Consider the following 121896-nt stretch of genomic DNA (forward strand, 5'->3'; position numbering starts at 1 on the left):
CAGACACGATTTAGCGACTAAACAACAACAAATTACATATACGTGACACAATTTAGCCTTTTGAAATGACAGTGTCCGTCTATAGATGTTGACATGGAAAGATATCTACAATATATGGTCCAGGGAGAAAAGCAGGTACTTGAACACTGCGTGGTGCCATCTGCATGAATAGTTAATGGTAGAGCAGACCTATGGTAGGAGTCATGGCAACCCACTCCAGTGTTCTTGCCTGGAGAATCCCAGGGATGGGGGAGCCTGGTGGGCTGCTGTCTATGGGGTCGCACAGAGTCGGACATGACTGAAGCGACTTAGCAGCAGCAGCAGCAGGAGTCATGGACCAGGGATTGTGTCTGGGTTTTAATACTGTCATATTCTAGGACATGACACAGGGATTTACATATTCTAGGCCCTCAATAAATATGTGTTAAATATAATCAAGACTTTGTTAAAAACCTTGAAGGTTAACCCCCTACCTGTTAATAATAGAACAGTGGGTGATTTTTTTTCTTTTTTACTGTCTTTATTGTCTGTTCTTTTTCTGCAAGAAATATGCTGAGAAGAGGACTGACTGCTGCCTTCAGAATTACACCGTAATGAATACATACATTGCTCTGTAAGCATACACTGGGTTTTCAGGTCCCTGTTGTCTGTGTTGCTGCCTGAGAGAGCTGGAGGCCAGTGGAGGCTCTAATGAAGCTTTAGTGACTGCATTTTGTTCTTCTCAAGTTTGCCTCGCAGACAAGCTAGTGACTTTCTGATGTTAATCTACCAGATCCATGACCAGAGAGGGGAAAAGTGCTTAAAAACTCAAAATTCTTAGAATTCTTCCTGAGGATTATAAAGCTCCATGAGGACATGAGTTTCTGAATCCCATTCCACTATCCAAGCAATAAAGATAAGTTCATAACTATTATGTCAAGTGTCAAGTAAACATCAGATGGAAGAAGAGGAGTTTTGAAAGACTGCAAGTGGGTAAAAATTCTTTCTACTGCAGGAATCACAGAAATGGTAACACAATGATTATTCTCAAAGGCTGAAATAGAAACTTTCATCTCAATAAAACCCCTGAGCTTCCCAGATTAGAGAATGGCACAGAGTTCAGGATAAGCCCAAGTGAAAACATTTGAGATATTTTATGTGTATCTTTATTTTGATCCTGCTCTGACTAAAAAATAGAGAAAAAAAATTTAAGCTTGCTTGCAAAATACATTAATAAAATATTTTTTAAGAAGTCACAGATGCTATTGGGAAGAAGAGAGAATTAGCTTAGGAGAAATAATGTGAAGCCAGGGATAAGGTTGATACACAAAATGCTTGTAATGGAAGTTCTACACAGTTGCTAGTTACGAGCCACAGTTTGAGCTTCCTAGTAGCCTATACAAAGAAAGAAACAAGACCAGCTGTTTTACTCAGGATGTCTGTGAGTTTAAAAACAATCATGTGCTTAATTCCAAGACCAGAAAGGCATTTCTTCCATGTGTTTTCATAGGGAACAAGGGGTCCCATCGAACACACAGATCTGTCAATGGAACACATGTTTCCATGCACTCACTGAGCCCATCTTTTTGAATCCTTGATCCATCCCTCTGGGCAAGAGAAGTGCCAGCCAGGATCTGGTCTGAGCAAGAAATGTTACAATAAGATTCATATTTAGTGGTCAGCTCATCTTACGCCAGTCCCCCTATGAATGGTGATCATGAAGTCACTGATGTCCATATGCCCAAACACATACGTCCTAGATCTCATCAACTAGGGGACTAAGGGGAGGCTGAAAATGCACAGAATGAGACGTACAGGTAGAGGAGCAGGGAGTCCGTGATGAGTGCTGGCCCTCAGGTCCACCCCATGGACACAGCTGACCTTCTATTTGATATTCTGTAAAGTGGAGCTTGCTCTGAGTCTTGACTGAGGAATGGAGATGACGCCTGTGAATACTGTCCTTTCATCCCCTCTGATCTCGAGGTGCCTGGCAGGGAAAGTGTGCCTGGTTGGTGAGATCTGTACATTCATGATGTCCTGGAGAGGTATGGTCTCATTCTACTTTTAGAGCTCCCATTAGAGCTACTGTTAGAGCTTCCTGGCCACTCATGACCAGCATCATCCTACCATAAAGCTGGATCTGGAGAGACTCAGGCTCAAGCTCCAAGTTGATACAACCAGGTGGATTTTTTTTCTCATTCTTTTATTTTTTCAATTATAAAAGTATGGTAATACATTTAAATGAGACTTGGAAAATATAGAACAAAGTTACATACAGTTCCACTATATATTACAATTATTTTTGAGTAGATAAATTAAGATTTTTTAATTGGAATTTCAATATCAAACTCTCAAAAATTAATAGAAAGAATATACAGAGAAGTAGAAGGATATAGTAGACCTAAAAAGCATCATGAACCAATTCAACATGATTAAGATTTATACAATTTTCACACAACAGCAGGATACAAACTCTATTCACGTTCCCATAGACTGTAAACTAGGAGACACTGGAACATATCCAGGGTGCAAGAATTTCATGGTCTAAAGGTATCGAAATCCTACAGAGTCTGACTAGGTGGATTTTTAAAGGAAGACCAAGTTGAGTGGCTTTGGAGTTCTTACAGCACAGTTCAGCTGTTGTTCACTCCCTGCCCCACCGAGCCTCAGATGCGGACAGAGCCTCCTGGAGCTGCCTGGAGCCGCCTGGAAGCCATGGCCCCGGCAGCGGGTGCAGATGCCCTCTTTGAGGGTGCAGGTTGAGGCTGCTTTTTGCCAACACTGTGCTGAAGATGCAGACGTGCAAGCCCTGCTCAGGGAGCCTGTTGGCTGCTCCTGGATGCTAATTAAGCAGGGTGGGCTGGTGTGCACCCTTCACCCAGATGTCCTTTCAGCTGTTGCTCTAGGGTCTTCTACCATGAGCCCTTCAGTGGATGTGTGGGGGTGGGATGGGGTAATGGCTGAAATGTGTCTTGAGTGCCGGTTTCTGCTGATGGAAGGGGTGCCTCTGTGCCCCTCCCCCATCCATCCAGCCAGTGCAGGTGTGCCCTGAGGGCCTGCCCACCACTCCCCCTGACACGGCTGTACTATCATGGGCCCTCCGGGGCACTACGGGGGCTTAAGTCAGGGTTTCTGGTTCAGCGTCCTCTCCCAGGCTTCTTAATGAACCTTCATTAGACCCTAGAGTTCAGGTAAGGCTGAGATGTTTAACCCCCAGAAGAACACCAGCTGTCCCAGAGATCTGCACTCCCAGTGCCCTAATGGGAACCAGTGCTGGCCAGGGAGAACACAAAGGGGAGCAGAACATGCCACCCGAAAGTGTGCCACTTTGGTGTGTGGATTATTTTGAACTGAAGGCGATTAAGACCCTGAAAACTTAGGAAAACCTTTTTACCTCTTCTTTAACTGCCTGAAAAGTGAACATGTTAGTCACTCAGTTGTGTCCAACTTTTTGTGACCCCATGGACTGTAGCCCACCAGACTCCTCTGTCCAGGTGATTCTCCAGGCAAGAATACTGGAGTGGGTTGCCATTGTCCTTCTGACCCAGGATCTTCCTGACCCAGGGATCGAATCTGCTTGGCAGGCAGATTCTTTACTATCTGAGTCATCAGGGAAGCCTAAGAGATTTTTAAAAGGAAGCCTGTATCAAAAAGACAGCTCTTACCAGAGATAACTTTTTTCTAACCTGAGAGACTTACCGCCCTGGGTAATATCTTATGCCAACCATCTGCTCTTCCCATCTTCCTGTGAATGGCCCTTGTCCCCCTCTGGCACCCCAGACCCCTAACCCTTTCCTCAGCTCAGGATGGCAGCAAAGCCTCAATTGGCCAACTGCCTTTGCATCTTCTGTCTTTGGGGGGGCTCCAGTATGCACATAATTTGTTTTTCTCCTATTAATTTGTCATCTGTCAATTTAATTATTACACCAGCCAAAGAATCTAGAATGGAGGAAAAGAATCCTTTTCTTCCCCAACAATGAGGAGATGAACTTCTAGCACAAGGGAGGGAGGGGAAGGAGGAAGGAAGAAAAGACTGGGATGAAAAAGAGGGAAAAGAGAAGAGAAAGAGGTGCCAGCAACTCAATCAACATTACTCCTTGATTTCTAAATCAGCACTTTTCTATTACTCCTCCTCCCAAGCTCTACTTGAGCAAATACGTGTGCTAAGTCACTTCAGTCATGTCTGACTCTTTGTGACCCCATGGACTGTAGCCCACCAGGCTCCTCTGTCCATGGGATTCTCCAGGCAAGAATAGTGGAGCGGGTTGTCATGCCCTCCTCCAGGGGATTTTCCTGACCCAGGGATAGAACCCTGGTCTCCTGTGTCTCCTGCATTGCAGGGGAATTCATTACCACTGAGCCACTGGGAAGCTGAGCAAATATAAAGAAGCAAATTGTTTCAGAAATCCTAGTTTCACTTTACGTCTCCATTGCTAAACCAGAGACATAAGAGCAAGCCTGTTTGTTTCCTGATTTTTAGGGCATGAACAGAGGGAAGGAAGAAATATTCTTGGCAGCCTACCTCTTTTTCTAAGGCCTTCGTAATTTCCTGTTAATTTAAGACCTGAATCTTTGCCAGGTAAATAACACAGGTAAAGATAAACTTCACTGGCCCTGGACTCTGACCTTTGTTGAATGCCCCGCCCCCTCTCCAATCTGGCCTCCATCCCACCTCTGGAAAGTTTGGAATTGTTACCTGGAAATTTTGAGCAGAGAACAAATAGCTGAAGAGGCAGAGCATATTGATTTTAGACCAGTGAAAGTATAAAAACACCAGCACATTTTAGAGTTCCTCTCCAGTCAGCTGATAAGTTTTCCTCTCTTTCTCAAAAAGGTAACCCAATGGAGTCAATTTCCCTTCCACGTTCCTGATAGGGCTCCCACCCACTCTGCCACCTCCCAGCTTATGCCCACCCAGGCTGTACTTTGCCAGCATTGCACAGAACAATTTACTTAGACAAGAGTAATTTAAATAAGTATTTAATCCCTTTTTCTCCCTATTGTTGAGCACACCTATATTTCTCTTCTTGTTGGAAGGCTTCCTCTAACAGTGATTTCAAAGAGGGGCTGTATATGATAAAGGGGTTATACCCTTTATATAGCTGATAATCTAGCTAGAGATCAAAATCTAGGTTCCAACTTCTTTCTCTTTGATACTTTAAAAATATCATTCAACTATTTTCTTAAATCCAGTGTTACTGTTTAGAAATCTGAAGGCAATTGATTTTTGTTCCTTCCTCACCCCTCCGCTACCCTGTTGCCTGGAGCATAGAGGTAATGGCTGGAGCTTTCGCTGCCAGTTTGAATCATGAGGACAAGATGGAATAGTGATCCAGAATGAAACCTGTGTCTTCAAAGACCCAGTAAAACAGAGCTACAACATCAGCCATGAACTATCCATCTTTAAATTTCTACAACAGAGAAAAATAAATGTTCATTGTGTTTATGCACAATGTGTTTATACGGTTATGTGTAGTCCGTGTCATTAGCAGCTAAAATGAATCTGATTTCATGTATTGATTAAATCTGCATTAGCTTATACTTTCCAGAAATCTGATTAATTTTCTCAGTGAGTTCCTGTTCACCAGATATCAGCTATCTTGGCTGGCAGCGGGTAAACATGAAAGGGACTGAAATTTAGGTTTTATCTTGAGCTCCCTCCTAGTGAGCTCAAGGAATATGAGTGGCATAGGAATGGCCTCTGGCATGACAGTGTGAATTTGGCAACTCCCCATGTGCCACCACTACCACCCCCATCAGGGGACCTGTGGGCACACTCTTCCGGCATGACCCTTTTCATGAGCCAGGCCTTGTGGTTGGAATGCCCTGTTCTCGCCAGGGGAAAGAAGGGACTGCTAGGCTGCAGATCTGCTTGTCTGTACTTCTGCCCTCAGCCTGATGTTACCATCTGGGGCTGTTTTCAGTGCCATGGGAGGTGGGGTGGGGAGAGTCTGGAGTTGGGAAATGATCTATGGAGGCCTCTGTGGGGAGAAAAGAACACATCACAAGGCGATCGATCACTCAGCCTATCCCTCTCCAGGGCACCCAGCTCTCATCTGGAAAGGGTTTCTGTGTCTCTCCCACACATGTGGCCTCCCCGCTGCGGCCACCAGGAAGGTAGGGTTGGGGAGGGCACATCTCATGGTTTTTAAGTTTGTCTCTCGGTCTTCTTCAACCTCCCTCTTGCTTCCATAGCATCTTCAGGTTTGTATTCACGGGAGTGTGCCGGCATCTCAGGCACATTACCATCTTGTCAGCCCTGCATTTTTTCATTGTACTAATCACCATCTGAAGCTGATATTTATACATGTATTTGTTTATGGTCTTTCTCTTGAAACCTCCACTAGATCTGCAGCTCCACAAAGGTTGTAATTTCGCCTGTTCACAGCTGTCTTCCCAGCACTGGGCACAGTGCATGGTAGAGATGCTTGATAAATCCAAATTGTTGACTGAATCACTGAGCTGGTGCTGGAGCACAACCTGATTCCAGCGCAGGGATTCCTGCTCCATATCTTGTGCTTTTCCCACCTAAGTCCCTGGATCTCCTGGGCAAAAATGGTGTAGAGAGGCGAGAGGTCATATTAACTAAGACCCCAACAATGATATTGGGTCCTTCCCGAAACATTGGCTGAAATCACTGCTGGATGATCAGACGTAGGGCAGGGCTCCTCTGTCCATGGAATCCTCATGGCTTGAGCTCAAGAAAGCTTTGTTTTAATTGAATAGACACACAAACTCTCCAGGAAGAGGTGTTTCAACATAACTACCGGGGGCAGGAAACAGGGTAACTACAAGAGCAGTTTGGGGGTTATATGGTGGAGGAAAGAATGGAATACTAACGTGTTCTTGACTCAAAAGGGCCTTTGGTCTATACCGTCTCATAGAGGGCAGGTAAAGAGCCTTGACCAGCGCTGCCCAATGCCCTAGCCACTCATTTCGTGTGGCTATTTACACTTAATTAAAATGAAATAAAATCTAAAATTCAGTTTCTCAATAGCACTAGCCAGGGCTACTGATTTCAAGCGCTCCATAATAGCCACATATGGCTAGTAGCTATTGCACTGGACAGTTGTGTCGTTACTTAGCACTGTCCGACACTTCTGCAACCCCATGGACTGGAGCCCACCAGGCTCCTCTCTCCACGAGATTCCCCAGGCAAGAATACTGGAGTGGGTTGCCATTTCCTCCTCCAGGGGATCTTCCCAACCCAAGGATCGAACCTGCATCTTCGGCACTGCGGGCAGATTCTTTACCGCTGAACCACTTGGGAAGCCATCACTGGGCAGTACAGATAATATATAAAACACTTTCATCATCACAGAATGTTCTATTGGACAAAGCTGACTTAGACCCTCAGAATGAAAGGAAATTCATTCCTATTGCTGACCTGGCCTACTGACATTCTCTTGTCTTCCAGAGCATCCCATCCCCACAGACTTCCTGCTCCACAGGGAGCAACACTATTTGCCTTTACTTCCAGGGCCCTGCAGGTCATAGGATTTATTGAAACAATGAGCCCTCAATACGTTTTTGTTCAAGGCTGAAGGCCCCCAAAGTGAGTCAAGGACCGGAGTAACGGAAGAGACTCCTGCTTCCCTTCTTTTCTCACCTCTGGTGCCCCCCCACCCCCACACACCCTCCCCAAATTCCAAAGCGGCAGTCAGGGACAGTCCCGCCTCCAAAACTTTCTGTCCCCACACCACGAGAATGCCTCAGAAATATCTGCTCCAGGTCTCAGACCAGTCTTGCTTGTGAAGGTACATTTGTTCACATGATAATTTTCTGTCTTACTCCACCTTCGACTCCTGTGCACTTAGCACAAGTGTGAGCTGCTCAGCCGTGTCTGACTCTTTGTGACCCGGTGGACTGTAGCCCACCGGGCTCCTCTGTCCGTGGAATTCTCCAGGCAAGAATCCTGGAGAGGGTGGCCGTTCCCTTCTCCAGTGCACCTAGTAGGTGTTCCGTAAATGTTGAATGAACCGCTCAGTTTCCCCTTGTCTGCCGCCCGGGGGACCTCGGGAGGCGCCACCCTTAGAGAGCTGGTGGGGAGAAAGCCCCCGCCCAGTTCCCGGCTGAAGCGGGGCGATCCGGCCCGAGGGCCGGGGGTCGGGCGAGGCGCAGCCCTGGAGGCGTGTCCTCCCGGGTCGGGCGCTGCCGCCCCGAGAGGCGGGCAGTTGGCCCGGCAGGGCCGCAGCGGCCGCAGAGGTCGGGCGGCCGCGAGCATGGAGAGGGAGCTGGAGGCGCTGGCCGCCCGGCCCGAGAGCCCGGGCGAGCCGCCCTTCCAGGCGCTGGTGGAGGCGGCGGGCGGCCGCGGGCAGGTGCTGCTGGTGGGCGAGCTGTGGGAGCGCGAGCAGAGTCGCGCGCTGCTGTGGGACTTCGCCCGAGCGGTGTTCCCGCCCCAACAAGCCGCCGGCAAGCCGGGCGGCGGGGCCGCCGAGGGCGCGGGGCCCGGGGCGCCGAGGGCGCCGAAAAGGCACGCGACCGGGGCGCGCGCCATCCGCTCGCCGCTCGTCTTCGTGCTGTGCCGCGCGTCGTCGCTGGCCGCCCGGGGGCCGCGGCGCCACCTGCGGGAGATGCTGCGGGATGTGCGAGGCCGGCGGCGGGCCGGCGCGGCGCTTGTCGGGGTGCTGGTGGCCGAGGCGGAGCCGGAGGACGCGGTGGCCCCGGAGCTGCGGCTGCTGGAGGCGCTGCTGCGCACTGTGTTCGGCCGCCAGGCGGGAGGCCCAGTGCAGGCGGCCGCCTACCGCCCTGGCCAGCCGGGTTCCAGCCTGGCGGTTCAGGCGGCCGCCTGCAGAGCCCTGCAAGCCGCCGGGCCCTGGCAACCAGGTGAGGGGGGCGCGAGGCCCGCGGGGCATGGGCGGGCGGCAGCTGGACATCGCACTGGGTGGGAGCCCTTTAGGCCAGCGCCCCCCGCCTAGTGGTACCCGGAGGTAAACTGAGGCCGGGAGAGAGGCGGTGCCTAGCCCTAGACCTCCCAACTAGGGCGGAGCGGGCCCTGGGCAAGGGGCCGAGTCTGTGCCGGGAGGACCCTGAGTGTATGCGAAATACAGGGGCTTAGGAAAGCCAAGCAGAAGGCAGGGGAGGTTGGTAGAGAGAGGGCTGGACAGCGCTGGGCAAAGATCTAGAAGTTTCTGGGAGGAGAAGGGGGGCGAGGAGACGGGAAAGCCTTGCGAAACGCCAGTTTAAAGGTGGGAGGAGCACAGGACTGGGACTAGGGTGTTTCTGGTGCTGGGAGCTTCTAGGACGCGCGCTGCTAGGGATGCGGAATGCGCTACGGATGCGATGGTGAAGCGCCGTGGGGTCAAAGGAACAAGGCAAGGAATAAATGCGGGGCACTTGGAAGTTGGGGGAAAAGGATGTAAGGGACTGAGGCACAGGCTTTCCCAGTCCTTCTTGACTGCCCACCGCAGTATCTGCCTCTCTTCCTCCTAAGGAGAGGGGAGGGGAGTGGGGGTCTTTTCCCAGCCCCGGTGACTGCTGCCATTAGCGAAAGGGTGAGAATCTCCTCCATTCTGGTACACGAGGTCTTACAGAAGCTTTCCAGGGCCCCGAGATTAAAATACGGACGCTAAGTACAGCTGGACCTGGCAAAGCTAGGAAATGGCAGAGCGATCTTTGCACTTCGAGCATCCTTCTCCTACTCCTCTCTCCAGCATCTGCCGCCCCCCAAGCCTTCCAGCCTCTGCCAACCCTTCTTGCTACAGAGTTTCTTAAGATAGAGGCTGTATTCTGCCTCCCTGGGCATTCGTGTGTTAACCCAGCAACTGGGTGATGCCAGACTTAACAGGGGTGGGGATGGGTCTCCTTTTCCAGCAAGGAGACCTGGTACCCCTGATGTCACAGGCTTCCCTGCCAACTTGGCCAGCCTAGGTGAAGACCATCCCTTTCAGCTGTAGAGCCTGTCCTAACCTCCCCCACCCCTTCCCACATCTATTCTGTTGAGTCTGTGAGAAAGCCAGCTGAATTTGAAACACAGTGTCTAGCATCCAGAAAGACATAAGAATGTCCCGAGGTGGATTGTCATTCAGATTGTTGCTGCCAGCACCTTTGCTGACCTGGCCCCATGGGGAAAATTTTCTGTTCCTTAGTGAGTTTGTGCCTAGAAAATTATCTGAGCCCTTAGTTTCTTAGCTATCTACTATTCCCAGGGAACAACTTTTTAATTCCCCAGAGCCAAGCTTGCTCTGGCCTCTACTTTTTTTTTTAACATTGCAATTGCATGAAAAGCGTTTTCTTCCATCCTCCTTTTCCTCTCACCATTCAGAAGTGGACTTCTCCTCCAGAAAGCCTTCCCTGACCCACTCCCCTTCACAAATCAAACCCCAGGACCCGCTTCTGCTCTCCAAGCTCTTACCATGGTGGTTTTGTCACTTTCCCTTGTGAATCACCACTGTATTCCCATTTCCCGACACCCTGCTCAGCACACAGAATCCTTGCCTCCTTTTAAACAGGAACACTTAAAATCTTTTAAAAGTTTGTGAGGGAATCATTCTCTATTGCATTAAAGTCAATTATACTTTCATCAAAACGTATTGAACATGAAACCTTTCATTAATGACTGAAGGTCATGGGTGTAATTATAACTCATTGTCCAGAAATTCCTTTCAGGTTTTTGCAGTAGGCTATGCCATGGATTCATGCTGCTACGGTTTTGCTAGTGATAGCAAAGTTTTCCAGTCTCTTCCCTCACTGTCTGGTGGCTATTCTTAGACTTTTAGGCTACCTGCCTCTTGCTAGTGGTTGTTTACTCAGTGTATGCTTAATACAGCTGTCTTTTGGTTGCAAAACTAAGGACCCAATCTTATTAAATTGGGTACAAATTAAGAGTAAATGGGCCCCACATAAAGAATCATAAATAAGGATTTTCTGTGTTTGGGCTCTCTGGAGTCCTTTTTTAAAACTTTGTTCCAGTTGACCTGATTGCAGATGGTTAGGGATCCCCAGATAACTGAGGTGATATTATAATAAGGAAACTCGAATCAACATGTAATTATTTTGTGTATGATTATCAAAAACGATTAATTCTATTCCTATTAAGAAATAGTTTGATGGCTTTTTCAAGAATAGTTGAATGGCCATCATTAAAAAATACAAATAATAAATGTTGAAGAGGGTTTGAAGAAATGGGAACCGCTCACACACGGTTGGTAGGAATGTAAAGTGGAGCAGCCACAGTGGAAAACAGCATGGAGGTTCCTCAAAAAACTAAAAATAGAGTCTCCACGCGATCCGGCAGTCCCACTCCTGGTCATATATCCAAGGAAAGCCATAATTCAAAAAGGTACACTACCCCTACATTCACAGCAGCACTGTTTACAATAGCCAAATGTGGGAACAACCTGAGTGTCCATTGACAGATGGAGAGACAAAGAAGATGAGATACATACACAATGAAATGTTACTCAGCGTAACAAAGAATGAAATAATGACATTTATATATATATATATATAAAATAAAACATTACTCAGCCATTACAAAGAATGAAATAATGCCATTATATATATAATGAAATATTACTCAGCCATAACAATGAAATAATGTCATTATATATATACAATGAAATATTACTCAGCCATAACAAAGTATGAAATAATGTCATTTATATATATATATAATGAAATATTACTCAGCCATAACAAAGAATGAAATAATGTCATTCACAGCAACATGGATAGACTTAGAGATTATCTTACTGAGCGAATGAAGTAAGTCAGAAATATCATATGATATCACTTATATGTGGAATTTAAAATATGACACAAAAGAGCATGTCTATGAAACAAACAGACTCACAGACATAGAGAACAGACTTGTGTTTGCCAAGGAGGATGGGTCATGCGGAAGGAAAGGATTGAGAGCTTGGGGTTAAAACTAGTATGTATAGGAGGGACAAACAGCAACGTCCTACCGTATAGCACTGGGAGCTATATTCAATGTCCTTTGATAAACAGAAATGAAAAAGAATATATTTTTTAAATGTATAACTGAGTCACTTTGTGGCACAGCAGAAATTAGCACAACATTGTAAATCAACTATACTTCAATAAAATTTTAAAAACTTGTTTGAACTAAAAAATCGAGGGAGGAGGTTTATGGGTCCTTGAATTTTTTCTTTTGTGCTATATAATTGTAATTAACTTCACATCGTTTTGGTTACTGTTGTTTCTCCAATATGGTACCTACATAGGGTTTCTGTGAAAATGAAATGAAATAATATCAATATATATAAAAACAACTAGGTTTTTAAAGTTAAGTTCAAAAACCCTACCCCCTTTTGCAAATTAGAATCTTTTTTTTTTTTTTTTTTTAGTTAGTTGAAACTAGGGCAGTTGACAGCTGAAACTTTGGTTGCTGAACTGAAAATTCTCTCAGTTGCATCAAGAATCATCTGACCCACGGCCTCTGAGACTTTGTGTTCTTTCTAGCAGAAGGAGCCTGGGAGAGACCAGGCCTTCCAGCACTGCTGGCGTGCTTTTCCTGGGGTCCCTGGGGCCGGGGGAAGAACCCAGATACCAGCTCCCGCAGTGGTCCAGCTCAGTGTGAGTGTGTCGCCTTCTTGGACTCCTGGATCCTGAGGGGGGGTGGGGTTGGGGTTACAGTCAGGTGCACACAGGGACTGGAGGGATGGAGTGGACCAACATCCAGGAAGGCGGGGAGTAGCAGGGTGGGGTGGGGTGGGGGCTCTAGCCCCAGGAGTCTCCGCCTAAGGAAGGCCGTGTGGGCGGGGCCGCAAGGCAGATGTCAGACTTGCCTGGTGGGGCACCTGGAGCCAAAAGCATTGTTCCCTGCCTTGCCCCACCCCTGCACCCCTGCCCCCCCACCCCCAAGGATCCTGGGAGGTTCCCCAGAGCAAGTGACTTTTGAGCTAAGGGTTGGGGGATTTTCTTAGACGGAAATGGGAACGCTTTGGAGAGGGAGCACTATGAACCAAGGCTTGACAGCATGATGTCAAGTTCAGAAAAGGGACCCCTGCCCAGAGGGCCGGGGTGTGAGACGCATAAGAGGACTGGTGAGGGCCGAGGCTGAAGAAGAGAGTCAGAACCAAATCAGGGCCTTGGGCTCAGGTCTCTCAGGAATAGGGAGCCACTGGCGACTTCTGAGCAAAGGCGCGCAGATTAGGGTGTTAAAGAGGTGGCTGGACTGCAGGAGCAGGGAGAGACCAGAGGCAGAGCCCAGCTAAGAGGGAACTGCACCCTGCTGGGGCGCTGGGGTCCCTGCCTCGCAGGCTGTCACCTCCAAGAGGCCCTGAAATTGCCTCATCTCCCAGGCTCTCTCTCATGGCGGCTGCTCCTTCCATCAGCAAGAGAATCTCCAGCCTCATGTAACATAATGTAATCACAGGAGGGACAACCTGTCACCTTTGGCACAAACCAAAATCAATGGCCTGACTATCTCATCATATTCACAGGTCCCACCCGCACACAAAGGAGGGGATTATGCAGCATAAGTGCCCCAAGGAGTGGGAAACTTGCTGTCTTAGAATTCTGCCCACACAATTGAAAGCTTAAAAAATACAAAAGGAGAAACACAAATATTAAAAATCATTCGTTTAATTCCCTCACTCAAAGGTAACTATAATTTGGATAGACTACTCTGTCTCCCTAGCTACCTATTTATAGCACCTTGTACTATTTACATTTTAATAAATTCACTTCTATATAATAGATAAATCATCTGCAAAATGCGTCACATATTTAAAATATTTAATTACAAAAATGTTGACTTCAATCTCTGCATCATCATTTTGGATGTATCTGGAAACTAAAGGGAAAGAAAGTGAAGGAATCATAAACAACTTTATGTAAATCTTGGATCACTTCCCTCTGTAGCATAGAACAGATTGTTTAGTCTCATGTAGAAGTGAATATATTAAGATGCAAATTGCATGTACAGACCATATGTATACATTTATAATGTAAATCATAAATAGTAGATTATACATACATACATATACTGTTTTAGAGTCTGCTCTCCTCATCAATAACAGTGTGACTGTGCAGTATTCCACAGCAACAATTACATGTCAGCATCTTTCATCTTCTTTTTTCTTTGAGATAATCGTAGATTCACACACAGTTGGAAGAGACCATGTAAAGAATTTCTATGTACATCTTGCCCAGTTTCCCCCCATGGTAACTTCTTGCAAAACTATAGGAAAATATCGACAACCTGGATATGGACACTGAGACAATCCACAGGCTTTATTCAGATCTCCCTAATTCTACTTGCGTTTGTGCGTGTGTTTAGTCTTAGGGAATTTGATACATCATTTTTAATGCCTGAATCCCATCATATGACTGAGTAAGCGATAGTTTACTCAGCCAATCCCTTTGTCAGACCTCATATCAATTAGGGTGCTCTCAGCTCCGGGTGAAGAAACCATGATGCAAACCAGTATCAACAGCCAAGGAATTCATTATTTCACCTAAAAGACAGTCTAGAGATGGAATCAGCTTCAGGGCTCATTGAGTCAGGGGCCCAGCGACCCCATCAAGGATCCAGGCTCTTTCCTTCTCCCTGCCGGGCTGTCCATGCTGTTTCATCGGTAGGCTGGGAGCAAGATGGCTGGAGCAGTTCCACTGCTGCTGGTTGCTATGCTGCTGCTAAGTCGCTTTAGTCGTGTCCGACTCTTTGCAACCCCATGGACTGTAACCTGCCAGGCTCCTCTCTCTATGGGATTCTCCAGGTTAGAATACTGGAATGGGTTGCCGTGCCCTCCTCCAGGGGATCTTCCTGACCCAGGGATTGAGCTCAGCCTCCTGTCTCCTGCCCTGCAGGCAGATTCTTGACCGCTGAGCCACCACCACTGGGAATTCTAATTATTCCTAATTATTTCTTTAGGATAAAATCCTAGAAGTGGAATTGCTGGGTCAAAGGGTATGTACCTTTTTAAGGTTTTTGCTATGCATTTTGTTGGGTTTTTAAAGTAGATAGTTACTGGGGCCGACTTCTTCACTTTCATTCCCAGCGTACCCACTCAGAAACTTTGTCCTCTGACTGGGTGATTCCTTCTCTTGTGTTCCAGGTGACCTCCGGGACTCTGAGGAGGAGCTGGTACTGACGGCTGTATATCCCAACGGAGATTGCGAGGATCCTGGAGAGGGGTCACAACCCTGTGACAGAATTGCCTCTGCTCCCACTGAGCCCGCCAGAGACTTGAGATGAAGGCTGGACCCCTGGCTGCCCCAGCCCTAACCTGCAGACTTGGACCTGGCTCTTCTCACTGAGTCCCCCTGCCTCCATGTTGACCTTGGGATGATGGTAACTACAAGGCCCCACCTGCCGGGGGCTGTTGCATTGACATGTTACCAGCCAGGCAGTGAGACTTAGGAAGCTAAGTAGGGCCTAAGAAAATGTATCCTCTGGGAACCTGCCCCCCAACCTTGCGTCTGCTCATTCTCTGGTCACAGTGGGGTTATTATTTCTCTCTGTGCTTCGGTTTCTCTATGCCATTGAAACAGACAGCTATGGGCTTTGAGGTCCTGTGGTGCTGTGGCGTCCTGTCGTTGTTTGCATGAGCATCCATCATTTCAAGAGCAGCTGGACCAGAAATCATCAGATCTGAGAGAGGAGCCCTGGACCTCTCACTCAACCTTTGGGGCTTCTAGTTCTCAAACACGTAGGAGCGCTACCAGCCCAGTGGCTCTCAACCAGGGGCCAAGCTACTCCTCCAGGCAGCATTGGAAATTGTGTTGTGTGTGTGCGCGCACGCGTGCGTATTAGGAGAATCACTGTGACTGTAGAGCACCCCTGGAATTTAGTGGGCACCTCATAATGCACGGGACAATCTCCAATGGTGCAAAATTGTTCCATTAAAAAATGCCAATTGTGGCAACTTTGAGAAACGCTGGGTGGGACTGTCTCCTCCCAGTCAAATTCTAGGAAGAGTCCCCAGAGCGGAGGGAATTGGGTTTCCTGGGGCTTTGGCTCCCAGAGCAAGCCAGAGTAAAGATGCACTGCCATCCTGGGGGCCTCTGGGGCCAGAGCGAAGATGGTCCATGATGCAGCCCCAGAGTATAAGTAGTTTTGCGCATCTTTATTCTCCACATTGACATTGACTTTCTGTACCAAGTTCTTTGAGAATAAAGATGCTGGGAACTGACCATGTCACCAAACAGAAGGAAAGTTAGGGGTAGGAATTACAAGAGCATAGGATTTGTTTTGGATCTCAGATCCTGTCCTAACACAAGATCAAAGCTGATGAAGCCCAGAGGTACCAAGTTCCAGAATCCTTTTTGCTCTGCTTATGAGTCCATCAGAGTCAGTGAAGTTCCTTTAAAAGTCAGGAAGACCATCTGTGTTTACTCAGAGAGAAAACTCTGTATTACCTCCCTTGTCCTTCTCACCTGCCCCTGGAGAAGTCCAGTCTTTAGAATGGCAAGGAGAGCTCTGATTTTCCCAAGTAGAAAGCATTATCTGTGGGAAGCAGCTAAATGCATTCATCCATGCATGATTCACTCAGCAGACATGCAGCTGTGACTGCTATTTGCCCAGCACTCTACAAGATGCTACATAACTTGTGTTAGTTATTTCAGCTCTTGCTATGATGGCAACCAAACATGGAATGGGAAACCTTCTGCTGCCCAGGAGCTCTTTGATGTTAAGGAGGAGGCCTTTCTGCTCCAGGCCTCCTGTTTATTCTAACAGGGAGCCTAATCCATATTGGACTTCCCAGGTGACACTAGCGGTAAAGACTCCGCCTGCCAATGCAGGAGAGGCAGGTTCGATCCCTGGGTCAGGAAGATCCCCTGGAGGAGGGCACGGCAACCCACTCCAGTATTCTTGCCTGGAAAAAGTCCATGAACAGAGGAGGCTGGCAGGGTACAGTCCAGAGGGTCAAAAAGACTTGGACACAACTGAGTGACTGAGCATAGACACACAATCCATATCAATGTGAGGGCAGGTAGGATGACAGGAAGGACCCAGCTGACTTGCCCATACACAAGAATGGATCAATGAACTGCTGCTGGTTTTGTTTTAAAACAAGGGGCCCCATTCCTTCAACCATGGCCACCTCCTGGGAAGAGAGGAAGCGGGAGAGTAGCCCATGTCCCCCTGTCTCCCACGTCCTCCAGCCAGGCAAGCTGTCTGCCTGCACCCCCACTGCGAGCTGGATCCAGAGGTGCGGGCAGACCAATTTCTGCATCAGTATTATCTCGACTGGAGGCTAGGACTGCAGAGGGCTCTACGGTATTTAGTGGGGCCCAGAATGGTGTGTCTCAGTTAATCCAGGGGGAGTTCAGACCAGTGCAGTCAGCAGAGATGCTGAGACTGCGGCCGCATTTATTGGTGCACTTGTGCAACAACAGGAGTGGCTGGTTCCAGTGCTGGTATTGGAACAGTCTTCGGCAGCCTCATCATTGATTATGCCAGAAACCCTTTTCTGAAGCAGCAACTGTTCTCATATGCTATCCTGGAATTTTTTTTTTTTTTTTTTGCCAAACCACATGGCATGTGGGATCTTAGTTTCCAGACCAGGGATCGAACCCACACCCCCTGCACTGCAAGGTGGAGACTTTACCACTGGACTGCCAGGGAAGTCCCTGATGATTGCTTTCTTGAATTTTGTTTGCCATGTAACAGAAATGACTGCTTGAAATGTTGGCATTCATATTAATTATGGATGTAATTCTGTGTATCTTACTGTGACTCTGAAAACTTGTAGTACTGGTGTCAGGGAAATGTACATTATTTCCAAAGTCATTTCGTTAATGATGAAAACTTTAAAAAATAAAAAGGAATTAAATAAAATGGGAAGGCTGGTAATTTTGAAGCTGGTATATATTTCTATTTCTCTGTTAACCTCTTTGTAATAATTTGATTGAAGTTTTTTTATCTGGTGGGGGGGGGGGCGAGAGCTTTTTTTAAGTTGGGAAATTGTCTAAGGCAGAAGTCACACGACAGCAGCCTCTGCTGTGTTTAAAAATCTTTTGTAGGGATTTCCCTGGCAGTCTAGCGGTTAAGAATCCACCTTCTAATGTAGGGGATGTGGGTTCGATCCAAAGTAAGATGGCAGCTGAGCCCACGCACTGCAAAAAAAGTCTGCCACTACTGAGACCCGCAAGTAAGTTTGCAAGCCTCTGGTGTGAAGGGTGGTTTGGTGATGTTCAGTCGCTTCAGTCATGTCTGACCCTCTGCAACCCCATGGACCGTAGCCCACCAGGCTCCTCTGTCCATGAGATTTCCCAGGCAAGAATACTGGAGTGGATACCATTCCCTTCTCCAAAAGATCTTCCAGACCCAGGGATCGAACCCAGATCTCCTCCATCTCCTGCATTGTAGGTGGATTCTTTACCGCCGAGCCACTGAGGAAGCCCAAAGGGTGGTTTACACATGATTTTTTCATTACCTTCAGTATTTGCTGTGAATAGTTGAAGAGAGCAGGTCTTTCTTTACTGAGATTTGGGTTCTGCCTCCCAAATGTTAAATGGGACTGAGACCCACCTTTGCTTTCTTCGGGCAGGGTCTCCTCCCCTCCCCACCCCACAGTTCCTGCTTGGAAGCCCTGGCCTGCCTTCTCTGCCATCTTGAGAAATTGCTAAGACAAGCCCCATCCTTTCAGGAAGTATGGTTGCTGTCTTCTAGCAGACAGTAGAGTTGGGTACCAGAGGGATGCCCTTGATGGTGAGTCTCTTCACAAGGTGCAAAGGTTGGGGTGGGCCTGTCTGAGGGGGCAATTAGAACAACGGTACCAGGAGCCATCAGCAAGGGGCCTCCGGTCAGGTCCCAGTGTGGACTCTTGGGGGCTAATCTTTCTAATATGGCCGTGGTTCTGACTTGAATCAAGAATTCCTAATAGCTAATAAAATCACACCTCATTGCTGTCTAATCAAAAACAAAATGGATCTTCCCCTTTATTCTCATAAAATGTTTCTTGAAGGGACCTTTGGGAGCAGGGCATCAGGGTGAATGGCAGGGCCTCTAGAATCATCTGGTCTGAAAATCCTCCAGTTCTGGCCAGGGTGACATGTCCACGACCACATTTCTTAGGATTGGAAAACCAGCAGCTGGAAAGTATCAGTAAACATTTAAAAGAGACTGCCTTTTCTTTAAAAGATAGCATTTAACTTGGTATTTATTAGGGTGTGTGTCTGCACACGCGAATGTTTAACAAGCCGAGACAGCCTAACGGAGTCTCAGAGAACCCTTTATACTACATGCGTCATGGTTTCCTCTCAAAGCCTTTGTCTACAAGAGGACTCTGCACAGGGGTCCCTTGGTGATCAAACCACAAGCTTAAGGCAAAGTTTCAAAGGGGCCAGGGGCTGAGGCCCCCAAACCTGTGGTCTAAACAAGCCCCTCTCACCTGGGACAGACTACCTAGGACCCCATGTGCCTGGAGAAGGTTGACGGTGGCCACGTTAACCTGAAAGCCATCCATGCTGTAGCAGATCCCCGCAGCAGGGCTGTTTCTGTGGTCAGGAGGCTGCACTTTGTCCTGTTTGGGAGGCAAACACAGCCCACACAGCGGAGGAAGCCAGTTATTTAGGAGGAAGCCGCTTATTTTGTACTCGAGGCCTGTATAACCCCCTCATGACCTGGTTTTGTGTGTAAGTGGCTCAAGGATTGGGACAGAAGTGGAAGCTGCCCTGGGCAGCCTGCCACATGATTACATGTGGAAAGTTCAGGGGGAAACAGGGTACAAGGCAGGAGTGACACCCAGAATCCCACATGTATCCCTGAAGCCTTTGGTCCCTGGGCCAGAACCCTCCGGTTGCCTTCTATCCGGGGCTACCTAATTGGAGCAGGGGCTTCCCTAGTGGCTCCATGGTAAAGAATCTGCCTGCATTGCAGGAGACATGGGTTTGATCCCTGGGTTGGGAGGAGCTCCTAGAGAAGGGTGTGGCTACCCACTCCAGTATTCTTGCCTGGAGAATTCCATGGACAGAGGAGCTGGTGGGCTACAGTCATGGGGTGGCAAAGAGTCAGACACGACTGACTGACTAACACACATATACAATATGGAGCAGAGGCAGAGACCAAGCCATGCTGTGGTTCACAGAGATCTCGGAATTCGACTCCGAGGGACCATGGGATGTGACTGGCTGGGCGCTGAGGCTGCCGTGGGACCAGGGCTTTGACAAGAGCGTGAATCTTGTCTGGCTTCCTCCCTGAGCTGCCCAGTCCCAGCCAGGCCTCCTGCTGCAAGTGCAGACCAGTGCATTTCCAAGACAGAAATTCAGATTTAAGTCTTAAATCATGCTTGTGACTGTCCTGCTCTGCATTTATTTGGAGTAATTAGGTGCTGTGCTTAGTCCTTGTGACCAAGCCCTCATAAAGAGTCCTGGTGGCAGAAACCGGGCCTTTGTCTTGTCACAGGAGTTCTTTCTCTTCCTCACTGGTTGACAAGGTCTTCGCAGAGCAGGGTGTGGCCTCAGATCACTACCCCAACCCCAGAAGGCCTCCAGCCTGACCACCCTGACCCTCCCCCGCCCCAGGGGCACTGCGCTCTCCAGAACTCCTAGCTGCCACAGCGGTCACTCCCAGCCCCTTAACCCCAGAGAGAGGTGGGTCTCGTGTTCAGCTTTTGCCCCTGGTCTGGTCTGGCCCTGCCTGTGCCACCACCAAGGAGCAGCCATGACTATGAAGTAAGGCAAGGGGCCTGGCCCGAATCCAAGGGCAGAGGGACTACGGCCTTTGGGTGAGTCTAGACCAGCTCGTCTCAGGAGAACCTACAGGCACACCTATAGCTTTAGCTTTTCTAGTAGCCATATTGTAAAAAAGATCAAAAGAAACAGGGGAAATCATTTTAATAACATTTTGTTTAGCTCAGTAGGTCCAAAATAGTATCATTCCAACCGCAAACATTTTTAATACATTTTAATGAGACATTTTGGGTCTTTGAAATCCCAGGGAGAATTTTACACTTCAGATAAGTTTTTATTCAAAATACTTACTCTATATTTAGATTTTGTTAAATTTACAGTTGCAAAAATAGATTTACATCTTCAGATTGTTCCACATACACTTACAAATTGTCCAGTGACTGAACTGGGTGTCCGTTTTTAAATTTCAATGGGAAAAAATTGTAATTTAATTTAAAATCAGTTCCTGGGTTGCACTAGCCACATTTCAAGTGGCCACCTGGGGCTAGTAGCCATCGGATAGACCAGCCAGAGTGCAGGAGACCTCTCCTGAAGGCTCATTGTGACTCCTCCCACCCCTGGCCACTAGCCCAGAGCTGGCTCGTCATCTTAGACCTTTCACTCTCTCAGCCACCCTAGCCCCCACTCCGGACCGTATACCCACCATGCCCTCTCCCCACACCCTTCCCCCACCCCACTAGGGGACAGTGGCTTCCAGCATCAGCTCGTCCATAGCAGACTTCCAGTTTCCCAAGATAGGCATTGCCTTCCTGGACACTGTCCTTCGAGGAAAGAGACCCTAACATCTTCAATGGCTTCCAGGGTTCTCTCATGCTTTAGTCCATCCAGGCCAATTCCAGCCCCAGCCTGGCATTTCCCTCCAATGGAGCACGTACCCCTGGAGGCCCAAGTCCCCATCTGCATTTCCCATTTCTGCTCCATGAATAAGTGCTTTCAGTCAAAAAGCATGTGGCCTGCGGGCTGTACGTGAAGCAACCAGGAGCCACGTGACCAGTTTTACTGCCCGCTATTCTCTGCCAAGCCCTTGATGAGAGCACCTCCCGGCACGAGCCCGGCTGCCACGTAGGTGGACCCACCCCCTATACAGCAGAACTACTGTGCAACAGGGATCTGATCCCTGGTGTCCTGGAACCGACAGCGGCCCTTTGCACCTTATCACTCAGCAGCTTAGAAGGCAATCCCTGGCAGTCAGTGATTAAAGACACATGGCTGGAAAAGACGGAGAAAGGAGAAGGGCAGAAAGAGAGAGGAAGGAAAGGAGAAAAATAGAGACAGGGACACAGAAAGAGACAGAGAGGCAGAGCCAGGCAAAGGGCACGTGCAGGGAGGTCTTCTGAATATTTGCCTGTGTTTTCTGAGCTCATCACCTCTGTGGAGATCAAGATCACTCCCATGAAAAGTGGGTCTGACATGTACCCCAGTGTTCATCGCAGCACTGTTTACAATAGCCAGGACATGGAAGCAACCTAGATGTCCACTGGCAGACAAATGGATGAGGAAGCTGTGGTACATATATACAATAGAATATTACTCAGCCATTAAAAAGTATGCATTTGAATCAGTTCTAATGAGGTGGATGAAACTGGAGCCTATTATGCAGAGCGAAGTAAGTCAGAAAGAAAAACACCAATACAGTATATTAATGATATATATGGAATTTAGAAAGATGGTAACAATGACCCTATATGCGAGACAGCAGAAGAGACACAGATGTAAAGAACAGACTTTTGGACTCTGTGGGAGAAGGCGAGGGTGGGATGATTTGAAAGAATAGCATTGAAACATGTATATTACCATATGTGAAATAGATCATCAGTCCAGGTTCGATGCATGAGATAGGGTGCTCAGGGCTGGTGCACTGGGATGACCCTGAGGGATGGGATGGGAGGGAGGTGGGAGGGGGGTTCAGGATGGGGAACACATGTACACCCGTGGCTGATTCATGTCAATGTATGGCAAAAACCACCACAATACTGTAAAGTAATTAGCCTCCAATTAAAATAAATAAATTTTTAAAAAAGAAAAGTGGATCTGCCACCCTCACCTCAGCCACCAGCACTTGTCTTTGGCAGCCCCAGGGGGCCACTTGAAATGTGGCTAGTGCATACAGCCACTATGGAGAACAGTGTGGAGATTCCTTAAAAAACTGGAAATAGAACTGCCTTATGATCCAGCAATCCCACTGCTGGGCATACACACTGAGGAAATCAGAAGGGAAAGAGACATGTGTACCCCAATGTTCATCGCAGCACTGTTTATAATAGCCAGGACATGGAAGCAACCTAGATGTCCATCAGCAGATGAATGGATAAGAAAGCTATGGTACATATACACAATGGAGTATTACTCAGCCATTAAAAAGAATACATTTGAATCAGTTCTAATGAGGTGGATGAAACTGGAGCCTATTATACAGAGTGAAGTAAGCCAGAAAGAAAAACACCAATACAGTATACTAATGCATATATATGGAATTTAGAAAGATGGTAACAATAACCCTGGGTACGAGACAGCAAAAGAGACACTGATGTATAGAACAGTCTTTTGGACTCTGTGGGAGAGGGAGAGGGTGGGATGATTTGGGAGAATGGCATTGAAACATGTATAATATCATGTATGAAAAAAGTTGTCAGTCCAGGTTCGATGCAGGATACTGGATGCTTGGGGCTAGTGCACTGGGACGACCCAGAGGGATGGTATGGGGAGGGAGGAGGGAGGAGGGTTCAGGATGGGGAACACATGTATACCTGTGGCGGATTCATTTTGATATTTGGCTAAACTAATACAATTTTGTAAAGTTTAAAAATAAAAAAAAACAAAAACAAAAATAAATAAATAAAAAATAAAAAAAAAAAAGAAATGTGGCTAGTGCAACCCAGGAACTGATTTTAGATTAAATTAAAATTTTATTTCATTGAAATTTAAAAACCGACACCCAATTCAGTCATCGGACAACGCTTAAGTATATGTGTCTAATACCTCTAAGTAGAGGAGCTATCCCTTGAGTTCTGCCCCTGCCTTTGATTGGAGTAGATGGTGTCCTTTGGTGGTGTTTGTTTTAAATCCCTGGCGGGAGAACTAAGATCCCGCATTCCAGGTGACAAGGCCAAAAACAAATAAGTAGATTCAATTCGCTTAAAATATGTTGTAAAAATCAATTAATCAATAATTTTTTTTTAAAAAAAGAAAAAGTCCCAGGGCTTCCACTAGAGGGGGCAGGGCTTCCATCCGTGGTTGGGGAACTATGATCCCGCATGCCAAACGGAGGCCAAAAAAAATTTTTTTTATTTTTCAAAAAACCCCAAATTTTTAAAAAAGTAGCGGGGGGCGGGGAGGTGGAAAGCAATCAAATCCAGTTCTTCACAGGAGGACCGGGCCCTCCGAAGACCCAGGATTTAAATGCCAGAAGGCTTACGGACTGGGCGGAGGCGGAGGGGAGGTTGGGGCAGCGGATAGACGGTGCTGGCTTTGGAGAGCTCGCCCCTTCCCACTTTCTCCGCCTTCTGGGAGGCGCTGCAACCACTAGAGGGCGCTGCGCGGGCCACGGAGATGCTCCCGCTACACTTCGGACTGAATCCTGCTCCAGGTGGGTATGAAAGTGAAAGTGAAAGTCGCTCGGTCGTGTCGGACTCTTTGCGACCCCATGGACTATACAGTCCATGGAATTCTCCAGGCGAGAATACTGGAATGTGGGTAGCGTTTCCCTTCTCCAGGGGATTTTCCCAAACCAGGGATCGAACCGGTATCTCCTGCATTGCAGGCGGATTCTTTACCCACTGAGCTTCAGGGAAGCACCAAGGTGGGTGTATCTGCAAATAAAAATCAGAATCATGGTTTCCTCCTTTCACTCTGACAGAGACCCCGGCCCAGCCCATACGAGTGTGAGACCACAACTGACCTCGTTGGGGCTTTGAAATCTTTTGTGTTACCCCTAAATCTGGAGGGAGATTGTTGTTTTATGAACAGAGCACTGGGTTAAGAATTCTTTCTGTGGTCTTGCTGTGTCCTTTGAAAAGAAATCACTTTAGAGTCTTGGAGAGGCAGGGGTTTCTAAGATATAGGTCTGAGTTCTAGCCTTGTGCCATTGGTCTAATAAACATTTATTGATCATCTGTTACGTGCGTGACCCTGTACTAGTTACCATAGAGGACACAGATGAATGAGATGTGGCTGTGCCCTTGAGTAGTTCCTTATCTACTTGGAACATAGGCAAGGAGATAAGATTATAGCTGTGTGGGGTAAAGGCTGTAAGGGGACACATCGTAAGGTGGTCACGAAAGGCTTCCTGGAGGAGGTGTGGCTTGACTGGAACTCAGGACAAGTCTGGTTAGCTGGGTATGAGAGGGAGAAGGCCTTGAAGGTAGAAGGGCGGTCAGAGACAAGGTGCACGGCTGCACAGCTGCTCAGGATGGCAGGAGCGTGGCCCACAGGGCAGAGGAGTGGGGCATGCAGGTGGAGGGTAAGCAGGGTTGGGTGAAAGTCCTGGAGGAGCTCGGAGGAGAGAGTTCCTGTCTTCCTTCTTTTGAGTAGTGCTCCAGGCTGGCTGTGAAGAATGGCCCGCAGAATTGTGAGGTGGTGAGCAGGAAGTCAAGGCTGTTGGGAGCTGCTACAGCCAAAAAAGAAGAGGGGAAATTTATTTTTCTTATAAATAGAAGTTTATACCTTTCTACCCTCTTCACCCATTTCACCCAAGTTACCAACTTTAAAAATTCCAAGGATTTCACAAAAAATTGTGGTTTCCGGCTTTTCTTGGAAAAAAATCATAAGCCCTCATGACAGTAGCCCGCATCGTGCCGACCACCGCAGTAGGAGCAAGCAGCCACTGCTGTCTTTAAATGGGGTGGGCAAGCATTCGCAATCGCTCAGTCCAACTCTTTTCGACCCTTTGGACTGCAGCTTGCCAGGCTCCTCTGTCCATGGGAGTTTTGAGGCAAGAATACTGGAGTGGGTTGCCGTTTTCCTCCTCCGGGGATCTTCTTGACCCAGAGATTGAACCTGTGTCTCCTGTGTCTCCTGTATTGCAGGTGGATTCTTTACCCACCGAGCCATCAGGAAAGCCCTGAATCGGGGCATCACTCTTCACTTTGTCCCAGTTGCCACTACCCCCTACTGCCCCTCACACACTAGTATCAGTTTCCATGCACTATCCCGCTGAGCCGGTGTTTTCTTACACTAGACGCGCGTCACTCATTTCCACTACCTGTTAGCATTTGTATCTGATTCTTTTAGGACTTTGGGGCACACAAGAGTCTTTATGTGAGTGATCAGTCAGAGTACTGATCAGTACTCAGCCTGTTTGTTTTTCATGCACACTTCTGAGGGCAGTGCCTTTTAATCTGAGCTAGATTCTTCAAAAGTGTTTAATAATTACATTTAATATATTTTAACACATAGCTTTAAGAATACTAATTTTTTTTAGTTGATGACACTCAAGTGTGTCATCAATCAAATTTTATTTCCAGTGAGAAACAATGGTTTGTGGAACTAGGTTAACCTTTTTTAAAAGGCCTCAGAAATAAGCTTTAGTAATAACTAGCCTGTTGAAGACTAGCTTGATAGTGCCGAGGCTAGAAGCTTTAAAATGCCACCATTTGTCACTCATGTTTGTCAAGACTTTCTCAGTACTGACTATTGAAGTAAGTTGTCTACTAAAGCTGGAATAAAACCGCGGATGGCAATCATAACTGCCATTTCAAATCACATATACTAAAAAACAGGAACCCGCTGCTATGGAGGCTGAGAGGAACTGGGCAGAGGGAAGGCAACAACGACATTTTTTTTCCTTTGGAACACTTTTCACTGTATATCTTTGTATATTTCTGATTTTTAAACCATTTACAATATTCACTATTCCAAATGTAAATTAAAACTTTCCTTGTTCAACTTTATGATAAACCAGTGATTACTTAGGCATTCACTGTGATACGATAATAGAGCACTGATGTGAGAATTTCTTTTAAAGCTGGGCTCCAGTTTTTAAAAAATTTGAAAATCACTTTTCTAAGAAAATGCTCTTTGCGCTACCCAGACCCTCAAAGGCTTGGCTGGGGGACGCTGCAGGGAGACCGCCCAGGCAGCAGGTGGCGCTGAGAACACCGCGAGCAACCTCCCCTCAACCTCCCTTTTCTCAGCAATGGCGGGTGACGGTGGGGTCCTTTTTCTAGGGGTGGCTATTCTGAAGCCTGACCCCGGGTGCGGACGCGAGTTCCTGTCCCCGCGGGAGCTGTGGCCTCGAGGAGGGTTAGAGAAGACCATGGAGCTCTCCGTGCACCCCCATCCCGCGCGAGGCGGGGCGGCAGCGGCGGCCCGGGGAGACACGGGCCCAGGGGGCAGAATTCGCGCCGGGCGGCAGGCGGCATCGCGGGCAGCTCCTGGGCGGGCAGGGTCCTGGGTGAGAAGTGAGCCGGCGGCCTGAGGCGGCGACTGACTCGAGCAGGGCACCGGGGGGAGCCAGGAGGCTCGGCGAAGCGAGCGGGCCCTGAGCTGACAGATACACGGCGCGGCCCGGGCGGCGAGCGAGCGGGCGGGCGAGTGCGGGGCGCAGCCATGATCACTTCGGCCGGTGAGTGGGGCCGCCGCCGGCGCCGCCAGGGAGGAGCCGCCACGCCGGCTTTTAGCTGAGTCAGGGCCGGTGACTGGGCACCTCGGCGGAGGCGCCGCGCGCCTCGCTGTCCGAAGCCCACCTCCGGGAGGGAGCTGGCCCTGCGGCCCGGCCTCTCCGAGGGGGACCCCGCGACCATCTCCGACTCGGGGGGGAAAATCGCGCTGAGTGGACCGGCTCGTCGTCCCTCCCCAGCCACTCCCCCCGACCCGTGCCCGGACCCGAGGGGCTTCCCGGGCCGGTCTCCGACCCCTACGGCTTTCCTTAATTCCCTCCCTCCCGAGGTTGAGCGTGTGGGGCCGTCCGATCCCAGCCCTTTATCGCGGGTGGTTAGGGTGGGATGGTTCCCTCTGTGCAGCCGGACAGTAAGGCAGCCCATGCTACACAGTACTTCCCGACCTGACCCAGCTCTTGTCTTCTTTGGAGTGAAATCTAAATTAAACGAGGGCTGGGGCAGGTCGTTTCTGAGTTTATTCCAAGGATATTTTAATTAGGTACCCCGAGAACTTTTCCTGTGTACTGAGAATCAGCCTAAGGTTTTGAGGCTGGATGCACGGTAACTCTGCTACCTTGAAGAAGGAACTCCTGGGTGTGCGGGCAGGTTTCCTCTACTTAACCCTTGCGCGCGTGGATTCGTGGAATGACATTTGCAGTGGTATCAGCTCCGAAGTCAGTTTTCAAGTGGAGATTTTTAAGCCCCTCACTACAGATCGATCTGCACAAAGTTGTCCACAGTCTTGGTGCCGTTTTTTTTTTTTTTTTTTTTGCCTGCTCACAGACCTTTTTTCTCGTCCTGATTACTCTGCACTTGTCCCGCAAGTGTTTTGTTGTAAACAAACTGATAATCAGAAGACAGTGACTTGTACTTTTAAGGAACTTATGTTTCTAAAGATTGCTTAAATTGGCGGGACCCTGGAAGGCATAATTTTACACTTGAAGAAATGCCACCGGTACATAGACTTAGACTTTTGTTTTAGTTCAGTATAAGTAAAAGCTTTTCCAGTCAGAATTCTGGATAAAATTAGCATTAAATTTCTTACCACTTGTAAATGTAGGAGTCATTATTTTTCAGATTCATCTTCTTAGCCCAAAGTAGCTTCATCTCTTGTCTGGGTTGCTTTGAGAGCCCTAAGATTCTGTTTTTCCAACATTACTTCCATATAGTTTATTCTTCTTGTTGTAGTCAGAGTATTCTTTCTTAAACTTTAATCACATAATATTCTTCTGCTTAAAATCCTTCAGTGCTCTCTGTTGTGTTTATAATAAAATACAAGTTTAAAGACCTACATGATTTGATTCCTGCTTTGTCTTGTACTACTCTTTTCTTCGGTTTTACATAATCATACTGGCCTTTCTGTTCCTTGAATATGTCAGTTTCTTTCCTATGGGCCCTGTCACATTCTCTTCCCCCTTTCTAAACTCTTCTTCCTCAAGTTTTCCCTTAGCTTCTCAGTCCTTAGTTTCTGATCACATTTTAGTCTTTCCTGATCATCCTATTAAAACATGCTGGGTCTCTCCCCCTCATCCATCCCCTTCCTTCATTACAGTCCTGTAATTACTTTGTTTACTTACCTGACTACTGTCTTTCTGTCTGTGGTAGAATTTTGGGCGGGAAACCTTTCATAATTCTTAGAACTGCCAAGCAGATGGCAGAACTTCAAAAGTGTATCTCGAATGAATAAATCAGTTAACTAATCGAATCAATAAATCAGTCACTAGAGTATTTGAAGTAGAGGCTAAAAAGAAAACACTTGTACGGAACTTAATAGAATTTAAACCTGATGATTTCTGAAGTCCTGCTCTGAGACTCAGTGATGGTAGAATAGTACTTATTTGTTACTCATTGGTTACATTTACAGGATTACTTAATCAGTTTCTGCTCCAAACCTTTTTGTCACCTGATTTCCTGTTCTTTGGCTGGCTGTGGTTTAGGATCTGTCCCTGGTGCTAAAGAGAAGCTAACAGGTTCCAGTTTGAATTAGTCGGTTTATTTGTTCATTTATGGTCTAGGCACTTGCAGGATGCTACAGACACAGTGGTGAATAAAAGGTCAGCATGTACTGTTAAGTTTTTCAAGAGTTTTGGCTGTGAAAGGGAGTGGAGAGATAGAGATAGGGGGTTATTAAGAGGGAGATGTTGGAATGAAATTCTTTGGGGCAACTGTTTCAACTTCAAGCTGTGTCTTCTGGAGCATAGCTTCATGTTTATGAATAATATGCTATTTTAAATAATGCTATAAGTTGATACAGTAACTTAGATAGTACTTGCTGACTTCGTATTATGGCACAGGAGATTTTTTAGCATCTGAAACCTTTCCCATTCCCCAGTGCACCAATCCCCCATCTAAAGGTGAGTTCTCCTGTTTTTAAGATGGGAAATATTTGTGTATGAAGTGAGGTATTTGATTTCATTGTGTTCCATGGACAATGGCAGCATTTCTTAGCCAGGACAACCTTGTAATGCGTTAGTCATAAGTGAAACCAAACAGGAGAGTGTACAAGAATCCATCACGTCTTTTGGTAAAAGCAGTTCAGGCATACCGTTGATTGTTGATAAGGGAATGGGTAGCATTTTTAGTATTTTGATAAAGCATTCTGCTGTTTACCATCTGTTCCAGATTTAAGGCACTCTTCTCTATTAGCTCTTCACTGTCACTAGTTCCCAGTCTCCCCCCATCCCCCACATTGGATTCTTTAATCTGTTTTCTCTTCATGCTTTCAATTCAGCCTCTCTGTTCTGGATTTGTTATACCAGCCTATAGCACCAAGAGGTTCCTTTTATCTGCATTTAAAGTTTTAGAATAGTAATATGCCCTAGCTAGAACCATGGCATAGTTTCCTTCGCTGAATTTTGTGTCTTTTCCCATATGACTCTTTAAAGACTCCTGAAGCTGTTTGGCAGACCTACACTTACCACTTAGAAATGGCTACATCTGCTAAGGAAAGTTGCCTTGACACTTTTTGTATCAGCTTACAGTTTCAACTCACTGTTGCAGAATGATTTTAAGGACCTACATGGAAAACATATCTGAGAAACAGTTTAGTTTCCTTTATGGTTCAAGGACAATAATGTCCCACTTTTTTTTTTCCCCCTTAATAATCCCTTTGATATGTGACTGTATTTCAGGATGCATTTTTGGGAGAGAACAGTTATTTCCTCTACTCTCCACTGTTGGTGCCAACACCTCAGGCTTGCATGAGGATTGCTTTGCTTCAGTAACATGTCAGAACAAGTGAGATTGCTCATCATTTAGCGAAACCTTGTAGGTTACTTGTGATACAACAGAGGTGCCTTAATATAAGCATCTTGAAATAGTCAAATTATTTTACTCCGTTGAGTTGACAAGTAAATATTCCTGCTTCTGTAAATAATTTTATGACTCTTGGTTTATTTCATGTGAATAATTTTATTCTAAAATTGTGTAGGGAAGTTTCTCATTTTGGTCAGTCAATTAGGCCAGTGATTCTCAAACTATAATGAATATCAGTATTGTAAGGAAGGCTTGTGGCCCCATTACTGGACCCCACCCCCACAATTTTTGATTCACTAGATCTGTAATGGGGCCAAGAATTTTTATTTTTAACAAGTTCCCAAGTAATGTTTGTACCAATTGATCCAGGAGCCATACTTTGAAAACTGTTGAATTAGGCACATAATGTGATATATGTGGTATCGTGAGAGTTTGATAACATAGTTAACTCTTGAACTTTGAAATAGAAACTTTTTGGTTTTAAAGAAAAATAATCATTCCTATAATGAAGTCAACCCTCAAAAAATACTTATTTTCCAACTGTGATATATTTTTCATTAAGCATTAGTTTATCTTAGCATATATATTGCATAATCACAATATATAGCCTCCCTGGTGGCTTAGTTGGTAAAGAATCTGCCTGCAATGCAGGAGACCCCAGTTCGATCCTTGGGTTTGGAAGATGGCGACCCACTTCAGTATTTTTTCCTGGGAAATCCCATGGATAGAGGAGCCTGGCGGGCTACAGTCTATCAGGTCACAAGAGTTGGACACAACTGAGCAACTAAATTAATCACAGTCTACCTTTTGTCTTGTAGCTGGAATTATTTCTCTTCTGGATGAAGAAGAACCACAGCTTAAGGTATGAGTTGAAGGAAATTAACTGGGGCTTAATATTTGTACTTTGAAACTGTTTGGCTATATTGATATTTGTGTATATTCCATCATTTAAAATAGCATCGTACCCAGTCTATAACCAGTCATTGAAATCTAGACCCAGAAGACAGTGTTTTGGCAACAGCAGTTGGTTTTCCCTAGAGTTTAGCAAAGCTGAGACAAATAAATCTCAGTATGGTACCTAGAAACCAACCCCCCCAACCCCGCTCCAATTTTCTATATCAACAGAAATCACATATTTTAAAACTTTTTTCATATGACAAAAATTTTAAATATACTTTAGTTGGCTCTAGGCACCTGAATTCCTTTATATCCAAACCAGCAACCTAGAGTCAATCTTACACATACTGTCAAAGAAGAAAAATGTTCAGTATGGATAAGGAGTGACATTATATGGCTAGTCTCATGTTCTATGATTGAAAACAGAAAGGAAGTATGTAAGCCAAAGAGAAAATGTAAGTTAGTTGGTAAACTTTTATATTTGTCATAGATTAAAACTTTTAGTAAATATGACTTAGAATTTGGCCATTGATTTGTTTGCTTTTTTTTTTAAGGAAATATAATGATAAGCCTGTCTCAAAATTGAATTTTGGTTTTATCTTCTACAGGAATTTGCACTACACAAATTGAATGCAGTTGTCAATGACTTCTGGGCAGAAATTTCTGAGTCTGTAGACAAAATGTAAGACTTTGTTTCTATTAATTGGAATAAAGTAGATCAACCTTAATTATCCATGGATGTGGGTCTTATGATTTATTAATTCATTTAGAAATTTGCTGCCACTAAATTGTGACTTGAGTATATAGATTTGGAATTTTTAAAGAGAACCACAGTTTGAACTAGGCCTATACTTCCTAATTTCTTTCAGAGAAGTTTTATATGAAGATGAAGGTTTCCGGAGTCGGCAGTTTGCGGCCTTAGTGGCATCTAAAGTATTTTATCACCTGGGGGCTTTTGAGGAGTCTCTGAATTATGCACTTGGAGCAGGTGACCTCTTCAATGTCAATGATAACTCTGAATATGTGGAAACTATTATAGGTAATTATCTTCCATCTAGTAAGGCTTTATCTTGTTGGCCTCTTTCTTGCTCTCCTACATACAGCATTTTCCCCCCCGAATTACTCTTTGATGTTGGCACGTTTCATTTTAATGAAAGTTCATAATCTTTCTACAATAATCTTATGCAGACTTGAGTTTTTAGATCTGCCTTAGAATTCTATGCTGTTATTTATCATAATAAACAGTAACATCAATAACAGTAATTATTAATGAAAGCACTCACCTCACAAAATATTTTAAGAGTGACTCTAAGAAATTATTCAGAAACAGCTGACTTAAGGCAAAGTTAGTTATCTCAGTGGTTATGGTCATCTCTTTTCCAGTAAGCATATGCTTATACAGAAAAATTAAATCAGGTTATTGTGAATAACAGAAATTAAATGATAGCAATTTATAGAACTGTTTCTAGCACAGGAAAACATTATTCAGTATTTCCATTGTGCTAGGCACTGTCTTGGTCATTCTTCATTTCATGGTTTATTCACAGCTTCCCTGTGAAGGGGGAGCTCACCCTGTTGTAAAGATGAGAAAACTTGGGTTTCAAGATGATAAAGACACATGGTTATTAAATAGGAGGGTCAGAATTTAAAACCTAGGCTTAATCTCTACGAAATCCATATTGTTTCTACTAGTAACCGTTGTTGTCTTATTTCTTTCTGTATTTTTGAAGTGAGAGGGTAGCACACAGGCAAGCCTCTGGGTTCTCCATCTTGCAAGTTGAATCAGCTCTGTAAGATTTTGTTCTGAGCTTTTGTAGCTTTAAAAATGTTAGAAAACACTTGCTCTAATAGATGAAAGAAGAGATTGTGTACCCTTCAGACATGTCTTTATGAATATCAAGCTTTAGGTCATAATTACAGATAGCCCAAGAGTGTTTTCTGGAAATGTGTATAGTATAGCTAGTTTTTTGAATTCCTGATTAAGAGGAGATCTGTATTATTCCCCTGAACTCTTAAAGGGAGAAAATTGGTATTCTCTTTCAGAAATTGGGAAATGCCGTACTAGGGAGTCCAAAGGGGTACTTTTCAAATGTCCCTGAAGTTTGTAGTAAGATTTTGTGTTCACATTTAAAAATTTTTTGCCATGATGGTAAGAGGATGTTTCAAGCTTTATTGTTGTTGGGGATTCATTAAATTGGAGTTTTCATCTGTGAATCCTGTGGGAAGAACAGATTATTTTAAAGAATAGACCATATCATTTGAAACCAGAACACTTCCCCTGCATTGTTAGGAATGGGGAGTTAAATACTTTTATCTCTTTTCTTTTATTTGAAGGATTTATTTTGATGAGTGTTGATAATTTTATCCAGCAGTGATCTGCAGGTGCTTGCAATGTTACCATTTTACAAATGATGATTTTAATCAGGACAGTTGGTCCATGAGGTGGCAGCTTCCTTCCTGTGTATCATCTTAAATCTTAGCTTGTAAGAGGTGATTATTGACTGGTAGACCAGTTCTGTTTGCTTTTCTTTAGGTAGAAATGGGGTTCACCCTTCTAGTTTTCTTGGGACTATTAGAATGGATTTTTTTTTTTTTTTCATAATGTCAGTGAGATCTGTGAAAAGATACATAAAATAGAATTTAGGAACACCTTCCTAGGACCTTAAATGAATGTCATAAGCAGTACACTCAGAAAACTCAAGGCTAAAAATTTTCTCCCAATTGTAATAAGACTTTAGCTAGAAATGAGGCTACAGTTAGTATATACCTGGTAAGTGAGAGCACGAGTCTCATTTGAAACTAGGAGGTAACGTTTTTCTTTCTCCATTATTAAAGCTGAGATTCCTCTCTGGTGAGACAGGGATAATGTTTCCTCGCAACTACATTTGTTTCAAAAAGCTGTTGGGGCCTTGTAAAGATTTTCTGCAATGAAAATTGTTTAAGGTCTGTGTTGTGACTGCCACTTTATTCTTACTAACTGTACCTGAACCTGTCTAATTCTTCCTGGATCGATCCTGAACCTGGTATATTCCAATTTAGGAAAGTGTTCTGCTTCCCCCGAATATAGCCCCATTGACATGGGCCTTGTAGTCGATCGGCAGTTCTTCATGCTAGTTCAATCATTTCTGTTTGCTAAGGCTGTAGTTTGCAACTCATTAATCTTTTCCTTGTACCTTTCTCTTTGAAAAGGGGAGTGACAAGCCAGTGAGTTATAGAGAGGACAGCTGTTATATATCTCATTTAGCTTGAGTGGCTATCTTCCTTATGAAGGTGGAAGAAGTCTTAGGGTAATTTCCCTTTTTGGTTGCTCTTAACAAGTTTATGGTATGATGGTAAAGTAGTGTAAGTTGTAAACATGATACTTCCTCCCCTTTCATCCAAATCATTGTGAAATGTGAAAGCCAAATAGTGCATGTGCACCACTGCATGAATTTTCATACTCTCTGTTTAAGGGAGAGGGGAAATATGTGTGAAAAGTTCACCCTCACATTGAGGCAGTGAATATTTTAGCTGATTGCTGGAAAGGGTTTTGGAAATCTTCTTTGGGATTGCCTTTGGGACCAGTGACACATTTCAGGTCATTTCACCATTATTCTACAAAGATGATTAAGGCAGGCTGTACTCTCAAGGAGCTAATAGTTTTCATTAATGTGAAGACTGATAATTTATTGCCACATGATAATTGCTACAATAGGTTTTTGTTAATATTCTCAATGGCAAGTGTTTGTTTTTTGAAAAGTGAAACAGTCAGCTATTTGTAGCCAACTCTGTAAAATAAGCAGCTTGGCCAAGTTGAATAATGTAATTTTGGTCAAAGTACAGTAACAAGATAGTAATGTTTTAAATAATGTCAACTTATGGAATTAGTTTAACTGTTATGAAGGGAAGTATTGTTTGAAGGTGTAACTTCTAGCATTTAAAATATTTGAAATTTACTTATTACTCCACAGTCATCCCGTAAGTTTTCATGGTGATAAATGTAGGTATTGTCCTTTCTAGTAGTATCAGCCCAATTTACAAAGTAATCAGTTATTTTATTTTCCCTGTAGCAAAGTGCATTGATCACTACACCAAACAATGTGTGGAAAATGCAGATTTGCCCGAAGGAGAAAAAAAACCAATTGACCAGAGATTGGAAGGCATTGTGAATAAAATGTTTCAAAGATGTCTAGATGATCACAAGTATAAGCAAGCTATCGGCATTGCTCTGGAGACACGAAGACTGGACGTCTTTGAGAAGACTATACTTGAGTCGGTAGGTAGAGGGTGCAACTTTAGAGATTGTTATTGATGAAGAATCAGCAGAGCAAATTATTAAAACTGAAAATTATAGTGAAAAGAAACTCTAGCTTAGATAGAATAAAATGCAATGCTCTTTTGAAAAAAGTTTATTTTTATGATTTTAAAATATGTTTTTTTATATTTTTAATGTATTTATGAAGGAACTTTGGCTGTGCTTGTTGAATAGCCTCTTTTTTATATTTTTAATGTATTTATGAAGGAACTTTGGCTGTGCTTGTTGAATAGCCTCTTTTGTCTTACCACTTTTATTCCTTTGAGGTCTTGCATGGGGAAGTTGTCTTAATTAGGCTTTCTCTAGTTGCTGTGCTTGGGCTTCTCATTGCCGTGGCTTCTCTTACTATAGTGCATGGGCTCTAGGGTGCAGGCTTCAGTAGTATGGCACATGGCCGTGGCTCTCCTAAGGCACGGGGAATCTTCCCAGGCCAGGGATTGAACCTGTGACCCTTGCATTAGCAGGCAGATTCTTAACCACTGGACCATCAGAGAAGTCCTCTGCTCTTTTAAAGAAGACTATAATGATAGCTACTATTGTAGTGCCTGTATTACGGCTAAAACTATACTTTCCTAGTTTGGGGGTGTTTTACAATAATTATGACAATTGTAAGTCACCAACCAATGTGGTCAGAGAGGTGCAAGCCTGAGTTAAATGAACATTGATCTGTTAAGTGCCCACTTAGCCTGCCTCACCCTCTATCCTTCTCCACGAGCTAGCTCTTTGTACTTCAGCCATCTTGACTTTGTCTCTTCTTCTAGATGGACCGTGCCTCACTCCCCTTACCAAAAATATTGCCCCTCCGGAAAACATCCTTTTCTTTTCCTTACCTGCTTTATTCCTGTTCAAGATTCATAGTTCAGTTCACCTGTCATTTGTTTACAGATCCTTCTGTCACTCCCTGCCAGCCATATCCTCCTTAACTCCTAGATCCAACTAGGTCCACCAGATCAGAACCTACTTGAGGACAGGTGCTTTTACCACTGGGTCCCCAAAGCCTAAGGCAGCATTTAGCAGCAGTGGTAAGATTTGTTTAAATGAGTGTAAATATATGAATGGCCCAGTGTCATAGAATAGCCCTTATTTTGCTGTTTGAGTTTTGTGCAGTTGTAGTTACTCCTTGTCTTCAGGTGACTAGAACTAAAATACTGGTTTTTATTCATTGAACACTGTTCTCGGCAATGGAGATAACAGTGGGAAGCAAGGAACAAAGTTCCTGCTCAAATGGAATAATCCACTAGGGGAACCGGCAGTGACACCTATTCCCTGTAAGGTAAAGGGGTGATAAATGTTTTAAAAAAGAGTAAAGCAGAGTAAGAAGTACATCTGACTTTGTCTCCCAGTGCTCATGTACATATATTAATGCTGCTAAGTCACTACAGTTGTGTCCGACTCTGTGCGACCCCATAGACGGAAGCCCACCAGGCTCCCCCGTCCCTGGGATTCTCCAAACAAGAACACTGGAGTGGGTTGCCATTTCCTTCTCCAATGCGTGAAAATGAAAAGTAAAAGGGAAGTCTCTCAGTCATGTCCGACTCTTAGCGACCCCATGGACTGCAGCCTACCAGGCCCCTCCGTCCATGGGATTTTCCAGGCAAGAGTACTGGAGTGGGGTACCATCGCCTTCTCCGACATACATTAATAGATGTAACTTAAGATGAAATGTACTGTGCTTAGTCACTCAGTTGTGTCCGACTCTCTGCCACCCCATGGACTGTATCCCTCCAGGCTCCTCTGTCCATGGGGATTCTCCAGGCAAGAATACTGGAGTGGGTTGCCATGCCCTCCTCCAGGGGATCTTCCCAACCAAGGGACAGAACCCAGGTCTCCCTCATTGCAGGCAGATTTCTTTTTGTCTGAGCCACCAGGGAAGCCCATAAGATGAAATAATACCTACTTTTTCTGCTTGTGATATAATCATGGTATTTTAAAATTGTACTTCATTTTTTTGAAAAATGTTAGTCCTATTAAGTTGATTTCATTATGTGTGCACTGATTTGTCACAACTTGTTTACAAAATAAATTTTATTTTATCATTGCATATTAACTTTCTTTAAATTCTATAGCAATTTACAGCTTTTCAAAAGTTTTGCATGCTTTTTATATAATCCTGTATTAAACCTTTTTAATCCCCTACTCTTCTATCACCCCTCCCCCTTCCCTGTCCCCTCTGATAACTACTGGTTTGTTTCCTATGTCTGTGAGTCTGCTTTTGGTTTTTATTGTATTCACTAGTTTGTTGTGTTTTTTAGATTCCACGTATAAGTGATACCATATGGTATTTGTCTTTCTCTATCTGACTTTATTTTACTTGGCATAGTGCCCTCCAAATCCATCCATGTTGCTGCAAATGGCAAAATTTCATTCTTTTTTATGACTGAGTAGCATTCCCTTGTATATATACATATGTGTGTGTGTGTGCATATATATGTACACACACATATCCTTATCCATTCATCTGTTGATGGATACTTAAGTTGCTTCCATATCTTGGCTATTATTAATAACACTGCTATGAATATTGGGATGCACAACAGAAGTCTTTCTGAATTAGTGAATTTTTTTGAATTTTGCATTTCTCAACTCCATTTTTGAGAAATACTCCTGTAGCTCTTCAGCATGCTTGTTTATGCTGAAGAACTTTTATAGGTTGGTATCTCAAAATTCAGGCATGCTTTGAAGAACCACAAGGTAAACATAAATAATCAGGAGTCAAAACTTCCTCAGGAGAGTGCCAGTTAGATGTGACAGCAGTCAAAGCTTGAGTCACTCAGAGCTAGAGAACAGTTCTATCGTCTTGTGTTCCTGGTCATTGAATATAGGCGATAAATCCTGAGGATTAGCTAGGTTGTCTGCTTGGTATATGGACAGTTGTGTAGATCTTTTTATAATAATTAACAGTACCACTCTGTTATAGTATACTGTGTTCATATAGTGATGATCCTGGATGAGCACTAAATATTTGTTTTCAACCCATTTTTTCATGAAGACGGGGAAATAGGTAATTTTCTTTTAAGATTTTCATCTAAAATAGTTAAAAATTTTAAATTTTATTTAAGTAGCAAATAAAGCTTTAGCTGCCTAGAATGACTAAAGAATATTGATTTAAATAATTTGATTTCTAAATAAACATGCTTCAGTAACTAGATAATGATGTCTCTTCAAATTATGTCTTTCAGAATGATGTCCCAGGAATGCTGGCTTATAGCTTGAAGCTCTGCATGTCTTTAATGCAGAATAAACAGTTTCGGAATAAAGTACTGAGAGTCCTAGTTAAAATCTACATGAATTTAGAGAAACCTGATTTCATCAATGTTTGTCAGGTAATAACATTGTATTATTTTACACTGTATTGCTGGGTAATGCCTCACTACCTCATGTGTGTACCTCATCACATCACTATAATTTCATGCATATATCTGTCAATTGATCTTTACAACAGCCCTGTGAAGATAAGTTGTGTATTTATGTTCTGTTTTACTGATTTAAAAAAACTAAAGTTCTCAAAACTAAAAAGCTATTTTGTTATAATGTATTCCTTGTGTTCTTTTTTTTCATTTTGAAAATAATCCAGTCATTTAAGGAAATTTTTGGAAATGAGGTTAAAAAAAAAATAGAAGAAAAGATAAAGATAAAAACAGTACCTATGTTATGTCATTCTAAAAGAATTTTACGTATAAAAATTATCGTTGGTTTCATTTCCCAAACACAACCAGGACCTTTGGGTATTTTCTTTATCTTTTAATGTATGGATTTCCTTGCCTAATTAAAAAAAAATTAAGACAGTACAGAAAATATATAAAATGAAATCTGTATCTATCCCTTTCCCTGGGCATTTTCCCAGTTAAAAGATTCATAGATGTTTTCCTCCAAAAACATATGGAGCTACGTCGTTCTTCTCAATGACTGGATTGTATTTTTATTGATTGGAAATGCTCAGTTTGCTTTTTAACAGTTACCACACTGTAAATTTCTATATTCTGCTTACAGTATAGCATTTTATCACACATTTCTTTATTTGTTCACTATAATGTATTCTCAATATGTGTTTCTATCCTCTATACATATTTAAAATTTAGATTAATGCATCCGTTTTTGAATGCTTTTTTTAAAAAAATCATTATAGGCTATTACAAGATAGTGAATATAGTTCTCTGAACTCTGTTGCTCATCGGTTTTATGTGTACTTTTTGATGCTTTTTAAAGCAAGTGTGAAACACAGAAAAAGTTGGAAGAAAAATATCCACCTTTATGTCACTTGAAGTCTACTTACATTTTAGTATATTTCCTTTCACTTTTCTCTATATAGTTTTTTTTTTGAGTTTTGTTTGCTTCTAAATAGTTTTTAATAGTTTCTTAAATGTTTTTTTAAAAGTTACATGAAAAACGATAGTCCTTTGCCTTCTTTTCTCAGTGTATTTCAGTTTTATTTCCCAGAAGTAATTTTATTTATTTTAGCTATTTTATTCCTTGTCCCTGAAAAAATATTTTTTGAATTTTACGTTTTTAAAATTTATTTTTGAACAGATGATATTACGTTCACATGATTCAAAATTCATGAAGGACCAAGGGGTATATAGTTAAAAGTCTTCCTGCCACTTCTCCCTTTGGCTTCCAAGTTCCCTTACCTGGAAGCAAACTATCAATTATATATGTCCTTCAGTTTAATGTTTTTTCCATGTTTTAACTCTTCACAAACTCTTGTACAAACTCTTTCTTGATTATGCATTAGTCATTCAGTGGGTGTTCTTTGCCTTTTTTATCCAGTCTCCTGTTATTGGTCATTTATTTTGTTTCCATAATTTCCTATTCTTAAGTTTATAATAATTTTGATTAATGTGTTCATTTTGAAATTGAGTTATTTGTTATTTAAAACAAATTGTAAATTGAACTCTTAAATATCCTAAGTTTATTGGATGGCTTTTGTTAAAACATGTGGCAGATCATAAGAGTAGTAAGAGAAATGCTTCCAAATGTTCATGTTAGTGCCTCTTGTCCTAGCCCAGCACAATACAGTGTGTTATAAATGAATAAATGAATGGCTCCTACAGTTTATGGTAAAGCAGAAATTAGAAGTAAAAGAGCACTTGATAGTGATTTATGAGTAAGTTTTAAAGAAGTCAGGATTCATTCACCAACCAGTTATTATTAAGTATTGCTAATTGCCAGGCACAGTATTAGGAGCCGTGAGCATAACTTGTATGGACTTTCTTATAGGAGGCAGATTCTACTTTCAGGAAAATTTTGGTGCCAGGATGAGAAGGGGAATGCTATTATTAGACTAGATAGTTTGCTGCAGTTTGCCTTCACTTTTATTTATGGTTTCCCGTGTTGTTGACTGTAACTCTTTAAGTATCTTACAGAGCAAAATTTTCAATTATTATGTAATTGTTCTCTATCTGCGTTTCAGTGCCTAATTTTCTTAGATGATCCTCAGGCCGTGAGTGATATCTTAGAAAAACTGGTAAAGGAAGACAACCTCCTGATGGCCTATCAGATTTGTTTTGATTTGTATGAAAGTGCTAGCCAGCAGTTTTTGTCATCTGTAATCCAGAATCTTCGAACTGTTGGCACCCCTCTTGCTTCTGTGCCTGGGTCCACCAACACAGGCACTGTTCCAGGATCAGAGAGAGAAAGGTACGCCTATCTGTTTCTGCATAGAACTAATCCAGCTATCTTTATCTTATTTGGGGAGTAGATAGAGTATTTCTAGACAACGTAGTCTAAGAATAAATACCATTAGGTTTCATAGATTGTAAACTCTTAAGAAGACTATTGCTGTGTTTTGCACTCTGCTGGGCACATTAAGGAAAATGAAAAAAAAATGGACCCTTCTGGAAACAGTGAAAGTGGTTGTCTGATGGGGCGGGTGTGGGTCCTGCATGCTTTCTTATCAAGTAAATTTAAAAATCTTAGGTAGGGTAGGTTGGGCTAGATTTTAGGTGTTTGGGTTAGATTTTTTACAGGTAGAAACATTCATAGCTTTTTTATGCTTTTATTAGAACTGATAAAAATTATTATAATCCAGTAATCTTCATTTATCTAGGTTTTTAAAAATTTTTTCTCAACATTATTTTGTAGATTTTGGTACAGGACTTTTGTACATTTTCCCCTAAAGTTATTTCTAAGTATATTATGTCTTTTGATACTATCGTAAGTGGTATGTTTAAGTTTCAATTCAATTTAAATTGCTTATTGCTAATATGTAGAAGTATACTTGATTGTTGTATATTAAAATTGAATCCCACAACCTTACTTAAGTCATTTAGTGGGTTGAGTAAATTTTTTTATAGTAATATTCTTTTATAACCTGTAGTTTATCTGTACTGAAATTAGTTTTCCTAAGTATTTACAAAGGAGGCTTGTTTAGGATAGTTTCTAGAACTTCCTGTTTTGTTGTGTTGTGGAGTTTTAAACAGAATGGTGTCTTGTGTTGTGAGATCTCCTGGCTCTGTTTCCTTTCTCACGTTCATTTTGGCCTTCTTTTTCCCTCGTTTCTGCTTTCTTAATTTGAATTCTATGCCCAGCATTTTCTCTTTTGTGTTTTGCTTTGACCTAGAAGAGAGTGTTGGCCGGTTGGTTTTAAGAGTTGTTGGAGCTCTGACTGCTTTACTTCAGACTGGTTTTGTGGCTGGTGGTGGTGGCTCTGTTCTGGGAATCTGGGAGATACTTTGTCCCCTGGTTTCGTTGTATTTATTGTCCTTTTTTTTTGCTAACCTAGTTAGTTGCTTTGCGTGTTTTATGAAATTATCTGGCGGAAATTTGGTAACTGAACTGCCTCCATCTTATTTTACAGTCTTTTCTGTTTCTTAACAGCAGTACTTTAAAAGTTATTTAGTGTTTTTTCCTTGCAAAATACTTATTATGGACATGGTTCAGATCTTCCGTTTGATTAAAAGGAAAGAGAAAAAGTCACCCACACATACCATTCAGAAAAGATTTATCACATTGATAACTGTTGGTTCTCTTCGTTTTAGTGACTCGATGGAAACGGAAGAAAAGACAGGTAGTGTACTCGTAGGAAAGACACCAGAAGTGGTAAGTGTGCTTTTTGAAGTTGAGGTTTCCATTTAAACATAGATTTCCACACTATATTGTAAATTACTTAAAAGTGTTACATACCTGCTTTTATGGAGGTTTATTATTAAGTTTGATATCAAAGTTATTTTATAAAAATAGATTTTGTATAAAAAGTAAAATTTTAAAAATTAATCTCAGGAAATTCCTTGGTGGTCCAGGGTTAGGCCTTGGTGCTTTCACTGCTGAGGGCCCGAGTTCACTCCCTGCTTGGGTGGGGAACTAAAATCCCACAAGCTGCACAGCACAGGCAAAAAGCAAAAGATTGATCCCAGAAAACACTTGCCTTAGAAGAAATCAAGTCCCCAGATCCTTACCAAAGAATGAACTCTGTTCAGAATAACTCTGAATTACATGTCATAGCATGAGAAAAAAACTATGGCCTCTAACAAATAAATGGCAACTTGTAGAGACAGAGGACTGTTTAGTTGTCTTTATTTTTAATATTCATAGTGTACTTACGAGTGAGGCAAGGATTAGAGCAGTAGTCTGTTGGATGTAATGTGTCCTACATCAGAATTTTTGGTTTCTGGTTATCAGGTATATAAATTTCAACTCTTCTTGTGGTTGGAACGAGTTGTGTTGGTGGCTTGGTATAATTCGTGAGATCATATATATGTGTTGATTAAAGGTGCTTTTCCTGAATTTTGAAGAGAGAGTTTCTCACCTAAACTATGAGTTGACTAAGTATAAAATAGTTCTTCCTGCATATCATCATTACTCTTACAGATTTTTAAAAAATTTTTTGTATTGGAAGAGTGCTTAAGTTTTTTTATGTGTATGACTGAATTTCACTGGTTTAAGGCTATTAAAATTAGTTTACTGGATTTCAGTAATATAATAATTTTCATTCTTGTTTGTTTTGGCAGAGTCCAGAGCCCAAGGACCAGACTTTGAAAATGATTAAAATTCTAAGTGGTGAAATGGCTATTGAGTTACATCTACAGTTTTTAATACGAAACAATAATACAGATCTCATGATTCTAAAAAACACAAAGGTAGAAAATTCATCTGTAATGGAGGCTTTTTTCTTATATTTATTTCTTTGTTGATTATAAGTACTTAATACTTCTTATTGAATAATTTGTTGCATTTTGTCAAGGAAATACATTTTTGAAAAAATAACAATGGGAGAGACACTTGCTCTTACTGAAGAAGAAAGGGAATTAATACTGATTGAACTGTTTTTTGTGTTAGTCTGTCACTGGGAAGTTTAGTGGTTTGTTTTTTTTTTAATTTGTTTATTTTTTAATTGAAGGATAATTGCTCTACAGAATTTTGTTGTTTTCTGTCAAACCTCAATGTGAATTAGCCATAGGTATACATATGGTTTGGTTTTAGTTGCTAAGTTGTGTCCGACTCTTGGGACCCCATGGACTGTAGCCTGCCAGACTCCTCTGTCCATGGGATTCTCCAGGCAAGAATACTGGAGTGGGTTGCCATTTCCTTCTTCAAGGTATACATATATCCCCTCTCTTTGAACCTCCCTCCCCATTCCACTCCTCTACGTTGATATAGAGCCCCCGTTTGAGTTTCCTGAGACATATAGCAAATTCCTATTGGCTATCTACTTTACATACGGTAATAGCTAAGTTTTATTTGAATGTGTACATGTGGCATTTGGACAGATACCACAATCAGAGCATTAATACAGGTTGTGTGTTTGTTTTTCCCAGTGAACTGCAGACTCCTTGAGAATAGGGGTTCTTAACCTTGGTATTGTAACCTTTGCTGAGATATTCATAATGAAGACAGTTGTTCATTTTAATTTTTGAACAGATAATCTATTCATCTGGTTCCAAAAAAGTTTTAGTATGAAAAGATACATACTGTGAAAAATCTTCCTGCCTTGCCTGTGTTATTTACCCAAATCCTTTCCCAAAGTCATTTTATATAGTCATATATTATTTCATTAATATGAAGTTGTTTGATTGAGGTGTATGTAATCATGCTTCTCTGGATTTTTAAAATAATTTTTACAAGTGTGCAAGAGAAAAATTTGCATCTATGTCAGTTTTCTGATGCTTATCTTTATAGTGCAGTTGAATTAAACAAAATTGCTCTGGTGCTGCCAGAGGTACAGTGCCAGAAGAGGTATACCATTGTTCCTCAAGTTACATCCATTCTTGGAGACCTTGAGCAGGATATCAAAGAGAAATGGCAAACTATTTAGAAACTAACAATTAGAATATCTACTATTAAATTCTTACCTGAAATCTATTGACCTCAAGTTAAGACCACAAATAAAACTTTTGACTTGCTGTTTTTTAATAAGCTAGCTATTTAATCTTTATAAAGAAATTTCCAAGATTCATATTTTAAATGCTGATTCAGTTTACTCATGTTTTCACCACAAAATAGTGCTTCTTATTGTGTTTACATGCAAGCTTGCATTTGTATGAATACAGATGATAAATATCTGTGTTTGTTTTTTAGGATGCAGTAAGGAATTCTGTCTGTCATACAGCAACTGTCATAGCAAACTCTTTTATGCACTGCGGCACTACCAGTGACCAGTTTCTTAGGTAAATGTACTCGTAGGCTCGTAGGCTCCCACTTCAGTTTAAAAGTGTCTGTGACAGAGACTCTGTTGTCACTATTACATGGATTTGGGGAACTTTACCTGCTTGTCAGTCCTGAATTTTAAATTCTACTTTTGCTATTTTATAAATTTTTTTAATTGCATTTATCTACCTGTTTTGAGGTAAAATTAATTTTCTTCATTAGTTGCCTTGAATACAGATTTTTTAATGAAATATATTAACCTCTGAAGTTTGATACAATTTTGCTTTTGCTCATAGTGTAATTACATATGTATTTTTAGAAAGTCCTCAGAATATTAAGAGGCCTTAAGAGGTAAAACAGAATCATCAGTAACTTGAAATCCATAAAGTAAAATGATTTTTAACAGTTCAAGGTAAAAATGTTAGAGCTTTGACTTTAGTATTATAAAAAGCTTTATGAAATTCATTTTAATAATATTGCTAAATTTTGTTTTCTTACAGAGATAACTTGGAATGGTTAGCCAGAGCCACTAATTGGGCAAAATTTACTGCTACAGCCAGTTTGGGTGTGATTCATAAGGTAATATATACTGGTCACTGTGAGCAGGCATCAGAACAGAAGCAATTTTTCTCGAGTTAAGGACCAAAAAAATCGGGACTTCACTGGCAATCCAGTGCTTGAGACTCGGAGCATCCAATTCAGCAGACAGACCAGGGAATTAAGATCCCACATGCCACGTAGTGCAACAACAACAACAAAAATAGAGAAACATGTTTACTATAATGCATTGACAAGTACATTTCGTTAAATTAGATCAGTCCTTATACAGGATGAAGTAAATAAGAAATGTGTGGGGTTTTTTTTTAATAAGAAGTAGAAATCTTTTTTGTGTGAAGAGTAAGCCCTTTCTTAAAAGATGAATTGAAATAATTATTTGCAGAGTCTAAGATAAATTTGGGGAAATGTTATGAAACAAAGAGGAGGGGAATGGAAGCGTTTGTTTCTAACTAAGATGTGATTTAAGATCACTTAAATCTGTCTTCTGTGAGTGATAAAGTTGCTTAGAAGAGAACTCCACTTCCTCCTTCACTCTGGAGAAAAAGCAATAGTCATAGAAAATGTTTCTCTCACTTTCTTTTACTGACACCTCTGTGGTGGCTCACATTTACAGGGTCATGAGAAGGAAGCATTACAGTTAATGGCAACATACCTTCCCAAGGACACCTCTCCAGGGTCAGCCTATCAGGAAGGTGGAGGTCTCTATGCACTAGGTCTCATTCATGCCAATCATGGTGGTGATATAATTGACTATCTGCTTAACCAGCTTAAGAATGCCAGCAATGACGTAAGTATTATAATGCACAACTAAATTCCCATTACTTAAGAATGAGGGAAACATTATATTTGCCAAATTATTTCAGTGAATAGAAGAAATCTTGTAGGATTCCCAAATCTACATTCCCAGATCTAAAGTACTGTTTTCATAGAATCTTATCTTTTAAAGGTAATTTCCTCTCCTCCTCTGTAAGCTAAAATTGTGTTTCTAGTCCCTTAAACCTTATGTGTGAAAAGTGAAATAAAGTATCAGATATTTATAAAATGTACATTGTATGCATTGTAAGACACTTTAGAGTCTTGTTATGTTACATGAGTGATTTTCTGTTATTTTATAGGAAACTAAAGCCCCTCCAAAATTGCCGGTACTCTTTTGGGAGTCAGAATTCTTGCTTGTGTAATCTTTTTGGTGATTTTTAAATGTAACTCTTTTAGAAAAACTTATTAAGCATCCCTGTTTTTATTTTAAGGAGCCATGACAGGATTTTAGACTTTTTAAAGTTTTATGTTAGGGTAGTCTCTATTAGAAAGCTATCGGGAGAGTAGCTCAGTGAGCCAGAAAACTTTGTCCTACTTTAGCGAAAAGACTGAGATCAGTAGGATGGTCTGTCTCAGCTAATATGCCCCTATCCACAAATCTTACGTAATTTATAGATATCACTGCCTGAAATTTCTGGTGATCTCAGGTAAAAATTTTCTTAGCAGATAAAGCTTTTTGATTACCAGCAACAAAAACCTCTGCTGACCAACTTAAACAAGGAGTTTATTGGAACTAGCTTATATAATTAAAGGAAAAGCTGGTGAACTAGTTCTCACAAAGGTTAAAGCAGGGTGATTCTGGGAATCTTGGTAATAGGAACTAATGGAATGGTCTCATCGGGGCTCTGCTGTCAGGATGAATGAACTTGAAATGTTTTTGGTCCTTGGGTCATTCCACTTAAGAAAGATTAAAATTCCAGAGGAGCATCTGATTGGCCTGTCTAGAGTCACAGGCCCACACTTTCCCCAGGGGAATATGAGAGTTTATTTTCAATGACAGTCTCACCAAGATTTGAACCAGTAGGGAGGAATATTCCCCAAGCAGGACTGGGGTACTGTCACTAATAAAAGGATACTGTACATTCAAAAGTAACAGATCATCACACAAATATTCTCCAAATAAAGACTAACTTTTGCGTTTGACACCATTTTCTCCCACTTTCTTCATAACCATGTTCCGTTAGATTCCTTCTTCTCCTCTGTGCTTCCTCCCTCAGTTCATAAGCATATTCACCTATCCTAAAAAGACTCTTTTCTTGCAGTTGCTTCTCTCTCTTAGTTGTTGTCATCTGTCTCCTCCCTTCTTGTGTAAACTTATTAAAGGAGAGCTGTACTGTCTCCACTTTGTTTTCATTTCCTTAACTCCCCATTATTTTATATCAGCAGGCAGCATTCTTTCAAAACTGAAATTGTGAGGTTACCACTGACCCTCTGTATCCTTTGATAATATCCACTAGGCCAAATGCTCTCCATGCCAACAGCACAATATATTTTGAAAGTAAAATGAAAGGTTGGATTTTAAGTACTGTGTACCAGATAAATGGAGCCCATGCTTTTTCTCTAGATCGTTAGACATGGTGGCAGTCTAGGCCTTGGTTTGGCTGCCATGGGGACCGCACGCCAGGATGTGTATGATTTGCTAAAAACAAACCTCTATCAGGATGATGCTGTGACAGGTAAGTGATTCTTTCCAAAGATGACATACTGTAGGATTAAGTAATGTAACTGTAACATTTGTTTTCTGCCTGTATTTTGTGGTCTCTTAAAAATCTAATAGATTTCTCTACTTGTAGAGGGAGTTAATTTTTGCCACATTTATCAAATTCATTGTATAAAAATATGTTTTATGATATATAGGCTTCTAAAAATAGTATATCTTGTGTGTATGTCTGATTACTGACTTTTGCAAATAGAAATTTATTAGAGTGATCTCCTTGTATCTTGGGACTATCTATACTGCTTGGTGATAATGAAAAAAAAATATTGCCATAGTATCTCATTTGAAATCACTGCAGGATTTCATGGTATATCCTATGACAATCTAAAAGGAAAATAGCTATAAATATATGGATGGACTTCCATATAAACTATCCTCCTTTATATCTGATGGCTTGGAAAAAATGCTACAGAAGTTGATGGTTATTTTGATAGCTGTTAATAGTTAGCACTTCCAGTAGAATATGTTTTATTTACATACTTAACTCTTATTATTTAATGTTTTGCTTATTCACTAGGCGAAGCAGCTGGCCTGGCCCTAGGTTTGGTTATGTTGGGCTCTAAAAATGCCCAGGCTATTGAGGACATGGTTGGCTATGCACAGGAAACTCAGCATGAGAAGATTCTCCGTGGTCTTGCAGTTGGCATTGCGTTAGTGATGTACGGGAGGATGGAAGAGGCTGATGCTCTCATTGAATCTCTCTGCCGTGATAAGGTGAGATCACATATTATTCATCCTTTCCTCCCTCCTTTTCCTCACCCTTTAATTATTATATCTAACATTTACAGAAACACTTAACCTTGACTAGAAATTATCTCTGTTCCCATCAGAACTCCTAGGTACATTTATCGATGAAACTTCTCGAAAGATATATAAAGCCTAATAAAATTTAGGCAAGAAAAACACTAATTAGAAGAGGTGAGCAGGGCTAATTTGAGATTAAGACTTCAGTGGTTTTCAAATAAGCAGATTTAGAAAAGATCTTTAGAAATTGTAAGTTGATTTATTTTAGAAATAATGTTTTGGGGATGATTTCATAAACATTTAATAGGATACAAAGTTTACTTCATTGTTTTTTCATCACAAAACAGTGCCCATCTCTGGACTTATTTATTTGGATGAGTTCTTTTTCCTTTGCCTTTTGTCTTGTTTTTGAAAAACTGAAAAGTGAAAGTCACACAGTCGTGTCTGACTCTTTGCGATCCCATGGACTATAGCTTGCCCATCTCCTCTATCCATGGAATTCTCCAGGCAAGAGTACTAGAGTGGGTTGCCATTTCCTTCTCCAGGGGATCTTCCTGACCTGGGGATCGAACCCAGGTCTCCTGCACTGCAGGCAGATTCTTTACCAACTGAGTCACAAGGGAAGCCCCTGTCTTGTCTACCTACCATATACAATATAGTAAAAATGGTTTTACTGTTGTAAAAACAAAAAACAAGATGTGTGTGTGTGTGTGTGTGTGTCTTATTTTTACAACAGTGAAACCATTTTTTCTGTATTGCATAAAGTAAGTAGATAGTGGTAAACAGTACTGTCCTCTGTAATCGGATAAAAAAAAATCCACTGCTATAGTTTATTGATAAAACTACTAATTATTTTGCTCAGCTGTCAAACTCCATATCTCTTCCACTCATAGCTCAGTGCCCAAGAATTAAGTGATAAGGTAAAAAGCAAATTAGAATAGCAAGCTTCTTTGTTGTTTGACAAATGAAAGATATAGGGCAGTTGGCTTGAGTTTATACATCCTAAAAAGTGTGAGGCAGCATAGATATGTTGAACAGAATACTGGGAATTAAAAGTAATTAATTATTCCCGTGTTAGAGCCTTTAATTTTCCCATTCATTTAGAAAACTACCAACCACAAAATGGTTCTCTTTTAGTTCATTTTCTGCCTAAAACCAGCTCCCCTTATGGATGCAACTAAGCCTGTAAGAAGTTACTATTTGAAATAAGTTGATGATGTTGAATTATTTCTTAGGATCCAATTCTTCGACGATCTGGAATGTATACTGTAGCCATGGCTTATTGTGGCTCAGGTAACAACAAAGCTATTCGACGCCTGCTACATGTTGCTGTAAGTATTCTAACCCTTTCTTGTATAGAGATGGACCCTCAATGTGTTGATGACTGTAACACCCACACCACATAATCACCACCAGTGGTCTCAGATTCATATTCTCTTCCATTGAATACAGTCAGCCATAACTGAGCACCAGGGTCACTTAGCTTTTCCAGATAATGGTGTGTCTTATTTGAGTAGAAGTCCTTAAAGTCATTCAGGGCAACTTCTGGAACTCTGTTCCAAGGGAAACCCTCGTTAGTAAGAGACAAGACCATGTGAATGTGTGCAGCCACCCCAGGGTAGGGAAATCTGATGAACAATAGAGACAACTTCTTTTTACTTGTGAAGTTAGCTTCCAGGTAACCCTGAGGGACATGCTCTGTGACAGGAGACACACTGCACAGGAGAGCCAGTGCCCATGTTTTCCAGTAGGCTTTTTCCACTCATAGTCACCCAATTCAGGTGTAGTTTTTCAATAATGTTGTCTGATGACACAGTGGACATTCCCTATGTCTTCACCCAGGACGTTTCTACCATCTTGGTGCTGGGAGAAGGTAGACCCAAGGTCATCTTCCTATGCAAGAAAGGGTTTAATACTGTTAATATTTTTTTCTTCCTAGAGATGTTCACATCACACAGTATTTATTAGCAATTTATTATTTATCAGTGCAACATGTGGTATGTTCTAGATGTTTGTCTTTTGCTTAAGTTTAGGGCATATTTTTTTTAAAACAACAATGAAGAAACGATTAGATTTTTGGTGTGGGCCACAAATGCTATAGTACAGCTGAAATAATCTTTAAAACTATCCCTGAATCTTAAACTTAACCAAGCTGTAAAGGATTTTAAGTCTTAAAATGAAGAAATTCTCAGATGAATCTTTCTAAATTTGGGTAAGACATTCTAATAGAGGAATATAGTAGTCCGCCCGCCTTATACATGGATATATGTTGTTAAACAACCAATGGATGCCTGAAACCATGGATAGTACTGAAACATACTATGTTTTTTCATATATACATCCATACTTGTAATAAAGTTTAATTTATAAATTAGGCATAGTAAGAGAATACTTGAATTGCCAGTATCACTACTTCTGTGCTTTGGGGCCAGTATTAAGTAAACTAATATAACCTTTATTAAGTAAACCATTATTAAGTAAATTAAATAATGTAAGTTAACTAAATAAACTTAACCATTATTAAGTAAACAATAATAAACTTTTAAGTAACCATTATTAAGTAAATTAGAGGCTATTTGTGATCCTATGAACTGCAGCCCACTAGACCCCTCTGTCCCTAGGAATTCTCCAGGCAAGAAAACTGGAGTGGATTGCTATGCCTTCCTCCAGGGGATTTTCCCAACCCAGGGATCGAACCCAGGTGGATTCTTTACCAGCTGAGCCACCTGGGAAGCCCAAGAATACTAGAGTGGGTAGCCTATCATTTCTCCATGGGATCTTCCCAACCCAGGGATCGAACCAGGGTCTCTTGCATTGCAGGCAGATTCTTTACCAGCTGAGCTACCGGGAAACCCTATTTGAATATAAGCACTGTAAAACCCTGTGGATCTGATAAATGAGTGGGTAACTAAGTGACTGGTGGGTGAATAACAAATACAGCTTGGATACACTGACCAAAGGGTTATATCCCAGTTGGGACAGAGTGGGACAGCATGAGAATTCATCTCAATACTGAGAATGCATGCAGTTTAAAACTTGTGAGTTGTTTATTTCTGGAAATTTCCATTCGATAAATAAATTCAGACCACAGTTGATTGTGGGTAACTGAAACTGCTGAAAGTGAAACTGTGAATAGGAAGATAGCTACGGTAATATACAAATGAGATCTAATTTACATTTAAATGATGTGGGCCACTCATATCAGTTTATTCTAGTAATAGAATGCATGCAATACAATGATTGTAGTAATAGAATGCATGTAGTATATAATGTAATCATCCTTTGAAATTTTTCCTAGGTAAGCGATGTTAATGATGACGTCAGGAGGGCAGCAGTAGAATCGCTTGGGTTCATTCTCTTCAGGTAATAATTTCTAAGTTTTGATTCTGTTTATATTCCATTCCCATTTGTAATTAGTAGTTACACAGTAACTGACTCTCTGAGAAATCTATCTAGGTTCAGAATGTGGACCATTTAATAATAAAGTTAGTGTTGTTCCTCTGAAAAAGAAGCCAGTATGTTTCGAGAGATTGGGATGCTATTTGAGAAGTAGCAGTCCTCTTCTCATTTGGTAATTCAAGTGGGATGCTGTCTTTCACACAGGCTTGTAGAGTTCTTGAAGCTCTTTAATGAGAGTGAAAAGTAATAGGCTTAGTTAAAATGCAGAAGAGGGAACAATTTGCAGATGTGGAGATGCCCGTGGCATCATAGTATGGTTGTGATCCAGGGGACACACTCTGAAACCAACCTGCCAGAATTGAATCTTGGCTCTGCCGCTTACTGAGTCACTCAAAGTCTGAGTGACTTAGAGCTTGTTACTTAGCCTCTTTGAATTTCAGATTCCTCATCTGTAAAATTCTGTAAAAGAGGTAGAGTAATAGTATCTAAGACTGTTTTTTGACAACTAAGTGAGTTAATATATCTAAAGCCCTTAGAATGGTATCTGGCACTAGTAAGTGCTAGTCAAGTGGGTGTGAGTAGTAGCAATTGTAATGGTGGCAGTAGGTGCAATAACACCTCTTAAAATAGTTCTGCTGTCTGATCTCACATAGTTTCTTTTCACTAAGGTACTTTAAAGTGCAACACAGGAAGATTAAAAGTACTTCTTTCAGCTCTTTTTTTGGCTGGATATTGGATACTCTTTTTTTGGATATTGTGATGAAATTGAACTGTAATTTAGGGATGGGAATCTGAAGGAACAAGTAAGATGAGTTTCGTGTTCTTTTAACCTCTGGTACAGATTTTCTACCCCAAGTTCCTGGAATAAACCTTTGTTGTAAAGATTGTAATGTAATTCAACAAATAATATATATACATATATATTTTTTCCAACAAATATTCGTTCAGCATCCATTGAACTGGTTAGAGGACCTTCTCTAAGATGCAAGATAGAAAGTTAGCCATTTAGTGTAGACACTAAATACTTTTTTCCTATTTTGGATAAAAATGTTGGCTAAAACAGCAAAGCTCAGATCCATATAGCATGCTAATAGGTTTCTCCTTTCACCAGTCAGTTTTGTTGAAGGAGGTTGTTTAACAAAATACTAATCTCCTTCAGTGTATTATCCTCTAACCCTCATTTGTCCAGCTTGTTCACAAAAACACTGGAGAGCTTTCACTAAATCCTGAAGACGTGGTATTTATACAGATCTGGTTTTCTTGCCTGGAAAATTCCATGCACAGAGGAGCCTGGAGGGCTACAGTACATGGGGGCGCAAAAGAGTTGGATACAACTTAGTGACAAAACAACTAGTCTCGTACCTCTAAAACAGAGTATGTGGTTAATTGGTTATTACTGATTTTAGTAGATTCATAGAAGTATCAGGTGTTCATTGATTTCTTTTCTAAGATCTGATAAAACCTATTTGTATTAAGCTATTCCACATTTTTTCAGAAGATCTACAACAGACTCCACAGTTTAAATATCTTGATTCCCATCCCTTTTTTCTCTTTTTGAACGTTAGGATATTTGCCACTTACAGTCCTTTTGTACCTTTGCCATTTTCTGTTTTTCCTCAGATTTGTCAGCGATGGTTCTATAATTATATTCACAGGTTCTATTTCAGGGATGTGATTCATTTAGCTTAGAGACTTGAACCCATTTAAGGTATCCAGTCTCTTCACCTATTTTACATTTTGATCAGTTTTAACATTACTTTTTCTGGTCTAAAAATCATTCTCTTGAGACAAAAGATGGAAGCAGAATAGAAGCTGAGTAGTTCTGTTTCCTTCCTGTTGTCTTTGGCATATCATTCTAGCCAACCTGTGATGCTAACCTTTCCTTATTTTTGCTCTAAGCTTACACACAATTTAAAAACAAAAATTAATGGTTTTACTTTTGCCTTTCAGGGAGGGTTTTTTATGAGAAGATACTTTTCATATGAGAAATATATTCTTTTAGGTGTTCCCTTAGTAACTATTGGCCTGTATAAAGAATCTTACTCATCAGGATCTCTTCCTTTATTTATTCATTATCAGCTACTAATTCTTCCTATTAGTCACTTTATATTTTATATCATATAACTCAGTCACCTCGTGTGTATATTCTGCCACACAGGAAGTTGAGTTTTCATGAAAACTGTTTTTTTTTTCCCTTTTTTAACCTGACCATGCTTTGATCTCTAATTAACAAAATTCATTTCTGCTCTTGTATTTACTGTAGCTCATACATGTGCTCAATTCCCAGTTTCAGCAGCAGATGTCTTCCCTGAGCTGCTTTTAGGCTTTGCTAAGAATTCTCAGATCCAGCTAATGAATTATGTGTTTTTTATTTCTAAAAGGCCATTCAGGGTTTTGGTGTGTGTGTGTTTCCTTCATAATATGATTCTTATAAGAAGTAGAAACGATAAAAGATGTTAGGAATGCTTTTATCTAAAACTTCATGGATGAAGAAAATTAAATGTAATCAACTTGTCTAAGGTGCTGCAGTTAAAACCAAGTTCTCAAATTATTAATAACTAGTAAATGACACAGATTGGATTTGTTCCACGTCTAGCAGTGCAAATTAAAATGACAAACCGATGAATAAAAAATACTGTGCCAGAAGTTCAGCCAACTCTTTGAGCAAGCTTGGGCAGCCATGATCTTATTTATAAATTCATTAAAGTTTAGGTTCCTGGATTAAAGTCCCATGCCTCTAGTTTACACATGCTCTTCGAGAAACATAAGGTTCATGTACCCAAGACTGTTTTCATTTGCTTTTTCTTCCTCTAGGAAACCTGCCTCTGCTCAGTAAATGCCTGGTATGAGCCGTTTAACAAAGAGCTGTAATTCCAAGATCCAGTTCTTTTGTGTGATATCCAGATAGTCTCTTCCCTTACCCCCTTTCATCAAGACAGTTTCCTGATCAGTGCAAAATTGTGGCTGCATTTAACTAAAGTGAAAGTGAAAGTGTTAGTTACTCAGTCATGTCTGACTCTTTGTGGCCCGGTGGTCTATAGCCCACCAGGCTCCTCTGTCTATGGTATTCTCCAGGCAAGAATACTGGAGTGGGTTGCCATGCCCTCCTCCAGGGGATCCTCCCAACCCAGGGATTGAACCTGGGTCTCCTGCATTGCAGGCAGATTGTTTACCATGGGAAGCACCAGGGAAGCCCACATTTAACTAAGCCAAACTTAAATGGCAGTCTTAGCTTATCTTCAGATGTGATCATTATTTGATACTCTTATTTTTAGACCTCTTATCACTGTTGTTCTGCCTTGAAGACAAGGTTAATGCTTGTTTGTTTTGTTTATTTCATTCTTGGCATAGCTTAGCATGCAGTTAGGAACTAAATAAATTCTTATGGTAGCATTGTTTTTTTGTATGGTGACATTGTTTTTTTCTAAACCACAAGTTTATTGATTTATTAATTTTATTTCATTTGACTATCTTAACATTTAACCAGTGTGCTGGATTGTTTTAATTTTCAACTCTACAAAAATGATTTTTTATTAGTAGTAGAATAGTTTTGCCCAAATAAAGAAAATTGGATAATCTTAATACATAATTCTTAATTTATTAAGAGATGATTTTTGATACATGATATAAAGTTCTTTATATAATTCTGGTATATTTATATTTTCTTAATCATCTTACTCATCATTATATTAAAATTGTGCCATTTCTACTATAAGTAACTGATTTGCTCTTCAGTTTTGTCACCTTCATTTTCGGTGAGGAGAAGTGTATCTAGTAAAATGATGGATGAAGACTGAACGGTTGAACCTCGGAGCCTCATTGGACTCTGGTACATGGCAGGATTAATGCCATTTCGCATTCCATGTTTCATAAAAAATATAGAATTCTCTGCCATTGGATTCTGGAAGTAGATATTACTAGAACATTTTCCAGGGGTTTTTACTGATGTGGGGGCTCGGTAATTGCAGGTGAGGTACCGGCCAAATGCATCCCGAAATGTCTTGTTGAAGAGAGTGTAGACCAGAGGATTCACTCCTGAGGAAACATAGCCTATCCACACAAATATCTCCAGGAGCATGTTGAGAGTCGTCTGGTTGCACGAGTCACATAAAACTAAAGTTACATTTGTAATAAAAAAGGGGCACCACATAAGTAAAAAGAGGAAAAATACAATCCCGAGAACCTTTGAGGCTCTCTGTTCATTGGAAATGGTCTGTACTGACTTTTTCCCTACTGTGGACATTCTTCGCATAAGTATGTCAGCACTTGCATTGGGCAGAGTTTTGTCCTTGTGAAAACCATCCAGCATTGCCACTTTTTCTGGTGATGAGCAAGGTGTTTCATCCCTTTGGAAAACTGTGGACACAGTCAACCATGTTAGGCGTTGAGGTGGCTTGTTTTTGACCAAGTAAGCTTTCTTCTGTAAAGCATGGATAGTGAGAAAGTAGGTGACAATCATGATGGCCAGAGGTGTGAAGAAGGAAGCCAGTGAGCCAAAGAGCATGAAACTGCCAAAACGATCCTTTGTCAGCCCGCAGGTGATGTTGTTTGGGTTAGCCACATCAGTTTCTATCCCTTTAATAGGAACTGGAAGGGCAATGCCTAAGGAAAACAAGATAAACTGAGTTATGACCTTTGATTAGATCCTTTTAAAGTTTGTCTTACTGACATTTCACTATTAGTATATGTTAATTCCTGGTACCCGCAAGGCAGAATCAAAGCACTTAATCAATGGAAGATTTGACAAACAGAATCTAAGTAGGCAAACCTGCTGTTTTTAAAGAGACACGTTAGTGGTTTCAATTGTATAATTAAAGCGTCCCTAAAACTATATTCTACCCATGACATAGAGAATGTCTTCATTTATTCTCCACTTCAGAGTATCTATTTTTGTTTCTTGAGCTATCCCAGGTTAAAGAAAGGAATATAGGAGAGAAGCTGCTTTTATCTTAATATCCCATGTGATTGAGCTCAAAAGACTTAAGAATACATTCATGCAGTATCTTAGTTCTGAGTTGATACCTATTTTTTAATCTCTGAGCTTACCCAGTTTCATTTTGATATTTGTGAATGTCTTTTAACTTCTTCTTTCTGACTTCTTAGGGAAAACTAAGGGTTCATTGTTTTTTATTAAATGTTACTTAAGAGTTTGTGGATCATGAAATTTATTTTCAGGATTGCATTTTCCTCCATTAGAAATGAAAGCAATATATTTCATGCTAATTTTCTTATACTTTAAATATTATGAAGTAGGTATTTAAATATGATCTTGCTTATTAGTGAAATAGCTTATTAGGAAGAGAACACAAGGGTTGGCCCTAATCTTTTCCCTTTGAAACAGCAGATATTTTAAAGTAAGTCTGAGTTAATTGATCTTTAGACACCTCTAGGATTCTTGAGGTATCATAGAAGGATTCACTTCTCTGAATCTGAACATATTCCTGTCATCTACATCGCCTTTTTATTGTAGCATAGAGACCTTGACAAGAATGTATTCCTCAAACCCTTTCTAATGAAGGCTGCTGCCTTGTCTGCTTTTTCTCAGGTATATCACCAGAAAGATGATCTGTATACTTTCTGTTCTACTCTAGGGGTCAACAAACTGTGGCTCAATGGCCAAATCTGGCCTGTCTTCCATTTTTGTAAATAAAATTGTGTTGGAACAGAGCCATACCCGTTGTTAATATATGGTCTGTGGCTGCTTTTTTTCTGCTGCTGAGCTGAGTAGTTTTGACAGAAATCATACAGAATCTGTAAGACCAAAACATTTACTATCTTGCCCTTTGCAGAAAACTTTCACTGGTCCTTCTGTCCTATTACTTCCAGTAACCATTACACTGTTCTCCTCACCCCACCCCCACCCCCCAAAAGCACGTCTCTTTCAAAGCGTGTGTAAGCTACTTACACTGTTCTCCATCTGGATCCTCTACCAACCTCCAGGATATATTGTCTGTCTTCCTTAATGGGTTTAGCCCTTTGCTATAGTTTTCTATCCCCTGTTCCATTCTATCATCTTCCATAATTTCATCCCATTGATGACTCTTCTAATGCCTAAGTTTATATTTCTTGAACTCTTCACCTCCAGTTATTTGTTTGCATTACTGAAGCCATCCATCAGTTCAGTTCAGTCGCTCAGTCGTGTCCAACTCTTTGCGACCCCATGAATCGCAGCACGCCAGGCCTCCCTGTCCATTACCAACTCCCGGAGTTCACTCAGACTCATGTCCATCGAGTCAGTGATGCCATCCAACCATCTCATCCTCTGTTGTTCCCTTCTCCTCCTGCCCCGAATCCCTCCCAGCATCAGAGTCTTTTCCAATGAGTCAACTCTTCACATGAGGTGGCCAAAGTACTGGAGTTTCAGCCTTAGCATCATTCCTTCCAAAGAAATCCCAAGGCTGATCTCCTTCAGAATGGACTGGTTGTATCTCCTTGCAGTCCAAGAAGCCATCCATAAGTCCACTTAAAATTATCCCATATCTAAAATCATGAACGGTTATTTCCCTTTCTTGTCCTGCTGCTCTTCATTACTGTAGAACTTCTTTTCACAGTTATCTTGACCTCTAGTTCATCCTTCACTTTTTCCCAAATTCCATTAACTCCCATCAAGGCTTATGTTATCTTCTCAACCAACTTGTTGGTCAGTAACCTTTGTCTTCTCTGGTATTTTTTATACCTTACCCTGTTACTCTCCTTTCAACCTTACTGTTGTCAGGTGTTACCTGGGATGACTGTAAATCCAGAAGAAGAAAGTGAGCTCTTTTCAGCACTTTCAGAGTTTAAAAACTGAACTAACATCATTATCTGCCTTTTCTTTTACAAATTTGTTAAATTGTCATTGGTTCTACAGCATAGAGTGTGATAAAATGAAAATGGCATTGATCTTGGCCTTTGTGCTAAAAACCATAGGTCTTTAAGCCAACTATTTAAAACCTCTAGGTTTCTTTTCTCATCTATAGAAGGAAAAAATAGGTTTGTAAGATCCCTTGTAAGCTGTAAATCTGAGATCATCTTTTTATTCTTTTCTTCTGTATACTTAGTACTTACTATGAGACCATCTTCCTGAGTGAAAAGATTCTTTTTCTTATTTTTGTATTCTTAGTGTCTAACATATAAGCACTCTATAAATTTGATCAGTTTTATCAATATAAATTCATGTCATCCAGGCTTAATCGAGGTACAGCTTCTACCAACAGGCTCTATATTGGCTTGAATATATATTTCAGTTTCAAATGTTTTAATTCTTAAGGAGCCATTTCTCCTATTTTCCCTCCACCTTTGCCCTGTCCCCCATTCCACCCCTCGCTTCCACCCTACTGCAACACACACTGTTTCCCTTTCCTTTCCTCTCATTGCCCTGAGCTTACCAAAAAGATATGGGGTTTTTGACATGAACTTCAGTTTTCTTTCTCTCCACTTTAAATTTTGGCAGTTGTCACCCATTATCTCTGATGCCCTTTCCATAGCTTCTTTTTTAGGGACCTCTTCTGTTCTATCAATCAGCCTCTTTCCCCAAAGTTAGCTTTTTCTCACTGCTTGCAGATAAATAGACTTCTCCTTGACTCTTAATTTCTTCCCAAGCCAGAGTAGTAACACTCCTTACTTTAACCTCCAAAGTTTTCAAAAGAGGGTTGGTCTTGGTATCTGTATTCCAAGAATATGTAGGTCATTTTCAATGTCTTGCTTTCTTGTTTTTTGCCCCTAATCCCCAGTGTCTTTTTTTTTCTCATTAGAGAAAGAAGTCACATCTTTACTTGATTTCTTTCTAGCATTTCAAGTCTCTCAATTATTTCAAGTCTCTCTTGATTTTTTTCCTCTTTGAATTTTCCTTACTAGGAGGAAGTGAACATACTGGTCAGTCTGTTAATGATCATTGTAACTGTTGTGAATCTATTTGTTTTTGTGATATTAGCTTATAAAAGATTTGAGTTACCATTTATGCTTTACTTCATTCTCAGATACTCTATTATAGCAGCTATCTTTGAGTATTAAAGATGGGCACAGGGGCATAAAACAGTTAAGAAATATAATTTCTTCCAGAAATTATTTCTGAATGTCATTTATATCTCTCTTAACATTTCTAATTAAACACATTCAAGGACTTCCTTGGTGGTCCAGTGGTTAAGACTCCACACTTCCACTGCAAGGGGTACAGGTTCAATCCCTGTGGTTGGAGATCTAAGATCTCACATGCCATGCAGTATAGCCAAAAAAAAAATTATAAACATGTTCAAAACACTTAAACAGACACTGATGTGTCTAGTCTATATACATATTAATTTCCAAGGTGACTATATGAACTTTGATATCGACATAAAATGTTTTGATTCTTTTTCTCATTTCCTATTTATTTTCTTAGGTGTTATTTAAGATGCATGGCATTTTTTGGTGTTACTTTAATAACATTTCAAGATTCTGTATGCTACCTAGGCCTTAATGATTGGTTGACAAATATGAAAACTATTTCAGATTTAGTCTTCCTGCATGTCAACAACAAGCCATGAACTTTTCTGCTTTTTCACCTTTTTTGTGATACAGTGGTTTAGAAGCTATATGATGAGTGTAATGTTATGAGGAGTTTGTATTGATGTATCACTGTCTGCCAGGCCTGATAATCTCCTAGCCAAAAGGAACCAAAAGCATGTATACCCCACCCCACACCCTGGCATTCCCCACGTACCTATTGAAATTAACCACACCACGATAATCTTGATGAATGCTGTAGCTCGTGAGTTATATTGATTGGCCTGGATTGGCTTTTTGATGGCTATGTAACGATCCACTGAAATGGCGCAGAGATGCAGAATGGATGCAGTAGAAAAAAGAACATCAAGAAATAACCAGGCAGGGCATAGAACAAGTGGGAGGGGCCACATAGCCTCTGAAAGAAAGAAAGAAAAAAACAAAATCATATTCTCCTGCAGTTTCTTTTTTAACTGATAAATATTTTTTAACCTTTTTCAATATTCATCTGAAATTTTACAACTTAACTTCCAAGAAAACTTCAGATAATAAAGTTGACAATATATACATTTCTATAGATGGCACCTTTTAAATAGATTTTGTTTTGTATAGTAATTACAACTCTTTCTAAATCAGTTTAGCATTTTTAGCATGATTTTGACCTTTACTCTTTGTCTATTTCTTTTGTAATTTTTTAGAAATGTATATAGTGTTACAGCTTAATTTTGCTATTCTGATAAAATTTTTTTTTTTTTTTTTTGCATTTTCATAACAGCTTTATTCATAACAGCTCAAACTGGAAATAACCCAAATGTCCTTCAATGAATGAACAAACTGTCCTTTGTCCATAACATGGATTACTACTCAATAATAAAAAATAAATAGATTATTAATACATGCTCAAGGGAATAGGCTGAGTGAAAAAAATCTAGCCTCAAAAAGGTTACATATTATAAGTCTATTTATATAGCATTCTTGAAATAAAATTCTAGAGAAGGAGAACAAACTAGTTGTTGCCAGCGATTACAGCTGGTGGGGATAGGAGTGGTGTGGCTATAAAGGGATAGCAGGGTAACTTTATGGTGATAGAATAATCCTGTATTTTGATCGTATTGGTATTAATAATTATATAAAGCTACATATGTGATAAAATTGCAGAGAGCTACGCATATGTGCATGTGTGTGCGCACACACACACAAATAAAGGTGTGTATAGATGGTCAAATCTGAATTAATTCTGTGGATTATACCAAGATCAGTTTCTTAGTTTTGATAGAGTACTGTAGTTATACACAATGTGAGTATGGGAAGAGGAGGAATAAAAGCGGCACAGGACCTTCCCATACAGTTCTTTATAACTTCCTGTAAATCTCTATTTCAAAATAGAGGTGTTTTTTTAAAAATCTATATAGTGTTTTATGATCCCTTCATTAAATAAATAGTCACTATTTTAATTCACTATTTCATGTCACATTAAATAGTAAATCTAGCATTTCAGAGTTTTTAAATATTATTTTTTTTTTATTTTATTTTATTTTTAAACTTTACATAACTGTATTAGATTTGCCAAATATCAAAATGAATCCGCCACAGGTATACATGTGTTCCCCATCCTGAACCCTCTTCCCTCCTCCCTCCCCATTCCATCCCTCTGGGTCGTCCCAGTGTAAAATTTATTTTTAAGCTGCTATTTAAAAACAACAACAACACCTTTTGCCAGATAGAGGAAGCAGTGTAATGTGGCAAAAATAATATTAGCATGGGAGTCTCAGGCCTGGGATTTGGGCTCATTTCTAGCATTAACTAGCAGCAGCAGCATGAGCCTTGTTTATAGCAAACTCTAATTTGGTGAAATAACTAAGTGGAATGACTTGAGTTTTCCTTTTGACAGAAGTAGTTCTGAAATAAAGTTTGCAGTAGGAATGGCTTTAGGTTATTCCAGAGAGAAGTGGATTGTTACCCTTCCAAAAGTCCATCCTTCACTCTAAGCACTTGAGATATAATACAGATTTTTGGTTTAAAAAGAACATCTCATTATTAGGCATGGTGATTAATTTAACAAAGTATTTAAAAAGCATTTATACCTCATACCTATACCTCATACAGTCTTAAACACTTTAGAATATTAAATTTTTTTAAAAATTTCAGGTTTAGGGTATGCTATTGAATATTCTATGTAGTTTTCCAATAAACTTACTTAGAAGAGTATCCATACATATATGAATTTGATAGACTATACATTGTACATATATACTCACTACTATATTTTTTTGCAGTTTTAAAACAACTAAAATTTATTATAGCATTTGCCCTAGAGTATTTCAGTTTGAATCCATTTTATAAACACATAAATTTTAGAACTTCCTATAAAGGCACATTGCTTCTGTGTAGAACAAATGCCATACATATGAGATTATCTAAACCCTTTGTATGGTTTAATTGTTGTATGTCCACTGACGAAATGTAAACTACTTTTCTTGGTTTTTGCAAGTGTATCTGCCTTTGACAGGTATAAAATAATTGAGGTAATTGGAGGGGGAACGAAGATTATCTCAGGATTTCAGAGGACCAAGAGACCCTTTAGTTGTAAACTGTTTAAATTCAGGAAGCCTGAGGGGTGGAGAGAGGTTAGACCCCACCCCAGCCCCACCCCACCAAAATAAAGACTATAATTTAGGGAAAGATGTTTTAGATAGACTTGAATTTCTTTTTTTTTTTTAAGAATCAAGTAGGATCTCAGTGAAAAATACTTGGTGTTTCACCAAAAAAGCTAGCAAAGTTGACAAATACTCCCATTGGTGCCTTCTGCTTCCGCAGTTGGTATGTGACATTCCCAACAGGAATATTAAAATATTTTTTAAATCCGTATTGAGATTTTTTTTATTGAAAAAGAATAAATGATTCCTTTGTACTTGGTTGCATCTTCAGCAGATTCTTTAAAAAGGCTTTAAAGCATCAGATGGAGGGAGTAATTCATACTTTTAAGTAAATTACTTTAATCAGGCTTTTCCTACTTCATTGAATTGGGGTGGGGATAAGGGATGGAGATAATAAAAGTTAGTCACTGAGCTGGAAGGGACCTTAGAGATTATATCCTGATTTTGCAGATGGGTAAAATCAGGTATAATTAAGTCTTTAAATGTGAGGGGGAGCATTTATTTATCAAAACTTACTAAAATGTAAATGTTAATTGAAAGTGTTCTTTAGGACCTTGCTACTCAAGATACGCTCTTCAGATCTGCAAGGATCAGCGTCACCTGGGAACTTTTTAGAATGGCAGGCTCCCTACCTGCTGAATCAGACTGCAGGTGAAGGAAATAAGCTTAGGTGATTTGTATGCAGATTAGTGTTTGAGAAGCCCTGCTTTCTTGAAAAGGTTGTTTGTTGAGTTTGCTGGCATAGGATAGGCACTCAGAATTCCACATAAAAAACTTAATGGGAGACTGCTCAAAATAAACAAAAGAAATAAAATATGGCAGAGATACTTGTGTTTAGGAAGAATCTAATCAGTTAGATTTTCTCCCTCGTAGCTGTGGTGTTCAGTTTTCTTTTTAACTAGCAGGAAAGGACCTTGAACAGTCAAAGGCAGCAGTGTATTCTTTGACCTGAGCTTAAGGAAATTAATGGCCTAAATAGAGTGAAAAGAATCATCTATGACTGAGATAGTTTTGCAGTGGAAACTATTTAAAAGTGAGGCTGCATTTTAAACTGTCCTGAAGTTCAGGTTTAGAACTGAGCAGCAAACAGAAAAATACTCAAATCTAGAGCTACCAGCCAGAGATTCTGATCATAGTTAAAGATTTTAAAAGGCAGTTAATTAAGGTCTTATGTCTTAGGCTTCCTCTTGTAAAATGCCTGCTCTCTATCATCTTTTAAATGGGTTGCTAATAATTTACACTTGCCTATTTAGCTATTCTAATTTTGGATTGTGTTCTTTTCAGTTATCATCTGGAAAATTCTGGTCAGAAATCTAGTAGCCGCGAGCAGCAGGCCACAGTAGAACTCTCATATTAAAAGTATATATCTCTGGAATTGAACTGTTTGACCTACATACTTCTGATTGTGAACTAAGAGGGAACGCTCTTTAGTCTTGGTTTTAGCTAAGCCTAGAAGCCTTGTTAGCTTTGTTTTCCAGCAAAAAGAATTTATAAACTACAATTTTGGAGCAGAAAGGGGTTACTAAAATTAATGCAGATCATTAGAATATTTTGCTTTAGTCAGTGCTTTCTTAATCAATAACAGTAGAAATGTTGAAGCGTGATAGAGAATTTTCTTTAAGAAAGAAAGAGACTGAGATTTAGGATTAAGAGTGATAGATCTTTTTGTTTAACCTTTATGATTCCAGGTTTCATGAAATATTAGTGAGTAGGCTGTTTTTATGAAACTAACAAAAGTAACAGATGATTGGATTATATTATAGAAATCTTTTATACAAAGCCAAAATAATTGCCTAAGTAGAATTCATGTAATATAATAATTTATGCAAGTTAAAAACTCTGGACATTCTCAGTTTATAAAAGGACTTTTCCTAGTCCAGATATTTTCATTCTAAAATTGTCTTCTCAGTTAGTATTGATTTGACAGGCTTGAGGTCAGAAAAGTTTGTTACTACTCAGAGTAACTGGAAAGGTTTTAAAGATTTATAATTTCATTTATTTGTTGCAATGTATTATGTCTAACTTATTTCCATAAGAATGTAATGTATTATTTCAAATGGAAGTTAAGATTTACATAAACAGAAAAGTGTATCTAAGAATCTAAGGGAAATAAGTTATCAGATACTTAAACTAAATTCCTGAGGCTGTATTTTTTTAATAAAAACTATTACAGAAGAAAAAACATTTAAATTATATAGTATGTATCATTTAGTATGAAATATAACTTAAAACAATATTGGGTTCTGCCTTGTCTCTAGATAAAATTCTGTGGCCCTCCTGTTAAGATCAAGTTATTTAAGATAAAAATGTTGCCTGCTTGCCAAATATAACAGTTTTGGTTGATACAATTTCTCATTTCATTTGAGAAAGCAGAGTAAAAGAGGTTAAGAGTGTGAATTCTAGAATTAGTTCTCCTAGGTTCAGATAATATCATTTATTTATTCCTATGTCTTCCCTTGTAAAATGAGGAGGACAATAATACCATTTTATAGAGCTGCTTTGAGGATTAAATACAGTGATGTGTGTAAAGTGTTTAGAACAACGTCTGGCATACAGAAAGCACCCAATAAATGTTAGTTCTTATTACTCTTATTGTTTGGCAGAAACTAGCCAACTAATCCAGCCATTAAAACCCTCCCACTTATAAACAATGAGCCGTATCATCAGTATAAAATCAGTGTTTGTTTTCCTGCCTGCGGTAGCAAAATGCATCCAATTAAAATGAAAACTCTACTTCAGAAAAAGGGCATGAGAACATATTTAACTGTTCAACTTTTAACTAAATTTGTCATGAAAGTATGCCTTTTACTAAAGTTGAATTTTAACTATTTATATCAAATATGGCTAAGAAGCATAAATAACCTATGTGCATTGCCATGCCTTTTTTTGTTTTGTTTTCTTTTGGGTGAGTTGTTTGTTCGGCTTTCTTTTTAACTGGTATAGAAACCTGAATTTTTAAACCACAAACTTGGCTTCTTGATGACATAGATTAATTTTCATCTGAAACTTGCTTATCCTTGGGGCAAGTTTTAGTTTGAAAAGCTGAGTTATGCTGTTAGTTTGGAAAGTAATTGACATTAATCTCTGAATCTGGGACATAAAAGATTTCCCTCTTGACGATTTAAAGACTATTTTTAAAGCCATTCCAAGGGGACTCTGTTCATTGAGGTACGTAATTCTTGAAGATACTGGAGCAGGACAAGTCCTAAATTGTCCTGATGTCCAGAAAGGACATAGTTTTCAAGTATTTTTTTTTTTTTAAATCTCAGAAATTATTATGTTTCTATATATATCTTCTGGAAAAGACAGCTAGATCAGTGCTTAAATTTTTATTACAAAGCTTCTTTGTTTTTGTTATTGTTGTTTTTTCACTGTATTTGAGCATATGAAGGATCATAGGGTTAAATGTCTAATATAGTGTTATAAATGTTTCGAGTGATTTAATACTTGTGAAAATTTTACATTGGTTTTTTAAAATTTCCATTTTTAAGAAAGAAGTGCCTTTAATTGCTTTGCTCCCTTGTTTTTTCAGTGTATAAATGAATAACTGATTTTTTTCTCTTTTACTGCTATACATTTATTTCATCTCTGGTCAAACTCACATCTAAACTAAATATTGTATTTAAGTATATAAACCTTTTGCTTATTGTACAAATACTTGCCAATTATTAGTGTATAATATGTGCTGGGACCTACTTGACAATTTCACAGGATAGTGGCAGTGGAAGATGTAGCATAGCCATTTTACACACAGGGTGCTTGAGTTCTGGTATGTTGTTAACTGACTTGCCTAAGCCAATACAAGAGAACCAGGATTCAAAGCATATGGTATCTTGCTTCAAATGAACCCCCATATTTCAGCCATTTTATATGCCCACTTTCAGCTGCGCCACAGATACTGTTTCAACTTACAGATCATGAAACATTGTTTTAAATTTGTTATAAAGAAGCCAGTAATGACCAATGGATGACCAAATGTGTCCCTTTACATTTTAAATAATTTGTTTAATGGGAGAAGGGAAAGTTCAGAGACATTCTTAAACTGTAAATAACCTGTGTTTTTTATACTGGCATATGATACTCTTTTTTCCTTTGCATTCTACTCAAATATGTCTAACCTGGGCATCTTCAAGCCTTATATTATAAGCTACTAATTCATGATCATGGTTTTTAAGAATTATAGACAAGACAGTGAAAAAACTAGAAAGTAAAGGTTAAGTCCAATGCTCCCAAGGAGGAGGAAGTGACAGAAAAGTTAATGTAGCACAATTTATTTGAAAAACCATGTTATATCAGTCATAATAATCTTGGTAAAATAGAAATTCAAATACTATATAATCAAATATGCAAATTATTGCTTAGATAAAATGTTACTCAGTATAAAAGCCACTTTAAAATTGTCAGTGCTGTCCTTTTTTTTTTCATTTAATTTTGTTAGAATATAAAGTTTCAGTGTTACTTTCTTTAAATTTCCCTAAGATAACTGAAATAACTCTTATCACTAATAGTGGTTAATTTTTTTTTAATTTCAATAACCAGGGATACTTTTGTTTGTACAGACTTCAGAAATTCTGAAGATTTTTCCTATAATGAAAGAAAAATGCACAAAATCTACCCCTGCATTTTAAAGTTACAGAAATTCTTATAAATGCATTGATTTAGTTAACACATGAAAGGTTATTTAAAAACTCAACAGTATTTGAACTCAGGTCCCTATTTATAATATACGCAGTTCCAAGTTTATGAATGCATCCTTTTGAAGCTTTTAAGAGGGCAACATGCATTTTCTCGTAGAAGTAGAATGTTTTCAATAATGAATTAATGCAGTAATAAATAGTGGTTCTCAGTTTAGCTTGTTTTTAAAAATCTACTAACCTTTCTATGCAGCTTAATTACTGATAGAAATGTTTTGGGCTATGAAAGTTTATTTTGTAATTAAAAATTTACATTTGAAAGAACAAAATGAAGTTAAAAGGGTGTATATATAATAATTTTTTGAACATAGATAGGAAGATGTTCTACATATTGTATGTGAAAATATGTTGGATTTTTTGCTCTTATAGCTAAGAATATCTTGGGCCCCGAATATTTAAATATAAACTTAGTTTTCAGCTGCTGTATGCCTGCTGTTTTCCTGTGAAATACATGGGATTATCACTGTTACCTGCTCTTGTATTTTGTTTATCACCTTACTTTAATGTCATGAAACTTTGCCTTTTAAGATTCCTTAAATGTCTAACTGTTGGTTAAGTGTCTACAACAGTATTTTGCAAATACTAATAGATGATTGATATTTATAAACTCATGGATTTTAAAGTTAAAATACATTTCAATCTCATTTATTCAATGTAACATGTCAATTAAATTTTGTTGTAGTTGGTATGAGCATTTTAACATTTTCCGTATGCCTAACAGCACAGTTTAAAGAGTAACTTCACACATTAAACTGTTGTGCACATGGAGATAAAAATTTGAATTGGTGCCTGTACAATCTTTACCAAATATGCATAAATGTTCCTATATAATCCTCATTTACTTCTTTTAAACTTTATTCAGAATTAAGATTGTTTAGGCTGTCCTATAGAGTAGATTTCTCAGTCATTTCCCTGGTTGTGTGTTGCACTGGATTTTTACAGACTTACAAGAGAGGGGATAGATAGAGAATACTAATGAAGAGAGAGTCTTTTAAAGCAGAAAAGACATTACTATTTGTCCCGCCAAAGAATTTTAACACCTAGCTAAGAATGGAAAGTTTTAGCCTGTCACCATCTAATTGTATTTGAGGGATCAAGTATTAATATTAGATACCTTTCTATAATTACTTACAAAAATGTAACATTTAACCTGAGTACAATCAAACATGCAATCTAATTCTAGTTAATAAATTTTACTTCTATAACCTGAAATATTTTTATCTTCACCATATAAGCAACTCTAAAAAGCTCTATTTGCTGTAAATAATCATCTTCTTCAGCAATTAATGAATGGACTATCAATTTGTGTCAAGCATTAAATAAGTTATATACCCTTTTAATGCTGATTCTTGAGAGCCTTCATAATTCATCATCAGAATTGTATTTACCCAAATTACATAACTAGAGATGTTATGCATGAATCATACACTACTTGCATCATTTTAATATCATTTTCTGTTTTATTATGACAAACTAAAATTTTAGTTCTAATTATGTTTTAAATTATTGTAATAACTCAGATTTGGTCATTTATTTTAATAACTTAGAGGTCTTATTCCTCTAACATACATCAAGGACATGAATGGTCAGAAATTATAAAAATTAAACAGATGGATCATCTCTTGGGATTTTCTGAGCCAGACCATTCCTTAGCAACTAAACATAATTTTTTGTGAACACAACACATGTGTAACACTTCAGTTTAAGTACACAAACTATAAAGAGCTATAGCAAGACTTTTCAGAACAATTCCAATTGAAATTTGAGCTTAGAGATTTATTTCGGCATTTAGTGATTCAGAGATCTTATTATTAATAATTAACCCAGCACATTAACTGTCACAGTAGTGTTCTAGCTATTGCTTTATCAAGAAAAAAAAGTACTAGTAATGGGATAAAGTATAGAGTCGTCTGTTCTTCACAATAAGTTTTAGGTAATACATTCAGAATATATGAATATTGCTAACTTGGATGACTTCTTAATGATTGTTTTAGGTGACTGAGAGGGAATAGAATTGTTTAAGAAATTATTTTTTGCTCTTTAAAACTGATTATCAACCATAGAAAATGATGAAAAATGAGGGACTGTTTACTCCCTGTATCTTTAAATAGTCCAAATTCATATTTAAACCCTGAATGAGTATCCATTTCTCTAATAGTATATCATAGTTCTGTGGTTCGATGGCAGGAACAAAGTGAAATACTTACCAAACATTATTGTTAAGAGGGCAATCGGCATCACAAACAATCCAACCAGCAAGTCGGCCACTGCCAGGGACATTAGGAAATAATTGGTAGCATACTGCAACTTTTTCTCCAGTGAAACAGCCAGAATAACAAGGATGTTGCCACCAATTGTGGGTATTATCACCATGAGTATCAGAAGAGCTGCCCATCGCGGTTTATTTCCCTGTTCCTCACCAGTCTGTTTCATTTTCTCTGTTATTGATTCTGTCTGTAATCCAGACCAGTTAGAAGAGATTAAGTGGTCAAATGAGCTCTGCAAAACATGCCCAGGACTTGTACGTTGCTCGAATATTCTAAAAGAGAAAGCCATTCGCTGTTTTTCTTTGATTTGATCTGATTCCGGACACTGATCAGCATGGTCAGTAGCTAAGCTGGTCATCTGCTTTTTTAAGGCTTTGTACCCATGCCAAACACTCAAGGCCAAAGTTGACTCCTTCCTTAAAAAGAGAATTTCAAGTTCTATAAAATGAAAGTGTAAGTACATCTGTCCATGTCTGTAGGTGAGGCCCGAGTGGTTAGTGTTCTGCAGAGGCTCAGGTTTCGGAAGGCTTAGTGAAAGAAACTGATAGCTGTGGGAAAAAAAGGCTGTTTTTTGGTTTCTCTCTCTCCCTTTTTTTGGCTTGTTGTGGCAGAATCGAGTTTGAATTTGAATGCCAGAGAGTTCTCCCTAGATATAAAATATATCAATTGCATTATTTTCTTTATTTCTTAATAAAACCCAGTTTAAAAAAGCAGTTGAATTTATTAGTAGCCCCTCCCTTCTCCATAGGTCTCTTGTGCATTTGTGACAATACAACCAGTTCTAAAATCATATATATGCCTGATATGTTCCAATTAATGAAGTGGGAGATACATTAATTTTTTTCAGTGGTATAATGAAAACCTAGGTGCTTCCTGACCCTTGATTGTCATTTTACCTTTACTTTAGAATATGTACAGAAGATTAGAAACATCCAAACACCAAACAGAACATTTCATACACACTGGCCTTCTACCTAGAAAGACTCCAAGCCCCCCACCCCCACCCCCCCGCCCCACCATGATTTACCAGCATAGGAATCCTTATTTGTAATTAGATTTGGTCTGATCAAGTTTATTTTAATACTCATATAAATGCCATTTTTATAAAACATTTTTATAACTCATTCTAAAAAACTGGGGTTTCTAGAACTCCTCTATAGTTTGAAAGAAGAGGAGAAAGTATTCCTAGGATCCAAATAACTGTTTTTACTTGTTTCATCTTTCAAAGAAAGCATGTTTCTGTACAGATATTTTCCAAATTTATCACTTTATGCCAAGTTTGAACCAGTTATTTTTTTAAGTAGTAATTTCTTTTTTTCTTAACCTTCCCAGTTTCTGAGGCAAGGAGGGGAGGCTAGGAGGAAGATTAAATCATTTTTTCATAAAGCCTTACAAATCCCACATTAAAATCTTCCCTTTAACATTTGTAAATTTTTCATTTTGGTTTTTAAAGCACTGAGTAGAAATAAAAAATTATGGTAGCAGAGTTTTTTAAGAAAGAAAAGGAAAAGCCTTTAGATTAACTCTATATTTATCTATTGGGTGCTTACCTCTTATTTGCGGGTTACTCTCCTAAGCGTGTCGTCGGATCTACTCAGGAGACCTGCGTGCTGCTTTGGTGGGAGTCCTCCTCCTGTTGGCTTATTCTGAGCCTCCAGCACTGGTGCTTCAAATCATACAAATGTGTTGTGTAGCTGTAAGCGTGCCAAGGAGGTTGTTGAATCTTCGATACATTCATTTTTAGAGAGTAGCAGCATTTATTATAATTCATAAAATCACCAGTTAAATATGTTGAACCAATTCATGATCCTTATTCAAGTTATATTCTTAAGAGCTGTCTTTCATTTGGGGGACTGTGATAAACTCTGTCATTATAGCTTAAGATAGTTTTGTTTTCAATTAACCCTAGGCTGTTTTTCCTAATTGAGAAAAAATAAGATACAGTCTAGAGATACTGGAGCTTGAATTCTGTGGAGATTCTGCCCAGTGAGCCTTAAAGTGATTTCCAGAGTTTTAATTTCTACCAGTGAAACATGTGTCTTATGTAGCTTTCATGCCTTTGTTGTGGAACATAATTAATTTGCTCTGATTACAACCTTATATAGAAGAACACAGGAAGGTTTGAATTGTTACATGCGTATACCCCTCTCCAGTCCTCTTGCCTGGAAAATCCCATGGATGGAGGAGCCTGGTAGGCTGCAGTCCATGGGGTCGCAAAGAGTTGGACACAACTGAGCGACTTCACTTTCACTTTTCACTTGCATGCATTGGAGAAGGAAATGGCAACCCACTCCAGTGTTCTTGCCTGGAGAATCCCAGGGACGGGGGAGCCTGGTGGGCTGCCGTCTATGGGGTCGCACAGAGTTGGACACGACTGAAGCGACTTAGCACCAGCACCATATAAGTTTTAGAAGAGACTTTTTCATTGCTTATTTTTAAAAAGATGACCTCTGGATTTGGCAGTTGATTCATTGGCAGTTTTTTGGGTCCCCCCCTCCATGGATATATTGGGAAAAGTGTATGATAGGTAATGAAAATATATTTCTGCCTTATTTTAGAAAATTAGTGTAGAAGTCTTAACAGCTATGCTATCTAAGCATCCTTAAACTAAAAGACTAGCTTTGTATTAGAACTTCGGCATTTTCAAATCTTCCCTTTAAAAGATTATGTAATAGGGGACTTGCCTATTGGTCCAGTGGTTAAGAGTCCACGCTTCCAATGCAGGGAGTGCAGGTTCAATCCCTGGTTGGGGAACTAAAGATCCCACATGCTACACAGAAATAAATAAAAGATCATCATAGATCACTCATATTTTTAAGTTATTTAATTACTTCTCTGTTGACAATAGCATTTATGCCGTTTCAAATTTATGTTCCTTAGCTTGTGTGAAAGTTACCAGAAAATGTTTTGTTCAGTTCTACTGAGCACTTCAGATTTTATTCAATATTTGCTGCTTTATTTTAACTCAAACTTCAATATTTTAGAAAAAAATATTTACTAATAATTTTGGGTGAAGACAAAATAATCCTCAAGAACAATCAGATAAATTTTAATGTGCCAGAATTTCTTTTCAGGAATATGGAAATACCTTAAAATAGTGCTTTATTCTGAACCACAGTTTGGCTTCTGTGCTCATGCAGGCAGGTAGGTATCTGCAAAACGAGTAATGTCAGATTGGAAATAGCACCATTATATTTAATGAAAAGACGTGTATGAAGTAAACCTTCATCAATTTGTGTTTACAGATAAGTTTTTTAAAATATTCATTGAGTATATTATAAAAATACCGACCATTATTATTATATAATTCTGTGTCAATACTAACCCTTCTACCCACATTGACTCATTTCTTTTTTTAAACCTTAACTAAAAGTAGTTAAAATTGGTTCCTAGAATGTTTTTATTTTATATTTGTATTTTTAATTAGCTTAATGGCTAGGGACCATAAGAAGTTAGAACAACTACTTATTGTTGTAGTTAACAACAACTTTGAGTTATTAGAAGCATAGCTGACAATCAGAGAGAAAGCAAAATAATAATACTAAATAAAAGAGTAGATGAATCTAATTGACAAATAACTAAATCTGTGCTCTAAAACCTCATGCACATTAGGTAGAAGACTGTAAGTCACCACTTCAAATCTTTTTTACACTAAACACACACAAAAACTTGTCTTTCCCCTGTCTTTAATGAAAAAAACCATTTGCCCATGGTAGTAAATCTAAGCAGTACAAAAGAATATTCAGTGATAAATTCACTCTTGAGACAGTTTTAACAAACACATTTCCATCTCTTCTCCAAAATAGAGTAACAGATTAAAAGGTGGATGGCTCTTTGGTAATAGCAAATAGGGCCAACTGAAAAAACAAGAATTACAAAGAACAGGCATGTAGTTCTGTTCAAAATAGAGACTTGTAGCTCTCATAACTCAGCCCTCCACAACTCTTGTGTGGTATGGTAATTGATATAGTGATGGCTATCACATATTTAATAAAGCTTCAAATGAAAGTGAAAGTCGCTCAGTCGCGTCCAACTATTTGCGACCCCATGGACCGTAGCCTGCCAGGCTCCTCTGGCTCCATGGAATTCTCCAGGACAGAATACTGGAGTGGGTAGCCTTTCCTTTCTCCAGGGCATCTTCCCAACCTAGGGGTCGAACCCAGGTCTTCTTTGTTGCAGGTAGATTCTTTACCATCTGAGCCACCAGAGAAGCCCAAGAATACTAGAGTGGGTAGCCTATCCCTTTTCCAGTGGATCTTCTCAACCCAGGAATTGAACTGGGGTCTCCTGCATTGCAGGCAGAGTCTTTACCAGCTGAGAGCTTAAATCATCTTTATTCAGCTCTGTTCTGGATGACTGGAATAAGTGAAATGCATTTTTTTGAGATTTCAAATATCTGGAAATTTTGTGTTATGTTATTTAGAGAACTAGATAAGTTTATTTAATTAACTTAAATAAATTAATTTATCAAGAACTCCAGATAAATTAATTCTTACTTAAGTAGCTTAAAGGTCAGTTTCAAACTCTAATCTGACTATAACCAAAACACCTAATTGGTGCCTTTTTTCCTAAAATACTGAATTTTATCCCTGATGCCTTTTGTTTTGTTGAACAGAATCTGTCTTCTACTTAAAGGGGCAATGTAGTATCTTTTATAGGTCTAGGAAGGCAATTTAAATATCAGCCAGGGATGGTTGGCTAGTCGGATAGTCTATACCTGTCAGTCATGATACCTTTCAAACACTTAACACCTTAATGAATCTTTGACAATATGTGGATTGTGTTCATTACATATTCATTCATGTGTAAAGCAGTTGTTGAGTTCCATTTGCTTGTGGAGATACAGTGAAGAACAGAATAAGCATGTTTTGCCTTTATATAGAATTTATAATCTATGGGGGATGCAAACTGAGTGAGTGAGTGATAGTCACTCAGTTGTGTCCAACTCTTTGCGACCCCATGGATTGTATAGCCCGCCAAGCTCCTTTGTACATGGAATTTTCCAGGCAGAAATACTGGAGTGGGATGCCATTTCCTTCTCTAATCAGATGCTCCAATCTGATTCTCCTAATCAGACACTCCCTTAAATACAAGATTACAGTCTCTCAGAAAACCTCCTATAGAGACACATAACTTCAGATCCAAGTACTAACAGAGTAAATGAAAATCTCTCAGGTCTTCAAAGATTTCAAAGGGAGGACAGGAAGCCAGGTTGAAAGAAGAGGAGGGAGGTAGGGGGCAAAAAGGGTGGAAACAGTATACTGATAGTGAAGGCAGTGGCACCCCACTCCAGTGCTCTTGCCTTGGAGAATCCCATTGGATGGAGGAGCCTGGTGGGCTGCAGTCCATGGGGTCGCAAAGACACGACTGAGCAACTCCACTCACTCACTCACAATATAGGTATGGTAGAGGTAAGACTAGCTCACTTCAACAGGACCTGCACTGCAGCCCAAAAATATCTTGACATTTTTTTTTTTAATTTCTTTCTTATTCATTCTTTTTTGATGAGATCAGTGAAATAACTGAACTTTAGTAAGAGTAGCTGTTTTAGACTTAGTCTGTCCTCCTTAGACTCTTTGTGCTCATATTCCCCTGATGACTGAATTTACCGCATATTTTCATGAAAGGCTTAAACCAATCTGAAAGCTCAGTCAGCTTTCAACTTCTTCTTAAAATGTCTTTTCATCCATCCTGTTCTTTGGGATCATGTTGTCATCCCTCTTTTCCATAACTAACTTCTACCTAAGTTCTTAATCCCAACTCTTTATGATATTATTTGCAATCTTGCTAAATAAAGTATCTTTTTCACACATAGAATCCATGCCTTAAATATTCGTTTTCTCAGCTTTAACTTCTTTCTTGCATACGTGCTCAGGTTTACCACTTAATGAAAAATAAAACCTTTCTTTATCCCTTCAGTCTCTTTCCTTCATCATTTGACTTTAGATAATTGCCTATCCTTTTTCCTTCTTACTGGGCTTACCTGATAGCTCAGTTGGTAAAGAATCTGCCTGCAATGCAGGAGAACCTGGTTTGATTCCTGGGTCGGGAAGATCCCCTGGAGAAGGGAAAGGCTACTCACTCCAGGATTCTGGCCTGGAGAATTCCATGGACTGTGTAGTCCATGGAGTCGCAAAGAGTTGGACACAACTGAGCGACTTTTACTTCACTTTCCTTCTTACTACCTACCTAGTCTGTAACCCTTGCAATCAGATTTTTATCCCCAGCACTCTACTAAAATAACTCTTTGTTGTTCAGTTGCTTAGTTGTGTCCAAGTCTTTGCAACCCCATGGACTGCAGCATGCCAGGCTTCCCTGTCCTTCACCATCTCCCTGAGCTTGCTCAAACTTATGTCCATTGAGTCATTGGTGCCATCCAAGCATCTCGTCCTCTGTTGTCTCCTTCTTCTACTGCCCTCAATCTTTCCCAGCATCAGAGTCTTTTCTAATGAGTTGGCTCTTCACATCAGGTGACAAATTTCAAACTTTTCCCCTCTATGTTCATGACTACAACCTTTTCCAAGTCACTGGTTATTATATCTGGTTATTATATCTTAACCAGATTTCTGAGGTAGCCTCTTAATTGGCCTTTTTTCTACCTTTACCTCTGGTCTCAGTAGAGCAGCCAAAATGACTGTTTTTAAACAAGTCAGATCATATCATTCCTTCGCTTAGAGTCCTGATAGCCCTTCATTTCACTCATAGTAAAAGCCAGTTTCCTATAACCTGCCCCTCTTTTCATCTGCTCTTCCCTCTTCACTACCGTCAAATTGTTGGCGTCTTTGCCCCTCAAACATGCTGGGTGTCATTCTGCCACAGGGCACTTGCATGAGCTGTTTCCACTACCTGTATTCTTCCTCTGGGTAGCCACTTGGCTCACTTCTTCACTGCCTTCTTGTCTTAGCTTAAATGTCACTTCATCACTGAAGGTGCCCTGACTGCACCAATGAATGCTGCAAAATGCCCCATTCTCTTGGCTCTTCCAAGGCCCTTTACCATGATTTAGTTTTTTTGTTCTTCATAGAGCTTCAGCTTTTTACTTACTTTATCACTTATTATTGTCTGTCTCCTACTAGAGTATAGTCTTTGTCTTTTTTGTTTACCGTTCTCTGAGTTTATCCTGCTTGGAGTTTGTTAAGTTTCTAGTCTTTCATCAAAATTTGGGAAGTTTTTGTCCGTTATTTCTTTAAGTATTCTTTCAGCCTTCTCTTTTTCTTCTCCCATTGGGACTCCTATTATGCATATGTTTGTATGTTTTGTGATGCCCACAGGTCTCTTAGGCTCTGTTCGCATTTCTTCATTCTTTTCTTTTTCTACTCCTCAGATTGGATTGTCTCAGCCAACTAACTTCAATTCTCAATTAACCTAAGAAAGATTATATTATCTCTGCCTGTTCTGCTGTTGAGCCCCCTCTAGTAAATTTTTCATTTCTTAGTTTACTCATTTAAAGGGCAGGGCTCGGAGACATGCTGATAATGCTGTAACTTTTTGAATGTTACTCTAGGTTCAGAAATGCACTCGGAGATTTTTAAGAGCTTTGTTGCTTATTACGGGCTTCCCTGATAGCTCAGTTGGTAAAGAATCCACCTGCAGTGCAGGAGACCCTGGTTCAATTCCTGGGTTGGGAAGATCCCATGGAGAAGGGATAGGCTACCCACTCCAGTATTGTTGGGCTTCCCTTGTGGCTCAGCTGATAAAAAATCTGCCTCCAATGTGGGAGACCTGGGTTTGATTCCTGGGTTGGGAAGATCCCCTGGAGAAGGGAAAGGCTACCCACTCCAGTATTCTGGCCTGGAGAATTCCATGGACTGTATAGTCCATGGGGTCGCAAAGAGTCGGACACAACTGAGTGACTTTCACTTTCACTTCTTATAGTGAAGTAGCAATTTCTTTATATAAATCTTATGAATCTACTTTCTTCTCACCTCTTTGAGAAGATTTCATTCCATTTTGGCATCACCTGAAAGCAATTAATCTGGAAACATACCACAAGCTTATCTAAAACTATAATAATTTTTAGTTTTTCAAAATACACTAAGATGATAAAAAAAAAATTAAAGATAGGACTGAAATCATAAGGTTTGAGGCAGGGTCTGTGTGGTTTTGTTTTCCTTATGGTACTTTACATGTAGTAGATGGATCATTCTTTAAATACTAAATTGATGGTAAAAAACTGCAGCAAAAACTAATTTAAAAACTGCAAATAGCAGTAGCTTAGGATCCAGAATCTCAAGGGACACTGTCTTTTGGAGATGAAACTGTTTTCTTTTTCAGTTATTTTTCTGATAATATTTTATATATTTTTTATATTGAGATGAAAACAAAATTCCAAGTGTATACTATCACCCCTCTTTTAATCTCTAAATCTCTTATTCACTTTCTAAACTTTTATAAACTAGCCAAAAAATAGAGCAGGAAATGTTCATGGAGACAGATGAACTTTTATTTCTGATTAGGGATTAGTCATTTAAATACTTAATTATACTGATCCAAAGGCATTAAAACAAGATACAGAAATTATTTGATGATGTTATCTTAAGAGATAAATGTTTACATAGAAAAACTAACATTCAAGGAATGTCAGAATTAGCTAAAACAACTGAATGAAAGTCTTACGAACTGTTATTAAAGAGTTAGTGTATTTTCTACTAATTTTCAGGTTCTTCCTCCATATCTTGCCTAGCCCTCCCCACCCTCATTGCATCTCTGTGTAATATAACGTGTTTTTTGCTCTTCTGTATTTCCTATAAATTGATACATTAAAGACTTGGTCTAATTCAGAGTCAGTTTTTCACTCATTTCTTCTTTTTTCTCTCTCTCTTTTTTTTTTTTTTAAATTTAAGGAGAGGCTGGCAGTGTGCATAAGGTATAAGGTCTAGTTGTTTTTCTTTTCATGATGTTAGCAGTCTGATAATGATGCTGATATCCATTAATTTCATTACATGTTGCAAAATATTGATGATATTGATACATTTTGTCATTTATTCATTTATTAGCTTAGTTTTAAAAATTGTATATTTACCAGCATGTATGTGTGGGGTTCCCTGATGGCTGTGTGGAAAGAATCCTCCTGCCAATGCAGGAGACACAGGTTCGATCCCTGGGTCTAGAAGATCCCCTGGAGAAGGAAATGGCAACCCCCTTTAATGTTCTTGCCTGGGAAATCGCATGAACAGAGGAGCCTGGCGGGCTACAGTCAATGGGGTTACAAGAGTTGGACATGACTTAAGCAACTAAACAATAATAATAGCATGTATGTATGTATTTGGATAAAGATTAACATAAGGAAGTTTTGCTTTCAGTGAATGTTTGCATTGCGATCATTGCTTGGAAAAATTCATTTGTACTTTGAGAGCTGCCTATTGAAAAATTAAAGTAAACGTAGAATATTATGATTTGGGGGCTTCCCAGGCGGCGCTAGTGGTAAAGTATTCGCCTGCCAGTGCAGGAGGCATAAGAGGCACAGGTTCAATCTCTGGGTCAAGAAGATCCCCTGGAGAAGGAAATGGCAACCCACTCCAATATGCTTGCCTGGAGAATCCCATGGACAGAGGAACTTGGCAGGCTACAGTCCATAGGGTTGCATAGAGTCAGACACGACTGAAGCGACTTAGCACTCTTGCATTATTTTATTTTGCTCTTGAAGAAGTTGAATGTCTAAGCTAATTTATTAATGAGTTTGTCATTCCTTGTCTTAACAAATTTTCTGAAGAATGTGTCAGAGTTGGAATAATTATTATTAGACTGAGAGACATATAAGGATTTTTTTATGTGCTTTTTTGAGTTTCTACCCTCACAGCCTGTCTCAGTCATTATGGTAATAAACTAAGTAAAGCTCTCTGATTAAGCTCCCAAACAAAGGTCTGTGTTTGTGTTCACAGGCAAATTTTTTTCTAAACCTCATGAAATAGTTAATACTTTTTTTAAGCATAATACTTTTAACAAGGGGAGAGTCATAAAATAAGATTTTGATACATTTCAGATAAAGTCTTTGTGAGTCACTTTTCCCTGGACTATCCTGTCCTTGCTGCAGCTAAGGGGCAAAGTGGGTGGAGTGTTCTCTGTACCACCAACTCTCTGAAAGTCAGTGAAGAAATCTGGATGTCAGAATCCTAGGTATAATCAGTTTCCTGGGTTTGATATCCAACTGGTTTTTACATTGTTTTGAGTGAACTTTTGGGTATGAGTTACGTTTTTTTTAAATAATAAAGTTAGTAAATAATCCAACCTTCCCTTTCATCAAAGTTCTTCCCCCCCACCCCAACTTTTTGAGGTATGGTTGATGTATAATATTGTATAAGTCTTAGATGTACAACATACTGATTCACAATTTTAAAAGACTATGTTCCATATATAGTTACCATAATATATTGGCTATATCCCCTGTGTTGTAGAATGTATCTTCATAGCTTATTTACTTTATACATGGTAGTTTGTACTCTTAATCCTCTACCCCTGTCTTGCCTCTCCCCACAAATTCACCTTTATAGACAGTTATCATAAATTTGGCTCTACTTCATTGGAAATTTGAATTTACCATTCATTGGGGTTTGAGGCTAGAGGACAGTTTCAGCATAGAATTATAGGTTTGAATTGGTCTGTATGTAATAACTGCTTTCATTCACAAGATACTTTTTTTAACTTTCTATTGAAATGTAATATATGAATAGTCTCTTTTTTAAGTTTTTATTGAAGTATAATATACATCTAAAAACATGCACATAATTAGCCTACAGCTTGGTGAATTTTCACACCTGAACAGCCTGTGTAACCAGACCTACTTCAACATCAGCACCAGCCTTTCAGAATCCCCCTTACACTCTCTTCCAGTTATTATACGCATCAGGCTGCCCCTCACAAGTAACCACCCTAACAGGATAGTCTTTCAGAGAGGAGATCAGATACTTCATTTGTCAGGGTTGTCCTCTTTTCTCTATTTGCTGCAAATAATGAAGAAGATAAGAAAAGAACAACTTCTCTTTTCTTATCAACACAAAAATAATTGCTGAAGGCAAAAAACAAAAATCAGAATTCTTTTCATACCGACTCCTATTTACCAATGTAATATTCCATCAGAGTAATAACTGGAAGATTTAAATCATTTGGAATCATGTTGGAGTCTCTGTACGTGACATTTGTCTTCTGAAGCAAGACCCAGAGTAAAGCAGGAGTAATGAGAAGATGCAGAGTGGCGTTTGCCCCCACCCCCTCCCCCCATGGCTGGAGGAGACAAGGAATGACAGATGCTGGGTGGTCGAGGGATCACCTGATACTTTTCCTTTCTTTGCTTACAGTCTCTGAACGTTGATGATAGATTTCTAATATCAATATTAGAATTCTGTTGGAGATTTTTAAGTCGGCAACTTCTGTGTTGAATATAACTCTGTTGTTCCCCATAACTTTCACAAAATTGATTAAAGTTGTTCCATCTTGATTTAAAATATGTCTCTATTTCTCATCAGGACCCCTGAACAATGCCCTAGCGTTGTTTCATTGTTGTCAGAGAGTTACAATCCTCACGTGCGTTATGGAGCTGCCATGGCCCTGGGCATCTGCTGTGCTGGTACAGGAAACAAGGTAAAGCCCAAAGCCAGGCAGGCAGCTCTTTCCTGGCGCCAGACTGTTTTTCCCAGCAGAAAAGTTTATGTAACAACTGTAAAAATACAAGTGTGCTGTAATCTGTACTTGCCTTGCAAGCTAAGCTTTCCCGAACTTCCCCACTTTACTGTGCCGGATTGCTGAAAGCGGTTTAAGAACAAACCACATTATATGGGTGGCTCTAGTAGAAACAATGCTGTTGAATTTTTTGAAAAGCGTTGATTTCTTTAAAAAGAAGAAAAAATATTTTTCTCTTTGAAGAACTACTCTGGCCATTTTACATTGTTATTTCACATATTTAATTTGCATAATTAGTATTGTGGAAATCAAAGTTCTTCTTGAGACCACCATGGTCAATTCAGTTTGATTTTTTGTGTGTGTGTTTTAACCTTATACCTAACTGCTGTTTGTTTTTTCCTCAAGAACGTAATAGGTAACATGGTATTTGTTAAGCCCTCAAAAGTGACAGAAAGAGTTGGGCTAGCAGTTTTTCATGAGATTCATAAAGAAATGCACCAGTGTTTTAATAACAGGTATTCGTGATCAACAGCAATGACATAATCATCACATTTTGCCTTTCATAGCACACATGAACACATCTTGCCTAGTTCCTCAAAAGGTGTACTTTTTCTTTTAACAGCGCACAAGCGTGTGTCTGTGTGTGAAAGAGAGAACAAGAAAATGGTTATATCCCCAGAGTCTTTACATCAGAATGGAGCCATGTTTTAGAAATCATTTCTTATCCAAACTAAAGTAAAGCATAATTTTTAGTTTATTGATTGATTCCAGAAATTAGATTTTAACTTGCTTGACTTTTTCTCTAATAAGGAGGGTTAGTATTGGATACAAATAATTTTTCCTAGTCACATAAAACATTATTGAAGCTAGAAATTAAAATAGGCATTTTCACTGTGTGGCAAGAATTGTATAAAAAATTTATAGAGAGACATGCCCTTCCAGTATTCCCATTCTGTCTCCTTACCCTGCTTTATTTTTCTTCAGAGCACTTAGCATCACCTGACATATTTTTATGACTTAATTGAGCAAAAGAGTTCTTGGTCAAATACAATGAACAAATGCTGGGATATACAAAGCTCTAGTGGTTTCTTTGTCGTGTTTTTTTTTTTTACTTTTTATTTTAACCTATTTATTTTTTGTCTGTCTCCTCTCCACTGAAATGTAGGGTCCCTGAGAACCAAATATTCACTGCTAAAACCTAAAGTCAGACCTGACACATAGTAGAGTTTCAGTAAACATTTGTCAATTGAATGATAGAGGGAAGATCATTTTAAGGATATGATGAGGAGCAAGTTGGACATGGTTTCTGCCCTCACAGTTTTGTTTTTTTAAATGTTTTCATTTTTTGGAGGAGAATTTCTTACATGAGAATGTATCTTCAGTTTTATTAGAAAAGTCATTGTGTGTAAAAATACAGTTTATAGAAATTGGCCTTCATTTTTTTCCAGACACATCTGTTCTATAAATAAAGGAAAAATATAGTTGAATGTTTTGCAAAGTATTTTCTCCCTCAGGTCTTTAGTAGACATTTATGTCAGACCTCATAAGTTAAATGTAAATTAGATTTTTTTTCTTTCCAGATTATTCTGAACTTAATATGGTATCTAGGAGCAAATGTTCTTTGAGACACAGCATCTGACAAGTTAATTCAATGAACATTTTTCATTACTCTTACTAAACAAGTCTGCTTTATTTCTAGATAGTTTATATGATCTACTTATGAATATCTCTCTGAAGTTTGGCACTTTAATTTTCTTTCTGAAAAACCTGAAACACTCTGTTCATTCTAAAATATGTCTTTGAGGTTATATCACATACTCTAAAGGCCAAGTTAGTGTCTTCTAACTTATAAGTTGGAAATTTTGTTAGATTTTTATCATGACTACTTCATAAACAATATTAACAATATATGAATAATATTTGAAAAACTTATTCTTCTAAACAACAGCACTACATTTTACAGGGAAGTGAGAAAGAATGTACTTATGTGATGTTTATCTGTTAATCACTCTTGATTTTTTTTTAATAAATAAATTGACATGTAAGGAAATCATTACTCCCCACCCCCAAAAAAGGATTCAATTCATTTACCCGGCTTTGAAACAAAGGACATTTGAGAAATTACATACTATATTAAAATAAGTTTGATAATCATATAAACTCATTCTTCTGTTCTTCCAGATTTATACTTACCTAAGGACCTTGTTAGAGGTGCTAAACAAAGCTCCTGCAGAGTGTTTAATAGAGCAAAAGAGTTCCTGGTCAAATATACAAAGCTGTAGTTGTTTCTTTCTCTTTTTTTTTTTTTTTTGACTTTTTATTTTATTTTGGAGTACAGCTAGTTAACAATGTTGTGATAGTTTCAGGTGGACAGAAAAGGGACTCAGCCACAAATATACATGTATCCATTCTCCCCCAAACTCCCCTCCCATCCAGGCTGCCACATAACATTGAGCAGAGTTCCCTGTGCTAAGGAGTAGGACCTTGTTGGTTATTCATTTTAAATATGCAGTGTGTGCATGTCGATTTCAAACTCCCTAACTATCCCTTTCCCCACCCTTCTCCCCTGGCAACCATAAGTTCCTTCTCTAAATCTATGAGTCTGTTTACTAGCGGTTCCTTTAACTAGGTTTCTTAAACCTTTTGTTATGATATATACATTCCTGGAGCCCTTGATGTGCTAGATACATTTTTGAATCTGCAAGAGGGGTTAATATATAGTATGCTAGAGTTCCCAAACTTATTTAATCAAGGAATCCTGTTTTCATAGAACTGATATTCTGAAGAATTTAATATTGGGACAATCCTGGTAAACATTTTGGAAAATTCCACCATATATAGTCTTTCAAAGTGTAACCATGGAATCAGTTCTAATCCTGTTTGATTTAATTTGTGTTGCCATTCTACTAGCAAGTAAAATCTTGTTTTCAGAGTTCTGTTTGTTTTTTGTTTGTTTCGATTTAGATTTGATTTATTTAATTTTTTAAATTAGGTTTTGTAAAATCATCTTAAGATATTATCTTTCTCTAGTATTTGAAAGAAGTTGGATACAGAGTCAGACTGGCCTGAGTTTGCTACACTTAGGTGATTTTTGGCAGTTCACCTTTCCGTTTCTTTATTTATAAAGATTGTTTTCTATTGCTCTTGTTGTTTTAGTGGAAGGTATTTTATATATTTAGGATGAATAAACCCTCTTCATTCCTGAATATGTGATAAATATATAAAATATCTTCTACTGCACCTGGAAAATAATATTGTTTATCAAACATTAATCTCATTTTTTCTTACTTTCTTCCTGACCTCTTTTACCTGAAAACAGGGGCACTCCTGTTCTCTAAGCTTCCTTTTCACTTACCATCAGTTATATTGCAACTTAAAGCATGCTCAGTTCTGACCATTACATCCAAGTAGTCTAAAATTAACTTGTGAATACAATGTTAGATGGAAATATTGTGTTAGAAAAACAGTAACAAATTTGAAAATTTAGCCACATGAACTTTATTAAAAGTTTTTTTTTATGCTTTCAGGAAGCAATTAATTTGCTTGAACCAATGACAAATGACCCTGTGAACTATGTGAGGCAAGGAGCTCTCATAGCTTCGGCTCTCATCATGATCCAGCAGACTGAAATCACTTGTCCAAAGGTGAGCGGACAAAAATATTCTCTAGGAGAGAACTAGTTCAGACTTTTCTTTAGTAGCTTATCTTCTCTTGAGTACATTTTTACCTCAGCTATTGTGAACACAATGCATAGGAAGTAAAGAAGTAGGAGAATGGGAAAGCTTTAAGTATATAATATTCTTTGAATGCATTTTTTATAATTTATGGTCACTTTGTTAATTCAGCTACATAGCCATACTTGAAAAATTGGAACTCATGGGTTGGCAGAATCATAAAAATCAACTTTAATTTCTGCCTTCTGCTGTCCTTTTAAAGTTTGTTCAGTGGGATGACCTGTTCCTCTAATCCATGATACGAACTCAGTGGTCCATGACTTTTTTGATTCGTCCTCTGGGGCAATAAAAAGTTCTGCAGTCACTTTATATAGAGTATACAGTCTCAGTTAAGAAAAGAGCTCATCCAGACTCTCTGTAGCAATGTCGTTGCCTTCATTGGAGACCCCTTGGGCGGGGTTTCAAGTGGCTCCAGGAAGACTGATCTTTATCCACAACTCTTACATATTTTGCCCTCCTGCAGGTCAGATTGTAATAGGTTTTCATTGCAGCTTTGCTTGCCTCTTCCTCTCTCTCCCTCCTTCCTTTTCTTCTCCCTCCCTCTTGCATTGCTTGTGCCTTAGTCAATAGCAAACGCCTCTCACTTCATGTGTCAGATGTCAGTGCACAGTGACCGCTGATCATATTAAGCCCACAGCGTAGTCTCTCTGAAGCCCATTTCTAGGCTTGGAGTTAGGAGGACAGACTTAAGCCCAGCTTTCCCCATTCAAGTCCTTTTCACATATCCTTCTATCATCTAGTCCTCACATAGACCATGTGGGTGACTCCATAACAGATTTCAAGGCATCTATTTTAAAATCTCACAGAGTCTCCTCTCAGACCTTATTTCAGACTTTTGTGTCTAATGTATCTTGGCAGCTCAGCCAGAACTTCTCATTTTGTTGAGAAACAGATGATGTATAGATCGTATTTACATATACTAAAATTACCATGTTTGACATAATGTAATAGATGTATATAGTTTATGCAGTAATTTCAGATCTTTTAATTCTTAATTTAAACTTAGAGCATTTAACAAGCTTGTATTATTTCTTCTTCTGTATGAGAAGCAGTGAAAGAGATTGACAACAGAAAATGCCATTGGTATACTGTCTTTTTGCTCATCAGGTAGATTAATTTTCAGCAAAGTAGATAGACTGGGAAGGGGGCAAGGGAGGGTGAAGGAGAAAAATAATTTTAGAATTCATTGATTATTCTGTGAAACTTTAATACATTTCAGTTTCTGAGCAGTTGCTATCATTTTTATTGCTGTTTTTGGGGTTTTTTTTTTTTAATCCAGTTCTACTCTTTCAAAATCACTTCTAAGACTTCTAAAAACTGGATTATTGCAGAAATAGAATCAAACTTCGCATCCTGTTTTAATAATATATTACTTCTAGAACATCTTTTCAAACAGACCACGTTTCTTTTTGGGTTTTGCTTTTAAATACAGCAGTTATAATATGAGTAGTTTCTGCATCTTTTATGTCTGCTTTTGATCATCTGTTGAACTTTGTTAGCTAGAAGTTATCCAACTGAGTAATGTCATTAAAGAAGGAAGTTTGGTCATGGAATGCATCTCCCCTAACAGTAATATACCCTGATATTTATTCACTTTGGCCTGTTACTTTCATGTTTATGTATTATGAACATGACAAATGTTTTACCATCTTCCCATCCTCTGCTGTAGAATTTCATTGATTTGATTTTATAACCATAAACTGTGTACCAACAATGGCCAAGTACTAATAAGTAAAACTTTTTCATATCTAGAAAAAGTTAAAAAGAATGCAACAATTAGAATAATTATTATTTTGTAATCATTCTTAAACATTTGTTGAACCAAGTCTTAGCTGATGTGAATATGTGGAACACAATTCCATCTTCACATTGTATCAGAATCTTTGGTATTGATTCAGAATGTTGAAATGTAGTTATACCTGGTAGCCTATGCCATTAATATAAATTGCATGGGGGAAAGTTAAATGTGTACCCCAAGGACAAAAAAGCAGAACTTTATACAATAAACACTAGCCCTTAGAGTGAAATTGTTACTCAGGTCATAAATCCTTAAAGTTTCATAAATCCTTAGAGTTTAAGTTCTATTTTGTTGTTTTCTGCTCTGAAGCATATGATCAAGAGCTTTGTAGACTATAGTTCATATCATCTCTTTTATCTTATAATTGCTAAGAAGACAACATTGATTGGGAATTCCCTGGTGATCCAGTGGTTAGGACTCCACACTTCCACTGCAGAGAAACTGGTCAGGGAACTAAGATCCTGCAAGCCTCACAGCGAGGCAAAAAAAAAAAAAAGATATTCTTCTAGGGTGGTATGTGTTATTGCTGAAAAGAAACAACTGTTAACAAGCTTGAAGAGAAGTTCTCGAGGCTACAGGGTCCTAGTCACAAGGTTACAACCAGTCCATGAAATAAAGTGAAAATGCCTTGAAATCAAAAGTCGCATGTTAATTTAATCAAGACTATAACCCTTTCCTCAAAGGAATCCAGAAGAGATATTTCTGAGACATTTTGTGAGATTCTCAATGGAAATTTCCAAAGGAAATGTTTTTTATGTAATCGTGATCTATATCACATCCTTTTGTAGAATGCTGTCTTAACACTAAGCTCTACACATTGTGGTCTTAGTTGAACTAACTCCAGTACATCTTTGCTTTTCTTCTGCCGGTTTCTTACTCTCACAAACATAGGCCTAAGAACCTGTATACCCTTTTGGGTGATTACAGACCCAATTTAAAAAGCTGTTATACCAGAGGATCAGAACCATTTAACTAGAATAATGTTCTTTTATAGATCTTGAGAGTTATTTTGTCTCCAAAACCAAACTCTTTATGAAGAATCTACTTCTGTTTTTCTTATTAAATGAACTCCACTGTTAGCAGTTACTTGAACATGTATGTAGCAAGTAACATACATAGCATCAGATAAAAATATTGAAGTGTAAGAATAGGATCTAGTGCTCATCCTTGTCCAATATCATCAAGCCTAAGACCTGCTACAAGGAAGCTTCTCCTACCACTGATAGGTACCCCTTTTGGAAGTAGGATCATATTTGGCCAAGTTTGATAAGCTTTTGCAGTTCTAAAATAAATCAGCATCAACTTTTATAAGGTTTATTTTACGGTATAACACATTTGTAAATAGAAATCTATATTACATACTGTTGCCTGAAGTAAGAGGGGATTTAGACACTACAGGTGTTGCTGGTAATATAAAGATAAGGCACAGGCAACTAACATGAACAAAATTATGCTAGTAAAATTGAGGAGGAAGCTAGAAACATGATTTGGTATGTTTATAGGAGGAAATTATAATAGCATGGCCAGGAATATCTTGAAAAAGAAGAAAGATAATTTTCACTTTAGTCACATTAAGTTTGAGATTATAGCAAGTCATTTGGAGATAAGATGAGAACATAGGGAAATAATCAGAACTAAAGAAAAAAATAGGAGCCAGTCTAGATAAATTATGTAAGTCCAGAGCCCTTTATCTGCAATTCCAAATTCCAGAAAACTCTAAAAACTAAGAATTTTCTTTGTTTTTAAACTCTCATTTGGCAGTAAAATCTAACCTTGTATGAACATGTTTATAGCCTTTATCCCATTTAGTAAAATATTCAGTCATTTTGCTGCTTCAGAAATATTAATTTGGTTAATTATGGGATACTACCCCCATACTCCACTGAGGTTATTGCATAGTTAATGGTGTATGCACCATGTTAACTGTGAATTCTGAATTCCAAAATTCATTTGGCCTCAAGGATTTTGTGGAAGGAATTAAGAGACCTAGTTGAAGTCATAAGAGCTAATGTATTATTATAGAAAGATAAAAGGGGGCAAGAAAAACCCTCTGAAACTGATCCCTCATGTACAGCTTCATTTCTATATCCTGGAAAACTGAAGGAAAAAAAAGAGACAGAGGAAGAGACATACCTAGGTGATAAGTAACAACAGAAGAGACTTAATGGAATTTTATTCCCTTCTCTCCCCTACCTTTATTTTTCTCTGTGGCATACAAGCATGGGTTATTTTTTTTCCCCCCAACAGTATAAGGTGTGTAGAATTAAAAACATGATGAATGTTTAAAATGTAGGAATTTGGAGAGGGTAGACTTTAATCACAGAGAAGGCAATGGCACCCCACTCCAGTATTCTTGCCTGGAGAATCCCATGGATGGAGGAGCCTGGTAGGCTGCAGTCCATGGGGTCACTAAGAGTCGGACACGACTGAGCGTCTTCACTTTCACTTTTCACTTTCATGCATTGGAGAAGGAAATGGCAACCCACTCCAGTGTTCTTGGCTGGAGAATCCCAGGGATGGGGGAGCCTGGTAGGCTACAGTCCATGGGGTCGCACAGAGTCGGACACGACTGACGCTACTTAGCAGCAGCAGCAGACTTTAATCAAGCACAGCAGAAAGCATGGATCACAGCATTGTCTGAAATTTAATTATCTTTTCTTTGAGATTATCATGATATAAAATGGAAAGTTAATATGACTTTCTTCTACAAATTCTAATTTGTTTTCTGTAGGGGCCATATTATTCATACTGATGAAGTTGAGTCAGAAAATCATGATCCTTAGCCATGAAATTCTTTATGAAGAATCATAATAATGAAAATGAAGTCACTGCTGCATAAGTAATAAAATAGGAGGAAAATTTTTAAGTGATGAACAAAAACTGGCTTTTTAAGTACTAGTCTACTTAATGTTAATTGGATAAACCTATTATGTATTTGTATTGATTTTTTTTTTTTAATTCCATCTTTCAGATGTTGCCTTCTTATTTTGGGTGTGATTTTATATTTAAATTTTTCCTTATAATGTACATACAGTGCTTTGTCCAGTGTTTCTTTTTATAAGTTCATGAACCATTTCATAAACTGTTAGCACATAAAATTTCCATCCTATATAAGGTAATGTAAGTGTTCGTCTAAAATAAGTTCAGAATCAAAGGAATTTGACCTGTTGAACTAGAGTAAAGGCATCAAACCTTAGGATTTTTAAAGCTGGAAGGAAATTTGGTGATGATCTCATCATGCAGGGTTTTATAGTTAGAGAAAGTAAGATGTAGAGAAGTGGCTTGTTAATGGTCATAAGCTGGGTAGTGGCACAGTTAGCTCATTGTTTTCCCCATCACATTCTGTTGCTGCCTATGAATAAGAGTGAGCACCATTTTAAGAAGTATTGTTTTGTTAGAGGTAATAGTCATGGAGGACTGGTGGGATTCTTCTCTGGTATGGTAAGACAGCCGTGCTTATTGAACTATACAATGCCTTTGACACATTATGTATATATTGCCTCGTATGATCCTTAAAACAGCCATGTAGGTGTTACAATCCCTGTAGACATGAAGAAACTGAGACTCAGAAAAGATCAGTATCCAAAAAAAAAAAAAAAAGATCAGTATCAAGAACTTACCCAAACAGCTTATTAGAGCAGAGGTATTTATAAGCCAGTGTTGTCTGATCCTGTATTACTCTGTATTATAGCACAGTGTGACCTCCCAGACCAAGATAACTGAAAGGAGAAGAGATTCTGAAAGAATATGTGGTGTAGATAAAATCATTATGTTAGGAAACTCAAATTCGGTATTTTCCGCTTTTGGCAGATTTGGGGAACTCCATAATCATTCCTTCTTGAACAAGCAGGCCTCTTTCTCAGTACCTACCATTTGAAAAGTGCTTGGTGGGAAAAGAAAAGCGTAAGACATGGAAGAAACATAAAATATTTCCTTTATTGTCACACAAAAATCATAGGTACTTTAACAAGAGCATATATTTTATAAATCCTCTTTTCTAGTTATAAAAGTTAATATATGTTAATTTTAGAAAGTACAGAAAATAATAAAGAAGCAAATAGAAATTACCCATAATCCCTCCCAAAATGTGTCAGCATGTGTGTTCCATTTTGGTGTGTTCTTTTGGTAAGAGTAATTATTACTCCTCAAAAAGTTAATGTGCGTGCATAATGAAAATCTGTATTGTATGTGTGAATATAAATCCAAAACATACTCATGCAGCTGCAGTGAAGAGTAGTTTGTTTTAGGGTAGAATGGAAGGACTTTGCCCCATAGGAGCCCTGTAGGTGGATGGTGAGCAGAATAGCCCTAATTCACAGTGCAGCGAAAGCCTGTGTTCACTCACACAGTTTCAGCCTGCTGACTAACAGTGGTGCAGTACAAAATCGCATTCAGCATTCCCCCGAGTCTGAATCATCCACTGTGGAATGAGGATTGAAAACAGAACTGGTGCTCTGATACCAGAAAAGTCGTGACATCTGTGCTTCAACCATGGGACAGGTCTGCCGTCAAATCTGGTCCAGACCCCCCTCTCTTTGCATGTTGTGAATCAGAATTGAGGTTTCATTACCACTTGAGCAATCTGTTCCCTGCTCTAAAATCACACAGCAAGGGAATAGAATTAGGCTGTAATTCTTTTTTTTGTTCCTTCAGGTGAATCAGTTCAGACAGCTGTATTCCAAAGTCATCAATGATAAACATGATGATGTCATGGCCAAGTTTGGCGCTATTCTGGCCCAGGGCATACTGGACGCAGGTAAATGTTTTTAAATCTTCCAGATTTATATATCTCTTTAAACTAAATCTAATGAAATATCTTTTCTGACTATATGACAAAGTAGAAATTGAGTCTGAGACAAATTATTTCTGGAAAAAATTTGGAATCTGCAGTTCATAGAAATAATTTAGTACAGTTAAGGCTGCAAACTGTCAGGGTTTGAATCCCAGTTACTTTACAGTCCTAGCTATATTTCCTTTCTTTATGTCTGTTTTCTTGTCTTGTAGAGTCTACCTCATAGTGTTGGGAGGATTAAAAATACATGTAAAGCAATTAAAACCATTCCAGTACCTTAGTAAAGTGTTTGATGAGTGTTGGCTGATTTTTTTCCTTTGATTTTCTTAGTATGTATCAGTTTTAAACAAGTTGACATTGGAAATTTTTTGAGGAAAATAAGTTTTAGATAAATTATAGCAACCAAATCATCCTAAAGTAAGGTACGTGCAATATTTGCCTCATATGCATAGCACATTGTACCAGCTCCTGAATTCACATTCGTCATTACTACGCTATGGTTTGTTTCAAAAGAAATGGGCTGACTTTTCAAGATAGAATGGTGTGTTTTAGGACCTTGGACTTTGGGTTTATTTAGCAGCATATTCTTTAACTGTTATTATTGGTGATATTTCACTCAGTGAGATTCTTTCTCTAACTGTACCCTAGGCATGTATATAATATATGAATTATACATAAAAGAATAAAAAATTGTATAATCTTTTTTATTAATCTTTGCTGATTTGGAAGGTAAAAAATAGTATCTCAAGGTTTTCATAGTAATTCTATTATTAGGTGAGCTCTCAAACTTATTAGTTATCTTAATTTCTTCTAATAACTGTTAACCATATTTATTACCACTGTTTTATTGGTCAACTAGAAATGTGTTTAAATTTCTAGTGAATGAGATCAGGAAAAGAAGCTGAATGTTTTGATACCTTAGGTTTTTTTGGTTAACCTCTTCATATTTTCCACTTGGAGTATGTTTTAGTCATAGCACGATTTTCAGTGTCCTTATTTTATAATTTTAGGTAATCTCCCTTATAGATGAGGCTTTTTAAAAAATCTGTCTCCTTTCTAATTTGATTGTTTTACCTTTTTCTTGATTAAGTTTATTAGATTTCTCTTCATATTTGTTTATATGCTACTGTTAGTCTTTCTGCCCCCTAGATTATTTTGGCTTGACTCTTATTTGCTTTTTTCCTCTCTCTCTCTCTCTCTCTTTTTTTGTAATGTTAGTGCAGTTTTCTAAGTTTCTAAGGCAAATACTCTTATCTTTTAATCCATTTGTCTAATGGCATTTGTTTTGTTTTAATTTTCCAAGAAGTTGAGAGTTTTCTGCTTAAATTTTTAGTGTTTATGGTACAGTTTATATTTTTCTCTTTTCAATTTAAAAATAAGTTATTGCAGCTGTATATAAATAAGGAACATATTCTACGGATACTTCAGATGAAGTAAACCATTTCAGTTCTTGACAATATTGATTCTCTTTTTCCTGTGGTTATAAACATTACAGACATTGACATGCCATAGTTTCTTCCTTCTCATTCTTTGCCACCTTTCAAGGTTTTTATATTATACTTACATTGTCATTGTTGTTGTTCAGTCACTAAGTCATGTCCAACTCTTTACTACCCCATGAACTGCAGCACGACAGGCTTCCCTGTCCTTCACTGTCTCCCAGAGTTTGCTCAAACTTATGTCCATTGAGTCAGTAATGCCATCCATCCATCCATCCTCTGTCATCCCCTTCTGTTGCCCTCAATCTTTCCCAACATCAGAGTCTTTTCCAGTGAGTCAGCTCTTTGCATCAGGTGGCCAAAGTACTGGGATTTCAACTTCAGCATCAGTCCTTACAGCGAATATTCAAGGTTGATTTCCTTTAGGATTGGCTGGTTTGATCACCTTGCTGTCTAAGGGACTCTCAAGAGTTTTCTCCAGCACCACAGTTCAAAAGCATCAGTTCGTCAGCATGCAGCCTTCTTTTGGCTTCCCTGGTATCTCTGCTGTTAAAGAATCCACCTACAGTGCAGGAGACCCTGGCGTCGGGAAAATCCCCTGGAGAAGGGAACGCCTACCCACTCCAGTATTCTTCCCTAGAGGATTCCATGGACAGAGAAGCCTGGCAGGCTACATTCCATTTGATTGCAAAGAATTGGACACAATTCTCTGAGTGATTTTCACTTCACACTCTTCACAGCCTTCTTTATGGTCCAACTCTCACATCCGTACATGACTACTGAAAAAACTGTTGCTTTGACTATATGGACCTTTGATAACAAAGTGTTGTCTCTGCTTTTTAATACATTGTCTAGGTTTGTCATAGCTATTCTTCCAAGGAGCAAGCATCTCTTAATTTTGTGGTTGCAGTCACCATCCGCACTGATTTTGGAACCCAAGAAAATGGAATCTGACACTCTTGACATTTTCCACATCTATTTGCCACGAAGTGATAGGATCTGATGCCATGATCTTAGTTTTTTTGAATATTGAGTTTTAAGCCAGCTTTTTCCTTCATCAAAAGGCTCTTTACTTCCTCTTCACTTTCTGCCATTTAAGTGGTGTCATCTGCATATCTGAGGCTATTTCTCCCAGCAGTCTTGATTCCAGCTTGTGATTCGTTGTCATGGCTCATAACAAATACATTCTCTTGTGAAATTATCGTTCTCAGTTTAGTCTTAGATTCATGTTTAAATGAATTCTTGCTTACCACCATTTCTTTTATGCTGCTGCTTTTTCCAGGGTATCTATACTAAGACTTGACACTTAACTGACTGGATTTTGTCAGTCTCTAGTATACATTCAGGTTCACTCTGTGGGTTTTGATAGATGCTTAATGATATGTATCCACCTTTACAGTATGATACAGAATAGTTGTACTGCCTTGAAAATCCTCTGTGCTCTACCTTTTCATCCCTCCCTCCCTCCTATCTCCAGTCCCCTAGCAGCCACTAATCTTTTTTGCTATCTCTTAGCTTTAGTGTTTCCTTTTCCAGAATGTTATACACTTGGAATCATACAGTGTATAGCCTTTTCAGATTGACTATTTTTGGTAATTGGTTTTTAAATAGGATTTAGAAGTAACGTTTTACCACTCTGTAATCTTTTATTTTTTCTTTTAGCTGCTTCATTTTGAATTTTATGATTTTACATTTCAACCCTTTACTCATTCATTCATTGGTTTATACTAAATCAGAGTCATTTGTTAAGGAATTGGGGAGAGAACAATTCTTTATTTTAGCTTTATTCTGCCATCTCTACTAGAAGTCCTCTCTGTGTTTTCCCCTCCTTCCTCTTTGAACCCCTCTCTCCTTCTGCCACTTTTTTTGTGTCTGCTTGATCTGTGATGAGCCAATTAAATTTTGGTGCTTCTTTCCATTTCTTTTTAGTGTTATTAAAAGTTCTCTAGTGCCATGTTCACTATTAGGAGCATAAAATTATTTCCTTTCCCTTTTTCACTTTGCTTTAGAAAAAATTTTAGTACTGTGATTTGTCTCAGAAGTTAATGGTAATAGAGAAAATCTGGAGAGGGAAACTTCAAAGAAATGAGTGAAGTTGAAGTTTATGAGAACTCATTCAATGATTTAGTCTCTTCATGGAGAAAAGCTGGAGATTAAGAAAGTTTATAGTTGAAGTTTATAAAACTGTGCAAATACTATCAGTAAAATAAACTTTCCCTTGTTTTATATTAATCTCACACTGTTAGAACAAACACACACTGTTAGAACAAAAGGCAGGTTTAGTGTCTAAGTCTGAAGAAGATAGATTTCATTGAAATAAAAGGAAATTCAGCTTCAAAACTTAGGTCAAATATCACATTCTCTAGGAAGCCTTTCCTTCCCTTCTACCCTCTTCAGCCTCTGCCATGGGTTAGGTGGGCCTAGCTTTATGTCTGTCATAATACTTTTATGCCTTATTTTAATTATCAAATTATCCATCTTCACTAGATTGAAGCTGCTTGGAATCTTTTTCAGCATTTTGTTCAGAATTCTCAATCTGTAGTAAGCATTCTGTGAATGTGAGGTCAGAATGAGGAGGAATATAAGCCAACAGTAAAAGTAGAACTCATTCCTGTTGGAAAAATACATTTAAAGTATACCTGATTTTTTTCTAGGTAAAATTGTAAATGAAATATCTATAAAGGAGTAACGAAAAAATCTAGGTTATTTGGTTGAACAGTAGAACCCTGATTCTTACAAAAAATTAAAATGCGTTTTGGTTTAAGTTTGTACTCACTTTCTGATTCCAAGCAAAACGTGAAGGCATCTGTGAGATGCTGAGATGAAGTGGAATCAAGCAATGGAGATCCCACAATTGGAATTCAGATTAGGATGTTGACTAGGCACAAACGAGCCCTGTTTTCATAGGCTATATTATATGAAGCACAAAGTTCACATCGTGAGTTCTGGGGTCCAACACTAACACTGTAACTGTAGACCAGAGGCAGCAACACAGTAGCCCGTGGGCCATATCTGGCTTAAACACGTGTTTTTGCCTGCCTAGCAAAATCTGCAAATATTGTCAGAAATCCAGATTCAAGTGTACTTTTAAAAACAAAATTACATGATGACCATGGACCTACACCCCAAGTAACATGTCCTCTTTAAATATGATACGAACTTTTCAGTTTGCTTCAACCGTACTGCTTTCTCATTTGTTTACCTGACCTGTTCCTAAAGACATTCATGTTTGCAACCTCCAGAGCATCCTAGAATCCCAGCCTTACGAGGGCCTGTAAAGATGTAGCTAACTGACACTTGGCCCTTAGTCCTTTTTTACTAGCTTTCAAACTGTATTTCTCTGTACTCCCTCAGGGGGTAGTCTAGGAGACATGGCAGCTGGTAGATTAATAGGTCAGGTTCAAGCCCAAAATCTCTTCTGATTTAGTAGAATTAGCTCTGATTTGTTTTATATATTATGCTTCCTCCAAAAATTTTTTAAATCAAATCAAGGATTGGATATTAAAATTTTTCTTTTTTCATGGTAGTGCTCTAGTGCAGATGGTCAGATTCAAACTCTCATTTTGCCAATGGGGCAAAAAAAACCTTTTAGAGGTAAAATGATTTGTATAAGATCACAAGCCTAGTTAATCTTGGTGCTACCTGCGTTCAGACAATACTAAAGCAGAAAGACAAAAATAAGCAAACAGTATCTACCTCTTGTCTTATGCTGTTGTTTGCAAATATGACATGTACTAAAATTTTACTTTTAGTTTGTACATTAAAAGCCAGTGTATAATATAGATTAATATTTAATTTAGCATACAAGTTCTGATGTCCTTCAGGCTTAGTTTTTTAAAAAATGCCTAGTGTATGTTTGTGTGTATGTGTGTGTGTGTGTGTGTGTGTGTGTGTGTGTAAAGAAGTTTTCGATTACCCTGAGTCCAGCATTTCCTTTTGGAGACCCTTGATAGATCACTGGCTAATTCCAGTGACTTCATATTAGATTTTATGAACTATACTCTCAAACTAATCACCAAATTCTTTTCTAGTGCAGTACTTAGAAATTGTAGTTTGCTCTGCTAGATTCATGTTCGTGATTTCTCTCCTTTTCTGCAGGTGGACATAATGTCACGATCTCCTTGCAGTCCAGAACTGGACACACCCATATGCCTTCTGTGGTTGGCGTCCTTGTCTTTACCCAGTTCTGGTTCTGGTTTCCTCTTTCACACTTCCTGTCATTGGCTTATACCCCTACCTGTGTCATTGGCCTGAACAAAGACTTAAAGGTATGTTTGCAAGAGCTCAGTTTTATAGAATATCTTCACTATCCTGTTCGCCACCCACTCATGAGGATTTTCATGAAAATCTTAAAGATTAGTTGGCATCTTATTAATAAAATATTTTCCCCTCAGACTGAGTCACCTTACTGAGAGGAGTGTGTTGGTGGAAGTTTTGAAAATTAAGTCTCTTTACTAACAGTGTAACCTTCGGTAAATCAGTTAACAAATGGTGAGAGGGGGCAAAGGCTTTATAATCATTGATGAATTTTATTTAATATTGAAGGTCTGTGAGAGCTGTTGTAGGATTTCATGCAGATAAATGACATGGTGAGATTTGCAGTTTAGAAACATCATTCTGGTATCACTGGAAATTTGTTACAACCGTCTGGGCAAGGGAGACCTAAACTAAACCTTACTAAGAAAGGAAAGTTAGAGACGGGTATGTTCCACTGTTATGCAGTGCTAGAGTGTTTGCTGGAGGAAAGGATTGTTACTAAGGGAAAACCAGATAGGTGGATGTCCCTTTGGTAGTGACAAAACAGGACCAGGGAGGTGAGGAGCCAGGGGCAGTCATAGAATGAAACTAGTCACATAAGTCAAAGACTTAAGGTGATGCATTCCCTGTCATCACACTATTTTGGAGGGGAACGGGGCAGAGGTCGTGGTTTCACTTGTGTCTTTCTCAGTCCTTTGGCCCAGTGATTCACTTTCTTGGTCTTCCATCCTCTCAGAGGCTTTCTGACCTTTAAATAACTCTTACATTTGGTCATCACTGTTGTTAAAATATTCTTTAAGTTTTCAAGGTGGAAAAATTTTAGGTAAAAAAATGACAGATAAAGATTGAGTGTTTCACTGGATTGATTTTTTTTTTCTTCAGTATAGCTGTATAGCCAATTAATTGTCTTGTAAATGTTTCAGTATTAACTACTTGTATATATATATTGAGCAGTTTGCTCTCTTAGAGCAAGAATCTTATGGTTTCCCAATCTCTAACATTGTGGTTAAACATACAGTGTAATCTTAGGGACTTCTTCCTCTGGCACACAGTTTTGTGATCTCTATATCCATTCCTTACAATGAAAGTGGGATGGAAAAGACAAGGTTGTTTGTCCTAGTAAATGTCATGCTTATTACCATTCCCTATCAATGCAAATTGGGTAAATAGAGAAAATTTCAGACTAGAGAACTTTAAACCTGGTCACCAAGTAATGCAAAGCCAACTTTTCCATTAGGCTCATGCTAGACTCTGTAGTGTAAGGAAGGGACGTGGAAGTTAGGTGTGCAGATTAGATAATCAGATGATACTGCAAAAAAGGTAACAGTTGATCTGATGCTCACACCATGACTGGGACTTAACCCTCTGAAGCAGGGTGCATGGTAAAATGAAAAATGAAAGGGATGCCTGTTCAAAGGCACAGAGCTTCAAGAAAGTATAGGAACCACAGTGGTTCTGTAAAGCACCTCAAAACTAACTCAGTGAAAGAAGACAGATGCCTTTAAGGGAAGTGTGGTAACATAATTGAATAGCTGTGTAATTTAATGTGAATTGAAACTTATGGCATCCCTTTGCATCTGTATGCTTATTTTGAGTATAGAATCCTTAAACCTTGATTTTGATTATTTTAATAAAGGGGAAGAATTCTCTTATTTCTTCAGATGCCGAAAGTTCAATATAAATCAAACTGTAAACCATCAACATTTGCGTATCCTGCCCCTCTGGAAGTACCAAAAGAAAAAGAAAAGGAAAAGGTAGGTTCTTTGTTACTTTGAGCACCATTTGTACCTATATAGGAGCTGCTTAGTGTTTTACTTGGGTTTGTTTTAAATACTGTTATGTTTTAAAGTAGGTATTTTTAAAGTAATACTTCTTATGGTCAAATCCAGCATTACACAAGAGTATGGAGTGAAAGTCCTTTTCTCCCCTGGTCATCCAGGTCCCATGTTTCAGGAGTCATAATTTGTGAATCCTCCAAATGTTTTTTCTGCACATGTCAATACTTTTTATACCACAAATCATGTTTTCTACATGCTGTTCTGCATCTTACTGCTTTCATTTTAGCGGTTCTTTTAATGTGTATTGATCTCATTTTTTCCAAAGCTGCAGAGCAAGCTTTGTGTGTATATTGTTTTACCAGTTCCTTGTCTGATAGACATTTAAGGTTATTTCTGATTTATCACTGTTACAGATGAGACTGGTATAGAATTTTTATACATGTGTATTTGTGCACTTGTACAAGAATATCTGTAAGTTAGGATCTTAGATGTGGAATTGCTTGATCAAAAGTAATGCAAATTGTTCATTTTTATGAGTATTAACTGAATTTCCTTTCAAAATGGATATAACCGATTTATAGTCCTCCCAATGAGTATAAAGATATTCAGTTAAACTATGGTAAAATTGAGAGCTGTGCTTGTCCCTGTAGTTTTCGCAGTAAAATTATCTTTTATGACACTTCAGGTTTAGGAAAATGACTTTTTCTCTTAAGAGAATATTCCGTATTAGCCAGTTGATTGTTTGCTGTAAATGTTATGGTTGCTGCTGCTGCTGCTGCTGCTGCTAAATCGCTTCAGTCGTGTCCGACTCTGTGCAACCCATAGACGGCAGCCCACCAGGCTTCCTGTCCCTGGGATTCTCCGTGCAAGAATGCTGGAGTGGGTTGCCATTTCCTTCTCCAGTGCATGAAAGTGAAAAGTGAAAGTGAAGTCGCTCGGTCGTGTCCAACTCTAGCGACCCCATGGACTGCAGCCTACCGGGCTCCTCCATCCATGGAATTTTTTAGGCAAAAGTACTAGAGTGGGGTGCTATTGCCTTCTCCGAATGTTATGGTTAAGTAGGGATAATTATGTAATTGACGAAATTTCCAGGTGGTAGGTGATAGTGTCCTTTGATAATAGCATCTTGTTCATCAGCTGTGTTTCAGGGTGCCCCCCCTACCTTTGAGTCTAAAACAAGGGCAGCTTTACACAATTACTGCCTAGCCTTTCAAGGTCCCTGTTTCACTTCTGGTTTCAGTGAGACCCATCAAGGATGATAATTCCAGGTTAACCACTTAGCTACTGTTGGTTACCATTGTAGGGCATCTAGTCCAGTGAGAGAGCTTTACAACCAGGTTTGGAGAAAATTATTGTTTTCCAGTGCTTTCCCTATCAAGTAAAAAAGGATGCGGCACCCAGATCTCTGTCTCAGAGACTTATCATAGCAAATTAACATCCAAGGTATACTACAGATTTAAATTAAAAAATTTAGAGCTATATTGGACAAAAGCCTCTAGCAAATAAAGATTTACCTGATGACTGTAACAGTAAGTTATCCTTATATTCCCAGATTATTTTGTTCTTTTCGATTCTTTACTACCAGGAAACAACAGCATTGTAGAACGGAATTCTCACTGGGCTTGTGCATTTGTGTGTAAGTGAAACTGTTAGTTGCTCAATTGTTGTGACCTTGTGGAGTGTAGCCTGCCAGGCTCTTCTATTCATGGCATTCTCCAGGCAAGAATACTGGAGTGGGTTGTCATTCTCTTCTCCAGAGGATCTTCCTGACCCAGGGATTGAACCTGGGTCTCCTGCATTGCATGCAGATTCTTGACCCTCTGAAGCACCAGGGAAGCCCATGTAAGTATTACAATAGTTTACTCTGTTCACTCCTCTAGGTTTCCACTGCTGTGTTATCTATAACTGCCAAGGCTAAAAAGAAGGAAAAAGAAAAGGAAAAAAAGGAAGAGGAGAAAATGGAAGTGGTGGGTATAACTTTCTGGTAATATGGGTTGATGTAGCTATCTCTGTCATGGTCCAGATTCTTCCTTAGTTGAACGTTGTTATACCTTGTTCTTGAGTTCTTTAAATAATTATCCTGTTCCAAGCATGGAAACTCATAAAATTTTACTTGAAAGAGACTTTAGAAATTAAACTCATTCATGGGAATAATAGTAGGGTACAAATCAAGAATGAGTTCAAAAAAAAAAAAAGAATGAGTTCTTGGAAGGAATGACAACTAAAATGGGTTTTGAAGGGCAGAGTAGGATTTTCATCAGACAGTGCGGTGATGGTAGGAGAAAGAAAAGCCCTTTCAAGCAAAGGCAACATCATTTATTTAAATATCTCTGCTAATGGAAAAATCTTCTTACCCTTTTCAATTAAGTTAGATATCACTCTCACCCCAAGCAGTTACCATCTCTGTCTTCTGAGTCTGGTATCATTTTGGTTCTATTTCCATTATATCTAATCCTAACTACCTTTTACACCTGATAGTTGCTCAGTAAATTTATTAAACAATGCTGTAAAACAGAAGTGAACCTTTATGGGACTATATTTTTTTCCCTCCCCCACAGGATGAAGCAGAGAAAAAGGAAGAAAAAGAGAAGAAAAAAGAACCTGAGCCAAACTTCCAGTTATTGGATAACCCAGCCCGAGTTATGCCTGCCCAGCTTAAGGTCCTAAGCATGCTGGAGACCTGTAGATACCAGCCTTTCAAACCAGTAAGTTACCAATGGCCCTTAGTTATGTACCAGTAGGATGTTAATCTATAAGGCAGTGGAATCTTTATAGAGAAGGATAAATTGCCCAAATGTTGGAAACAGCTCTCTAGTACTAATAAATCTCTTAGCAAAAGTGAACATACCCTTCCATTCATAGAGATTTGGATTCTTGAGTTTTGTGTAACCATTCATCTACCAAAGGTTTACATCATAGAGTTACTAATACAGCATAGTGATTAGGACCATGGACTCTGGAGCTGGACATCCTGAGTTTAAATCCTGATTCTACCACTTTCAGCCTGAGTAATCTTAAGCCAAGAACTAATCCTCTCTCCATCATTTTTCACTACTATAAAATAAGAATTATCATCCCTAACTCATGAGAATGTGATTGAACAACATAATATACAAGCATATACAAGCTTGTATACAAGCATATACAGTTAATACACAAGCACAAGAGTGTTCTGTTTTACAATTAGAAAAGGATCTTCATGCCACTTAATTTATTCTAGGGCAGAAAGTTTCGTGTTAGAAACAAATGCTAATCAGAAATTTGAGCATGGTAATGTCTTTCTTTTTTGGGTTCTTGTATCTTGCAAACTGGAGAACCATTAGTAGATACACTTAGTACATTCAAATCCTGGACCAATCTGAAATGTCATAGATAAGATTTCTAGATTCTTCTGGAAAAGTAAACCCATTCTCATTGGCTTGAAGGTGTTCCCTGCTGATGGTGACAACTCTTACTCACAATTGTGAGTCAGGGTCTTACCCGACTAGATTATCAGGAAACAAGGGCAGAGGATGGAGGATAGCTGTATTTTAATGGAAGAGCTGGAACTGGATGGAACTGAGTTTATATTGCAGCTCTGCCATGTCTTAGCTGTGTGACTGAGACAGCTCCTTAAATTGCTTCCTGTTTGTTTCCTCATCTAATAATTGGAATGGTGATACTACCTACCACTCAGGAATATTGTTAAGATTAAATAGGTTGTTATGTGTGAAATACCTAAAACAGTATCTATAAGTGGTAAATCCTCAGTCAGTAGCTATTACTTGGTGATGGTGACAAGTCATTTCTGTGGGTAGCAGCAGTCAGGCCAGGAAGGATAGAACAGTTTGAAGGTCTTCTCCCACCTCCTATTAATCTTGCATTACTAGGACCCAGTACTACTTGGCCTGTAGTGTTGAATGAATGAATTGTTAGAACCACCAGTGGAGAAGGGAATGGCAACCCACTCCAGTATTCTTGCCTGGAGAATCAATCCCATGGACAGAAGAGAGCCTAGTGGGCTGCAGTCCATGGGGTTGCAAAGAGTCGGACACAACTGAGCGACTTTTACTCACTCACCAGTGGACACATTATATTAGTCACTGTCTAATCTGCAACCCAGCTCACCTAAGTGACATGTTTCTAGAAAATATATTCTAACAGCATGCTTTCGAAACTGCTCTTGCCAGAACAGCTGTATTAGTACACAACCAGTGAACACTTTAAGCGCACACAAGATACCCAGTGATTTTGACAGTTATGAAGAACTAAAGACAGCAAAGTAAATGCTCAGTGTCATGACACCATATGAGGAGGCTGGTTTGCCTCAGCTGGAACTTAAATGATTGTTAAACCTTTGCTCAAATCAGAGGAAATATATTTCCTATGTCTGTGCCTGGCTGGCTGTTGGTAAGACCCCCAGTCATACACATAGCCCCTCAGCAAAGACTGGGAGACTTATTCCCAGTATTTAAGGATCTTCCTCACTAGTTATTAGCTGTCCAGTCAGATAACTGAGAGATTTCAGTGGTCACATACAATAAAAATACTTTCTAGAAAAGTCACAAAACATAACATTTTTTTTTAATGGGCAAAGGATTTGAATAGGCATTTCTCCAAAAAGATTTACAAATGGCCAAAAGCACATGAAGACTCTCAACGTCATTCATCGTAAGGGAAATGTAAATCAAAACCACAAGGAGATGCTTCAGCATACCTACTAATATACCTGTAATCAAAAAGACAGACAGTAAATTTTAGATTAAAGTTAGCAAGGATGTGGGGAGATTGGAACCCTCAGATGGCACTGGTGTAGGAGTGTACAATGTTGTTGCAGCCTCTATGGAAACCAATTTGACAGTTCCTTGAAAAATTAAATGTGGGCATATCATATGACCCAGCAATTCCACTCCTTGGTATATGCCCAAGAGAATGAAAACCATGTCCACACAAACACTTGTGCACTGATGTTTATATCAGCTTTACACATAATAGCCAAAAGGTGTAAATAACTCAGATGTCCATGAAGTGGTGGGTGAATAAATAAAAATGATATGCACAATGGAATTTTATTTAGCCAAAAGAAATGACATAGTGATATATACTGCACCATGTTTGAACCTAAAAACATTATCCTACGTGACAAAAGCCAGACACAAAAGACCACATGTTGTATGATTCTGTTTATTTGAGATGTCCAAAACAGACGAATCCATAGAAACAGAAGTTGTATTAATGGTTGCAAGGGCTGGAAGTAGGGGAAAATGAAGACTGGCTGCTAATAGATGCAGAATTTCTTTTAGATTAAACATTCATCAGAATGTGCTCTTGAATTAGATAGTGGAGGTGGTTGCATGACTCTGTGAATATACTTATAAAAAACACTGAATTGTATACTTAAAAGAGTTAATTTTTATTATGTGAATTATATCTCAATTTTGGAAAAAAGACTGTCTCTATGTGTTTGTGGTGAAGAAAAGAGTGCCCCCTGACTCATCTCCTCTAGTACCCTGCTGGCAGGGTCATCAGGTCCTTCCTCAGACGTTGCGTTTAATCTTGAAAATGGGTTGCATTCCTACTGTTTCCTGTCCATATTAAAAGACGCCTTACAGAGAGTGTGGAGCTTTTGGCAGCAGGAAGTGTCCCATTGCCTCTGTCTTCAGTTGTCACTAGCCTTCTCAGAAAACAGACTGTCGTATATCTTATTTTCTGATTAGAGAATGTGTGAACTCTCTAACATATAAGGCATTAATAAATCTAAACCATGTAGGTATAAAAAGCTCTTCCTATATGTTGGTTATACTGCAGGATTTGGGCTGGAGGATTCCAGTTAAGCACGAAATAGTACTGTTACAACCTAGAGCCATTGTTTCCAAAATGCAGGAAGTCCTCTGCTGACTCTCCATTAGTCCTTTAGAGGTTCATACACACTTTTAGACCATGGAGTATTAAGATAGTGGCCAAGTAACTCTGTTCTTGGGTGAATATTGGTAGTAAAGTCAGGGACCATTCATAAAATGGTTTTTTTCAAGAAAACTTTTTTAGGAAAAGGGTTATAGATTAATATGTATGGATATGTGTGTATTGAGACAGGGGAAGTAGTTTAGAAATGCAGGCACACCAGTTTTATAGCGTGGCAGAGCAGGGTTCTGATGGGAAAATTAGATTAGGTTGAACCGCAGAGATGCTTATACATATGTGAATCATTTGACTAATGTGCTTGGGCTTCTTTTCCTTCCCAGTAATGTGCTTTGGTAGAAATGTGTTTTTTCCAGATGTGCCCTCCACTGTTGACTGATTTAATTAGAGCAGCTTTCCATTTCCTTTGACACAGGCAAACAAATAGAATAAGATTGGTACACCAGAGATGGGCGAACAGTTTGGCGCTTGAATTTACCTTTTGCTAATATGTTTGGGAGAGGGCTTAATAGAATTGCTTCTACATTCTACTTCCCTTTTATTTCCCATCTAGTTTTTCACTGTCTTGCATCACAATGATTTGTAGATTAAAATGAAAAACACTCAGATATTTGTGATATTTATATTGTTCTGTCATTCTAAAATTTCTGGAGAAAAATACTCTTTTCATTTATAAATTGTCTTTTGTGTCCAAAATGATGCTTTTCACACACATGATAAAAGGATCTATTAGATTGTGTGTCTTAAACTTTAGCATGCGTAAAAATCACCTGAGGATCTTGTTAAACACAGATTCAGAATTCTAAAGTAGGGCTAAGTTTTCTGCATTTCTAACAAGCTCTGACATGATAATGATGCTACTGGCCCAGGACCACATGTTAAGTAGCACGGCATTAGAGTGCCTCGTTGGATAGTAAACATTTTCCCTGCAGTCCAGCTAAGGCTAGTACAGTACTTGGTAATGCTTCTTAAATCGGGATGCATCGTCCAAACAGAGCAACGCCGCATGTTCCACCCTCCAGAGCCATTGGGTTAAATTTGAAGATACTCCTATAGCCGACAGTTATCTTTATCCTTTGTTGTGTACACTGGCAGTGCTGTCCACATTCAGTCCTCAGACTAACCTGAAGGAATAGATGAGGAAGATATTATTAGCCCCATCTTACAGTTGAAAAGTTAAGTTACTGGTGTAGCCTCACACAGGGACAAATGTCAAGTTTCCTGACTGTCATCTAGGAGAGTGTAGTTCCAGTTTTCTACTTCCAAATCATTCTCGTTCTCTTGGGGTACCATTTAACAAGTATGCACTCAAGATTGTGGAGCGTTCTGGAAATATGAGTGGAGCTTGAGCATCTTCATTCCTTGCTCTGTTTAATAGCTGTCCATTGGAGGCATCATCATTCTGAAGGATACCAGTGAAGACATTGAAGAGCTGGTGGAACCCGTGGCAGCTCATGGCCCAAAAATCGAGGAGGAAGAACAAGAGCCAGAACCTCCAGAACCATTTGAGTATATTGATGACTAAGGACCAGAGGTGCGTGTGGAGCAAAACTGTGTACCGTGAGAAGTCTCTCTGTCGATTCTTCACAAATGTTTTTACAAGGACGTGATCTCACTTTCCCCTTCTGTTCTTAATCCCTATTTATGTAAATGACATTAAAACTTCTCTTTATTTGACCTCTTCCTGAATATGTAACCACCAATTCCTTTTTCTTTTTTTCTTGAGTCTCTCTCCTAGTCTAGTGTTCTGCCAGCTCTATTCAAAGTGGCTGATCTGCAAACTGTTTTCATAGGTCCCTGAGGAAGGGGCTTGCTCCAGAATGTAACTCAATGCTTCGCTCATCAAAAAGCCTTGCTATTCCCTAACCCCCCCAAAAATAACTGAACTGTCTGTCTATTCAGTAATGGAGTTGATTTCCATTCTGATGTAAGCTCCTTCTTGTGGATCAGTTATAGTTTGTGGACTGGCATTGCTCTGTAGATTACACTTTGAGTAGCACAAGTCTGAATTTCTCATGATTCTTCTCTCTTTCCTTTGGTAATACTTCTGGCTCTAAAAGCCTTACAATTCATTTATTCAGTGAAGCTACTGAACATCTAATATGTATAAGACAATAGTGCTTATTGGTACTTGTGGTCAGTTAGACTGTAAACAAAGCTTTGTCCAGTTGAAAAAGATAATTATTATGCTAGTTTCCTAATGAAGGGGATTTTTAGGTGCAAAAGATTGCAATTTCACAAAATTATCATCTCTTCCTCTATTTCTTTTTCAAATGGGTGTTACATATTTGAAGATGCAATTCCCTGGTGGCTCAGAAGATAAAAAATCCACCTGCAGTGCAGAAGACCTGGGTTCAGTCCCTGGGTTGGGAAGATCCCCTGGAGGAGGGCATGGCAACACACTCCAGTGTTCTTGCCTGGAGAATTGCCATGGGCAGAGGAGCCTGGAGGGCTACAGTTCATGGGGTCGCAAAGAGTCGGACACCACTGAGCAACTAAGCACAAACTGTATAATCAAGGTTCTCTAATCCCACCGTAGGACAAATAGGTTATAAAACAAACATGAATTGTACTCTTCAAAGAAGATAATAGTATCGTTATGACAAAGGAAAAATACATTTTAAATGTCATATTGCAGATCTAGCTCCATAAGTAACAATTAAAGCTTTCTCAGATAAATAATTAAGGCAGAAACCCTGCTCTTAGTAGCAACATATAGTCAGACCCCCAAGAGACAATTTTCAGATTTATAATTTCCATTCCTGCTTTTGAAAATTACCTTTCAGCTCTTGATGGTTTCCTAAGCTTTACCCAACCAGCACACAGCAGTATTAATACCCTGAGCTCTCAGTTTGTGTGCAGAACTGAGCTCACATTAGCCCCTGGCAGCCTTTCACAATCCCTTACTGAAAACCTCCCAATTAAGTCTTTCAGGGCCGTGAACTACCAGATGGCGTAGAAGTTTTCAGTTGAAAATTGGATTCTTGTTAGTTTTTAAAAGGGCAAAACATTCAGTCCAATAAGAATCTGAAACCCATAGTCTGTCTTAGTACAAACTGGCATATTGGGACTGTATCAGCAGGGTTAGGAGCTTGTTTTTTTTGTTTATTTTGTTATGTCTTGGCTGCACCAGGCCACATGCACGATCCTAGTTCCCAGACCAGGGATCAAATTTGTGCCCCTTGTGGTGGAGGTGTGACGTCTTAACCACTGGCGCGCCAGGAAAGTCCCTAGGGGCTAGTTTTAAAGTTCAACGTCTAGTGTCTTTGGGGCGATGGGGGGCGGGGGGTGGTTTGTTGTTGTTGGTTTTTAATGTTTTAAGAGTAACCCTAGCTTCTCCCTCTCCCCACTACCCCAGGATCTTATTGCTCACCTGAAGAAGATTGTCCAGGCTCATATTGGAAATGCCTGTGAGGAAATTTATGCTGAGACCTGCTATTCACTGCATGTATCATTGCCTCTGTGCTGACCTTGTCTGCAAGTCTTTGGTTGAAGAGATGGTATATGACTAGTGTTCTCTTTCACACAACTTGGTTTTCAAATAAATATATTAAGATCTTCAGATGGACAAGGACTTCTTGTTTGTTTTTCAGACTGGATTGTAAATAAATGGATTGAATACTATTCTCCCCACCATGAAACCCCTAAACCCAAAGAGCTGAATCTGATTCCTGGGGTGAATAGGCATGACTTTAATATCAGTGAAGGAGTTAAACTATTTTATGAATTATTTGAAAAATAATGGGAAAAAAATAAGAAACACAACCACCCTTGTTTATTCAGTTCAGTTCATTTTAGTCGCTCAGTCGTGTCCGACTCTTCACAACCCCATGGACCACAGCACACCAGGCTTCCCTATCCAACACCAACTCCCGGAGTTTATTCAAACTCATGTCCATTGAGTCGGTGATGCCATTCAACCATCTCATCCTCTGTCGTCCCCTTCTCCTCCCACCTTCAATCTTTCCCAGCATCAGGGTCTTTTCAAATGAGTCAGCTCTTTGCATCAGGTAGCCAAAGTATTGGAGTTTCAGCTTCAGCATCAGTCCTTCCAATGAGCACCCAGGACTCATCTCCTTTAGGATGGACTGGTTGGATCTCCTTGCAGTCCAAGCGACTCTCAAGAGTCTTCTCCAACACCACAGTTCAAAAGCATCAATTCTTCAGCACTCAGCCTTCTTCACAGTCCAACTCTCACATCCATACATGACTACTGGAAAAACCATAGCCTTGACAAGATGGACCTTTGTTGGCAAAGTAATGTCTCTGCTTTTTAATATGCTGTCTAGGATGGTCATAGCTTTTCTTCCAGAGGCAAGCACCTCTTGGCTGCAGTCACCATCTGCAGTGATTTTGGAGCCCAAGAAAATAAAGTCAGCTACTGTTTTCCACTGTTTCCCCATCCATTTGCCATGAAGTGATGGGACCAGATGCCATGATCTTAGTTTTCTGAATGTTGAACTTTAAGACAACTTTTTTACTCTCTTTCATTTTCATCAAGATCCTCTTTAGTTCTTCACTTTCTGCCATAAGGGTGGTGTCATCTGCATATCTGAGGTTATTGATATTTCTCTCAGCAATCTTGATTCCAGCTTGGGCTTCCTCCAGCCCAGGGTTTCTCATGATGTACTCTGCATGGAAGTTAAATAAGCAGGGTGACAATATACAGCCTTGACGTACTCCTTTTCCAATTTGGAACCAGTCTGTTGTTCCATGTCCAGTTCTAACTGTTGCTTCCTGACCTGCATATAGGTTTCTCAAGAGGCAGGTCAGGTGGTCTGGTATTGCCATCTCTTGAAGAATTTTCCACAGTTGACTGTGATCCACACAGTCAAAGGCTTTGGCATAGTCAATAAAGCAGAAATAGATGTTTTTATAGAACGCTTTTTCAATGATCCGGCGGATGTTGGCACTTTTATCTCTGGTTCCTCTGCCTTTTCTAAAACCAGCTTGAACATCTGGAAGTTCACGGTTCACGTAACACTGAAGCCTGGCTTGGAGAATTTTGAGCATTACTTTACTAGTGTGTGAGATGAGTGCAAATTGTGTGGTTATTTGAGCATTCTTTGGCATTACCTTTCTTTGGGACTGGAATGAAAACTGACCTTTTCCAGTCCTGTGGCCACTGCTGAGTTTTCCAAATTTGCTGGCATATTGAGTGCAGCACTTTCACAGCATCGTCTTTTAGGATTTGAAATAGCTCAACTGGAATTCCATCACCTCCACTAACTTTGTTCGTAGTGATGCTTCCTAAAGCCCACCTTCACGTTCCAGGATGTCTGTCTCTAGGTGAGTGATCACACCATCGTGATTATCTGGGTCGTGAAGATCTTTTTTGTACAGTTCTTCTGTGTATTCTCGCCAACTCTTCTTAATATATTCTGCTTCTGTTAGGTCCATACCATTTCTGTCCTTTATTGAGCCCATCTTTGCATGAAATGTTCCCTTGGTATCTCTAATTTTCTTGAAGAGATCTCTAATCTTTCCCATTCTGTTGTTTTCCTCTATTTGCATTGATTGCTGAGGAAGGCTTTCTTATCTCTCCTTGCTATTCTTTGGAACTCTGCATTCAAATGGGTATCAGATCAGATCAGTCACTCAGTTGTGTCCAACTCTTTGCGACCCCATGAATCGCAGCACGCCAGGCCTCCCTGTCCATCACCAACTCCTGGAGTTCACTGAGACTCACGTCCATCGAGTCAGTGATGCCATCCAGCCATCTCATCCTCTGTCGTCCCCTTCTCCTCCTGCCCCCAATCCCTCCCAGCATCAGAATCTTTTCCAATGAGTCAACTCTTTGCATGAGGTGGCCAAAGTACTGGAGTTTCAGCTTTAGCATCATTCCTTCCAAAGAACACCCAGGGCTGATCTCCTTCAGAATGGACTGGTTGGATCTCCTTGCAGTCCAAGGGACTCTCAAGAGTCTTCTCCAACACCACAGTTCAAAAGCATCAATTCTTCAGCACTCAGCCTTCTTCACAGTCCAACTCACATCCATACATGACCACAGGAAAAAACATAGCCTTGACTAGACAAACCTTCGTTGGCAAAGTAATGTCTCTGCTTTTGAATATGCTATCTAGGTTGGTCATAACTTTCCTTCCAAGGAGTAGCGTCTTTTAATTTCATGGCTGCAGTCACCATCTGTAGTGATTTTGGAGCCCAGAAAAATAAAGTCTGACACTGTTTCCACTGTTTCCCCATCTATTTCCCATGAAGTGATGGGACCGGATGCCATGATCTTCGTTTTCTGAATGTTGAGCTTTAAGCCAACTTTTTCACTCTCCACTTTCACTTTCATCAAGAGGCTTTTGAGTTCCTCTTCACTTTCTGCCATAAGGGTGGTGTCATCTGCATATCTGAGGTTATTGATATTTCTCCCGGCAATCTTAATTCCAGCTTGTGTTTCTTCCAGTCCAGCGTTTCTCATGATGTACTCTACATATAAGTTAAATAAACAGGGTGACAATATACAGCCTTGACGAACTCCTTTTCCTATTTGGAACCAGTCTGTTGTTCCATGTCCAGCTCTAACTGTTGCTTCCTGACCTGCATGCAAATTTCTCAAGAGGATATCTTTCCTTTTCTCCTTTGCTTTTTGCTTATCTTTGTTTCACAGCTATTTGTAAGACCTCATCAGACAGCCATTTTGCTTTTTTGCATTTCTTTTTCTTGGGGATGGTCTTGATCCCTGTCTCCTGTACAATGTCACGAACCTCCATCCATAGTTCACAGGCACTCTTTGTCTATCAGATCTAGTCCCTTAAATCTATTTCTCACTTTCACTGTATAATCGTAAGGGATTTGATTTAGGTCATACCTGAATGGTCTAGTGGTTTACCCTGCTTTCTTCAGTTTAAATCTGAAATTGGCAATAAGGAGTTCATGATCTGAGCCACAGTCAGCTCCCGGTCTTGTTTTTGCTGAGTGTATAGAGCTTCTCCATCTTTGGTTGCAAAGAATATAATCAGTCTGATTTCAGTGTTGGCCATCTGTTGATGTCCATGTGTAGAGTCTTCTCTTGAGTTGTTGGAAGAGGGTGTTTGCTATGACTAGTGCATTCTCTTGGCAAAACTCTATTAGGCTTTGCCCTGCTTTGTTCTGTACTCTAAGGCCAAATTTGCCTGTTATTCCAGGTGTTTCTTGACTTCCTACTTTTGCATTCCAGTCCCCTATAATGAAAAGGACATCTTTTTTGGGTGTTAGTTTTAAAAGGTCTTGTAGGTCTTCAAAGAACCATTCAGCTTCTTCAGCATTACTGGTTGGGGCATAGACTTGGATTACTGTGATATTGAATGGTTTGCCTTGGAAATGAACAGAGATCATTCTGTCGTTTTTGAGATTGCATCCAAGTACTGCATTTCGGACTCTTTGGTTGACCATGATGGCTACTCCATTTCTTCTGAGGGATTCCTGCCCACAGTAGTAGATATAAGGGTCATCTGAGTTAAATTCACCCATTCAGTTCCATTTTAGTCTCTGATTCCTAGAATGTCGATGTTCACTCTTGCCATCTCCTGTTTGACCACTTCCAATTTGCCTTGATTCATGGACCTAACATTCCAGGTTCCTATGCAATATTGCTCTTTACAACATTGGACCTTGCTTCTGTCACCAGTCACATCCACAACTGGGTGTTGCTTTTGCTTTGGCTCCATCTCTTCATTCTTTCTGGAGTTATTTCTCCACTGATCTCCAGTAGCATATTGCGTAGCTACCAACCTGGGGAGTTCATCTTTCAGTGTCCTATCTTTTTGCCTTTTCATACTGTTCATGGGAGTTCTCAAGGCAAGAATACTGAAGTGGTTTGCTTTTGCTATTGCCTTCTCCAGTAAGACGGTAGGCGCTGAGAGAGGGTATCAGAGGGAAGACAGACTGAAACCACAATCACAGAAAACTAACCAGTCTACTGACATGGACCACAGCCTTGTCTAACTCAATGAAATGAAGCCATGCCGTGTAGGGCCACCCAAGATGGACGGGGCTTGGTGGAGAGTTCTGACAAAATGTGGTCCACTGGAGAAGGGAATGGCAAACCACTTCAGTATTCTTGCCTTGAGAACCCTTGTTTATTACTCCAAGAATTCTCTGCATTTTTATTAATGGAATTGAGGGTGTAGAGTGCTGTTCAGTTACTGAGGAAGTCCCTTTAATGATCCAAGGGAAATGAAGTCTACTTAGGCACCTCAGAAGCTTTTTTTTTTTAAATAAGCTTTACTTCTTGGTTCCTTCTTGGTGCCTGCTTTTGACCCTGTTATGGACAATAGGTATAAATTTATTTAACCACAAGACCTAATTGTGTACCCTTTTTTCCTTCTTTTCTAACTTTTTTCACGTTTCCTTTTTAAATTGAGATATAATTTAAATGTAATAAAAAAAAAATGCAGACATTTGGTTCTGTAGGGTTTTTTTGTGCCTTGGCCTTCAATCATTAAAGTAGGTAGTTTCCAACATTTATACATAAATGATTCTTTACTCCAGCGTTGATTTTTTCACTTTGTGATTTAAGCCTCCTGCATCTAAGGAAAAGAAAATTAATCTTAGAGGAAACTAACTCCTGGATAGATCAGCAGTGTCCATTCATCCATCACAGCTTTACTGTTAGGTCTAGGTCTAAAGATTATTGATCCCAAAGGATGGCTGCACTCACTGGTTAATTTCATTGTTTCCCCTCCTTTGTAAATTCCTTGTTTCCTCAATATCAGATGATTTCTATAAAAGAGATTATCTCATTTCCTAGCCTCTCATTAGCTATATCCTTCCTCTTCAAGCTCTTAACATTGCTTGCATTTCAGACAGTTATCACTACCATTTCCCATAATATATGAAATGTTTAAAAAAAACAGAAGTCTCTCAGTGATGTCACTGTCCAAAATTGAGTAGTCTGGGAAAAGTGGTACATTCACTGGTCTCTAGCCAAAGTTAATAAATTCTTTCTAAAATAGTGGGTTGCTCCCTGAAGGAGCAGTCAGCACCAGTTCCTGGTAAGCAGTGCCATTTAGAATTTGTTATCTTGGTCTTAAATCTTAAGGTTACAACTTTTAAAAATGCAAGCTGTTGAGATAAAACATCTATTTGAGTCAGACTGTGATGGAATGGTATCTCTTTTCCTGATTTTTTCCCTCTAGATTTCCTAAGATACTCATAGCATTGAGATAACCAAGGTGCAGAGAAATCTAAAGTGAAATAGAATAGAGTGAAACAAGGTCCTTTATGGAGATGGACAGGAGCTACAATTGACACATTCAATAGAAGAAACAGAAGCGAGAGTGGCAGTGGTTACTCAGGTGGTGGTCGTATGGACGCTGATTCAGAGTTGAAGGCAAGGGGGTGCCTCACAGGCACCAAAAACCATGTAAGCAAAGCACGTCCAGCCTCTTCTCCCCCTTGAGGGGCATGGGAACCCCTCCATCTAGTGATCTAACCAGATACCCAGAAAGGCTTCACCCTTGACTCACGTTTACCCTCTCAAACATCTCTCCACTTCACCGACCCTCCTTCCCCACTCTTCACTACCCATCGTTCAAGTACTTACCTGTCCTTCTGCCTCCAGACTTGCCCAGTATTGCCCCTGCGGTCTTCATTTACTGGCTCCACATTTGTCTTGCTTACCGTTAAAACCCTAGCACACAATGTGCGATCATATATCCTTGGACTCTAATTGTTAGAATGGTGAGAGCTACAACTGAGCACTAAGAACAACTGGGACAGAACCCCTGAGCACAGGGAGGAGATAATTCAAACGTCTCTCGTGTATCTCCTGCAGTGACTAAACTACTAAGAACTGCTTTTCAGGTGTTTTTTTCTTGAAGAACCTTGGCTTTTCTTTATGTGTACATGTAAGATAATGTGTCTGCAGTCTCTAACTGGCATGAGATGATGATAAGTGAACTTGGGCCAAGAAGTTTTCGTGACTTTGTCTCAGTCCCCTCCCCAACATCCTTATTATCCTCATCATAAATGAGATGACACTTCAGCTTTTCACAGAAAATCCCTTAGAAGGTCCTAAGCTCAACTGTTTGTAGCACTCAAGTTGTTTTTTTTTTTTTCCACCCTCTCATTTTTCACAGTGAAGAGCTGGAAGGGAGGGCCCTATCCAAAGCAAACTGCGTAATGGGAAGACGGTAGACCCTGACTTCAGACTTTGGTTCACATCCAGATCTTGTCCCTTAATGGTTTCTTCATCTGTACAGAGGAAATAATGTTTACCTCAAGGTTGTGGGGATTAGATGATAATGGTTAATTATTAAGTGCTTGCTACATGCTAGATATCAAGAAATCACATATATTGACTTATGCTTCACAGCCACCTTGTGAGGTAGATGCTATTATGTTGAGATAATCTATCTAGGTTAAAGAACCTAGCACTAAGCAGGTATTCACTAATTTTTAGCTGAGTCAGAATGGTGTGGTCTACCCCTCATTTTACACATGAAGACACTCAAAAGAGTGAAGTCGACATCAAGCACCATTTTTACAGTTGTGTCTCCAGTTCATCTTTCCACGAAGCAGGTCTCTGGCCTATTTTTTTTATGAGCTTATTTGATCCAAAGGCAGCAGACCTCCTAGTAGCCATTTCTCTGCTCGTTCTACATTCATACTCTGCTCCAAGTCTGTGTCTTCTTCCATTCTCCTAAACCAGTGTGGCTTTTACGAAAGAAATTGTCAACAAAAGCATTATTTCCAGATACCCGTTGCCTCTACGTCATGGCCCACTGCTGACGGGCATTTCCCATCTGTTTGCTGGGATCTGGGCAGTCCTTTCTTTGGTGGTGCATGCGTTCAGTGATTGTAAAGTCAGCGAGTTATTTATTTATAATAAAATTGCATCCAGCAGATAATTACCTTCAAAGATCTTGGGCATTACACAGAGCTGGGACTTGGCAAGTGGTTGGACAGAAAGAGTTTCCCACCAAGCCGTGTTCCCATGACCTGGTGTGAGCAGCCTCTGACTCATGCCGTGATCTTCTCTCAGAAGCCCTGGTTTATGTTCTAAAGATTTAGGAGGTTTACATGCATCCCAGGCTCTCTGCTTATGCTGGGTATGAACCAACCCCTCCAAAACAAGGAATAAACATATTCCTTCCTTTGTTCTTGGATCAGAAGCCTGGTGGAGTTCCTCACTTACACCTCACCGCTAGCCCCAGTAATCAGTCTCTCCTCTGAGCAGCTCCCAGGCACGTATGACACATAGTTGGCAGGCGATTCGTTGTTCTTGAGTGATTTCCTGTGTGTATGGGATTTTTACTGCCCAGCCAGCTTATAAATAAGCTCTTTAAGGGCAAGTTCCAACATATCTCCCAAAGTCCCTGTCACAGTGTTTGAGACAGCATGCCTACCGGCTTCAGACTAAACAAGTGGTTGTCTGAGGAGACTTTACAAATAACTGAGGAAAGAAGAGAAGCGAAAGGCAAGGGAGAAGGAAAGATATACCCAACTGAATGCAGAGTTCCAGAGAATAGTAAGGAGAGATGAGAAGGCTTCTTAAATGATCAGTGCAAAGAAACAGAGGAAAACAATAGCTTCTGTGTGCTAGGCACTCTGTTTAGCACATTATTTTACTCAGATGACCATTTTCAACCCTTAATATTCTAAATGTTACCATCCCCGTTTTACAAAAAAATGAGACTTCTAGAGGATGAGGGTATCTAGCAAGTCATGAGAATAGGATTCAAACCCAGGTCTGTCTGACTACAAAACCTGTATCTTTTGGGTTTGCTTTTGCTTATTTATTTGCTTTTGCTCATTACTCTTGAGAGTCCCTTACCTGCACAGAGATCAAACCAGTCAAACCTAAAGGAAATCAACCCTGAATATTCATTGGAAGGACTGATGCTGAAGCTGAAGCTCCAATACTTTGGCCGCCTGATGTAGAGCCAACTCATTGAAAAAGACCCTGATGCTGGGAAAGAGTGAGGACAGGAAGAGAAAGGGACGACAGAGGATGAGATGGTTGGATGGCATCACCAACTTGATGGACATGAGTCTGAGTAAGCTCCAGGAGTTGGTGATGGACAGGGAAGCCTGGCGTGCTGCAGTCCATGGGGTCTCAAAGAATCAGAGACAAGTTAGCGACTGAACAACAATTGCTTATTTTAGCCACTATGGCAGTGGCTAAACTCAATTCAAGTCCAACTCAGAAATCACTTTAGCCGGCACTCAGGTGATCCTGATAAAGGTGATCCTGAGACCACACTGAGAAACACTCCTACACAAAGGGGCCTCCAGAGCTGGGTCCCCTTGCTGTTTAGATGGGGTGCGGACACAGGGCTAGTCAGGACTCCAGAACCCCTCCAACCACACAGCCATCTGCAAAACCCTCCTTAGAGGACAGATGTCTCTAGAGGCAAGGCAGGACACACCTGGAGGCAGAGTTACTCCCCAAAGGAAAGGCCCCCAGAACCCAAATTGGCAGACCAAGTGGCAGAAAGTGGGAGTGCTGTCCTGCTGGGGTCGCTTGGACCAGTCTCGCTTGTAATACATGTGATACATGGCACCAGGCTTGTTGGCTCCCTACCATCTCCAGAATACCCTACCTTCACCTTGGCGACTGCTGCTCACCAGCAAAATGAACTTTGGATTTGTCTAACAGAATATTCGGAGAAGGCAATGGCACCCCACTCCAGTACTCTTGCCTGGGAAATCCCATGGACGGAAGAGCCTGGTAGGCTGCAGTCCATGGGGTCGCTAAGAGTCAGACACGACTGAGCGACTTCACTTTCACTTTTCACTTTCATGCATTGGAGAAGGAAATGGCAACCCACTCCAGTGTTCTTGCCTGGAGAATCCCAGGAACAGAGGAGCCTGGTGGGCTGTCATCTATGGGGTCACACAGAGTCAGACACGACTGATGCGACTTAGCAGCAGCACCAGCAGCAACAGCATATTTAAAGAGATACTATGCTCTCTTACCCAGAGCCCTGTGGTAGGCATACTGAGGAGCTAAGAGAGCTAGCAGGGGCAGTCACAGCGTACCCAACCAGGGCCCCCAGCCTGACATCCTCTGTGGCTTAAAGTGACCCAGCAAGATCCAAATGCATTGCCTTGCCTGAGCAGACAGTGCCTGTGAGTGGATGCCAAACAGTCAGTCCTTGCCTGGAATCTTCAGGCCCCAAGCCAGCCCCACAGAGGCCTGGACATAGGTGCCTTGTCCTCTCCACTCTGCAGTGTTCTCTGGAGGCTGTGTTGAATCTAGGAAGATCTCAGCCAGCAGCAGGGTAAACCATGCTCCAGGGTCAAACAGGGGCAGCAAGGCCAAATTCCCCATCAGCAGGCAAGAGTGTCTGCCAGAGTCAGCAGGGCAGAGGCCCAGGAAAAAAGAATTTAATTTTTCTTAAAATAATTCAATCAACATATATTTGCAATTCAAATAGTCTTTATGGGAAAAATGAACAAATTATTAGACTTCTTTACATTTATTCCATGGCTTAGAAATGCTTTTATTTTTAATGGCAGTAACAGGGTCGGGTGACAGAGGCACCATAATCTTCTTAGTGCTTTTAATCTCTATTTATTTTATTTATTTATTTATTGACTTGGCTGCAACAACAGGTCATAGTTGAGGATCTATAGCTGAGGCATGTGGAATCAGGTTCCTGGACCAGGGTTTGAACGAGGGCCCCCTACATTGAGAGGGTGGAGTCTTAGCCACTGGACCACCAGGGAAGTTCCTAGAAGCTTTAAATGTCCTAATTCATTCCAAACAGGAACATGTAACCTGTGCTTAGTTCCTCCACGTTCTCAAGCCACTGGTTCAAGACAAAGTCACACTCTGCAGTGGGGCTGACACTAATTGTTACTGTTCAGTCGCTGACTCTTGTGACCCCATGAACTGCAGCACACCAGGCTACCCTGTTCTTCACTGTCTCCTGGAGCTTGCTCAAACTCATGTCCATTGCGTTGGTAATGCCATCCAACCACCACATCCTCTGTCGTCCCCTTCTCCTCTTGCCCTCAGTCTTTCCCAGCATCAGGGTCTTTTCCAATGAGTCAGTTCTTCACATCAGGTGGCCAAAGTATTGGAGCTTCAGCTTCAGCATCAGTCCTTCCAATGAATATTCAGGGTTGATTTCCTTTAGGATTGACTGGTTTGATCTCCTTGCTGTCGAAGGGGCTCTCAAGAGTCTTCTCTAGCACAACAGTTCGAAAGCATCAATTCTTCAGTGCTCAGCCTTCTTTATGGTCCAGTTCTCACAACCATACATGACTACTGGAAAAACCATAGTTCTGACTATGTGGACTGTCTACGTTTGTCACAGCTTTTCTTCCAAAGAGCAAGCGTCTTAATTTCATGGCTGCAGTCACCATCTGCAGTGATTTTGGAGCCCAGGAAAAGAAAATCTGTCAATGTTGCCCACAGGGAACATGGAAAAGCATTGTTTGTGGGGGCAAAGCCAGTGTGACTAAACAAATTGTGGAAATTAAATCCATAGATGACTGGATGTAGCTCACATTTCTCTACCACATTAGAGAAGGTCCAAGTTGCTCATTCCCTCCTGTATTCACTCATTCTCCAGTGAGCTTCTGTAATGTTTGTAGGCCAGCCACCATCTGCCTTCCTTCTGGGAACTGATGTCTGTGCCTTTATTTTTCCCTGAGGGAACTGGTGATGTCCTAGCTCAGCCTGGCTGCTTGCCATCACTCTTATCCCGCAGGCCTTGGTGAGAGGCTCAGGGAAGAACACAGGGTCTGTCAGGACAATCCAAGCCAATAAGACCAATTCTGGAACCTCCTTTCCCACCCCTGGGAACCACTCTCTCCTCTACCTCTGACGTGACCCAGAGCTGAGCCTTGCTGCACACGAAGCCTGAATACAATGTCAACCCAGAGGAACCTGAGCTCAGAAGGGATCCAAAGCATCGCACAAGCTCCAAATCCAGCAGGACCTCCACTCCAGACTAGGAAGTGCCATGAGTGACAGATTCTCTTCTTTGCTTAAACAAAACACAGGGCACTTAGAGTTGAACTTTTGGAGTTTGATACCAAAATATTACTTCAAGAGGAACTGTTGAAGAGGGGTGCTACGGGCTAAATTGTGTCCCCTCAAAGTTCATATATGGAAGTCCTAACCACCCGTACCTCAGCGTATCTCCACATGTCTGTGGAGATGGGGCCTCTCAAGAGGTAGTTAAGTTAAAATGAATTCGTATGGACGGGCCCTAATCCTATGACTGGTGTCCTTGCAAGAGGGGATGAGGACAGACAACACAGACAACACAGAGGTCAAAGGCAAATACGTAAGGACAAGCAAGAGGGCAGCCACCTGCAACCCGAGGAGAGAGGCCTCAGAAGAAACCAACCTGCCGACACCTGATCTCACGTTTCCAGCCTCCAGACTGTGATAAATTTCTGAGGTTTAAGTCACCCGGTCTCTAGTTTTTTGTATGGCAGCCCGAGAAAACTAATGCAGGGGCTCTACTATGGGACCACTGAGGTGACTGAACGGAGGGGGGGTAAGGGTGAGGATGTCACTGCACTCACCCACCAGGAAGACGAGGCTCGAATGAAGGAGGAGACAAGCGATAAAGAGAAGGACATGGATCTGAGAGAAAGTTTAGGCCACACTGACACAACTTGGTCACTGGCTATGATGAAGTGAGGGTAGGGATATCGAGCTTCTTGCTGGAGCCGGATGGCACCGTGTCCTTCAGGGGAGCAGGGGGAAGTCAGAGGCACCAAGTGGTGACCATGAACTTTCCCTGTGTTTGTCCTCACGTGCCCCATGCCTCTCCCCACAGCAGGTTATTAGCTCCTCAGGCCCAGCTTGGTGGATTCGTTCATCTCCCCTCTACCCTCACAGCCTGGAACTGGGCTTCTCAGGACAGGACCCGATCACCCCCGGAAGGAAAGCATGTCCCACATTGGTGGGGTGTGGGCATTTTTAATTCCCACTTGATCGGCCTTCCCTGGAGGCTCAGACGGTAAAGACTGTCTGCAATGCTGGAGACCCAGGTTCGATCCCTGGGTTGGGAAGATTCCATGGAGAGAGGAGCCTGGCTGGCTACAATCCAGGGGGTCATAAAGATTCAGACACGACTGAGCGACTTTCCCTTCACTTCA

General features: G+C 39.7%; 3 protein-coding genes across 5 annotated transcripts; 2 read left to right on the forward strand and 1 right to left on the reverse strand.

The window, feature by feature from the left end:
• The first annotated feature begins 8201 nt into the window (after positions 1–8201).
• C3H2orf72 (chromosome 3 C2orf72 homolog) lies at positions 8202–17731 on the forward strand. 2 transcript variants are annotated; one of them, XM_055574815.1, is made up of 3 exons: positions 8202–8805; positions 12406–12519; positions 15006–17731. In XM_055574815.1, the coding sequence occupies exons 1-3, from the start codon at positions 8202–8204 to the stop codon at positions 15143–15145; spliced, it is 858 nt and encodes a 285-aa protein (XP_055430790.1). In that variant the 3' UTR covers positions 15146–17731. The 2 variants fall into 2 exon arrangements, 1 of the variants encoding a protein (XP_055430790.1); XR_008712558.1 differs by lacking the exon at positions 8202–8805 and adding an exon at positions 14822–14857 and having other exon boundaries at positions 12377–12519; positions 15006–15072.
• Positions 17732–26965: 9234 nt separating this feature from the next.
• PSMD1 (proteasome 26S subunit, non-ATPase 1) lies at positions 26966–109408 on the forward strand. Of its 2 annotated transcripts, XM_055573720.1 has the most exons (25): positions 26966–27148; positions 31256–31299; positions 31943–32016; positions 32204–32373; positions 35384–35589; positions 38808–38951; positions 41039–41265; positions 42606–42666; positions 43575–43703; positions 45142–45230; positions 45711–45789; positions 46382–46555; positions 48149–48260; positions 48819–49015; positions 50281–50376; positions 52344–52408; positions 81988–82102; positions 85669–85785; positions 92327–92429; positions 98003–98172; positions 99823–99915; positions 101820–101906; positions 102498–102644; positions 107216–107371; positions 109196–109408. In XM_055573720.1, the coding sequence occupies exons 1-24, from the start codon at positions 27133–27135 to the stop codon at positions 107360–107362; spliced, it is 2862 nt and encodes a 953-aa protein (XP_055429695.1). In that variant the 5' UTR covers positions 26966–27132; the 3' UTR covers positions 107363–107371; positions 109196–109408. The 2 variants fall into 2 exon arrangements, with proteins under 2 accessions (XP_055429695.1, XP_055429696.1); XM_055573721.1 differs by lacking the exons at positions 26966–27148; positions 31256–31299; positions 32204–32373 and having other exon boundaries at positions 31945–32016.
• Positions 55846–71250, reverse strand: HTR2B (5-hydroxytryptamine receptor 2B). The gene is made up of 3 exons (XM_055573722.1): positions 70466–71250; positions 61125–61325; positions 55846–57046 (listed from the first exon to the last, which is right to left on the reverse strand). The coding sequence occupies exons 1-3, from the start codon at positions 70986–70988 to the stop codon at positions 56154–56156; spliced, it is 1617 nt and encodes a 538-aa protein (XP_055429697.1). The 5' UTR covers positions 70989–71250; the 3' UTR covers positions 55846–56153.
• Positions 109409–121896: the final 12488 nt, after the last annotated feature.

Source organism: Bubalus kerabau, chromosome 3 (assembly GCF_029407905.1).
Source record: "Bubalus kerabau isolate K-KA32 ecotype Philippines breed swamp buffalo chromosome 3, PCC_UOA_SB_1v2, whole genome shotgun sequence".
NCBI classification, from domain to species: Eukaryota; Metazoa; Chordata; class Mammalia; order Artiodactyla; family Bovidae; genus Bubalus; species Bubalus kerabau.

What these genes read in the sequence shown, in the direction of transcription:
- C3H2orf72 (XM_055574815.1), top strand. Translation starts at nt 8,202, where the DNA reads ATGGAGAGGGAGCTGGAGGCGCTGGCCGCCCGGCCCGAGAGCCCGGGC. An exon ending in CGCCGGGCCCTGGCAACCAG is followed by an intron (nt 8,806 to 12,405) that starts GTGAGGGGGGCG and finishes TGTTCTTTCTAG; the next exon opens with CAGAAGGAGCCTGGGAGAGA. An exon ending in CCGCAGTGGTCCAGCTCAGT is followed by an intron (nt 12,520 to 15,005) that starts GTGAGTGTGTCG and finishes CTTGTGTTCCAG; the next exon opens with GTGACCTCCGGGACTCTGAG.
- PSMD1 (XM_055573720.1), top strand. An exon ending in TCTGAGTCTGTAGACAAAAT is followed by an intron (nt 32,017 to 32,203) that starts GTAAGACTTTGT and finishes AATTTCTTTCAG; the next exon opens with AGAAGTTTTATATGAAGATG. An exon ending in CTTGGGTTCATTCTCTTCAG is followed by an intron (nt 52,409 to 81,987) that starts GTAATAATTTCT and finishes ATTTCTCATCAG; the next exon opens with GACCCCTGAACAATGCCCTA.
- HTR2B (XM_055573722.1), bottom strand. Translation starts at nt 70,988, where the DNA reads ATGTACTTACACTTTCATTTTATAGAACTTGAAATTCTCTTTTTAAGG. An exon ending in CCTCTTAACAATAATGTTTG is followed by an intron (nt 61,326 to 70,465) that starts GTAAGTATTTCA and finishes TCTTTCTTTCAG; the next exon opens with AGGCTATGTGGCCCCTCCCA. An exon ending in GGTGTGGTTAATTTCAATAG is followed by an intron (nt 57,047 to 61,124) that starts GTACGTGGGGAA and finishes TGTTTTCCTTAG; the next exon opens with GCATTGCCCTTCCAGTTCCT.